We start from the raw sequence: 129,121 nt of genomic DNA, 5'->3' as shown, positions 1-129,121 counted from the left end.
CATCATGAGAAACGCTGGGCTGGAAGAAGCACAAGCTGGAATCAAGATTGCTGGGAGAAATATCAATAACGTCAGATATGCAGATGACACCACCCTTATGGCAGAAAGTGAAAAAGAACTAAAAAGCCTCTTGATGAAAGTGAAAGAGAAGAGTGAAAATGTTGACTTAAAGCTCAACATTCAGAAAACGAAGATCATGGCATCTGGTCCCAGCACTTCATGGGAAATAGATGGAGAAACAGTGGAAACAGTGTCAACTTTATTTTTTGGGCTTCAAAATCACTGCCAGTGGTGATTGCAGCCATAAAATTAGAAGACGCTTACTCCTTGGAAGAAAAGTTATGACCAACCTAGATAGCATATTCAAAAGCAGAGACATGACTTTGCTAACAAAGGTCTGTCTAGTCAAGGCTATGGCTTTTCCAGTGGTCATGTATGGATGTGAGAGTTGGACTGTGAGGAAAGCCGAGCGCCGAAGAATTGATTCTTTTGAACTGTGGTGTTGGAGAAAACTCTTTGAGAGTCCCTTGGACTGCAAGGAGATCCAACTAGTCCATTCTGAAGGAGATCAACCCTGGGATTTCTTTGGAAGGAATGATGCTAAAGCTGAAACTCCAGTACTTTGGCCACCTCATGCGAAGAGTTGATTCATTGGAAAAGACTCTGATGCTGGGATGTATTGGGAGCAGGAGGAGAAAGGGATGACAGAGGATGAGATGGCTGGATGGCATCACCGACTCGATGGACGTGAATCTGAGTGAATTCTGGGAGTTGGTGATGGACAGAGAGGCCTGGCGAGCTGCGATTCATGGGGTCGCAAAGAGTCGGACACAACTGAGCGACTGAACTGAATTCATGGATGCAAAACCATGGAGACTGAGGACCAACTATACAGTTTTTTTTTTTTAATTGGAATATAGTTGCTTTACAATGTTGTGTTACTCCAACTGTAGAGTTTTAAACACAAATATTTCACTATATGGTGTGTGAGTACCCCAACCCCCATGTTGTTCAAGGGTCAGCTGTACTTATAACTAGGTATGTAAGGAGTTCCTCTAACAGACAATCTTTGCTTGGGAGCTTCTTGTTTTGCTGAGACAGACTGTGTTGAAATACAACAAACGTTCAGTGCTTGAAGCTGTAACCAAAAGAGAGGGAGGAACTCATTTCCTAACTTAAGGAAGAGTTAGGAAAAGTCTAGTATTCATTTCCAGAAGGCTTTTGCTTCAAAAGTAGATAAATCCCACAGACTGAACTCCTGGGCTATGATGCATTGTGGAGTCCTACATGCAAAGGAAATTTACATAAACCAATGTATGATGAATCTGACATGTTAAATAATGAATAAAATCAAGTTTTCCATTAAAAAAAAAAACTAACTTTGGGTTGTTTTGGGTATGTAGAAACAACCCATACATACTTTGGGTATGTAGAGTACAAATTTGCAAACAGTCAGAAAGGAAATTCCAAAATAGAAATTTAAAAGAGCTTTACTGTTTCTTCTTTTGAAACATTTAATAATAACAGAGTGTGGTGGGAATTCTATCCTGAGAGTCTGCCTCATTTCCTCAGGACAGACTGAGGGAGAACATTAGAGCAAGTCTTCAGTTTTTTCAGGTATGCTTTTTTTATACTTCTTTTATAATGTATTAATGTATTCTTAGTTAAATGAATGAACTGATATTTGCTTTTAAGCAAATTTAAGGTAAAACCTGTAATGGCTATGTCATTGGAAAAATTAATTCCTTTATTTTGGGGGACCCCTAAAATAAACCCCAAGGTGACCCCTAAGGGGTTTTCTGAGGGTTTTTAGAGTTGCTAGATTTACATGTAACTCAAACTTCCTTTAAAATGCTAAGTTGAGGGACTTCCCTGGCGGTCCAGTGGTTGAAACTTCACCTTCCGATGCAGGGGGCGTGGGTTCAATCCCTGGTCGGGGAGCTAAGATCCCACATGCCTCGTGGCCAAAAAACCAAAACATAAAGCAGAAACAATACTGTAACAAATTTAATACTCTTTACAAATGAATAAATAAAAATAAAAAATTAAAAAAAAATAAAATAAAATGCTAAGTTGAGGAGAAGGCAGTAAGCTTTCAAGTAAGCTTTCAGGGTATGAGAGTTCTCTACATTTTGTGCTGTTTAGATCTATACCTTTAAAATTGCTTGACATTAGCTTTACAGTTGTGTTCAGTCGCTCAGTCGTGTCCAACTCTTTGTGAACCCATGGACTGCAGCACACCAGGCTTCCCTGTCCAATACCAACTTCCCTGTCCAACACCAACTGGGAAATGATGGGACCAGATGCCATGATCTTAGTTTTCTGAATGTTGAGTGTTAAGCCATCTTTTTCACTCTCCTCTTTCACTTTAATCAAGAGGCTCTTTAGTTCCTTTTCACTTTCTGCCATAAGGGTGGTGTCCTCTGTATATCTGAGGTTATTGATACTTCTCCCAGCAATCTTGATTCCAGCTTGTGCTTCATCCAGCCTAGCATTTCACTGATATACTCTGCATATAAGTTAAATAAGCAGGGTAACAATATGCAGCCTTGACGTACTCCTTTCCCAATTTGGAACCAGTCTGTTGTGCTATGTCCAGTTCTCACTGTTGCTTCTTGACCTGCATACAGATTTCTCAAAAGGCAGGTCATGTGGTCTGGTATTCCCATCTCTTGAAGAATTTTCTACAGTTTGTGGTGATCCACACAGTCAAAGGCTTTGGCCTAGTCAATAAACCAGATGTAGATGTTTTTCTGGAACTCTGTTGCTTTTTTGATGATCCAATGGATGTTGGCAATTTGATCTCTGGTTTCTTTGCCTTTTCTAAATCCAGCTTGAACATCTGGAAGTTCACGGTTTACGTACTGTTGAAGCCTGGCTTGGAGAATTTTGAGCATTACTTTGCTAGCATGTGAGATGAGGGCAATTGTGCAGTAGTTTTGAACATTCTTTGGCATTGCCTTTCTTTGGGATTGGAATGAAAACTGACCTTTTCCAGTCCTGGGGCCATTGCTAAGTTTTGCAAAATTACATCCATGTTTTAAGAGGAAGAAGTTACCTTGGACCTTTCCTCTTCTGTTTGTTTTGTGTCCCAACTCACTGTGATCTCATACAGTTTCATGCTGTCAACTCCCAATTTTTACCCCTAGCTTAGACCCACCCCTGAACTCCAGACTTGGAGAGAGAGAGAGAGAGCGCACGTGTGTGTGTATGTAGAACAGCTTGTGTAACATGTCTACATAAAATTCTAATTAAAGCTCAAACTCAACACACTCAGAGCTGAGTTCTTAATCTCTCCCAAACTTGCTTGTCCTTCCTCAATAAATGGCAGTGCCATGTTTCTAGTTGCTCATATTCAAAACAATGGAGTCATCTTTGCTTCTCTCTTTTTATCTCCCATATATCCAATCCACCAACAAATCTGGTAGGCCCCACCTTTGAAATATATCCAAAGCTGACCACCTCTTTTGACCTCTGCTGTTAATATCCTGTTTCAGACCATATCTTCTCTTGCCTAGATTGAATTATCACTTCCCCAAACTCTCTTTACATCTTTGTGTTCCTCCAAGTCTGTTCTCTGTTCAGTAGCCACAGTTGTTCTTTCTAAAACAAATGAAATCATATTCACTTGCTCAAAAGTATCCAGTGGCTCCCCATCTCACTCAGAGTAGAGACAAAAGTCCTTAAAATTAGCAGGCCCACACTCCCTTCCTCTCCTCACCTCATCCACTACCATTTTCCCCTTCTCATTCAACTCCAGGCTCTCTGGCTTCAGCACTCCTCTTCAAAAACACCAAGTTCAGTTATAAGCAGCTAATGAAACTAAATGAGTAAATGGTGCTGAGTACTTTTTTTTTAAAGCCACAGTTTCATTGTCTTAGTTAAAACAGGATTATTAAGAGGTGATTTTTTTTTTTTAATTAGAAACTTTAATTATAACAATGGCTTCCCTGGTAGCTCAGTTGGTAAAGAATCTGCCTGCAATGCATTAGACCTGCGTACAATCCCTGGGTTGGGAAGATCCCCTGGAGAAGGGAATGGCTGCCCACTCCAGTATTCTGGCCTGGAGAATTCTGTGGATTGTATAGTCCATGGGGTCACAAAGAGTTGGCCACGACTGAGTGCCTTTCACTTTCACTTAAGTATAACAACTGGAATTAAGTGTATTTTCTATTAATAAAAATGAATTTTGACCAAAAAACCCAAGTACACTCCTGCCTCAGGCCCTTCGGGCTTGGTATTCCCTCTGCCCTTAATGTTTTTCTCAGCTGTATATGTAGCTCACACCTTGCATCCTTCAGCCTCACTCAGCTGTTACTTGATCAAGGCCTTCCTTGACTGTATATACATTGGTACTCCATGTCTCCCCTCCTTTAAATTTGTAACACTTATCATGATCTGACTCTTGTTTGTTTGTTTATATTTGTTTTCCTATACTAGAATATAAGCTTCGTGAGGGCAAAGTTTTGTTTTTGTTGAATCCTGCATTTGTAGAACTGTGTCTGCTTCATATTAAACACTTAGTAAGTATTGAGCATTCAAAGTATTACTAATAGAACTTTGGTTTTTGAAAGAAAGAATAGCTTTAATTATTAAATGTTTATGATTTTTATAGTTCATGTGACGTTTCAGTCTGTTTCATGTGAAATTCAGTTTATTATATCAGAATCATGTATATCAGAATCAGTCATTCAGGTTGATGAGTAATAACTCCTTTGCTTTCAAAACTATTTGAAAGCAAAGTAATTCCAGTGACAAAATGACTATAGAATTTGGATAGTAATCTTAATTGTGATGCTAAGTAATTTATTAAAGACCTAGTTTATTTTACAACTAGACTCTACCACAATTGTTGAGCATATTCCTAGCTAGAAACAATGTCTTTTCACTTATATAGGGGCTTCCCTGGTAGCTCAGCTGGTAAAGAATCTGCCTGCAATGCAGGAGACCCTGGTTTGATTCCTGGGTTAGGAAGATCCCCTGGAGAAGTGCATAGCAACCCACTCCAGTATTCTTGCCTGGAGAATCCCCATGGACAGAGGAGCCTCGTGGGCTACAGTCCATGGGGTCGCAAAAAAGTAGGACACAACTGAATGACTGAGCATAGCATAATATCCAACCAAACCAAAAATTAACTGGAATGATTAAAAACTAGTCAATTTTGTCAAAATGAGGAATGTGCGAATGTCATAAAAATTAAAATTCTGAGTTGAGTGATACCAGGAAATGAGAAGGGAGAGCAAGATAAGACTGTGGGTCAGTAGAGTTTGAGAAGCAATAAAGATTAACTCACTAATATTTCTGAGTTATGATTTCAGAATGACATACTTTTATTATACAACTGTAAAAATCATAAGCATATAATATACTTTAGTAGAACGTACCAGAAAAAAATCTGAAGGCATAATTTCTTTCTTGTTCAAAATATGAACCCAGGATATCTCCAGACAGTAGCTTATAGATGATGAACTCCTTTTAAAATACAGAATCCTATAATTTTGTATTAACTTGCACTTATCAGCTTAAACACTGTTAGGATAGCTAAATGGATATTTTAACTGAAACAACCAACTTGTTCTGCAGGGTTTTTCCTGTCTAAGTGGAAGTAAGGTCCTGCTATGTTTGTATTCAGAGTATTTCCAAAGGTTTTTTTATTTTTCAGGTGCTATTTATTGATCATAAATTTTATTTTATAATTAAAAACTGGCAGCTTACTTCTTTTCTCTAAATGTGGTTATACTTTGATCTGTTCTTCTATCACCCCACTTTTCAGTTTTGAGGGAAAAAGGACCTCTTGCTTTGTAAGCTCTTTTTATATAGCAGATCCCTCCTTTTCTCTCCCATCTTGTTTCTGTATCCTCATGTAACATTTAGTGCTTTTCTTGTATAAACACAGTAAATGTTTTCTCTCGCCTAAAAGAGCAAGAATAAACACTTTTCCCACTGCTGTCATGCTCCCTCCCTTCACGTCCAGCACTGGCCAGCTGTATGAAGTGCGTTCAGCCTGTTTGCTCACTTCCCAGTCATTCTTTAGCCTGTCAGGCTTTCTCTTTGCTCCTCCTATTTTCTCAGGATATTCTGGGAAGTAACTAGACACCCTCCCTTGTCAAATCTAGTGTCTTCTTACCAGCCCTCACTCTGCTCGACCTATTCATAACCTGTCCTCTTGACCACTCCCTCCTAGGGTACTCCTCTCTGAGGTTGACTTTTGTTCCAGGTTCTCGATCCCAGTGCTCGGTTGTTGCTATCTTTTCCCCTGGTTAAGTTCAAGAGTGCCCAGAAGAAAGCTTCAGCTTTCTCTCAAGAACTGGCTGTTCCTGTCACATTCTCTGCTTTCGTTAATGGCATTACCATGTACCCTGCCACTGAAGATATTTAATAGAAACCTCGGAATCACATTTTATTGTTTTTTGTCCTCACACTGAAAGAGTTATCATGTCTTTTTGGATTTGCCTTCTAAAAAACTCTCTTGCATTTGTCCCTGCCTCACTCCTGCTTCTTTCTTAGTTTAGGCCTTCATTCTTCTTCCCTCACAAGAATCTTTTCCATATTGCTCCAGTTAAAAAAAAAATCCCCATTCTTCCAATCCAGTATTCCATAGTTAGCATTCCTTGAAAAACAAACAAAAACCTCTCTCAGGTCACCAGGCCTCCATGCCTTTGACATGGTATCCACTGTTACTCTGCTCTTCACAGCCATAGCAAATGGCCTTCGAGAGCTGTGTGGTTTATGTCCTGCCTCCCTAGCCGAGGCACAGCTTTGCACATGTCCCCATTGCAGACCTCCTCACAGTGAATTATACACTTACATAGTTTATCTCATTCACCTTTGGGACAATCACTTAGCACTCCATCACTTAGCACAATCCCTAGTTGGTGCTAAATAAATGGTAATATTAAGAGAGGGAAAGAATGAAACTGACATAGATGTGATTATAAAAAATGTGGACAAGTATATGATTTTTAAAGAGAAAGGTATTTAATCTGGTAGGGAAAGCAGTGAATACCAGGCTTGTGAAATACTTTACCCTCTACCTCCTATAGTGTCGAGAGTATTAGGTAGAAATTTTACAGTTCTTAGGATAACTGTCTCGTATCTCTGAGCTTACTCCTCTCTATGTGGCAGGTTTAATCTCATCTTTGGTGCACTCCCTCAGCACATTCCCCTTGCACAGAAACTCCAGTATTAATGTAACCAATCACATTTTTGAATGTCTAATATGCAAAGCACCATGTTAGGGGCTAGAAATGACATAGAGATGAATGAAACAACAGACTTGCTCTCAAAGATGTCAGTCTTTTTCTTTTGAGGGATAACATACAGTAAACTGCATAAAGTAGGCTAATTTCAAATTTATAGCTTGGTGAATTTTGACATATGTAAATAATCATTTCTATATCCCGAGAAGTTTCCTTCCTGCCACTTGCCAGGAAAGAACCTCAAAACCACTATCTGATTTCTGTCATCAGAACCTACTCTCTAATTGGCGTTCAGCACTGGTAGCTGGGCTTCCCTACTCAAAGCCTTAGTGGACAACAAACAGCTGGGTTATTTCTAACCTAATGCTTCAGAAAAATGAACTATGCTGTCCATGTTAAGAGAGACTTAGAATTGGTGATCCAGGGTGCCTAGGAGTCCCAAATAATTTCTTCTACCATAAATTGATTTATTGAGGGATTTTTAAAAATTACTGTGTGGTGGTAAAGAACAGAAATGGAAAGAGTAATTTTCAGTTAGGACATCTGGGTTTGAGTCTTCAGCTCTGCCACTTAGAAGTTATATACTATTTTGCAGATGGCACTTCCTATGGGCCTATGTCTTCAGATATAAAACACATGGTTCCCAGCCTACTTACCTCATCTCTTCAGATATAAAACACATGGTTCCCAGCCTACTTACCTCACAAGGTGTGTTGTATTAAGTAAAATAATGCATAAGAAGCACTGTAAACTGTATAGTACAAATCAAATATCGTTAGTAAACCAGCATATGCATATATCCTATGGCCCTGATAATCTTGGAGATCCAATCCAGACATTTCTTCCAATTCACAGAGTGACAAATCACTGTGGGTTAGATTCTTTAGTAAGAACCCTGAGATGACTTTCTCTTTAGAATGGCTAGCTATTGCCAAGGCCAGGTCTGCAGGACTTGCATTTGGCCGTATCCTTTCAAGAACATTTCCTATTGTATACTGAAGATAAGGTCAATTAATGACTTCTAGTTCTCAAATTCTAACTCTTAATTTTTTTGCCAAAATTGACTACAGATTGCGAGTATTATGACTATATTCCTAAAAAGGAGTCTCATCATAGTTAATGAAGTGGCCACTGAAAGATTTCTGATCTGTTTTGCTTCTGGAGATGGAGTATATGCTTTTTGCATTGCATATAACAGAAAATTTCATGCTTTTTACATTATAAGCCCAGATGTGGGCAGCGAATCAGAGATAAATATATGAGTTGTTTTGTCCAGTTTTATGCCTTTGTCTAAGATTCAAATTAATATTTTAACTAATACATCTTAGCAGAGTTTAAAGTACAAACTTAACATCATGAGTAAAGTCAAATCTCAATAGTAATCATGTCCCCACTACCTTCACTAATAAAACACAGGTACAAAACAATTATTTCTTCTAAATATTTTTTCTATTCTAAATGTCTATAGTTTTGAAAAAAACAACCTACTAGTAATTATATATTTAAAAGGGAGTAGCATTTATACTCTTTATTCTTATATGTCTTATTTCTACAACTTCAGTTTACTATTGGACTTCAGAAATTTAAAGAATAAATAATCATTAAACACCTATATGTTATCAGTAATAAACAGTAATTAGTGCAAAATGTTGGTGCTTCAGTAAATCAAGTTCTCAGGAATACGGGCAGATCAATAAAATACAAATTTTTGTTAAAGGTAGCAAACATTCATCTTATTTTCTTAAACTAATCAAACATTATAGCTTTGCATAAAATGTAGTGAAAAATAAGTTGGAGTGTTTGAGGATCTATTTCTGAAATTTAGTCTCAGGAGACTTCATTGGTGACACACTTGATTTTATTGGGTAATTAGATAAAAATACTGGTCACTGATCCCTGGATTGGGACGATCCCCTGAAGGAGATGCCAACCCACGCCAGTATTCATTCCCAGAGAATTCCTTGGACAGAGTAGTACAGTCCATGGGGTGGCAAAGAGCCAGACACAACTGAGCACATGGTGCACACTTCAGACAGCTTTAAGATGAGACAGAAAGGAAAACACCAAGTTTTTGGGTAATGGGCATTCTTAAATGCATGGTTCAAACCAGATGAATCCTTTTCTAGATGATTTCCATTTTAAAAAAGTGTACTTAAAAATACTGTTAACTATGATGAATCTCGATCCCCACAGAATCACTGTTCTATTTTTTTAACTGTTTAAATATTTGTATATGCTTCTTAATGACTAATGAATTTGGGAGCACTGAAAAAATGATTTTTAAAAGTTCTCAGTGTTTAATTATTTAATGTTGAGACTTAAAAGATGAACTCACTTTTAAAATGTCAAAATGTCTTTTGTACAGAATATTTTATTACCTTTGTAATATCTTGTATACAATGATTTTTTTCTTGATAATATAATAAATGGAAAAAATTCTAAAGCCGTACAGAAATTTGCTATCTGACTTTTAAAACATTTGAGATTTTCTTATATTTATAGCATACGCCTTACAGAAGAAGGCAGTTTTGGTTGCTTAGAAACAGTAGACATTTTTATGGAATGCTATAGCTGAATATATTTGCATATGTAACTGTCCTTTAAAATGATAATTCTGTATAGTACCAAAATACCTTTTTTGAAAGATTTTCATTTTCTGCCTTCCTAACTTACTTGCTCCCTGTGTCTCTCTCTTCTTGAACAATTCATAACAAAAATCATTTGCTTATTCTGCACAAGATAAGAGTTACATCTGCCACAGGGAGAAAAGGTGCTGGCCTAGTGTGGGATTACAGTGTGGAGCCTAGGAACATTTGAGGGTAGGAGGGAGGGGAATCTCAGTGATCTTGAATAAGGATGTGGCAATAGAAGATTGGTTATTTATCAAGGGGAATGATCTATTAAGTAAAATGTTAAGGCTAATAGGGGCCAGATTTCTGTCAGAAAGGAACTGCAAATACGGAAAGGGAGAAAACTAGAAGAAGGTTGGAACTGGAAGTACTGGTATAAGCTCGTGCTGTGTGTAGGTAAATACATAGGTGTATGTGTACACATGCACGCCATGAGAGGGCTTGGGAGCAGCAGTGCCACAGTAGCAGTGGACACACCTAGTGCCTAGATCTTTTTTCCATCATTTTCCATGAAAAGGAACCAGTTCTTCATAGAGAAATGGCCATTTCAGGGCTGCAGATGAAATACAAGATAAGCCTGGAATGTCTTTATATTAGAAAGTAAGAACATGCTTTAGGAATGATGGAGATATGTCAGAAGGACAAAGGAGCCAGCTGGAAGGGGCATCCAGTGGCCAAGTCAACATTTAGAAATAAAAATAAATGTCAGTAACAAATTATAAACCATCAAATAAAATAGGAAGCCATGAATCCCCAAGAAGGATGTGGATTCAGTGTAATGCCAACCAGTAAATGTAAAATGAATGGTGGAATTAGAAAATCATTTGACAATCGTTGTGATTGGTTCAGGTGGAAGTCTTCAATAAATGCTAAAACTAGTGAATGAAAAATTTGATGGTCTCCCTACAAGATACTTATTAAAGGGGGAAAAAAGGGTTAACTTAAAAATTGGAGGGGCTTGGAAAACATCACCTTCGTTAACTGATCAAAGCCCAGTCACCAGTAACTTGCAGGTATCAAATCATGTGACATCTGAGAAGATGTAAGACGGTAATCTCCCATTTGTGGGTATTCTTGATAGAAAGGTGCAAGCTAAACCTAATTATAAGGGAGAAACTAGAATAAGGTTGGAATTGGAAGTACTGGTATAAACTCAGTTTTCAGTATGAGTTTTCAGTTTGTTTCAGGCAAGCCCAAATGAGGAATAGTCAACAAAATAGCCTGAAATCCTCAAAAACATTAAACTAATGAAAATCAAGGAAAGACAAGTTGTATCACATTGGTGAAGATTCAGTTCAGTTCAGTTCAGTCGCTCAGTCGTGTCCGACTCTGTGACTCCATGAATCACAGCACGCCAGGCCTCCCTGTCCATCACCAACTCCCGGAGTTCACTCAGACTCACGACCATTGAGTCAGTGATGCCATCCAGCCATCTCATCCTCTGTCGTCCCCTTCTCCTCCTGCCCCCAATCCCGCCCAGCATCAGAGTCTTTTCCAGTGAGTCAACTCTTCGCATGAGGTGGCCAAAGTACTGGAGTTTCAGCTTTAGCATCATTCCTTCCAAAGTAATCCCAGGGCTGATCTCCTTCAGAATGGATTGGTTGGATCTCCTTGCAGTCCAAGGGACTCTCAAGAGTCTTCTCCAACACCACAGTGAAGATTAAAGAAACTTAATTAAATGCAGAGTGTCATTCCTGACTATGAAGGACATAGTTGGGACAACTGGTGAAACTTGAACCAGGTGTGTGGATTAATTTATAGTAGTATTAGTGGGACTTCCCTGATAGTCTATCGGCTAAGACTCCCATGCTCCCAAAGCAGAGGCCCGGGTTCAATCCCTGGTCAGGGAACTAGATCCCACATGCCACAACTAATAGTTTGCATGCCACAACCAATAATAAAGGTAAAAAAATAGTAATATTAGTGTTAATTTCCTGATTTTGATAGTTACATTGTGATGAAGTAGAACAATGTCCTTGTTTGTTGGAATTTGTCCTTATTTGTAGGAATTACACACCTAGTGTATTTGAGGTGATATATTTCAGGAAAAAACAGTCTTTGTACTTTTCTTACAAGTTTGAAGTTATTTCAAAATGAAAAAAATGGAAAAATGTTATAAAATATATTTTCTCTATAATAATAAAGGCTATCATTTTAAAAAAATCAACTAAGGAAAGCTTAATCAAAGTTCATTTTCTTAAATGGAGTTAAAAATCAAAGAACAAGAACCCCATAAGAAAAGATCTATTTAAATAAGATGCTTTTTATAGAAATAGAAATTTAATTTCTAAATTGATTTCACATAATGTAAATGAAACCACTCATCTTACTAGGGAAATTTTTCATTTTAGCAATTTTTTTTTTCACTTTTCCAGCTATTCAGTGTCTTTCTTAAACAAAACAAGACTGTATTGGGGACAAAGATATACTTAAAGTACAAAGGGCCCTTTCCCTTAAGTGTTACTAAAAAACCAAAATGAAACATTTAAACAATAGGAGAAGATCACAAAACTAATTTAAGAATATTTTTATATAGGCAAAAAAACTATATATTTTTTGCACTCTATTAATGTTTTCAGTTCTAATTAAACAAAGACCTAAATTAATTTTCAACAGTCTGTCTCATGAATAGTTGGAATAAGTATATACAGCTGTTTCCTCTTGAAATTTTATATAATCCCATTAGAGTAAGTATAATAAGTCTTCTAATAATTGCTAAAGAGGTTCTTAATTCTTCCATTTGGACATCTACTAAATGCAAAGCTGAGCCAAGAAGAAACCTACAAAAGACTATTTCTCAAATTATTTAAATCTCTCTTGTAGCAAAATTTCCCTAGAAAATAAGAAACATTCACACAATTACATTTTTACCACAAGTTTATTTCTATTATCCCTTTCTCATTTTCTGGCATTGAGAACAATGAAAAAGTTATTTGCTATTACCAGGTGGCTCAGTGGTAAAGAATTTGCCTGCCAAGCAGGGGACCTGGGTTCGATCCCTGGGTTGTGAAGATCCCCTGGAGAAGGGACTGGCTACCCATTCCAGTATTCTGGCCTGGAGAATTCCATGGACAGTCCATGGGGTCACAAAGAGTCGGACATGGCTGAGTGACTTTCACTTTCATTCACATATGAAATTTTTTCATGTCAGTTAAAGCATTTTCCTGATTCCTAAGGTTAATAATACAACTTAGTATCTCTGAAGCATGTTTTTCTGTTTTTTTTTTATTTGTCTTTGTTGCTGTGAGTGGTCTTTCTCTAGTTGCAGTGAGCGGGGGCTACTCTTCATTGCAGTGCATGGGCTTCTCATAAGCGGTGGCATCTCTTGTTGCAGAGCACAGGTTCTAGGCTCTCGAGCTTCAGTAGTTGTGGCTCACAGGCTCAGCAGTTGTGGCATATGAGCTAGTTGTTCTGTGACATGTGGGATCTTCCCGGACCAGGGGTTGAACCCATGTACCCTGCATTGGTAAGAGGATTCTTATCCACTGTACCACCAGGGTAGTTCTAAAGCATGTTTAATGAAGAGATGGGAAACTGAGTAATCCATACTATCTAGGTCACACGTGTTCCAAAATAAGTTCAGAAAGTTGAATCATGGTGATGAAAATTGCACTTATATCTGAAATTTTAACGAGACTCCTTTCTGAAACTTTTAATGATCCATCCATTTTCTTTAGGTTGTGCTTATTTAATGATTTTTCTTTTCAGAGTACCAACTGGTGATTAATTAACAAATGGTAATCATATGAGCTCACATGAAATTTACTTGGGCTATTTTTTTGTAAGCTTGATTTGGTATCTAAATTCCAAAAGTCAGTTCTCAATGGTTATGTGCATTAAAATGACATTCTAGGTGCCTCCTTCATGTAGGAGGTGCTCAATAATAAGGTTTTGTAGAAACGACCCTAGAGACCAGGAAACTTCAGTCCTAGTCCCAGATATGGAACTTTAGATGAATTTGAGATAAATCAGTTAACTTCTATTCTTTGGTTTTCATATTTATAAAGTGGAGATGATAATACTCTTATCTACCTGATGAAGATGTTTGCAGTTAGATAATATATTGAAGCACTCTGGAATAATATCAGCTTACCTTTGTTTAGCAAGTCAGTTTTTCAGAATCTTATCCCTGGGATTAAAGTCATTGAAGGCACTTGTGTCTCCTCATTTAAAAGTCTCTTAACATGGTATGCCTCAATTCCTAAGGTGTTACTTCCTCTCCCCCAGGAAACATACTGACAATTCTAGATTGTCAGAATAGTAACTTGGAGTCATTAAGATTTTGACAGATCATACCAAAACAGTATTTCTATTGGTAATCGCTTGCTTGAAGCTTACTGGGAAAAGTATTAATGATGTCAGATTTTCATTTGATATCCTAGAATATTATAAGGATACTGTGCTGCATAAATCTAGAGGTAACTTTTATCAAGATTATTTAAAAAATTTAAAACATGATTTTGACATCTTATGGAGGGAAATTTTGCTGAAAGAAATTAGAGCTGCTCAGATTATCAGAGAATGTATCCTGTTTTTGTAACTAAATGAATGGTTCATTATTCATAATTTGGCTTGTTGGGGATTGGAGAAAAATCATAAGACATCCTTAGAATAATTCAACACAAATTATACACATAGTTAGATCCTGAGATGTTACAACAAATTTAAAAATATATAGATCAACATGATCCAAATGATTTCCAAGACACCGTTGGAAAAACAACCATTTTGGTGGTGGGTAAAAACAACCATTTTACAGTGTATGCTGGATGGACGTCCATGCTGAGCTGGAAAAGCCCACTCTTTGTTTCCAAGTATGAAAGCTAGTCATCCAGAGCAGGGGGCCAATCAACATCTACAGACTAGAAGGAAGAAAACAAGTCGTTAACACATTATTGTTCTAGTAAGCATTTACTGGTAATGCTGTACATATTTAACAGTTTTAACATAATGCAACAGAGGAAACTGCATTGGAAGAAAACAGCCACAGAACATCTCAATTTAACACTCTAAAATCCACTGTAGGACTTGGGGTTCTTGGACCTGAGGTCTCTTCCTGAATTCACTGAGTATTTGGTTACTCAGCCAGTTATTTAATTGTACTTTTTGATCAAAACAAGTTTATAGTATATTTATAAACAAGTCAAGAGTATATTTAAATTTTTTTAATGTTATTTATGGGAAAATGAATGAATGCAGGGGGCAATACCAACTTTCCCTCAAAAGTCTCAGCAACTTTTAGTCTTCATTTTCCCATCCTGCATTTAACAGTACTACATTTAAAGTAGTCTTTATACTTACAATGTTAAATAATGTTAAATAAATGTTAATAAAGTAGTACATTTAAAGTAGTCTTTATACTTAAACAATGTTTGTAACTTAGCAACTAAATGTGAAATAAATCATTATGAAAGATCACCTGAAACTAGAAAAGGATTAGAAATTTTTGCATTCACATTAATAGAATTTTTGTTTCTTTTAAAATTGAATTTATCTATCTCTACTCATCCTGGTTTGGCTCTTCTAGAACAAAACCTTGATCTTTAAGTTATAATGGAATTACAGTAGCAGAATATTGGTCTCCACATAAAATATCATGTCCCGGGCATTAGAAGTATGAAATTCCACTTTGCCTTAACTACCTAGAGGGCCTAATTTAGAAGTTAAAACAAACAAACAAAAACTACAAAAAGCAAACAACAAAACTACCATGCCCACATTGTTTTTAATACCTAAAGTGTAAAACCTGAAATGACTTACTTACTAAAAATTATTTTTTTAAGTTAATCTATGTGTCAATATAAGACTTGGGAATTATTATTAGAAAAGCCCAAATAAGTATTGTGTGTATCTATATATTTTACAAATGCCAAGAAATACTTTGGTTTCATTTCAGAGAATAGCCATAAACCAAACACCTATATATAAATTTATGGGTGGTTTTGCAAGCCTGAAAACCAAACATTACTGATCACAGTATCTAGTGTGTGTTGAGGACAGGGGAAAGTAGGCATATTTATTGGGTTTTTAAAGTTGTACAGGTGATTGTAGTGGACGGTCAAGGCTGAGAAACTCTGGCCTTTGGCTCTTTGACACTCCTAAGCTATCCTAAGAATTAAGGTCAAAGAAGATGAATGCATTTGGAATTTTCTTTAGGAGAAGATTGTCTTCCTGAAAATGAGAGTCTTACTAAGAAGATTCCCTGCAACCCTCAAGGTGCTATCACTGGTTGTCCCACAGGAGGTGTATAAAATCTAACCCGAAAGAACTCAAGGGAAGTGCTGGTAAGGTAATAATGCTCCAGTGATCATTTGATTACCATGGCTGTTTTCACACCAGGTAATTATACCCACTTCTTTTCATTTATACTGAGATGATTCCCAAGTGCAAAAATCCCCCCCCCCCTTTTTTTTGTGGGCTAGGGGGCTGTTTTTAATCAGATATTTACCAAAGTGTACAACTTGTGACTCAATACCTATTGGTGCTCACATGAGGAAAATATGGAGAATTTCCTGAAAGATCCATTCATTCCATCCTTCTAATTAAGAATGTAATGTGATTTCAATTCATACGATATGAATGGAGAATTTCTTTTATACTGTATCATAGAAGCCTTGAGTGAGTGAGTGAGTGAAGTCACTCAGTCATGTCCAACTCTTTGTGACCCCATGGGCTGTAGCCTAGCAGGCTCCTCTGTCCATGGGATTTTCCAGGCAATAGTACCGGAGTGGATTGCCATTTCCTTCTCCAGGGGATCTTCCCAACCCAGGGATCGAACCCGGGTCTCCCGCATTGTAGACAGACACTTTACCGTCTGAGCCACCAGGGAAGTGTCCTCATAGAAGCCTTATGGGACTGCTTTTATATATAACCATTGACTCATCCCATTTTCTATCCCTACTTGTTTCTGAGTAGGCTGTCTTAAATTCTCTACAAAAGAGACCAAAGGATATGTGAAGGGCACTGAAAACTTTCTTTCCTTGCGTGGTTCCAGGGTCTCATGTCATATGTAAAGCACAGTTAGTCAATGAGCTATATATTTGTAAGAATCATAAACGAGACCAATTTCAAATATCTATTAAAGTGAACAGTACTATTTGGCTTAGTGCTGCAAGAGCATAATGTTGGCTGAATTCAGTGTATAAACAGGCATTTCCACAATAAAATGGTTTACCTCAACATCCAGCTCAAGAATGTCTGCAGTCACATCCATCAGAGAGCCAATGTTTGGCTTGGTTCTTCCAAAGTCTCCATGTACAAACTCTTTAATGTAGCTGAGGTTTGTTTAAGGATAAAATGAAGATAGTCGTGTAATACCAACTGTTAGGTGAGATTTGACAGGTTGGAGGGGAAATGACAAAAGCAGAAATGCAACAGAAGGGAGTTTATTTCTGAGCCATGATTGGGATGTATATCTTAGAAAATATAGCTATGGCAATAAATAAGCTACAGCAAACTGATTCCTACCAGTCTGGGAGCCAACACTGGGGCCTAGAGCCTATGTTTACACCAAACTTACCAAGAGTCATGACTTTTCTTTTGGCTCATCTCCAAGTGCCAAAGTTTGAATATGGATTTTTAAAATTAACTGTAGTTCAATACTTTTAAAAAAAGAACTTCAGCTGTTTTCTTTTTTGCCACAAATTCTATTTTACCATCTTTTTGGTCTCATCATTTTTTAGTAGTGACAGCAGATATCTGCCAAATGGTAGGTTCTCACAGGGTCACTCCTGGTGACATTATTGATGGCTTCTCTTGTAACATGACCCAGTGACACAATAGCAGTAGGATGGAAGACAATGTACATATTTAGGCTTAACGAAGGCCCTTCATAGGATTCTAAATTCTAGTTGTTTGCAATTCTTGCATGGTTGGCAATAGAACTAATTCTTTTGTGTGTGTATTTTTCTTATAGATTTTCAAATTTCAAAGTCAGTGACTAATCGTAGAATTATTCAGATTACCTTAATACTCCTTACACAGAACTCTACTATAATCTTAACTGTATTTTACCTGAGAGAGATGTTTTTGCCAGCATTCAGTAAACACTCATTTAGCCTATGTTATCTATAAACCAGCACTTAGTATAAAAATGTAATATAATTTGAATATAAAAGTTTATTCTCAGATGATAAATATAAAGTTAAAACCATAATATGATGATTAAGTCTTCCTCATTTTCTCATAATTTGTTCACTGTACTTTCACCAAACATTTTGACTCAAACATAAGGTATATAGTTATCTAGTTAACTGTCTTCTTCGCTAAACTCATAATTGCTCAACTGTCCCTTTTCACTCACCTCTTTAGAGAGTGCTACTTCTGAGTAGCAGTGATGAGGGAGGATGAGAAAAAGTCCCAGAATAATTAATTAAAAGGTCCATAATAGTTTTTATTCATAGCCAGAGGGATGAAGTATAAGTCAAATGAACTAGTTTGGTATACTGAGCAATATACGAGAAAAATTCACATAATTCTGTGAATTATGGAATCTAAAGTTTTACGATGTAATAGTCTTCCTTGGTTAATGCCTTAGACTTGTTCTAAAAGTATGTTAGTGAGATTGAAAAGACATTGGCTTCTCCATAAGACCACTGCATTTCTTCTTAGCACATCAAAACAAACGCTAAAATTAGATGAAAATGTATGTTCTTTATATCTGATTTCTCTGAAATTCCACCCACTGTCCATCTACAATAAGCAAATGTGCTCCATGTCCCCTTGTCTAAATAGGTCATCACTTGATTGAAACTACAAAAATTCAGATTTTTGGAGTAAATAACCTGTACTTATTTCAGCTTGGTCAGTCCTGGGGTGGAGTAGGTAAAGAGAAGGGGAGAGAAGACTGATGGAAAGGAGCGGCAGACTAATAACAGAAAGACAGTAAGAATGCTATTTGGTAATTAAAACTTGACTTATTTCCCCCCTGTTATTATATCCAATAAGTTGTCATGAGTTTTGTAACAAATAGAAGGTTTCATACTTCATGTTATTCAATCACAAAATAGCATCAAACCAAGAAACAAATAAAAACTTGGGGCACTTCTGAAAAATAAACTAAAACTAAGGCAAAGGCAGTTCCCTGATATATTTTAACCCAGCAACTAAGATCTGATACAAGGACTTACCTGGTGGCTCAGATGATAAAGCATCTGCCTATAATGTGGGAGACCTGGGTTCGATTCCTGGGTTGGGAAGATCCCCTGAAGAAGGCAATGGTACCCCACTCCAGTACTCATGCCTGGAAAATCCCATGGATGGAGGAGCCTGGAAGGCTATAATCCATGGGGTTGCAAAGAGTCAGACACAACTGAGTGACTTCACTCACTCACTCACTCAAGATCTGATACAAAACCACACAAAGCAGAGTAGATTACTAACATGATTTAAACTGGGACTGTTCTCTTGTTCTGGGCCAGTGGCCAGATAACGTGAAGGTCTGCATGTGAAGTGGGGCCACTCCCATCCATCACCCCTGTTTAATCATCTGGGGCAGAATGCTGAAAGGACCTAAATGTGGTTGTCAATATGTGGCCTGCAAAATGTGTAAAGGCATGAATCAAATCAAATGTGTTCTCTGAGCCCTTACTATGCCCTCAGTACCTCAGCATTGTGTAAGACACAACCTATTTTAAGGTTCACATTGAATTGGCTGCTGCCTCGTGATTTACAATGTCATTTTGAAAAACAAATTTAATAGGTCAAAATACCTCAGATAGACAAAAAAGATTCTTCTACAACCCAAACCTTTCCTGAATAGTTTCAAGATAAGGTTGAACCTCTTTCCCAGGGTGGCATGAATTCTCCCAATAGGAATCTGGAAGGCTTAGTGCTACACAAGGGTGAAAGGATACGTTCCAGCTTGAGTCTTCAGGTAGAGGCGGAAATGGTGCTCGTCCACATAGCGTGTCTCCATGGAGTGAATGATGCGAGTTCTCACAGCCAGGGGCCTCCGGTGAAGAACCCGTAAAGGTGTTTTCTGGTCAATCTTTAAGTCCTAGAGAAAGATATGAGAACCATGTTTCAGCTTTCCTGCCCAGTGAAGCCTGTCTTAGCATCTCCTTTGTCATCCATGGCTCACTATAGATGTTTTCTTAAGGATCCCATCTATTACTATCAGGATAGAAACTAATACTGTAATAAATTGTACTCTCTAAGGTTCAAACTTAGTGGGACTTCCTATAATCTAGTCCACAATTACTTATCTTCTGGGCCCCAGTATACCATTTAAAAACAAATAAAAAAAAGTATCATTGATTTGAAGTAAATGATACCCAAGGTCTCTTTTGTTCTAACATTGAAAAATTGATTGGACCCTGGAGTGTTATCCTGCCCATTAAACAGAGATCTTCTAGAAGATAATGTTCTTACTTTTTTTTCCTCCTAACCCAGCAGAGTGACCTAACAGTGAGAAATTCATACTGAGGTGAGAAATGGTGTTTATAGAAAATGGACATCAACATCACTTGTGTGCCTGGGCAGTGTCCATGTTGTAGGGATAATAATATACCTATTCACAAGGTTATTTCTTTTTGTTCTACAAAAGGAAATATCTGGGAAATTAACAGCTGCATCACTGTTTAGGGTGGTGTTTCAGAATAATAATTATAAGTAAACCAGAACCTCTCAATATTTGTCAGCCCAGTTCAGGTTACTTGAGAATTACATTGCATGTTTTTTTTTTACAGCTCAGCTTTTTAGGGACAAAGGCTTGGTTTTCTCACAATTAGAGATGTCCTTTTATATCACAAGATATAAATAAAGAAATACAGGTTAATACTGTAAAAGGCCAACTAATTCCCCGTTTTAAAAATAGATACTGGGCATAACCAGCAATGTAGGTTCACAAGAACTTTGAATCCTCTGCAATTTCTTGTTGGAACAATTCCTTCCTGATTTATGTGACTAGTAAGTGCCTGAAGCCATGCTGAGAAAAGAAAGATTTCTGTCTGGCCTCTCCTCTATCTAGTTCTCCACCAAGAAAGAAGAGCAGGTTCTGACAAAGACTACACTCGAAATGGTATGACTGCTTGCTTTTATCAGAGCAGTGAGTCAATGGCTCCTCCTAACTTGTGGGTTTTACGATTCTATAATTCTTTGATTTTAGAAGCAGTTTGTTCGGATGAGGTAAGTTGTCTCCATAAGGTCTAACGTTACTCTGGTCAAAAAGACCAAAAAAAAAGAAAAAGGACAAGGCTGAATTATTATAGAATCTATAAAGATATGGTCTCCACTTTAGGGCACAGAAGCAGCTGGGCTTTAAAGGTGTGACTAGGTGCGGGGTGCCCTTCCCGTTTCCTTTACGAGGCATTCCTGGGACTCTGACCCAGGAGCAGGCAATGGAGTTAAAGCTGAGCCATAAGACACACCACCGCTTCCGACACAACACTCAGACTGACACACACTCGTGTGTCTTTTTGGTCTCTTGGTTTTTTAGTAAACAAAATGAAACCACTTCATTTACTCCAACGCTGTGCTCTGCTTTCCCATACTGCTGAATTTTTCAGAAACACATATAAAGATACACAAATGATTTCTTCCTTACAACTAGGTTGCGCTGGACTTCCCTGGTGGTCCAGTGGTTGAGAATCTGCCTGCCAGTGGAGGGAACATGGGTTTGATACCTGATCTGGGAAGATTCCACATGCCCCGGGGCAGCTGGGCCTGTGACACAACTGCTGAGCCCAAGCTCTAGCCTGTGCTCCATAGCAGAAGAGGCCACGACAGTGAGAAGCCCGTGCACCGCAACTAGAGAGAGAGAGCCCGTCTTCACCATGAAGGTCCAGCACAGCCCACACACACACACACACACACACAAGCTAGACTGCCCTTCAAGAAAGAGGAGACAGAGAGTAAATCCGAAATGACGTTTTCTCAGAATGGGGCAGTAATCAGTTTTTATATTTTTGATGCCAATAGGAATATCTGAAAAATGTTTTAACCCTAGCACTTTAAGAAAATGATTAGATGTCAGTTATCATCAGTCCACTTGGGCTGTGGTCCATGAAAACAGACCTTTTCACTACCTAGGGTGTACCTATAACAATCATCTCAGCATTATTTCTGAATTAGCTCTATGGCTACTCCCAAACTGTCACTCTACTGTTAAAGTGGGTTTCTATTTTCCCCACAGCATTCTAAATGACATGTATGCATGTCATGGAGTAGAGGCTTAGAAATTTGTTTCACAATCTTAAAGAAATTTGTCTTAGTATAACTCATTCGAAAGACTCTCAATAATAGAGCCAAAAGCCAAAGGGCGTTAGATATGGAATCACAGAAGCCAAGAAGTAGAGGGCCCACTGGGGATTATCCAGTCCACCTGTCATTTTATAGATGAACTTCTCTCAGTAGGTGACATGTATGTTTTCACCAAAATACTCATTATTAAAATAAACACTATTCTGTACCTTGCTTTCCCCTGCCAATGTTATGGATGTTCCTACAAGTCATAGATGTAGACCTACCTCCATCTTTTTATCACAACACTTTTAGACATATATACATACAACAACACAAATTAAATGGGATCACATGTTGTTTTAGTTTTTTTTAAACAGCTGCATAATATTCCAACATGTTCTACCATTTCCTTATCAAAGGAAATTTACTTTGTTTACAGTTTTGTTGATTTTCTCACTCTGAACAAAGTTAACAAACATCCTTGTGCACATATCCTTATACATTGAAGTTTTATTTCTTCAGGACAGATTGCCAATAGGGGAAGTACTGGGTAGACCATTGAATTTTTATTCTCACAGTCACTGCCACATTGTTTTCCAAAAGGTTAAAACACTTATATTTCTATTGAAAATATAAGTAACTAGCCTTCTCCCTCCAACCAACAGACATTCTTAGCCTCAGAAGAATAAAATGATGTCATTGTTGCTTTAGTCTAGAGGTAAAGTATCTTTTCAAATGATTCTTGGCCATTTGGAGTTGCCATTTTTTCAGTTGTCTGTTCAAATAATTTGTCCAGTTTTCTCTATTGGGTATTTATGTTTGTCATAAGTATAAATCCTATTTATGGTATTTCTTTTGCCATACATTTTTTGGTACAGAGTCATACATATGTGTATATATAACCACACACTTATGTGTGTGTCTAAATCACAATGTATCATCCTCTATATATTCTTTTATTATTACTATTTTAATTTACTTATTTTTGGCTGTGCTGGGTCTTCGTTGCCGCACACGGGCTTTCTCTGGTTGTGGCGAGCAGGGGCTACTCTCTAGTTGTGGTGTGCAGGCTTCTATTTACTGAGGCTTCTCTGGTTTTAGACCACAGCTCTAGAGTACATGGGCTCACTAGTTGTAGCACACAGGCATAGTTGCCTGCGGCATATGGGAACTTCCAGGCCAGGGATCAAACCCGTGCCCCTGCATTGACAGGCGGATTCCCAGCCACTGGACCACCATATAAGTCCTTTATATTCTTATAGCTTGTTTTTTTTTCCCCCTTTAGTATTCATCAGGAACATTTCCCTTTGTCAATGAATATTCATCTTCCATAAAATTTCTAACATCTGGCTAGTAACAGTCCATCATACCAGATAAGCCATAAGACTAAACCAGTCCCCTCTAGATTTTTACAAAATATTGTCCATTTAAATAATGTTGTGATAACCACATATTTGTGCCCATTTTTGCTCATTCCTTGCATGTGAAAGTAAGTTATCTTTACAGGAAGAGGTGGGGGCAGGTGGGATGAAATACTCAAATGAACATGTAGATCCTCAAGAGCAACATCCTCATGTGAAGGAAAATCTAGCATGTGCCAAAACATTTGTGCCCTACATATATCCCCCGACATACTGATTTACAATATGTTTTATCTGTGCAGTTAATCTGAGCACCAATTCTATTAGATAAATTCTGTTTTCTATTTCCTTTCTGCAGATGGTCAAATATAATAATAGCATTGTTGAAGGTTTTCTATATGCCAGATCCTATCGTAAGGGCTTTATGTGACTAAACCTGTTTAATTCTTCTAACTAATTTTATCGATGAAGAAACTGAAACACAAAGACGCTAAGCAACTCACCCAAAGTCATACAACCAAGAAATGCAGAACCAAAATTTGTACACAGGTTATCTGTTCTTGGAGTCAGACTCCTAATCAATAGCAACACTGCTTCTCAGACAGGTTAGATGAATTACTCAGTCATTTAAGGAGTAAATGGCAGAGCCAGAATTTAGAACCAGGTTTCACAGCCCCTGGTGGCTCAGTGGTAAAGAACCCGCCTGCCAATGCAGGACACATGGGTTCCATCCCTGGGCCGGGAAGATCCCCTGGAGAAGAAAACAGCAACCCTCTCCAGTATTCTTGCCTGGGAAATGCAATGGACAGAGGAGCCTGGCAGGCTACAGTCCAAGGGGTTACAAAAGAGTTGGACACGATTTAGCAACTAAACAACAGCAACAACTCAAGGGTCCCCAAAGCCAGTGTGCTATGACTTGGCAATAAATGAGAAGACAAAAGACTTTCACAGTTAGTAGAAAAACAGAAGAATTAGAGCACTGAACTACCTTTATGTCATCTAGGAATTCAATGTCCTTCCTCTGTATTGCTTTATTTGTCCATATTAAGGCACTGTAGGTCTTGGTCTTCTCTTCTTCACCTTCTTTCATATGTCCTATTGCCTCTCTAAACAAAAACAATAAAAGAAAGGTTGTCTGAGTTTATAAAATACAGATAAGCCTTGCCCCAAACTTCTCTTTCTTTAAAAATAGCTTTAGTGAGATATAATTTACATACAATTCCTCTGTTTAACTGAACGATTCAGTGATTTTTAGTACGTTTACAGAGCTGTGCAGCAATTACCACAGTCTAATTTTAGAACACCTTAATCACCCCAAAAGAGAAACTCCACACCCAACTGCAATCTCTTCTCGTTCCCCATTTCCCCCAGCCGTTGGCAACCACTAGTTGACTTTATAGACATCCCTACTCGGAACATTTTATATAAAATATGAATACTGTAAAATGTACAATATGTGGTATTTGATGTCTGGCTTCTTCATAATGTTTTTAAGGTTCATCCACGTTGCCACATGTATCAGTATTTTAAAGTAAAGTACTGATATTTTACCACTGATTTTCCACTGTATGGATATACCATTTTGTTTATCCATAGACATTTTTGTGGTTTTCACTTTTTTGCTATTGTGAGTAATGTGACTATAAGCATTCATGCAGAAGTCTCTGTGTGGATGTACATTTTCACTTCTCGTGGGTATATAGCTAGAAGTGGGACTACTGGGTCAGATGGCTACTATATATTTAACCTTTTGAGAAACTGCCAAATTGTTTTCCCAAGTGGTACTAGTTACCATCCCACAGGAATGTATAAGGGATCCGATTTCTCCACATTCTCGCCAATACTTGCTGTTTTCTGTCTTTTTTGTTAAGTGGGATCTCATTGTGGTTTTGATGTGCATTTCCCTAATGACTAATGATGCTGAACACTTTTTCATGTATTCACTGGCTATTTGTATATCCTCTTTGGAGAAATGTGCACTTAACATTGTCTCTAGTTTTAATCGAGTTGTTTTCTTATTACTGAGTTGCAGGGGTTCTTTATATATTCTGGATACAAATCCCTTATCAGATAAATGATCTGCAACCAAAACTCCCCTCTTGAGACATCACCAGTGAGCCTACCCTTACCTTGTGACAAGCTGCAAGTCACGGACTTGGATTTTGTTAGATGAGTTATTAATTTTCTGTAGTATTAGAAAAAGAAAAACAATTAGCAACTCTAGTTCAGTTACAGAGTTGCAGAAACATGACAATTTCCATGTCATGAAGTGGTTTACCTGCTGAAGTTCCTTAATTTCTTGTGAAGTGAAATGTACTCTATGAGGATTCACCAGCTCAATTGCAAAGGGCCTTCCTGGCAGCACACACCCCGTCATGAAACAGAAACGTGTTGATGGAGTTAACATTTGGGCTAATGCAAGAGGGTTAGGAGGTGTGAAAAAACGAGTTGAGCGCTAGAGGACGGAAAGTTCAGTGACATGACTACATCTGGGGGAGGGAAGAATGTGTGAAAAGAATCAAGGGGTTTTTGGGGGGCTGCTAAACCCCAGTACAGGCAGTATGTGAAAATGACTGCTTTCCCAAAAGTCCATGAACGAGCCTGTGTTAATTTACAAAATCATGTCCAAACAGTCACTAATTGACTTGGTAACACTAATGTAACATTGTTATGTGCAGCAATGCCCAGGTATACCAAGTTGAAATACATTCTCCTAGCCTAGTGAAATGAAAAGCTGAGATTCCATGAGAAGAAAGGACTATAAATCTAGAATAGTTCAGGATTACTCTCTCATCATCTTTCTTGTAATGCAATAATATAAAATGAGAAAAATGAAGGCTAAAAGAGCAGGAACATCTTTTCAATGAAGATGTGCACTTTGAAAACTGTACTGGTACTGAAATGTTATTAAAAGGAACAATGAATAATCAGACTTTCGGAAAAAATCAAGTACCTGTTTGTTAATGCACAACTGTAAAAGTCCCTTATAACCTATATGTATGCAATAAAGATGGCCTCTGAAGAAATGATCCCTGTTAAAACATAATCATATAATTTACAAGGGTAACTCCAAAATCCACAAGGCTTCCTCTCATGGAGAAGCTCTGGGCTCTGCCAACTTTGATTCTGACTAAGTGACTACAGAAAACCTACTGCCTGCAAAGGGTGATAATCTGAAAGTTAGTTCTAGTCAAGTGATGTTGTAATCTTACCATTTCCTAATGTTCTCACATCTACATCTTCTCTTCCAGAGGAAGAAAAATTAAAGCCTTTGGAAAGCAGATAAAGAAAAAAAAAAAAAATCAGCGACATAATAGTCCTAGGCTTTCATTCCCACCCTTGGTAGAAACCCAATTTGTCTTAATCTACAGAAGAATCCCAAGGAATAGTTATCATCAAAACTCTAGTTCTAATCTCTACTGAAAATAACAATGATAATAATAAATACTATTTATTGAGTACTTATTACATGTTAGACACTGAGCTAAAATTCTGCATACATTATTTCATTTATTCCTTTCTGTAACCTTATGAGGTAAGTATTAAATGAAAGAATACCAAGCTTCTGAAAGGTTAAGTACTTTCCCCAAGGTAACACAATTAAAGGTAGGTAAAAGCCAGATCTTTCTTATCATTCCATGCCACCATCCCATGGGAAAGCCAAAGCCAGAGCACTGTTTGGAGAAAGGCCCTGCTACCAAACTGGCTACAAACTTATGGTGAAAAATCTTTCTTCTTTTTCTTAAAACAAAAGAAAACAAAATAAAAACAGTATTTGAGAATTAAACTCCATGAAAGGAAGGGAAAAGAAAAAGTTTGACTCTAAAAGCAAATTCATTATATAAGCAAACTTAAGCTGGGGCCACAATAAAACTAGTATATATTTTAAGATAGATGGATCATCACAGACTAAAAGCTACAAATACTGGGGTGGGAAAGTGGAAACATGGAGTGGAGCAGAGGGTGGGGGGGGGGGGTGCTTCCATGACAACTTTCTTAGATCCAGAACCAACGGATGATTTTACCAGGGCAAACATTACCACGAGCAGGCTGTAGTTTGTCTTATACCTGCACACCTCCATCCCCAATCCAACCTCAGGGAACTAGGGCCCTACAGTGACTGAGCCGTAACCTGTGGCTGATGGTGTGGAGGGAATGAACAGAACACAGAGACGTAGATCTCCCCATGACTCCTCAATCTGATCAGAAACCTCAAATTCATAAACTAGCCCAAAGAGCTTCCCCAAAATTCCAGCCCATCAACAAGAAAGAAGTACAGAAAAATAGGCTCTTGAGAAGCCCAAAGGAACAATAAATCCAGACTAAGGGATAAAGGGCATTTATTACATCTTTTAGAAAAAATGTTGCAAATTTGGACCCTACACTGAGAAATACTTTGGAGGGCAAACTTTAGAACTTTATTTGTATGCAATTATGAATAACAGAAATTTAGGGGGGTTCATGGAGAAGGCAATGACACCCCACTCCAGTACTCTTGACTGGAAAATCCCATGGATGGAGGAGCCTGGTAGGCTGCAGTCCATGGGACTGCTGAGTCGGACACAACTGAGCAACTTCACTTTCACGTTTCACTTTCATGCACTGGAGAAGGAAATGGCAACCCACTCCAGTGTTCTTGCCTGGAGAATGCCAGGGATGGGGGAGCCTGGCGGGCTGCCATCTATGGGGTTGCACAGAGTTGGACATGACTGAAGCGACTTAGCAGCAGCAGCAGCAGCAGGGGGGTTCAGGATTGGGAACATGTGTACCCATGGCTGATTCATGTCAATGTATGGCAAAAACCACTACAATATTGTAAAATAATTAGCCTCCAATTTTAATAAATTAAAAAAATGCTCATATTATGCCTTGCCTTATCCCCCAAATCCTGTGAGTTCTACAGACTTCTCAATGGAACAGATATTTCAAACAACAACAAAACCAAGAACAAGAATGATCAGGAACGACAGTGACAGGGAAAAACAAGGACATGAATGATAAGGGGTTCAGTGGTCTGTAGTGACCCTCATACTTGGGGACAGACAGACAATGGGACTGAAGGAAGGGCAGAGGTCAGATGATGATGGCCTCAGAATATCAAGTTAAATAGTTTGGACTTTACCCTGTAGCTGAAACACTGACCAGTTTTCAGCAGGCAACTGACATGACAAATATTTATTCAATAAGTGAAGTAATAAATGTATTGGGAAAACATTTCTTAGACACATTGGTTTTGAGAGTGTGTCAAAGTTTCACTTATTAACTAGAGAACTGGCAAGTAGAGAATATGACATGCCAGTCTGAAGTGAATGAAAAACAAGTTTGTATCTCCCACTGAGGGGAAGGACCCTTTATAGAAGTAGTTAGGCTGCTTCATGCAATACTGGCTTATTTTCATAGAGCTGTAAAGTGTAGAGGTTCAACAGTCAGAACCATCCTCCCGGAGCTGTCAGATGTGAATCACAGAAGTGACAAGTAATATATCTGAGAAGCACAAGTTTAGCAAACTGATGCTACTAATCAGGGATTTCAGACAACAAGGTTTTATTTCATAACAAGGAGCCAATTAGCACAGAGGCCCAGAGGTCTGCTTTTTCTCAAGTGGCTCTTTATAAATTTCCTAAACATACAATTAGAGTTTGCTTTTTTTTCAGTTTGGGGACAATTTTGTTTTCCTTCTCAAGTGGACTATAACAAGGAATTACCTCATGAAAGATTGCAAGGGGGAAACATACAGGTGTTCAGAACCCCTCTATAGCCCTCCTGGTAATGGAGGATTCCTTGGAACCCAAAAAATCAGAACTAAATCTTGTATCTTCTTACAGAAGGGAAATAAGGTGGCCCCCAACAAGAGTTTGAAAGAGACTTTTCATGCTAATGCTTTATTTTCACTTCTTTGTAACTTGAATAAGTCTTATGAGATAACCAATGTGTAAATATTAAATTAAGTAGGTAGAAGTTCATGGTAATAGCCCTGAGTCTTTACTGTTAAGATTTTGGAAAATGTTAGGTTGCTAGGTTACTTTCTTTTCCATTCAGTAAACAGTTCCTAAAAGCCTTCTTAAAAAGGGCCCACTACCTGACAGGCAACAAATGATAAAAGGGATATGGCTTTGAAGTGCTTCTCTTTCCTTTTGACAAGCAGAAAGCTGGAGGGACAGGGCATCTCATTTCGATCACTTGTCTGCCTTTACTAAAGCACATTTGTCTAAGGTTTGCCAGAAAGAAAGATGCATGTCTAGGTGGTCTTTCAAAAAAGATGTTCTAATTATGCTAGGAGACCTACTCCAAAGAGTATGATACACTTACTCACTGACTATGTTTTTTCCTGATATACATGATTTCCTCCGATTGAAATCTCAGTCCCTTTTCTCTAAGTCTAATCCTGGGTGAAATCACGAGGCGTTTTGCTCCTTTGACCTGACAGGCCTACTGAGACAAAGAAAGCATATTCTTGACAGGGTCTGACTCAGCTCACAAACCTGGGCTTGTTAATACCTAAGAAATTAAAACAACAACACTACTATTAAGTCTTTGTGAAATGGTTGCTGTTGATCTATCTTCTCTAGGTCTGAACTCTATTCTAGGACATTTTAGCTGTTAAGATGGAAGACAGGCATTTGCCAGTGGTTACTCTTGAATAAGCAATGGATATAGAAGCTGTGTTTTAATTTCCTCATATTCCCAATAAGAGGCTGAGGCTAAGGTGTCCCAAGGTCAGAGCTTAAGTGCATTCATTTAAAGTAGTTTCAATTGTTTTGAATTTGCCCAGGAAAAGGCAGTTGTCTTGAGAGAACAGAGAAATCTTAGGGCAGCTTGGCTCAAATCCAGCCCTGGGCAGAGGAGCTCAGGACATGGCAATGAGTTCACAGGAAGCTGCCAGGCAAGGGGCCCAGACTTGGTGGTGGTTTACAAAATCCAGAAATCTTTCCTGCCACCTCCAAGAAGTCTATCTGTGAACAAGTATTTAAAATATGAATATTATAACACTTACTTTCTGCTTTGAACACTTTCAAAAGATGGTCTGAAATTAATTCTTCCACTGAAGATTCCAGCTTCCTTTCTCCATCAATTATCCAAGGAGTTTGTGGTAGATTCCTGGAGTATTTATTATATCTCCCTGACAAAGAAATATAAAGGTTACCTGGCTGGGATGGTATGATTAACACAGCAGAATAAAAAGGAAAGTAACAACTATCCACTAAAGTGCCAATATTCTAGGGGCTATGATACAAAACAAGGCTTAGCCTTCGACTAATTTATAATCTAATTTAGTGACTTAGCACATACACATAATTCAGTGAAAAAATTTAAGGTAGCAATAGAAGAGATTGCTAAAGACATGGTATGAATCATCAATGAGATCTAAAGCAATGCTCAGTATACTTATTAACCTGACTGAGTGAGTGAACAAGTTACAATATTATGGAACACACCAAGGATCACTTAAAAAAAGAGCAACTACGGCTTTTACGCCTGATTGATAATACTCTCAGTGTAAGAGTCATTGGTGATAATGTATTCCAAAGAGTTCAAATACAGGAAATTTTGCAGTTTTTATAAGTTAAGAAAAAAAAAAAGAAAACACCCTAACAGAATATGACTCACTGTTTTATGAATAAAGCTACGTTGAGGCAGGTAGCTTTTACTACCCCAGGGCAGGGTATTATAGTCAAGACTAAAGAGTGATTTCATTTCAGCTATTACTATGAAATAGCTATAGCTTTCAAAACAAAAACTGTCTAACCAGATTTACCTCTTGGGAAAGTCAATGCAACAATTTTGTTTTCCAATCAGAAGCCAAGTGTTTAGCCACTCTGCAGATAAATTTTTTTTCCCCCCAGGACTGACTTCATGTTGTAAAACATCCTCTCTGTTCTCTTGATTAGTTTTTGGTCTGTACATCTACCCATATTTCTATTTGGCCACCTCTGATGAAAACTTAAAATCTGGGATGTATCATTTCCTTTTGGCATGGCATTTTAAATATCAAATCTCTTTAGTGATCCATAAGAATACTTATAAAATCTAAATAAACTTGACTATCAGGTCTAGTGCTTAAAAGAGTTAACTAATCAGAAACTAATAACAACAATAAGAAGGAAACAGAGGAGAAATTAATTGAGTTTTTCAGAAAGGAGAGACAATTGACAGTGTAAGTATATTCTAGACTAAGTATTTTACCAGCCACAAAAACAGCACCATGAGCACATTCAATTTCAAGAACAGTGCATACAGCCTTTGGTGAGTTTGGAGGACAAGGAAATTGCCTGCAAAACAAAATAAATTTTACAGCTACTATTTTCCAGACATGAAATTGAACCACATAACTAAGATGAATCAGCACTGCCTGAGATGCATGGAGCCTGAGTCTCTCAAGGACTAAGCCTCTCCCGAATTTTAAATTTTGGGACTGTTAGGGTCTTCTGGGCCTCTGGAGGACCACTTTTAATACATGAGAACTGCACTAAGTAAATCAAGGCTCTGCTAATAACATTCAGACTCAGGAGGCCTCATGTTCCCAGATGATAGTTTTCAACATCAACCTTGAGATTTTGGGGGAAAAAATCCACACATATGTAGTAGAAGCCTCTCTGGGTTCATTTTAGTATCCATGAACACTTGCTGCTGCTTACAAAATCCTCAATCATTTGGGTAAAGCTGGTGTGCAGTCAGAGATTGGTCATGTGAGTATGGCACACCTGTGGGGAGGGTAGTCCACCATTTTTTCTCTCTTTTCATTTCAACTATGATCTTGGAAATCAGACCACAGAGCCAGAAAAAGTGAAATGTGGCTGACTCTGTCTTTTAGCTAAGAAACTTCAATCCAGCTGAGGACAGACAGGAGAAAGCAATGTATGACTTTATTCTCTGTCCACCATCTGGGAACTTCCAAGAACTGGAGTCTCTCTATAAATGACTAAATGTGTATTTAATCCAAAATGCTTGTGTTGAAATTTTCAGTTTCCCAAGATGTCTTAACAAAGAAATCACTTAGAAACTCAGGCACTACTGCTTGGAGAGAGTAACTGTCTTTTGTTTGTAAAGTTTAACAGGGACTTCCTTGGCGGTACAGTGGTGAGGACTCCACACTTCAACTGCAAGGGGTACAAGTTTGATTCCTGGTGGGGGAACTAAGATCCCACACAGCATAGTCAAAACAACAACAACAAAAAACTTAATAAAAATACTTCTATTCTGAGACATGTTTAGTCAGCAAAATATATGAAACCTTCCTCATAGCTTCCTTGTTTGAAGTTTATTCAAGGCTATTCTGGAAGGATAACTATGATAATATCTTATTAATGAAATGAACACACTGAGTATTAAAATGTAAGATTTATTGTAGTTCAGCATACTTTAGCAAGAAAGGAAACTCAGGAGCCTTTTCCTCTCTCTTCTGGAGATGTATGATAACAGGAAATCCAGGATGAGGGATGTAATGGGGCTAGTACTAGCCTGGAGAATCAGGAAACCTGGCTCAACATTCAACACTCAATCTTAGGCAAGTAACCTCCACTTTGGACCTCAATGTTGTTGCTGTAAAGTCGCTAAGTCATCCTCTTCTAAAAGATAAACAAGTTGGACATGATTCATAAACCCAAATATTACTTTGAGAAACATTTATTGAACACCACTACATGCCAGATACTGAGCCAGGAACTGGGGATATAATGGAGATTAAGACACAATTCTGGTCCCGAAAATACATCCAGTCTTGTTTCAGAGATAATCCAGATTATTTCTAACGTTCTCTTTATTCTAAAATTCCATGATTATTTCTTGTTTCTGTACTTCTACTTACTTGCGGAAATCCTCTTCTTTTATCTTATTCAAAGCTTTCATAACTGCCATTCTAGTGAATACTGACTATATAGGGTAAAATGAAAAGAAAAAAAAACATTTTATCACCTATATAAGAAAACATCAGAGGTGAAACAGAACATGGTTGGAGAAATTATAATCATTTTAAACCATACTTAAAAGTGAGAAATACTTAATAGCTTCAAGAAAATAAAGAAAATACAGCAGTGTCCATCCTGTCAGTTCTGGACTGGAGGCTTCTCTTTAATTTAGGCTATGTCTGTAACATCAGGTGGACCTCACAGAATACATCTTCTTCACTGCACTAGCCCACTCCCCTCAAAATGTGGTATTTTTCAAATACAAAAAAATGATGACATGGCAGGAAATGTGCTTCAAATATTTTTTCTGAGACCTCAAAGGAAATTTAGATGGACCCATCTCTCTTTTTTCTCTACATCCCTTCAAGGGTCACAGTACATAATTTAGGAGTTGGCTGCCAGGATAAGGGGCAAAACAGAGCCAACTAGCATGTCTTGACATCCAGCAATTCAGTATCACCCACTAACTACAGACAAAGTAAATAAAACCCACTATATTGAATAGAAGGGCATCTATAAATGTCCCACTTTGGGTTTCTCAAAATAAGAAAAGCCAAACTTCATGGTAGACATACTAGAACTAATTAGGGCATATTCACGTGGTCACTATGATAAGTTACAATTATTTCTTCTGTTATGAGAAACTACACGACTGAAAATAGGAACAATGTAAATATCTAAACAGTTCAGCAACAAAAGAAATTATTTTCTAAACCATACTCTGTCAGAGGATTAGAATTAAAAATTAAGTGCTTATTTGTTAAGATATGAAATCTTAACCCTGGAAGAATCTCAAAAGGTCATTCAACTCATTCCCAGCCATAATGTAGGAAAACTACACTTAAGACTAAACAACACCTACTGGCCAAATGGCATGATGTCTGTGATGGTTTGACAAATATTTCCTTACTCTATTATTTGATGCTGGTACTTACATACTTGCTCAAAGATGATGAAAAATAAAGCTAGATCTTTACATAAACATGGCTCACAGGTCATTTGGGCAGAACTTCCCAGTTGGTATGGCAAAGCAGTGAGCTACAGCTGTACCCGGGTCCTTCTAGGTCACAAGGGTTGAGGGGAAGGGCCCGGAACAATGAGAACCCCTCGGCCTCCTGTTCACAACTTAGAGCAACTTCACCTGTTAAGCTCACGGTGCTGGCCAAACATGGTGATGTTCTAGATGTACCATGATGTGAGGAAAGGAGGGAAGCAGGGTTTTAGGCTTGATCTGTATTTCTGATTACTTCTGCACAGGGCATTTGGCAAATGTTACAAACTCCCCAAGCCTCCAATCTCCCCCAGGTACTAAAAGATCCAGCAATTAGTCAAAGTAAGAGGAAAGACCAAAAGATGTATCTTTGATGATAAACTTATATTATTTTTAGCAACCACAACAGCAAAACATCAGTTATGTTTAACAACCACAACATCGGTCAGTAAAACTAGAATCTCTGAGCCTATACAAAACCAGCTAAGTAACTGGGCTGTGAAAAACAGCCTGTCAGTAACATGCCAGGCCATTCCATCTTGGCATGACAGAAACTAAAAATACAAGCTAACTATTTTTTCTCATTAACATGAAGGCCAGCTCACATCAGACAGTAAGGAGAATTTAAATAAAAAACCCTTTTGCAAATGTAGCCTGAAATAGGTTCTATTAACTCAGGACTGTCCTAAATGAAACAATTTACTTTGGATTATATTTTCAAAATACCAATTTCTAGAAAACAAATATTAGACAGAAGTTTGGAATCGTGATGATACTGAAAACATACTCTCCCAGATGATGTAATTTTGGGGAAACAATTCAGACACTGACACAAGCATGAGAATGTGTGTTACGACTTCTGAGCCACACACAAAGGTGTTGAGAGTTAAAAAAAAAAAAGGAATGTAGCAAATGGAAATAGTTTGAGATTGATTCTTAGTATAATAGATTGCCAATATTTCTAATGCATATCCTTTTTGTTGTTAATGTGAATATTCAGCTCAGAAAAAACTCACTAAAGAATAAGAAGCAGAAATCCTTACCTGTTTGTTTTTGGCTGGCTTGAAACAATCTGGGCATATTGCACGTCTAAACAAAAATCAAGTTAATATAAAAGATTAATGAGTTTATTTGAGGGTGGATAAAATTCAAATATTTTATACAACATAGCTGCTAAACTCAGGATATCAGAAGCGGACAAAATGAATCCCTATATGAGCCACATTGGTTTGTCTAGACTCATATCAGAGAGCACACTTTAAACCTTCAAAGACACGACAAGTTCTGATAGGCCCCCTAGAAAGAAGAACAAAACTATTTTCATGAAAATCATAAGGTATTAATAATGTTGCACAATTGGCAATGTTAAGTTGTAACTTACAGGAAGTGGCAATCCTCAACTGTTTCTGGGTGAGCAAAGACCACACTCACTTCAAACAAGCTCTAAAAATTATAAAGACAGTTTAAAAATGAGCAAAAAGAAACTAACATCTAACAACTTATCAATGGAAACAGAATTAACTCTCAAAGACTGGCTCAGAAAAAGTGACAAGGAAAACTGGAAATATTACTGTTTTCAAATCAGCTTGGTCACAGGGCAGCTGTAAAGGAAATAGTCTTTTCTTTTTTTTTAACTCCTAGAACTCAATCACTAGTGATCCTACAAAAAATAAGTTTAAAACAAATTAAATTTGTATGATTTTCTTTGTAAAGTATATAAATTAGATACGAAGATGAATGAGAACTCAGGGAACTGGAAAGGGGTAAATGAAACAAACGAAGACATACTCCTGTCAGTACTATGATTAGAATTAGCAACTATTATTTATGCACATGCCTAAAAACTCTGTATGAGGTTTCTTTATTAAGTTCTCAAAGTTTTTAATAGATATGACTTTTAAAAGAAAGATCTTAATTTTTTGTTTCCTTAAAAATATAATACATAATAATATTATAAAATAATGGGTTTTCAATCCCACCCCACTGAGGTAGAACTAGTAACAGTTTGACATGTTCCCTTCTAGCGATTTTTAAGAATATAAACATAAATATATGTACTTCTTCATATATTAAATAGACATTTAGAAAACTGCTTAATTCAGTTAATATTACGTCATGAACATCTTTTCAACTCTAAGGACTGCTGGACATTTAAGTTGTAGTTAAGTTTTACCATTTTAAAAAAATGGTACAGTGTTGCGATATGGCAAACCAATACAACATTGTAAAGCAATTATCCTTCAATTAAAAATAAATTTTAAAAATCATTTTTTAAAAATGCTACAATGAATATCCTTGTACACACAAAGAAGCACAATTTCATACTCTATATACATTTACCTCCATGGAGATTATACAAAATTTCACACTGAAAAAACATATAAATGTCATATAATAATTCTTCCTTTTTATTGAATTTTATATTTATTGATTGCATTGGATCGTCAGCAGGCCTATTAGCAACTCTTAGTCACAATAGTGAAGGACTAATTTTTTTTTGTTCTACTCAAATCAACAAAATAAAATTAAAATTACAACATATTCCTTTTACTTAAGAAAATTTCATTCACGCTGAACCTATTAGAACATTACTGCATCTTTTGTTTTCTATTTTCTGTTCTCACTGATTCAACATGTAAAATTATCTGTGCTTCAAATTAAAATTTGAGGTAAAAATATTTTGCATCAATGACTTCTCTAATTTCCAAAGTACTTTCATCACCTCATTTCCTCTTCATACTATCTGTGAAGTGGTTTTATTCTCTATTCTTTTAGTATTCAGTTTAAAGGACAGAGTTTATTCTTACTAACAGAGGGAAACAGAGCTATATAATTCAGAATGAGGAAAATTTTTTCATTGTTTAGCTTTGAAAGATGGTTTTGTGATTTTATTTGAATAGGGGTATGTCTGATACCCAGGGAATTTCCTTCAAGCAAAATGATGAAGCAATGAGGCCATACTATTAAAATCTAATTTAAGATGAGCTGGGAATATGTCCTGTTTCCACGTCTGGAAATCTACTGAGCTCTTTCCTAAAATTCCATCCATTTCAAAGGCTGAAGCAAGGTCTACCCTGGAATAGAGAGGATGGGAAGTGTTCTGGTTTCAAAGGCAGTCTGCTTAAAATTAAAGGGATTTGAGATACCAACAAGGAGGGATAGGTTGAGCCCATGCTCCCTATAGTCGAACAGGTTCTGTCTACATATTTGAAAACAAGACTAGCCACAGACAACCGAAATGAAATAGTCCAGAGTTGACTCCACACTTGTTCGTAGTTATTTATGTATAGCTTTATATCAGTAAATCTGTCTAATTAAACTATAAATATACTTAAAGGCACAAATTCATTTCTAACCTTTTAAGGTCAGTTAGGGTACACTGCACCTGTTATACTCATAAGTGTCTTGATTACAAAGAAATTTAAAAAAGAAAAACTTTAATCTCAATTTTAACCTCAAATTAAGAACTGTAAAAGCTTAAAAACCTTTTATTGGATTATTGAAAGAAGATTCTTTTGGCTAACCAAAACTCTGCCATATAATGAAGTAAAACTAGTAAAACCAGAGAATAAAATTAACAATGCTGATGACCCAATACCTTTCCATCAATGGGAACACCCAGTTCCTCTGAAAACAGGGGGTGAGTTATCCATTTGTAGGCTTCTTTTAGCTGAACTATATCATTTCTTCCCAGCGACAGACTCTGCTTTCTGAATAACATAAAAATTAATTCACTGATATGAAAAACATCATTTTTATGAAGGCAAGAATTTATGCGATTATTAAAATATATTGAGTGCCTACTATGTGAAGGCATTATTTTACACATTAGATAGAAAGCAGAGACCAAAGCAGACAAAGTTTCCTCAGTTCATGGACCTATATTCTAGTAGCATCAAGAAAGTACTTTATTTTTTTTTAATGGCATATAGGACAAACTTTGAAGTTTCAAAAACAAAGGCATACAAATGAGTTTTTCTGAGATAAAATTGCCAGATTCCAGGATTTATATATCAGAAGATGGAAAGAAGGAATAGAGAAGATTGTTTATTGCTCAGAAATTACAAACTGTCTATTACAATAATTACACCCAGACCAAAAATGTTTACATCTACTTTCTTCCTGATAATGGGGACTTACTTTTGGGAAATCAATGTAAAAGCTGTACTCCTCTTTACTGGTAAAGAAGATTAAATCCTAAAGCATCAGTGCTCTAAAATTTTCATTAAGTTAACAACATATGCGTGTCTTAATAAACATTTTACATTCCCCTCAAATCTACTCATAGCCAATAAATAGGTTTGGGGAAGTCCTAATTATGAATTCTAGCTTTTAGTTTGCAACCTAAAATTGAGATAGAAAGGAACTGAAGTGAAAGAAAAGAAAAGCATGATATGGTAATATTTAAACAGCTCTACTCTGAAATATCACTAATAAACAGGCCCATGTCATTCAAATAATTAAAATTTTAAATCAGTTATTTACAGCTATTTACAGGACTGCTTTTTAACAAAAGAGATGTTTAGGCCAACTTGTGAATCATTTCTTTTAGTATCCAATTTTCACTAAAAAAAGACAATATAGTCAGTATCTACTGTATTTAATTCTTCAACACCCAAAGACACTATGAACTATGAGTAGAAAATCAAAAATAATTTTGTTAATTGCTAAATTTAATTGATCTAAAAATGTAATTATATACACACAATATAAAGACCACTGTTACTCTAAAAATGTAAATTAAGAAATAGCTGATCTACCCATTTTAATCCAGCTGAGATAACTGGTTAAACTGAATGCTTTCCTATGCTTTGGGTTTGTGGTTTAACAATGAAGGACTCTGATAAGCCCTACATCTGACAAAAAGTTAGATTACTTCTCTACACTTATGAATTTATTCAAACACTAAGTGTTTGAGCTTCATAAACTGTTCCTAGTTCTCTGAATATCAGAAACATCTTAGGAATTTTCAAAGACTATCTTGATATTGCATCAACAGTTTAATGATATTTGCATAAAAGAGCATCACAGTTGAAAGTAAATAATTAAGGTATGAGCACACATTTTAAAGAATAAAAAGGTGAAAACAGAAAACTCAAGAATGGAAAACCCTTTAAAACTGTTTAGACTCTAGAGAGTCTAAAATACAAAGGATTGTAGCCAAAGCCAATCCTAAAAACAGATTAAAACATTATGTGTTTAAGAAAATTGATATTTTAGGTCCTTCATGGTTTTTGAAATACGTTTCAATTTAAAATACCTTACTCCAGTTTAAAAACTTCAACTACAGGTATTTTTTTCCTTCCAGATTAATGAACTATAGGAAAGGGTTAACAGACATTTTGGAAACCTTAGCCTCACCTTTAAGGCAAAAATACAGTACTTAAAACACCAGATTTTCAATCCTGCAAGCTGAATGTGGCTAATAGCTTTTCTAATATAATTTAGGGTGAATGTTTTCACAGAGGTCCTTAGCTTATGATTGGTGGTCCTTTAGAGGAATCAGTAGTCATTAAGGTAAATTCAGTACCAATTTAATACTTAGAAACTGCATTTCCCTCTCCTCTGTTAGATAACTAATGATGAGGATATCAATTACAATCACTTTTTCTATACATACAACAGGATAACCATTCTTAAGCAAAGATGAACCAAAATATCCAATACCATTTTCCTTAAATTCCTTGAATCAATTCTTTAATGGCAATCCCTCCACAGCCTTTTGACATTATTATTATAGAATGAACTAGGGATATTAAGAGGAAAGAGTAGTATTCTGCATTTTTTTCCTGTTTTAGTATGCCTATATTGATCAGGATCTTTTGGAAGAGCTAATCTTGGTTTAAAATCATTCAATAAGAAATAACTACAATAAGCAAGGAGGATGGAAACTGGAAACATTTAAAAAACATCATGCTCTGACTATGCTATTAATAAAAAACTTCTCAAACACAGGATCAAATTTTATTATGCCAGAATCACAAGCATTTGAGACTAATTTAACATAACCTAAGAGAACCCCAAAACCTTTGATAAATATGTGGTTACTACCCTTTTAAAAATGCAGATGTGAAATACAACACACACAAAAATGCCAGATGTGAAATACAACACACACAAAAATGCCAGATGAATTAATTTTCTGTAAAATACCAAGTATGAGATTCTGAAACAGAAATTTGTACTTCTCTCTGTGGTTTTCTTTCAGGAGTACACAGGAACCTCCAGTAGTCACTTGGCCCTTTTCATACTGGTATAAAATTTTTAGTTTCAAAATCTAGAAATCTCTGGGAAATTAAAGAGCTTTTTCCTTAACTCAGTTGGCAACCAAACTCTGACTTGAACATGTAAGGCTTTGTTTATCAAATTTGGTGTGAATATTGGTATGCTTCACTGCAGAAATATTAATGCTTGATAATACAGTACTACCCCAGAGGAGAGAGATATATCATATATGGTATTTATGCTGTATTACATTTCCAAAGTCTAAAAAATTCTAAATTCCAAGACACATTTGCCACCAAGGGTTTCAGATAAAGGACGGTGGACCTATGTTTTCTATGTCTTATCTATGTCTAAACTTACTGTTGTTCTGCCTTAACTAGGACTTTACTATGTATCTTTTATAGCATAATTAGGTTTATAATTTAGTTTCTAAGACCAGCATAAAATGTGTTCCTTTAAAATAAGCTGCCAAACTACATTATATAAGTGCATAATGATTATAAAATACACATTTATGTTCATGATAAATCTACCAAAAAAATGAGACTACTAATATGCTATGCAATAAACCAGTTAAACAAGGTTAACACCTAAATATATAAAATAAAAATTTTTCTTTGTGCCAATTTTTCTAGTAGCTAGTGAACTCACTCTAAAAAAAGAGTAATAGTAAAAGTACTTTAAGAATCAAGTAGCTTAAATTTAAATGGTAGTAAAAATTCCCTATGTAAATTACTTACCCCATTTCCTGTTTTACCAGCAACCAAGCAGCATGCTGTAGGCAATTTAGTCACACCCAGAAAGAAGAGAAAAGGGAAAAATGTTCATTGAAATTTGGTTCCAATATCATTACTAAAGTGCTTAAGTAATTTGCTAATCAAACTCTCCCCTGTAGAAGAGGACTTACTGTTCAGAAATGTGGCAATGAGCTCAGTCTCATTTAAAATCAGAAATGAGGTAAGATGCCTCATTTGCAGTGCTGGCTTGCTGTGACCTAGGAATTCAACAGGGGTATCCCCCTCCTCCCCAAAGATTTCTATTTCTCATTAATAAATTACAAGTGTTTTTTTAATATGGGTAGGTCACATTTTTCTCTTAAAATATCTTACTGTTTCATGGGGGAAAGCCCAAACTGAATGAGTACATACTATGTCCCCAAAACATAGATTTGAAGGACTCAGTTTTTTTGTTTTTTAATAGGGCTAACATTTTAAAATCAAATTAATGATATCCACATGTAAGTGTTTAGGAGTATTATGTACTAATGTCTATAACTCATTTTGAAATACAAGAAAAACTAAGATGTGTGGGTGGATAAATGTATAGGTGTATTAAAAAAAGCAAATATAGAAAAATAAGTGTAGAATCTAAGTGGGTATATGAGTGTTCACTGTACAATTCTTTCAATTTTAATATAGGTTTGAAATTTTTCTCAATAAAATGCTAGGGAAAATGTTCTGGGAAGGATTAATTTTAAAAACTGATAAAAGTTGCCTAAACGAAAACAATAACATTTACAATCACAATTGTTATGAGGATATAGTGAAATTCATGTAAAATGCTTTGTATACTAAGTGTGTGACACCAGATTTCTCAGTTTGCCATTAGAATTCCATAGCTTTCACCTTAAAAGAAAGGTAATAGATGGCCTGCCTCATATATATGGCATTTTGTGAACATGACAGAGGCATAAATGTGTAAGTCTCTGCTTCTACATGTCACAAAAATGGCCAGTCACACCCATTTTAAGACCTGGAGAGACAGCTTTTGTTGTTCATATGTCCTTTTAAACTTCAAATGGCTGGTAGGGCACCAGAGACTTCTAAAGACTTAGGATCATTTAGAAACATTAGGTGCATCAATTTGATCAGATATTAGCTAAGCAGAATAAATTAATCACTAGTTAGGTAAGAACTACAACTGTTTCCAGTGCCTAAAAGTCTCATGAGTACCTTCCAATCTATTAGTCTGTTTATTTTGCTATCTCAAACTAATATCATTTATAGTGCTGCAAGACCCCTTCCTCTGGCCTTCCATTTACTCAAGCCTTCTTTGAAAGTGTATGGTCATGGTGGAATACACAAATTAAGGAGTTGGAAGAACTGGCTTTAAGGTTTACCAGATGTCTGGCACTCAATTTCCTACTGTGTAAAATAAGAGAGTTGGACAAAGATGCCAACAAATTTGGAAAACTCAGCAGTGGCCACAGGACTGAAAAGGTAAGTTTTCACTGCAATTCCAAAGAATGCTCAAATTACCGTACAATTGCACTCATTTCACATGCTAGCAAGGTCATACTCAAAATCTTCCAAGCGAGGCTTCAACAATACATGAATTGAGAACTTACAGATGTACAAACTAGATTTAGAAAAGGTAGAGGAACCAGAGATCAAATTACCAACATCTGCTGGATCATAGACAAAGCAAGAGAATTCCAGAAAAACATCTACTTCCGCTTCATTGACTACACTAAAGCCTTTGACTATGTGGATCACAACAAACTATGGAAAATTCTTCAAGAGATGGAAATACCAGACCACCTTACCTGCCTCCTGCGAAACCTGTATGCAGGTCAAGAAGCAACAACTAGAACCGAACATGGAACAGCAGACTGGTTCAAAGTTGGGAAAAGGAGGGCATCAAAGCTGTATATTGTCACCCTGCTTATTTAACTTCTATGCAGAGTACATCATGCAAAATGCTGGGCTGGATGAATCACAAGCTGGAATCAAGGAATCAAGATTGCCAGGAGAAATATCAACAACCTCAGATATGCGGATGACATCACCCTTATGGCAGAAAGCGAAGAGGAACTAAAGAGCTTTTTGATGAAGGTGAAAGAGGAGAGTGAAAAAGCTGGCTTAGAACTCAACATTCAAAAAACTAAGATCATGGAATCCAGTCCCATTGCTTCATGGCATATAGATGGGGAAACAACAGCAACAGTGAGAGACTTTATTTTCTTGGGCTCCAAAATCACTGTAGACAGTGTCTGCAGCCATGAAATTAAAAGACACTTGCTCCTTGGAAGAAAAGCTATGACAAACCTAGACAGCATATTAAAAAGCAGAGACGTTACTTTGCTGACAAAGGTTCATCTGGTCAAAGCTGTGGTTTTTCCAGTAGTCACGCATGGATGTGAGAGCTGAACCATAAAGAAGACTGAGCACCGAAGATGCATTTGAACCTGTGGTGTTAGAGAAGACTCTTGAAAGCCCCTCGAATTGCAAGCAGATAATACCAGTCAATTCTAAAGGAAATAAATCCTGAATATTCATTGGAAGGACTGAAGCTAAAGCTCCAATACTTTGGTCACCCGATGTGAAGAACACACTCATTGGAAAAGACCCCGATGCTGGGAAAGATAGAAGGCGGGAGAAGGGGATGCCAGAGGATGAAATGGTTGGATGGCAGATTCAACAGACATGAGTTTGAGCCAGCTCTGGGACATGGTAAAGGACAGGGAAGCCTGGCATGCTGCAGTCCATGGGATTGCAAAGAGTCGGACATGACTAAGCAACTGAACAACAAGAAGACTGAAGATGACTGTAATTTAAACTTTTCTGGATGGCTAAAGGTCACCATTAATGGACATTAGTGGGTATACTGCTCTGTAACAGGGGCTATTAAGACTTCTAGGACTCTAAGATCATAGAAAAAATAAATAATGGTCTCCTAAAGTTGAAACCTTGGAGTCAATGTTACCCCACCTTTCTTCAGTCTCCATACTTTAAGAGATCAATAAATACTTGTTTCCTCATCTATAAAGGGATATTAATATTCCCCTTGCAGAGATATGGTAAGGATTTAATGAAGTTATGTATGCAAGGAACCAAGTAAGATTTCTGGCATGTACTTAATAAATGGTACCTATTATTGTCATTTTTAAGTTAAAACCTTATCTGTAATTCACAAATAATAAAATTATTATCCCTTTAAAGATTTCCCTTTAAAGAGATTTGATCCCTTTCCTTCACATCCCAGACTGCTCTGCTGTAGGCAGTCCTGGAAGCTCCCTCATCAATGAAACCCTCCTGGGTACCTGCACTATAGAGAACTATCTGTCCTTTTTTTCAGAGGACTCAGACTCTTCTGTCCTTTTTTAGTGACCTCTTCATTTCCTCTTTTGACATCTGTTCTCTATGGTCCCTTCCAGATGATGCCATCTAGTCTGTAATCTACCCTGCCATCCTCTGATTATAAAGTAGTGTAGGGTGGAGGTTGCCAAGGGAAACCAGATTACCATGTGTAACATGTTAAATTAAATCAAATGTCTTTAGTACCTGAAATTTGTTAAAGGGTTTTCCCTTCCTAATCCCCTGCAGGCTCCCTGCTCAAGCATGCCAGCAGGGTTGTATTGAACTAATCACACAGCAAGGGCTGGAAGGCTGAATCACAAAGTAGTCAGTGTTGCTCAATTACTCAGTTTTACCACGTGCTAATAATGCCATGGACTTACTTCTGCTGAGGTAAAAGAAATACATTCCTCTCCTTCAGGTCTCCAAGATATTTTTAATAAATGTTCTACTCCTTAGTCAGTGGAAAAAATTCTTTCTCTGGAGTAAGAAATTTAATTCCTCCTCTCCAATAGAACCACTTAAAGTTATCATGTTTAATCAAACTTGATACCAAAGGTAGCATGTCACCTCCTAAAAACTCAGGACCCACAGAATTTAATCCTGGACTCAGCTTTGCTAAATGGGGTAGTTCAATAACGTGCTTACTAAAGTGCTTGTGCACTTTGGCAACACACAGACAGACACACACATACAGAAGCATATACCCATACACATATCATGGAAATTCTATGCCTGGGAATGGCTTTTAATCTTAGAGTTTCGAGCTAGGGGCTCATTCACCAGCAAACAATGAAACAAACAATGGGTTATAATAAGGCCAGGAATTGAGGCTGTTCAAGCAGAGGAGGCAGGCAGGAAGGAAGGAATGAGAGATGGGGGGAGGTATAAAAAATGGCATTTGTCACATACAGATTAATGGAGAGCCCAGAATAAAAGCCCACACACTGTAGGTGTGCACACCTACAGTCAATTAATCTTCAACAAAGGAGGCAAGAATATAAACTGGGAAAAAGCCTCTTCAACAAGTGTTGCTGGGAAAGTTGGACTGCTGCATGTAAATCAATGAAGTTAGAACACACGCTCACATCATGCATAAAAATAAACTCAAAATGGCTTAAAGACTTCAACATAAGACGTCACAATATAGAATTCCAAGAAGAAAGAATAGGCAAAATGTGCTCTGACATAAATTATTCAGTGTTCTCTTAGGTCAGTCTCCCAAAGCAATAGAAATAAAAACAAAAATAAACAAATGGAACTCAATCAAACCTATAAGCTTTTACACAGAAAAGGAAACCATAAACAAAATGAAAAGACTGGTAGAAAATATTTGCAAATAATGCAACCAATGAGAGCTTAATCTCCAAAATATACAAACACCTCATACAACTCAACAACAACAACAAACCCAAACAACTCAATTGAAAAATGGGCAATAGGCCTTAACAGACACTTCTCCAAAGAAAACATACAGATGGCCAGTAGGCACATGAAAAGATGCTCAACATCACTAATTTTAAGAGAAATGCAAGTCAAAACTACGATGAGGTACCACCTCACATTGGTTAGAATGACCATCATGAAAAAGGAAACTCATTTTTTGAGACAAACTCAAACTTGTCTACAAGTAACAAACACTGGGAGAGGATGTGGAGAGAATGGAGAGAAAGGAACTCGCCTCCACTGTTGGTGGGAATGTAAATTAAGTATAGTCACTATGGAGAATAGAATAGAGGTTCCTCAGAAAACTAAAAATAGAATTACCATATGATCCAGCAATCCCACTTTTGGGCATATACCTGGACAAAACTATCATTCAAAAGGGGACATGCATCCCTATGTTCATAGCATCACTATTCACAATAGCCAACTCTTTGGGGTTGGCAAATAGTTGGACATGACTGAGCAACTTTCACTTTCTTTACCAAATGAGCTATCAGGGAAGCCCCCAAATGGTAATATAATAATAATAATGATTAATAAGGTTAATAAAAATAGAAATACAGAGTGGTAGGGGCTGTGACAGGGAAATATTCTGAGGGGACATTTAAGGCATCCTCAGTTCAGTCTTGTTATTAAAACTATCAAGTAACATCTAATCTGAATTCTGAAGAATCAGTTATTGAGAATTACCTGAGAGAAGAGTGGAGAAAATGCAATCCAAACAGGGAAAAACTGTTGTGCAAAGGCCACAGAGCGTTAGGAAGCTCCTGGGAACTATAGGTTATTGGTCCCTAAAGAGCTGAGGATGTGTGGCTGCAAAGTACAAAGGAGGAAACAGGATTAAAATGATAGAACTAGTGAACCCACGGTGAGGGGTTTAGATTTTACACTTGAGGCAAAATGGAGCCACAGAAGGATTTTAAGCAAGGGAGTAGCATGATCATATTTGTCTTCAGGAATTCTCACTCAGGTTGCAGTGTGAGTTAGAGGAAGAAGATGGTGACTCAGGGAAATGAAGACATTTGGTAAACTAAAGCAGCAATTCAAGTGGGAAATCATATATATGGCAGTGGTGGTAGGCCTGGAGAGGAGGAGGCAGCTTTAAGAGATAAAGACGACGCAGACCGGCAGGACTTGGTGATCAACACTGATGCTGGTGTTTCTAAATTACCACCAATGCCCTTAAAATTCTAAGGTCTTTTGAATCCTACACATCTCTTGGGCTCATTTATGACAGCAAGGATAATGCAAATACAGACTTGTACCTACAGGGAAATGACAATAGTAGTGTGAGCAGCTGGAGGCATGACCCTCTGCTCTTCTCCACCCAGCACACACACACACACTCTCTTTCCTTCTCTCTCCCACTTACCTACCTCCAAGTCTCCTCATCACCATCACCTCCCTGCCACTCTTTTGTTCCCCAGAATCTCTGATGTCAGACCTGTGATGTAATGACTAACACAGAGTCTGAGTGTCTCTTTTGATAAATAAAAGATCTGTTTTTAGCCGTGTTTGAAAACCCACCCCAATCCTCTACATTATCTTTCTCTACAGGGTTGAGAAAAAAGAAAACGAAGCCAGATATATGACCTCACTCCAAATTTTCCTACTACTGTTGGCAATAAAAAAAAACCTTTAGATAACATTAAAAACATTGAACATTCTATTTGTGACAAAGCAAGAGGAAAAAAGCAAGGACAAATCAGCAAAGATAGAATGAATCTGCAGAGTCAAATTAGATATAGCTCTGTGCTGTGTGCTGTGCTTGGTCTCTCAGTCGCGTCTGACTCTTTGCAACCCCATGGATTGTAGCCTTCCAGGCTCCTCTTCCATGGGGATTCTCCAGGCAAGAATGCTAGAGAGGGTTGCCATGCCCTCCTCCAGGGGATCTTCCCAACCCAGGGACTGAATCCAGGTCTCCTGAATTGCAGGCAGATTCTTTACCATCTGAGCCACCAGGGTACAGCTCTACTGATACAATTTCCAAGAGCATTACTACTTCTGTTTTGTGAGTTTTAAGGAGAATCTGAGGGGAACTGGGGAAGAAAAAGGAGAATTTCCATTGCATTTTCCAATACTCTAGATAATTTTTGCCTACCTCTGAAGGATCTGATTGGAAATAATTACAAGAAAAAATTCTATAGGGGTGGGAGGTGGAATAGAAGTAGAGGAGGAGAGAAGTAACCGGAAAACAGAGCAGCTGCAATGAATGAAGGCTCTGGGACAGATATAAATAAAAACAGGGTTCAGTCTTGTCCTTTGGTGTCATATGCTAATGAGGAGATAACCTGGCAACTGAATTTCAGGTAACTCTAGAGTTAAAGACATCAGTCAAATGGAGATAACAACAAATATCTGTTAGTAATCGGGTGAGGCTGAGGGTGCAAAGGTGTTTCCTCTTAGAATTTGATTTTAGAGAATTAGCATCCACTGCCACCCAGTTAGCATATGACACTGAAGGACACGGCTGAACCTTATTTGTCTTTATTTTTATCTGTCCCCAAGCCTTCATTCATTGCAGCTGCTCTGTCTTTTCGATTCCTTCTCTCTACCTCTACTTACGCTGGTTAATGTGAAGTGAACCTGTGGATTCAAGAGGCTTCATCAACTAGCTCAATTTCAATAGCCATAAATACAATTTTACTTCAAAACAACTACCAAGAAAAACAGCATTTTAAAAATAAGTTTTAAGTTTTGGAATATTAAGGAGATAAACTAACTTGCTGATAACCTATTAATTGTTGAAAAAGGTCTTCAATAAATAACTCAAGAAACTCTATAAAGAGAATTATTTTAAAATTATTCCATGGTCTTCCCTGGTGGTCTAGTGGTTAGGACTCTGGGCTTTCACTTCGAAGGGCCTAGGTTCAATCCCTGGTCAGAGAACTAAGATCCTACAAGTCGAGCAGTACATCTAAAAAAAAAAAAAAAATTCAAATTAGGAAAATTATAAGACTGGAATCATTCCATATGTTGAACTTGATTTGCACTAAATGTATTAATATTCTTATGGATAAAGATTTCTTTATTGCATGTTTAAAATTAACTTTTAGATATTACTTTTTAAATATATTAAAAGAATATTATCAAAATAATCAAACTTCTGGCTTCAAGATAGTGGAAAAAGGCCCTTTCTGCTCACTTCTCTGGAAAATCACTGCAAAATAAGGAGAATGAGAAACAGAAAAAGACACTCCATCTACAATGAGACAAGACGACTCATCACCCCAACTCTCAATGTACAGAAGAAAAGGAATGCAGGAGTGGAGAGTAGCAGAGCCCAGGAAGCTGATCCCTCAGTCTCTGCAAAGATAGACACTAGCTCCTCCAAGCCAAGCCAAGCCAAGCTGAGGACTGGAAACCTAAGACAACAGAGGGTGAAATGTGGGCTAAAAAGAAGGGGAATAGTTGAAGGCCTGTATAAAGAACAGATGGACTCACTCCCTGACACCAAGCAATAGGAGACGTATACTCTGGGAAACCAAACTAGAAGTGTCTACACTAAGGAGCCCCTGGCAAGAGGACAGCTGGAGTGAAGCCCTGCAAGGAAAATAGGAGGGGTCCATAAGAGCTTACAGTCTGAACAGAGAGAATGGCAGCCCCCTTTCCTACCTTGCTCTGGCACTCAGGCTGCTGAGCTTATACCTTTCTTGATGGAAGACTAGAGGATTCTTCTCTGGACAAACTGGATGGTTTTTGAGGGAAATTTTTCAGATAATGTGATATGGTCCTTTCATATAAAAAGTCAATTTGCTACCTGTTCTCTTCTAATAAAACTCAGTCAACAGGCACCACCATCCCACACATAACTTTCAATCACCTTTAATGTTCTGTACTTAAATGAATGCACAGAGACCATAAGTCATTTGAAGAAAATCTCTAACATGAAAGGAAGAAACCAAAACACAAACACAAGTGGAAAGAATAGTGCACAAATTTCCATGTGCCCTTCAAGCCAGCCTCAAGTTATCAACATTTTACTGAACATATTTTACCTATCTCTATGACCTTTTTCATTTAAGAGGGAGGTGGGCTGGACTTACCATAAGAAAATCTCATATAATTTCACCTGTGAACAATTCCCAATGGAAACATTTTTAAAAGCAATATTCTTTGTTATTTAAACTTACATTGAAACATTTCTGATGTCAATTTAAACATACTTCATGGGACTTCCCTGGTGGCTCAGACGGTAAAGCGTCTGTCTACAATGTGGGAGACCCGGGTTCAATCCCTGGGTCAGGAAGATCCACTGGAGAAGGAAATGGCAATCCACTCCAGTACTATTGCCTGGAAAATCCCACGGACAGAGGAGCCTGGTAGGCTACAGTCCATGGGGTCCCAAAGAGTTGGACACGACTGAGCGACCTTCCTTCCTTCCTTCCTTCCTTCATGGGAAATAGATGGAGAAACAAAGGAAACAGTGTCAGACTTTATTTTTTGGGGCTCCAAAATCACTGCAGATGGTGACTGCAGCCATGAAATTAAAAGACGCTTACTCCTTGGAAGGAACGTTATAACCAACCTAGCTGTTAAGCTGCTAAGTCACTTCAGTCGTGTCTGACTCTGTGTGACCCCACAGATGGCAGCCCACCAGGCTCCCCCATCCCTGGGATTCTCCAGGCAAGAACACTGGAGTGGGTTGCCATTTCCTTCTCCAATCCTTGAATGTGAAAAGTGAAAGGGAACTGCTCAGTTGTGTCCACTCTCCACGACCCCATGGACTGCAGCCCACAAGGCTCCTCCATCCATGGGACTTTCCAGGCAAGAGTACTGGAGTGGGGTGCCATCGCCTTCTCCTGACCAACCTAGATAGCATGTTAAAAAGCAGAGACATTGCTTTGCCAACAAAGGTCCGTCTAGTCAAGGCTATGGTTTTTCCAGTGGTCCTGTATGGATGTGAGAGTTGGACTGTGAAGAAAGCTGAGCACCGAAGAATTGAGGCTTTTCAACTGTGGTGTTGGAGAAGACTCTTGAGAGTCCCTTGGACTGCAAGGAGGTCCAACCAGTCCATCCTAAAGGAGATCAGTCCTGAGTGTTCATTGGAAGGACTGATGCTAAAGCTGAAACTCCAATACTTTGGCCACCTCATGCGAAAAGCTGCCTCACTGGAAAAGACCCTGATGCTGGGAGGGATTGGGGGCAGGAGGAGAAGGGGATGACAGAGGATGAAATGGTTGGATGGCATCACCGACTCGATGGACATAAGTTTGAGTGAACTCCGGGAGCTGGTGATGGACAAGGAGGCCTGGCGTGCTGTGATTCATGGGGTCACAAAGAGTTGGACATGACTGGGTAACTGAACTGAACTGAAGGAAGCACATGGTTTCTCAAACTTCTTTTGGGACTGGAGAAGGGTACATAAGTAAAAAAGTTTGAAAAGCATTTCCTGAACCTTAGCATAGACAAAGATCATTAGAAATGAAAAGGGACTAGAATCACATATGCGGAGAAGGGTTTTATTTTTTCTCATTTTCTGTTTTTCCTCTCAGATAACATGTAAAAAGTACAGAATATACTGGTTTTAAACAATATTTATTTATTTATTTGGCTGCTTTGGGTCTTAGTTGCCCTGTGGCATGTCAGAGCTTAGTTCCAGAACCAGGGACCAAACCCGTGTCCCCTGAATTGGAAGATAGATTCTTAACCACTGGACCACCAGGGAAGTCCCTGGAATATACTGTTATTTATTGTGGAGCATAATTTTCTCTCTCACTTTCTCTGTGTATATTATCTCAACCTCAAAGGTTTTTTGTTTTTTCAGCAAAGAAAAGAAGTATGAGGACCCTTGGGGAGTGGAGGAGAAAGAAAGACCTCCTTCCTCCCTTTCCCCATTTCCTCCTGTTACTCTGATAACTGAACAGACATGAATTCCCATGGCTTCTGCTGGGAACCTGGGTAAGACATGCTGGATATGGTCCAGAGTGGCCATAGTCAATGACAAATGTCTTGTGTCCAAGTGTGGTAGGCATATATTAGTAGACAAAATAGACACAAATTCCTGACCTTGTAAAATTTATAGTCAACAAACAGATAACAAGCAAAATAAATAAATGAATCACATGCTATTTCATGTGATAAATGCAATGAGAAATGATCTATTTATCGGTTCAGTTCAGTTCAGCCATTCAGTCAGGTCCGATTTTTTGCAACCCATGGACTGCGTCACGCCAGGTCTCCCTGTCCATCACTAATTCTCAGAACTTGCTCAAACTTATGTCTATCGAGTTGGTGATGCCATCCAATCCTCTCATCCTCTGTTGTCCCTTTTTCCTCCTGCCTTCAATCTTTCCCAGCATCTGGGTCTTTTCCAATTAGTCAATTCTTTGCATCAGGTGGCCAAAGCATTGGAGCTTCAGCTTCAGCATCAGTCCTTCCAAAGAATATTCAGGACTGATTTCCTTTAGGATTGACTGGTTTCCTTTAGGAGTGACTGGTTTGATCTCCTTGTAGTCCAAGGGACTCAAGAGTCTTCTCCAACACCACAGTTGAAAAGCATCAATTCTTCAGTGCTCAGCTTTCTTTATGGTCCAACTCTCACATCCACACATGACTACCGGGGAAACCATAGCTTTGACTAGATGGACTTTTGTCAGCAAAATAATGTCTCTCCTTTTTAATATGCTGCCTAGGTTGGTCATAGCTTTTCTTCCAAGGAGCAAGTATCTTTTCATTTCATGGGTCCAGTCACCATCTGCAGTGATTTTGGAGCTGAAGAAAATAAAGCCTGTCAGTTTGCATTGTTTCCCCATCTATTTGCCATGAAGTGATGGGACTGGATTCCATGATCTTGGTTTTTTGAATGCTGAGTTCTAAGCCAGCTTTTCTACTCTTTCACTTTCATCAAGAGGCTCTATAGTTCCTCTTCACTTTCTGCCATAAGGGTGGTGTCATCTGCATATCTGAGGTTGATATTTATCAGTTACTGTGGAGAAAACCAAAACAGGAAACAGGAATGGAAGAAGAGCAATTTGCAAGTTTAAATAGGGTAGCAAGGGAAGGCCTCACTGAGAAGCAAAAAAAAAAAAAAAAATTGAAGAAGATGAGGGAATAAGCAATATATATATCTGAGGGAGAAGTATTTTAGGCAGAGAGAACAGCAATGCAAAGACCAGGAGGCAGAAGTGCACCTGTTGTGTTCAATGTGGCTAGGCCAGTCCGGGAGGAGAGCAAGTATCTAGTGATGAAGTCAAAGAACTAAGGTGCAGTGGTAGGGCAGGGCCAGTATAGGCCCTTGCAGGCAATTAGAGGACTCTTGTTTCACTCTGAGCCAGATGGGGAGCCATGGAGGGTAAACTAAGGAAGGACATGAACTGATTTACTTTTTAAAGTGGTAAGGGACAAGCATGGAAGTAGGGACAGTTTTTAGGAGGCCACTATAAAAATCCAAGCAATTGCTTAACCTGCCTCTGGATAAGGGAAATTATATTGACAGGTACAGCAAGGAGAAAGACTAGGGTTGCTTCTAGGATCTCAATGCCTTCAAATTAACCAGTCTGTTAATGGGTCAACAGTCTGTGGCCCATTTGCTGGAAGAGTAAGTTGGGGCTTTACCAGCTAAAACTCTGTCCTAGGTCTTGGTCTGTAATCCTCTGCTTCACACTGTGCTGGATTATTCTCTTCTAAGAAGGAGCTCCCAGTGCATAGTGGGCAGGCAGGAGGTACCAGACCCAGGCATCTCACCTGTGCCCTGCAGTACGTCTCCACAGGCACTAGCCTTCAGATCCAGAGACTTCTGGTCATTATGGATAAGAAGATGAAATAGTCCAGCCTGGTGGAAGTTGGGGAGAGGGTACACTCAGGACAGACAGTTGACATGCATAGACTGCAGATCCCAGAAAACTACTGACCACGGGATTCATATTGGCCAAGACACTGTACATAGCAGCCTCAATCTAGGGGCTTTTCTGATCCCTACCTTGGACACAAGACGGGTTTCAAGAAGTCCAATGCAACCGTCAGAGGATGGGGCTGACCTATGATAGCAACTTCCCTGGGGGAGCCTCCCATTCTCCCTGCTACGGCTCGGAACCCTACGCCTTTCATCCAGGCCTAATCAGAAGTTGGTCACTTCATGTACCTAAATCAATTCTGTAAACTTGGCCCGTGGACCAAATCAGCCACAAAAAAGACCCAAAATATTAAGAGGGCCAGTTCTTCCATCTACGCTGGGGTTCTGCTCACAAGCACACCTGAAGAAATACACAATGAATACATAAAAAACAAAGATGCATGCACATATGTATGTGTACATACAGATGGAAACATATACACAAACATACACACACACACCTATACAGCAGAATATTCCATTCAAAGAAGACGTCAAGAAAGAATTGATGAGTACGTGCATTTTCAAAAAAACCTGTTAAATCTAGATCAGTGACTCTCAAATAGTTTGGTTTCAGAGCTTTTAATAGTTTAAAAATTTTTTGAGAACCCAATATAGCTTTTGTTTGTGCTGGTTATATCTACCAATATTTATCATATTAGCAATTAAAACTATAAATTTTTAAAATATTAATCCCAAAAAGAGTCAGACACGACAGTGACTGAACTGAACTGAACTGAATTCATCTAAAATTGATAAGAAAGTGATAAATCTACTACATGCGAACATAAATAACACTTTAAAAGTACTATATTGTTCAAACAAAATAATTCAGTGACAATAGTGGCAATGCAGTACATGTTTGCAATTTCTTTACTATACTGTGCCTTCCAAGGAGCAATACTATGCCTTTAAATTCTTTAAAAAAGACATCTGGATTTTCATATCTGCTTTTACGTTCAATTTGCTACAATAGTATGTATGATATAGCCTCTGGAAAACTCCACTGTATACTCTTGAGAGGATGAGAATGAAAATGGCAAATAATTATATATTACTATGAAAATATTTTGACTTCATGAACCTCTTACAAGGACCCTGTGTAGTCTCTACACCACACTCATGAGAACTACTGATGTGACTGAAACGGACAATTTCGAAGGAACATACAAATAATTACAATCTGAATAAGATGAATGAATGAAATCATATAGACCAATAACCTTGAACAGAATAAATTGACAAAGTAATAAAGCTATCCCCTTAGTACTCCCTAAAATAGTCTGTTAAGAATAGTCTATCAGAACTTCAAGAAACAGAACAAATCACTTCTTTTTGCTAAAATTTTCCAAGCACAAAAGAAAGCCTGATAATTAAATCCACAAGGATTGCACAAATATCCAAACCATAATCTAATATGTAATATATTGCATAATTTAATACCCAAACCAAAGTTAGCATTAAAGTAGTAGATAAGAGGCTATTTTATTTACATATATATACATACAGACTTCCCAGGTGGCGCTAGGGGTAAAGAACCCACCTGCCAATGCAGGAGACTTGGGTTTGATCCCTAGGTTGGGAAGATTCCCTGGAGGAAGGATCCTACTCTAATATTCTTGCCTGGAGAACCCCACGGACTGAGGAGTCTGTTAGGCTATAGTCCATAGGATCACAAAGAGTCAGACACGACTGACATAACTGAGCATGCATGCGCGCATATATATAAAAATCCTAAATAAACTATTAATAAGTCAAATTTTTATTTTTACTTAAATAAAATCAGGCTAAAAAATGTTATTTAGGAAAACAACAAAAGAAAACCAATTCATTTACTTGACTACAATAATAGTTTAAAAGAAAAATATAATGACTGTAAATACTCATTTTTGATTAAAACACTTACTAAACTTGAAATAGAAGCAAATTTCCTTAAATAGAGAAAGAATATATATAAGAAAAGAGTTAACAATGCTATTACTACTAAAACTTCAGAAACTATTACTTCCTAAAACTTCATTCCTATTACTGAAGAGCAAGACAAGAGTCACTATTAGTATTACCATTATGTAACATGTTTTGGAGGTCCTAATCAAGTCTACGAGATAAGTACACACACAAACACACATAGACATATATATCACATATATATATATAGTGAAAAAGAGTAGAAAAGTGATCACTATTTGCAAATAAAGTAACAGTATGTTTAGATAATTAACCAAAAAAAGAAAAACACTAGAATATTTAATCAGTCTAGTTCAGTCTCTCAGTTGTGTCCGACTCTTTGCGACCCCAGGAATCACAGCACACCAGGCCTCCCTGTCCATCACCAACTCCCGGAGTTCACTCAGACTCACGTTCATTGAGTCCGTGATGCCATCCAGCCATCTCATCCTCTGTTGTCCCCTTCTCCTCCTGCCCCCAATCCCTCCCAGCATCAGAGTCTTTTCCAATGAGTCAACTCTTCGCATGAGGTGGCCAAAGTATTGGAGTTTCAGCTTTAGCATCAGTCCTTCCAATGAATACCCAGGACTGATCTCCTTTAGGATGGACTGGTTGGATCTCCTTGCAGTCCAAGGGACTCTCAAGAGTCTTCTCCAACACCACAGCTCAAAAGCATCAATTCTTCGGCACTCAGCTTTCTTCACAGTCCAACTCTCACATCCATACATGACCATTGGAAAAACCATAGCCTTGACTAGACGGACCTTAGTCAGCAAAGTAATATCTCTGCTTTTGAATATGCTATCTAGGTTGGTCATAACTTTCCTTCCAAGGAGTAAGCATCTTTTAATTTCATGGCTACAGTCAACATCTGCAGTGATTTTTGAGCCCCCAAAAATAAAGTCCTACACTGTTTCCCCATTTAATTCCCATGAAATGATGGAACCAGATGCCATGATCTTAGTTTTCTGAATGTTGAGCTTTAAGCCAACTTTTTCACTCTCCTCTTTCACTTTCATCAAGAGGCTTTTAATAGAGACTAGAAAATTGGGCAAGTACAAGATAAATATCAAGACATACAAACATACACATATTGCTTTCCTAGTAACCAAACAGAAAATGTTATGAAAAAAAGAAACCCTACTCAGACTGCCTTTAAATAAAAAATGAAAACATGTTTAAAAAAACCAAAACACATAGGAATAAATTTATGAAATGTGAGATGAAAATGATAAAATAATTGTAAGCCCAAATGAAGAACTGAAACATTGTAGAGACATTTGCTCCTCGTTGAAAATTTCCATAAAAACTAGAAACTTAAGTTTTCTGAATGGCTATAAACAAAGGTAAATAATAAATGACAGACTGGAAGAAAAACTGTATAAAGGATCAATAACAATATGTCCAAAGAGCTCTCACAAATCAGTTTTAAACAGCCAAATAATCAGATAAAAAGGAACCCTAATGATTAACATACATGCAAAAGAAATGTGAAACCTCACTTGAAAATCAAATAGCATAAATTAAAACAAGATAATTTTTGCATGTAGTTTAGAATGTGAAAGAATATGATATACCCAGTTTGGGTGAGGGTACAAGGGTGTAAGACACTGTTGTAAACTGGCAACATCTTGTGGGAGGGCAACTTAGAAATACTTATCAAAATTTCAATTAATTCAAAGACAAAGCCGCCTATTTTGAATGTAAACCTCATTTCCCATAAATACAATAGCTCATTTTAGAGGTGCTATGATGATAGGATGAATGTTTTGTAAAGGGTAAAATGTACACACGACACATGCACCCCCTCCCACCCCACACACCATGATCCTGTTTTTGTTAATGAATTTTATTATAATTTGGAAAATAGATTATCAGTCAAGGTATCAATACTGAAGGTTTTCTAAATGTGTTAAAGCAATGTACCAAAAACTTCAAACAAAATCTTTTCAAATACATGATAAACTCCTCTGATCTGGTAAGGTTTAGTGTGCCAACCACTTTTTCTCCCCAGGGACTTGCCTAAGTAGTATCAGAAGCAGGACAGGAAAGAGGTCAAAAAGTATCCTAGAAGATGGGACTGACATACATACACTACTGTGCATAAAACATAATTAATGAGAACCTACTGTTCAGCACAGAGAACTCTACTCAGTGATCTGTGGTGGCCTAAATGTGAAGGAAATCTAAAAGAACAGACAGACGTATACGTATAACGGATTCATTCTGCTGTACAGCAGAAACTAACACAACATTGTAAAGCAACTATACTCCAATAAAAAAAAGTTTTTTTAAGTATCCTAGAAAAAGCATGGGATTCTGAAATAGAACTGGGTTCAAGTTCTCTTCCTACTTAGCAGCAAGTCATTTGGGGCAATTATATGCCCTTTAGGTGTTTGTTTCCTTATCTGTAAAATAGTCAGAATGCTGTTTCTTGTATAAATGAAAATTTAAATGAGATATTCTACCAAAATGTTAATTGTAGTTTTTATAATGCAGGTCTCCTAACTCAGTTCAGTAGTGCACATTAAACAAAAAAGGGGATTTCCTCAAGCCTTGCCCCTTCCAAACTTTCAGTTCTAGTTTTAGTCTAAAAGTTTAAGGAAGGTCATTTGTTGTGAATTTGAGTATGGAACAGCATCCGCACTGGGCCAGTTTCTAGCTATGAATGCTGGTTAACAGGTATGCAAAACATAAAGGCAAATGACCAAGGCAGATCAAATCATACACCCAACAACAAAATGCAGTAAGTCCCTGGGGAAAGGAGAAAGGCAGGGGCCCTGGGACCTTCAATCCTGTCCAGTTTAAATCCTGTCAAAATCTTTATTAGGTGACCTTGTGTATTTGGAAGGAGAGGGAGGGAGGCAGTGAGGGAGGGGAGGAAGGTAAGAGAGACGGAAAGGGGGAGAAAGAGAGGATGAGAGAAAAAAGAGGGAAAAGGAACCACAGATCCCTAAGAATAATTTGGGGAAGCCTATCTAATGGCAAGATCTAATGCTAAGCTTTGGCATTTTGGCTGGGAAATTTCAAATGCATTTCTAGAATATGGCAGAGTGATGAACTATTCATATACAACCACTAATTGATACAATATGATATAAAAATAGATGCTACAATAACTAAAAAATTAAAAAGGCCTAAGTTCATGAGCTGTCAAAAATGATTATTAAATACACTCATGAGTCTAATTGGTAATGAATTTTTTCTACCCTTTACTTCCATCTACCACTCCTCCATTATATAAACTTAAAATATGCAAACTTTGTAAGGATCACTATTGGGTATGAGTCCTTCTATTAACTCTCAAACAAAAGAATATAAACTATACCACAAATAATTTTTTGTGTGTATTTGTCTGAACTTAATTGATAGATTTTCATTCAGTTCAGTTCAGTCACTCAGTCGTGTCCGACTCTTTGCGATGCCATGAATCGCAGCATGCCAGGCCTCTCTTCCATCACCAACTCCCAGAGTTCACTCAGACTCATGTCCATTGAGTCGGTGATGCCATCCAGCCATCTCACCCTCTGTCGTCCCCTTCTCCTCCTGCCCCCAATCCCTCCCAGCATCAGAGTCTTTTCCAATAAGTCGACTCTTAGGGTTGTTATTGTATAAAAAAAGTATTTCTAACCTCACAGATGAAACAAACAGGACAGTACACTCTGATCTTAGTAATTTGTTTAATGTAATAAATAAAAATAATGTAATATAATAATAATTAAAATGAAACAAATGCAAAAATTACATTTTAAAAGTAAGCAAATATATTTTGATTTCTTGGTAAAGAAGAGCAAATTCAGGTATATATTTTTGCTAATTCTATAAAACACGTAATGAGATTTGTACCCAGAATGGGGACAGTGGGAGTGTAATTGGAAATCTGGAAGCTGGAAAGCAGAGGAGTGGTAAGAGACAAAGACACATATACACACAAAAAAGCTGAATCCTAACCAGGCAGAATGGGAAGCTGATACTCTGTGACTAACAGAAGTTTGAGGAGTAAACACCATCACAGAATTCTCAAAGTTGGGATAGAAGGAAGAAAAAGGAAGATTGACTAAAAATCTGTTTGAAAAAGACGTAGACCCTCAAATCTACCATACCACTCCATTCAGCCAGGTGAATGCCCCTCCCTAACTCCTGTAAAAGGCTAGTTATTTTTCCTGTAGAAGGTAAAATGAGGGTCTTTTCAATGTGGGTTATGAGTCAAATGAAGGAAAATGATACCAAATGGCAACTTGGATCTCCAGGGAATGAGGAGCACTAGAAACGGTAAATTTGTGGTAAATATAATAGGTAGGTGTCAGGCCTCCCAGGTGGCTCAGTGGTAAAAAATCTACCTGCTAATGCAGAAGACGCAGGCTGGATCCCTAGGTTGGGAAGATCCCTGGAGGAGGAAATGGCCACCCACTCCAGTATTCTTGCCTGAGAAATTCCATGGACAGAGGACCCTGGCAGGCTATAGTCCATGGGGTCACAACGAGTCAGACATGACTAAGCAACTGAGCACATTGTTTTCATCTCTTCTTTTAAAGATACATTTTCAGGGCAAAAATTATAACACAGTATTGTAGGGTTAAAACGTATATGGACATAACAAATATACAATAATAGTACTAAGAACAGTAAATATAAATATAATGTTGTAAGATTACAATATTTACCTGATAGAGTTAGGATAAAGATGCTTATTATAGTCCCTAGAGCAAAGGCTGGAAAATTTTTACGTAAAAGAGCAGAAAGCATACATCTTAGGCTTTGCAGAACATAAGCATCTAGCACCTCATCAACTCTGCTGTTGCTGAGTTGCTCAGTCGTGTCTGACTCTTTGCAACCCCTTGGACTATAGCCCACCAGACTCCTCTGTCCATGGGACTTCCCAGGCAAGAATACTAGAGTGGGTTGCCATTTCCTTCTCCAGGGGATCTTCCCCACCCAGGGATGGAACCTGCATCTCCTGTGTTCACAGGTAAGATTCTTTACCACTAAGCCATCAGGGAAGCCCACAATCAACTCTGCTATTATAGCACAAAAGAAAAAAAGCCTAAAATAAACTATCTAAGCTCCCAATTATAGGAAACAGAAAATGAAGAACAATTAAAGGCAAAATAAGTAGAAGGAAGAAAACAATAGAGAATAGAAATCAATGAAATATAAACATATATAGAGTAAATCAATGAAATCAAATGCTGGTTCTTTGAACAAATCAATCACATTCATTGGTAAATCTCCAGCTGAATAGATCACAGAGGAAAAAAAGAGAAGACACAAATTACACTGTCATGGAATGAAACATTAAGCGATAAGAAGGGAATATTGTGAAAAACTTTATGACAGTAAATCTGACAATGTAGATGAAACAAATTCCTCAAAAGATACAAATTAACAAAATTGACACAAGATGCAATAGGAAACTTGAATAACCCAATATCAACTAAAGAAAATGAATTTGTAATTTTAAAAAAGGGTCAAATATCCTAAGGAATCTACAACAAAACTATTAGAGCTATTTTTAAAAGTTTAGCAAGATTTGTAGTTACAAGTCTGCAAAAACCAATTATATGTCTATAGATCAGCAATGAAAAATTGGAAAATGCAATAAAACTCTAATTCCACTAACAAGAGCACCCAAAACAATGAAATTCTTAGGGACAAGTTATTTAAACTATGTGTGAAATCTGGACAACTAAAAACTATATACCATTGTTGAAAGAAATTAAAGATCAAAATACATGAAAAAATATACTACATTTATGGGTTAAAAAAATCCAATATTTTTAAGAAGTCAGTTCTTGTCAAATTTATCTATGCTGCTGCTGCTAAGTTGCTTCAGTCGTGTCCGACTCTGTGTGACCCCATAGACGGCAGCCCACCAGGCTCCCCTGTCCCTGGGATTCTCCAGGCAAGAACACTGGAGTGGGCTGCCATTTCCTTCTCCAATGCATGAAAGTGAAAAGTCAAAGTAAAGTCGCTCAGTCATGTCCGACTCTTAGCGACCCCATGGACTGCAGCCTATCAGGCTCCTCTGTCCATGGGATTTTCCAGGCAAGAGTACTGGAGTGGGGTGCCATTGCCTTCTCTGAAATTTATCTATAAATTCAAGCAATTCCAGTGAAAATTTAAGCAAGTTTTTTTTTTTTTTTAAGAAATTAACAAGCTGATTCCAAAATTAGTATGGAAATGGAAAGTACCTAGAATAGTCAAAGCAAAGCAAATTTTAAAATGGACAAAGCTCAAAGCCTTATGCTATATGTTTTTAAGACATACTATAATGCCATAGTAATCAAGACAGTATAGAACTGACATAAAGAATGGGCCAATGTCAATGGAAGAGAATAGGGAACAAATACATTTATATACACATTCAAGCACACTGTCAGTTTATTTTTGACAAAGGTAGGAAGAAAATCAATGGGAAAAGAAACATGAGATGGTACTAGGGGAAAAAACTCATCAACCTTTACCTCACAATACAAGAAAATTTAACTTGGAATGGATCATACATCTAAATATAAAAGCTAAATGTAAGAAACTTTTAGAATAAAACACAAGAGAAAAATGTTCGCAACCTTATAGTATACAAAGATTTGTTAGCCAAGACACAAATAACATGAGTCAGAAGAATGAAAAGCTGGTGAACTGGACTTAATCAAAAGTAAAAACTTCTCCTCTTTGACAGATACCATTAAGAAAACTAAAGAGCAAGCCACAATATGGGAGAAAATATTGGCAACATATTTATAATACAAATTTGTACAGGAAACATATTAAGAACTCTTACAATTCAATGAAAAGAAGACAATCCATCTCTTTTAGATGCACAAAATATCTGTTAAGAAAGCCAAATGTGAAGAGTCTTTACAAAGATATATGATTGGCAAGTAAGCACATGAAAAGATGCCCAGTATCATTCAGTTCAGTTCAGTTCAGTTCAGTCACTCAGTCGTGTCTGACTCTGCGACCCCATGAATCGCAGCACGCCAGGCCTCCCTGTCCATCACCAACTCCCAGAGTTTACCCAAACTCGTGTCCATTGAGTCGGTGATGCCATCCAGCCATCTCATCCTGTCGTCCCCTTCTCTTCCTGCCCCCAATCCCTCCCAGCATCAGGGTCTTTTCCAATGAGTCAACTCTTCGCATAAGGTGGCCAAAGTCATTAGTCATTAGGAAAACAAATACACAACCTCTACACAATCACTAGAATGTCTCAAATGAAAAGGAAGGACAGCAACAAATATGGACAAGGATGTGAAGCAAGTGGAATGCTTATACACTGATGGTGGGACATAAACTTAAACTGATAAATCCACTTAGAAAAATCATTCAGCAATTTCTCATAAGGTTGAGCACAAAGCCACCCTATGACCCAGATATTTCACTTCAAGGTAGAAAAATGATGACATATAGCCACACAAAGAATTGTCCATAAAAGTAAATCTATAATATCTGAAAGTAGATCAGTAGTTGGCTAGAGTTGGGAGTGGAAGCACTGCAACAGGCACAAGAAACGTTTCCGTATGTTGGAAATGTTTTATATCTTGATTTTGGTGATGGTTACTTGGATATATTCATTGATCAAAATGCAGTAAACCAGTTTTTAACCAGGTACAGTTTACTGTTCATAGTTATAACTCATAAGTTGAAACATATACATGAAAGGAGATACCATTAACACTCACTGAAATACCAAAATTAAAAAAACTCAATACTGGGACTTCCCTGGTGTTCCGGTGGCTAACGCTCTGTGCTGTCAACACAGAGGACCTGGGGTTGATCCCAGGGCTCAGGGAAATAGATTCCACATGCCACAACAAAGATCAAAGATTTTAGGTACGACAACTGAGACATGGTGTAACCAAATAAATAAATACTTTTTAAAAAGACACAATACTAAGAGTCAATGATGATACAACATAACTGCAACTCTCATTCACCGTTGATGGGGATGAAAACAAGTAGAACCTCTTTGAAAATTGTTTGGCATAATCTGGTAAGCTCAAAGAAATGTATTCCTTATGACTCAACAAATTTAGCCACAGGCATATATCATAGATGAACTCCTGCATGTGTGTAAGATAAGCTATGAGAATGCTGATGGTTTCACTGTTGAAAGTAGCTCGAAACTAGAAATGCCCTCAATATCTATTAATAGTGGTATGAATAAACTGTAGTATATACATGCAACTGAATACTGTACAGCCATGATAACACAGTACAGTTTCACATGGCACTATGAATGGATCTCTTCAAAAATAAAATCAAGTGAAAGAAGCCAGACAAAAGATTTATCATGTTACGATTCCATTTTATAAAAAGTTCAAGATCACATCCATTTCAATTCTAGCTTGAGGTGTAAAGACAATGGTTACCTATGAGAAGAAGGAAGGGGTTAAATGCTGATGAATACAAAAACAGTAAATTACTAAAAAGAAAATGAAAATATTTAACCTCTGTGTTTTCTATGAGGCAATTACTTAAAATGTGAGAAATATGAAAGATAAACTAGAAAAAGACTCTCTAAGATATCCAACAAGCTATCCAACATACCTACTATATCACAAGCTCAGAGAAAGAAATCTCTATGCTAATTGATACTGTTTATCTGAACACTCACTCTGACTCATTACACTATACCTGTAGTGAGTGTGATTAAAAGCTCTTCAGAAGACACGTGTGGTGCATCTTAATCTTATTTGCAAAATAACTCAAGTTGCATCATGAATAAAAATGTGATCCAACAGAAGTGCCCTGATTATATGTCTTCATTTTAAAAAATCTTTTGAAATACCAATTTAGCATTCATTACTGATTTACTCACTAGGACTTGAGCGTACATGCCCACTTTCTTCATCAGGAAAGAATTTCACCTTGATAGGTAATGCTTTCAGAAATATGATCCAAAGTCTCACCAAAATCACTCTCCCATGATTTTTAATAGAAATTTATAGTGATAATACCAAATGAATATTATGTTATTAAAACACATAACACCAGCTTCACGGAAAATTTAAATCCTAAATGAGAACTGAAATCTAAATGGAAACTATTTTATGATTCTTTTTTATTTACTTATTTTTTAAAATTTAAATTTATTTATTTTAATTGGAGGCTAATTACTTTACAACATTGTATTAGATTTGCCATACATTAAGATGAATCCACCACGGGTGTACACGTGTTCCCTATCCTGAACCCCCCCCCCCCACCTCCCTCCCCGTACCATCCCTCTGGGTCATCCCAGTGCACCAGCCCCAAGCATCCTGTATCCTGCATCGAACCTGGACTGGCGATTCATTTCTTATATGATATTATACATGCTTCAATGCCAGTCTCCCAAATCATCCCACCCTCTCCCTCTCCCACAGAATCAAAAAGTCTGTTCTATACATCTGTGTCTCTTTTGCTGTCTCGCATTCTTTTTTAATTGCAATAAATTGGTATATAACATTATATAAGTTTCAGGTGTACAACATTATAATTTGACATCTGTATATACTACAGAGCAATCACTACCAAAAAGCTAGTAACCATCCATCACCACAGTTTGGCCCCTTCACTCATTTCACCCACCCTGCAACCCTCTTTGCCTCTGATAACAACCTATCTGTTCTCTGTATCTGTGGATGTGTTTTTCTTTTGCTTTATTTGTTCATTTGTTTTTTCTTAAGTTCCACAGGAGTTAAATCATACAGTTTTGTCTTTCTCTTATTTCATTTATCATAATATCCTCAAGGTTTGTTCATGTTGTTGTAAGTGGCAATATTTTATTCTTTTTATGGCTGAGTAATATTTCATTGTGTATTTATATCACATCTTCTTTATCCATTCATCCTTCAGTGAACATCTAAGTTGTTTCCATATCTTGATTATTGTAAATAATACTAAATGAACATAGTCAATAGTGAAGCTGGATTTGTCTGACTTCAGGCTGCTACCAGGTCCCTCTTCTTGGACATTTGGATATACACATGACAAAAGAACATCACTGAAAAGCCTAACTGACATGTCCGATAATAACTCTAATTATGAAGGGAATAACATGATAATTCATTATCACACAGGCTGAACAACTGTCTTAAGATCAAAGGAAAATCAGAAGTGGCTCCTCACAAAAATGACTGGAAATTCCTCTATAATAGAGATATCTGCCTTGATAAAATATTTTATTTAAAACCTCTTCTGTACAGTCAACTGATAACAAAACTTGAATACAATCATGGTGAGGAAGTGCTAAAAAATATAATGTTAATTTTACTTTCAAAGTTGTAGTCTTAGAGAATCACCAAATAAACTGTTGGTTTATCATCATGCTTGTTAAATTATATATATATATATATTGTTTAATCAAGAATCTTTTCGTTAAGTTTGAAGATAATGGCCCTTTTGAGTGTGAAGATCAAAACCTAGATGAGGTCTCTCCTGTAAACATAGATATACAATAACCTACTTCTGATATCTAGCTGACCAAATCACATTATAGGCAGTAAGTAGGGCATGGAGTATGCATGCTCAGTCGTGTCCAGCTCTTTGCAATCCCATGGACTGTAGCTCACCAGGCTCCTCTGTCCATGGAATTTTCCAGGCAAGAAATACTGAAATGGGTTGCCATTTCCTTCTCCAGCAGATCTTCCTGACCCAGGGATCAAACCAGAGTCTCTCAAGTCTCCTGCATCAGCAGGTGGATTCTTTACCATTTCCACCACCAGGCATGGCAATAATCAAAAGCATATACTTTGGAGTTGGATCCATGAGTATTAAATCCTAGCTCTGTTATTTATTAGCAGTGTACCTTTGAGTTTCAGTTTCATCATCTATAAAATAGAGATAATAACCTCACCTACTTCACGGGGCTGTTACAATTAAATGAGACAGCACAGGCAGCACACCATCCTACAAATACTAAACGGTGGCAGCTACTGCTCCCTGTGTTCCCAGGAAAGGGGTGATATCTTGCTGCTCCTAAAACATCAGCACACATTGTGGTGTGGCTGTTTCAAAAATAAATTATCACTTTATATACATATATATTATACATATAAATTATTATGAGTGATTTCTCAGGAATAATAATTTAATAGCTGAGAAGTACTAAGTCTAAAACAATGGAGCTGATCTCAGCAGAAAGGGTAACTGAGATGACTTCTCTATGTAACAAGAGAAACTCCAATCTGAAAAAGGCAGAGTCTAATTTAGAAGTTCCCTTTTTTCTGAAATTTAGTCCACTCAGCCACACAGTCCTAAAACTGAATGAAAAGAAAACGTTTGACAAGGAAATAGTTGGTAAGTAGCAATGTGCTAAGTAGCAACAGCATTCGATGGGGAAATAGAAAAAACATGTGCTTTATATCTTGTATTCCTATTTAATTCTTTTATATAACCATTTCTCACTATAAAATTTAAAGATGCAAAATGTGACAATTCATGAGAATAAGACCATGCAAATTAGAACAATAAATTTCAAAATTTCAAGGCTGCCTAACGCTCTTAACACCCTCTGCTCCCTCTCGACCACCCACACTGGTGGATTGGCCACAGCAACCTTTTCTTTCCCATTGCCTCCTCTACCAGTGCTTAGCTGGGTCAGGCTGAGAAAAAAGCAAAGCTTGGAAGTAACCATATGCATCTTCAAGTATTTAAACATACATCTGAATACTCTGCCAATAGCATTCCTGAATCCAACATGCATTCTATTTTTGTGGTGGCTTTTAGAATTAGTCTTGATCCTAGTTCTATTGCACCATGCCATCTCATTCCCAGGAATGTGATTTGTTCCTCCTTGCTACAAGCCTCAGTGACCTTAGGAAAGGGCTTTTGCTTTATTTGTTGGCCTCCCTGCACCTTATCCTCCAACTGGGAGTTATTAAACCATTCAATACTTACTCTGACTCCCTGACAGCTGGACTCCTGACTGCTCAGCCTAACCAGAACTTGGGTTCTGTACAAACCTTGACTAACCACATGTCACTCATCCTTTCTCCCTGGGAACACACGTCCCACTTGTAGATCGAGTAACAGAATCCTAAACTTGCTCCCATGTCCAGTCCCAAGGCCCCCAGTGCAACACCTCTGCCTGGATTGTATCATTCTTGTGTCCCCTGACCTTTTTCGAGTGCATGATTTAACAAGGGCAGTAGTTAGGAAAAGGCAATGCCCATAAAGCCAAGGTAGTTAAGTAAATAAAACACACCTAAATATAAAAGATGGAGAGACAACACAGATTAAAAACAAAAAAAGAGCATGAATCAGGGAGACATATCCAAATTCCAATAAATGTGACACATTGGACAAGCTTTGGTTTTTCCCTCTTCCCATGAGATGAGATGACTAGTGAGGTAATCCCAATCACCCAAACATATCCTCTTTCCAATTCACAGACACTGGGGATCTGTTAAATTTTCAGATTGAAAAGTTGGGAACTGCTGGCTCTCCATTAGAGATTCTCCACTAGAGATTTTAATGCATTTACACCTGGGGTGGTGGCCTGACCAGACGTTCATATACTGATGTGCTCACAGAGGCATGCTATTGGGGTTACCTTTTATAAGGAAGATGGGTTTCAGTTGATGCCTGTCCTCTGAATGGTTTAAAATGCTGCAGCCTATGTATGCAAAACATTAGCAAGGTTATTTCCCCCCAACCCATCCATAAAGAGTACTGAAAAATCTTTAAGAGGCAGAGACAGTGATTGCTATAATTTTGCATGTTTTTCAATGCCTCAATCAGCAACCTTGTAAAAATGCATTGCATGGATAAATGGATCATATAGAGATCGTAGCACATGCTACCTAACTATTCAAACCAAAAAATAAAGCTACAGATTCTGGAAACTCCTTAGTAAACCTAGAAAATTTGTCGATTGAAGTGAACCTTAAATTGGTGTTATACTAAATGGTGGGTAAGAAAGAACAAGAAGTGATTTAGGCAGGATGTTTGTCATACAAATAAAAATTGAGAAGTCATGAAAAATGAACAAAAAGTAGAAAATATGCATGTTAAATGAGAGTTGGGTTGATGAATGGAGAGAGCCAGCTTAGGCCTGTATATACAACATGAACTTGAAACTGTATCTCTCTGTACTTGAAGTCAAAGAGATATCATCAAATTCTGTTCTATGAGGTAAACGTAATTAGAAAAGGCACTGCCCTTTAGACAAAGTAAGCACATGAGTCAATTATAGAGGGTAAAATTACTGGAGTGTCCAGTTAAGAAAGATCCTAGGTTAATGATTGGGAGTTTAAGAAGCTTAAAGCTCAACATTCAGAAAACGAAGATCATGGCATCTGGTCCCAGCACTTCATGGCAAATAGATGGAAAAAGTGGAAACAGTGTCAGACTTTATTTTTGGGGTCTCCAAAGTCACTGCAGATGGTGATTCCAGCCATGAAATTAAAAGACGCTTACTCCTTGAAAGGAAAGTTATGACCAACCTAGATAGCTTATTCAAAAGCAGAGACATTACTTTGCCAACAAAGGTCGGTCTAGTCAAGGCTATGGTTTTTCCAGTGGTCATGTATGGATGTGAGAGTTGGACTGTGAAGAAAGTTTAGTGCCGAAGAATTGATGCTTTTGAACTGTGGTGTTGGAGAAGACTCTTGAGAGTCCCTTGGACTGCAAGGAGATCCAACCAGTCCATCCTAAAGGAGATCAGTCCTGGGTATTCATTGGAAGGACTGATGCTAAAGCTGAAACTCCAATACTTTGGCCACCTCATGCAAAGAGTTGACTCATTGGAAACGACTCTGATGCTGGGAGGGATTGGGGGCAGGAGAAGGGGATGACAGAGGATGAGATAGCTGGATGTCATCACCGACTTGATGGACGTGAGTTTGAGTGAACTCTGGGAGTTGGTGATGGACAGGGAGGCCTGGCGTGCTGCGATTCATGGGGATTGCAAAGAGTCGGACACAACTGAGTGACTGAAGTGAACTGAACTGATAAATACACCCAAATTTTTGAATATGTGCATTTTTAGGACAAGGAAGTCATTACTTTCTTTAGATTCTTAATGAGGTAACATTACAAACCAGTTAAGAACCCACAGGTTTAAAATTCAAAGTCTTTTGCATACCCATTTGTCAGAATTTAAGGAAAAAAAAAAAACAATTTTGTACTGCTTTTAATTTTGGCTAATTTCCCAGGGTTATGTATAATTTATAGTACTTAGTGCAAAGCCTGGGGCTATTACAAAGTATAACAAATGAAAGGGAAGGGAAAAGGTTTTGAGTTGACAAATAAAATCCAAACTATATCAAGTTGCATATAGAGAAGTAGCTGTTTCATACAACCAAAGTAACATTTAAGGGACACTAAATCCATTCAAAGTCAACAGTAATAAGGACCTACTGTATAGCATAGCACAGGGAACTCTACTCAATACTCTGTAATGACCTATGTGAGAAAAGCATCTAAAAAAGAGTGGATATATGTATATGTATAACTGACTCACTTGGCTGCACAGCAGCAACTAACACAATATTGTAAATCAACTCTATACCAATAAAAATGAAAAACAAAGCAAAGTCAATAGCAAACAACTGTTTCCCACATGCCGCTCCTCTGGTGGGGCCACTATGCCAAAATGATAGTACCATATTGCCCCCTACTGGACTGGACTGGGAAAGATAAACCTAAACAGGACTTTTATATTAAAGCACTAAACTTTTTTTTTAACTGTTTACTTTTCAAAGGACTTAATTGGAATGCTCTTTTCCTACAATTCAAGTTTAATCTAATATTAGCATAAGTCTAGGTTATTCATTCTATTGTAATTTTATTATGGCAATAATTAAATGTGATGGAGATGTTTAGAGGAATCAATCACTAACATAAGGTAACACTACATTTTTCTAAAAACTATACAGGATCTTATAGTTTAAAAAGGCTGAGCAAAGTCTCTAGTCTAGCCAACTATATGGTGCACATCTCTGCCAAGTAGTTGCTCAGCGTTGGTTTACACATTCTGGTGACAGAAAACTCACCGTACCTGAAAACAGGATAATTCCACTTAGGGCTGAAAATTACTCTCTCTCTCCAGGAGAAAACCCCTCAAATATTTAAGCAGAGCAAATTCATCCCCCTAAATCGTCTATTCTCCAAACTAAGTAACACAAGTTCCTTTGGCAGCAGCTCCTGCAACTAGGGGTCAGATGTCTCCACCATTCCAAATACACTCATCTAAATGTGTGTTTGTTTCCACTGCTGCTATTATAACAAATTCCTGCAAATTTCGTGATTTAAAACATACATTTAGTATATTAGTATTCTTTAGGTCAGAAGCCTGACACTGGTCTCACTGTATCAACAGGGCCACATTCTTTTCTGGAGGCTAGGAAGACCTGTTTTGTTGCCTTTTCTAGCTTGTAGAAACCACTCATTTTCTTTGGCTCATGACTCCCTCTCACTATCTTTAAAGGGAGCAACAGTGCATCTCTCTGATCATTCTTCCACCATCACCTTTTCCTTTTACCACCATCTCAGCCAGGAAGGGTACTTTTAAGGACTCACATGATTAAGTTGAGCCCAGCTAGAAAATTCCTGGATGGCTCAGCAGTAAAGAATCTGTTTGCCAATACAGGAGACTGTGGTTCGATCCCTGGGTTGGGAATATCCTCCAGAGGAGGAAATGGCAACCCATTCCAGCATTCTTGCCTGGATAATACCATGGGCAGAGGAGCCTGGTGAGCTATAGTCCAAAGGGTGGCAAGGAGTTGGACACAACTGAATGAGCACACTGAGTCGTGTCCGACTCTTTGCGATTCAAGTGTTGATCCAAGAATTCTCCAAGCCAGAACACTGGAGTGGGTAGCCTTTCCCTTCTCCAGGGGATCTTCCCAACCCAGGGATCAAACCCAGGTCTCCCGCATTGCAGGCAGATTCTTTACCAGCTGAGCCACAAGGGAAGCCCATAATTACGGATAATCTCTGTTATCTCTCGGAGAAGGCAATGGCACCCCACTCCAGTACTCTTGCCTGGAAAATCCCATGGACAGAGAAGCCTGGTAGGCTGCAGTCCATGGGGTCGCTAGGAGTCGGACACGACTGAGCAACTTCACTTTCACTTTTCACTTTCATGCATTGGAGAAGGAAATGGCAACCCACTCCAGTATTCTTGTCTGGAGAATCCCAGGGATGGGGGAGCCTGTTGGGCTGCTGTCTGTGGGGTTGTACAGAGTCAGACATGACTGAAGCGACTTAGCAGCAGCAGCAGCAGCAGCTGTTATCTCTGCATCCTTAATTTTAATGACATCTGCCAAGTCCCTTCTTTTAAGGTATGGATACATATTCACTAGTTTGGGGGATTAGTACACGGACTACTACAAAATGCATTCCCATCTGTATTTGTTCCTCATAAAGTAGAACATTCTATCTGAATGTGGGACTCCAGGAATGACCAGCACTGAGTGAAAAAACGACTGTCATTTTAACCTTTGCAAATTGTTGTTGTTCAGTCACTAAGTCCAACTCTTTTCGACCCCATGGACTGTAGACTGCCAGGCTCCTCTGTTCTCCACTATCTCCCAGAGTTTGCTCAAATTCACATACATTGAGTCAATGATGCTATCTAACCATGTCATCCTCTGCCGCCCCCTCCTCCTTTTCCCCTCAGTCTTCCCCAGCATCAAGGTCTTTTCCAGTGAGTCAGCTCTTCTCATCAGGTGACCAAAGTATTAGAACTTCAGCTTTAGCAAGTCTTTCCAGTGAATATTCAGGATTGATTTCCTCTAGGATTGACTGGTTTGTTCGCCTTGCAGTCCAAGGGACTCTCAAGAGTCTTCTCCAACACTACAATTCAAAAGCATCGGTTCTTCAGCACTCAGTCTTCTTTAGGGTTCAACTCTCATATCCATTACTGGAAAAAAACCACAGCTTTGACCATATTGTCCGTTGGCAAAGTAATGACTCTGCTTTTTAATATACTTTCAAGGTATGTCATAGCTTTTCTTCCAAGGAGCAAGCATCTTTTAATTTTATGGCTGCAGTCACCATTTGCAGTGATTTTGGAGCCCAAGAAAATAGTCTGTCACTGTTTCCACTTTTTCCCCTTTCTACTTGCCATGAAGTGATGGGACCAGATGCCATGATCTTAGTTTTTTGAATGTTGAGTTTCAACTCAGCTTTTTCACTCTCCTCTTTCACTTTCATTAAGAGGCTCTTTAGTTTCCTCTTCACTTTCTACCATTAGAGTGGTATCATCTGCATATCTGAGGTTGTTGCTATTTTTCCTGGCAATCTTGATTCCTGCTTATGATTCATCCAGTCCAGCATCTCACTTATATGTACTCTGCATATAAGTTAACATGACAATATACAGCCTTGCCATACTCCTTTCCCAATTTGGAAGAAGTCAGTTGTTACATATCCGGTTCTTTTGTTTCTTGATCCACATATAGATTGCTCAGGAGACAGGTAAGATGGTCTGGTATTCCGTTCTCTTTAAGAATTTCCCACAGTTTGTTGTGATCCACACAGTCAAAGGCTTTAGCATAGTCAATGAAGGAGAAGTAGATGTTTTTCTGGAACTCCCTTTCTCCATGATTCAGTGAATGTTGGCAATTTGATCTTGGTTCCTCTACGTTTTCTAAATCAGCTGTACATCTGGAAGTTCTCAGTTCATGTACTGTTGAAGTCTGGCTTGAAGGAATTTCAGCATAACATTGATAGCATGTGAAATGAGTCCAATTGTGCCATAGTTTGAACATTCTTTGGCACTGCCCTTTTTTACAATTAGAATGAAAACTGACCTTTTCCAGTCCTGTGGCCACTGCTGGGTTTTCCAAATTTGCTGACATATTGTGTACAGCACTTTAACAGCATCACCTTTTAGGATTTGAAATAGCTCAACTGAAATTCTGTAGATTTGTTAGTAGTAATGCTTCTTAAGGCACACTTGACTTCACAGTCCAGGATGTCTGGCTCTAGGTAAGTGACCACACCATCACAATTATCTGGGTCATTAAGACCTCTTTTTGTAGAGGTCTTTTGTGTATTCTTGCCACCTTTTCTTAATCCCTTCTGCTTCTCTAAGGTCCTTACCATTTTCTGCCATTTTCTGTCCTTTATCATGCCCATCTTGTATGAAATCTTCCCTTGATAGCTCTAATTTTTTTAAAGAAATCTCTAATCTTTCCCATTGTGTTGTTTTCCTCTGTTTCTTTCCATTTTTCATTTAAGAAGTCCTTCTTATTTCTCCTTGCTATACTTCTAATATCTGGACTGAAATCCAAAGAGCTTATCTAATCACATCCATAATTCACATTGGGCTACTAACTAAAACCCCTAAGGCTTGCTATAAACAGAGCTCTGAAGCTACTCCTGCCTCATCCTTTACTTGGCAGTTGTTTTTCTAAACACAAGTATAAAAACATACGTTTAATTCTATTAAATTTTATCTTGTTAGATTCTCCCTATTCTTGAGATCTTTTTGGACCTCAATTCTAACAGTTAACCTGTCTGTTATACTCTCAAGTCTCTGTCATGTACAACTACAGTAAGTGTTCCTCATCATCACATGTTCCATCATCAATGACAGAAATCATGAACAGGACAAGGTATGAAAAGAGTCTTATAGCACACCAGAAATGTCCCTGAAGTTTGGTGATTCTTGAATTCTAATATGTACCTAACTTGTGGAGGGGCTTCTCTGACCCCTCTCTAGAGATCATGATTTAGGAGGTCTGAGACAAGGCCTACCATGTTTTTGACATCTTTCCTAAAGTGAGTTTCAAGTGGTTGATTTGCAGAGCACCTTTGGAAAAACATCCAGTCTGATACCAGTCATTAATCACCTCCTTCTGGGTATGACCAAAATCCACCCAACTGTTTTCACATCCTGGTCACATTTCCTGCCACTTTTTAGGAAGTTACCATGGGAAAGAAACCTGATCAAATGCCTAGTCCCAGTCATACAGGTGCTACTGCATTCCCCTGTTCTACCAGTCCTGGTTCGGGAAGATCCCCTGGAGAAGGAAATGGCAACCCACTCCAATATTCTTGTCTGGGAAATCCCATGGACAGAGGAGCCTGGCAGGCTACAGCCCACGGGGTTGCAAAGAGTTAGACACAACTGAGCATGCACAGACAAACCAGTCCCACTAGACTGCAAATGCAAGAAATAACACAGACGTGACTTGACTTTAGTGAATTTGTTCAACTAAGTTTTCCTTATCCTCACTGTCCACAATTTACTCTTTAGTTTCTGATCTAGAATCTTGCCAGGCTTTTAGATTCAAGGTCACCAGTTGGTAGGTAACAAAACCAACTTTCCTTAGCTTTGGAAAGTTACAACTGCCCTCATCTGTCTCCAGACATTTGGAAAATCTGCTTTTGAAACCTCTCAATGGTCATGGAGGCTGCAAGTTTCTTCTCAATCTATTCTGGAATGTAATTCATCCAGATCTGAACACCTGAACCCATTTGGAAATGCTTAACAGTCTGGAATGGGGACTGGGGACTGGGGAAACAGACTCTTGGAGGGCACAAACAAAACTCTGTGCACACCAGGAGCCAGGAGAAACAAGCAGAGTCCCCACAAGAGACTGAGCCAGACTTGTCTGTGAGTGTCCAGGAGTCTCTGGCAGAGGTGTGGGTCGACAGTGGCCTACTGAGGGGTCAGGGGAACTGAAAACAGCAGTGCATGCACAAGTCCTTTTGAAGGAGGCCGCCATTACAATCCTCACAGTTTGGCCTGGGCCAAATTAACAGGGAGGGAACACAGCCCCACCCATCAACAGAAAATTGGATTAAGATTTACTGAGCATGGCCCCGCCCAGTTTCCGCCACAGTCAGTCTCTCCCATCAGGAAGCTTCCATAAATCTCTTATCCTTATCTATCAAAGGGAAGAGAGAAACTAATCAAACTGATTACATGGACCACAGCCTTGTCCAACTCAATGAAACTATGAGACATGTCCTGTAGGGCCAACCAAGACAGGTAGAGAGGTCTGACAAAATGTGGTCCACTGGAGAAGGGAATGGCAAACCATTTCAGTATTCTTGCCTTGAGAACCCCAAAAACAGTATGAAGAGGCAAAAAGATAAGACACTGAAAGATGAACTCTAGGTGTCCAATATGCTACTGTAGAAGAGTGGAGAAATAACTCCAGAAAGAATGAAGAGGCAGAGCCAAAGTGAAAACAATGCCCAGCTCTAGATGTGACTGGTGATGGAAATAAAATCCAATACTATAAAACACAATATTGCATAGGAACCTGGAATGTTAGGTCCATGAAGGAAAGCAAATTAGAAGTGGTCAAACAGGAAATGGCAAGAGTGAATGTTGACATTTTAGAAATCACTGAACTAAGATGGACTGGAATGGGTGAATTTAATTCAGATGACCATTGTATCTACTATTGTGGGCAAGAATCCCTTAGAAGAAATGAAGTAGCCATCATAGTCAACAAAAGAGTCTGAAATGCAGTACTTTGGTGCAATCTCAAAAATGACAGAATGATCTCTGTTTGTTTCCAAGGTAAACCATTCAATATCACAGTAATTCAAGTCTATGCCCCAACCAGTAATGCCAAAGAGCTCAAGTTGAATAGTTCTATGATGACCTACAAGACCTTCTAGAACTAACATCCATCATGGGGGGCTGGAATGCAAAAGTAGGAACTCAAGAAACACTTGGAGTAACAGGCAAGTTTGGCCTTGGAGTACAAAATGAAGTAAGGCGAAGTCTAACAGAGTTTGCCAAGGGAACACACTGGTCAGAGCAACACTCTCTTCCAGCAACACAAGAGACAACTCTATACATGGACATCACCAGATGGTCAATACCAAAATCAGACTGATTGTATTCTTTGCAGCCAAAGATGGAGAAGCTCTATACAGTCAGCAAAAACAAGACCAGGAGCTGGCTATGGCTCAGATCATGTACTCCTTATTGCAAAATTCACACTTAAATTGAAGAAAGTAGGGAAAAACCACAAGACCATTCAGGTATGACCTAAATCAAATCCCTTATGATTATACAGTGGAAGTTACAAATAGATTCAAGGGATTAGACCTGATAGAGTGCCTGAAGAACTATGGACGGAGATTTGTGACATTGTACAGGAGGCAGTGATCAAGATCATCCCCAAGAAAAAGAAATGCAAAAAGGCAAAAATGGTTGTCTGAGGAGGCCTTACAAATAGCTGTGAAAAGAAGAGAAGTGAAGGGCGAAGGAGAAAAGGAAACGTATACCCATCTGAATGCAGAGTTCCAAAGAATAGCAAGGAGAGATAAGAAAGACTTCCTCAGTGATCAATGCAAAGAAATAGAAGAAAACAACAGAATGGGAAAGACTAGAGATCTCTTTAACAAAATTAAAGACACCAAGGGAATATTTCATGCAAAGATGGGCACAATAAAGGACAGAAATGGTATCACCCTAACTGAAGCAGAAGATATTAAGAAGAGATGGCAAGAATACACAGAAGAACTATACAAAAAAGATCTTCATGACCCAAATAACCACAATGGTGTGATCACTCACCTATAGCCAGACATCCTGGAATGAAAAGTCAAATGGACCTTAGAAAGCATCATTATGAACAAAGCTAGTGGAGGTGATGGAATTCCAGTTGAGCTATTTCAAATCCTAAAAGATGATGCTGTGAAAGTGCTGCACTGAATATGCCAGCAAATTTGGAAAACTCGGCAGTGGCCACAGGACTGGAAAAGGTCAGTTTTCATTCCAATCCCTAGGAAAGGCAATGCCAAAGAATGTTCAGAGTACTGCACAACTGTACTCATCTCACACACTGGCAAAGTATTGCTCAAAATTCTCCAACTTAGGCTTCAATAGTACATGAACCGAGAACTTCCAGATGTTCAAACTGGATTTAGAAAAGGCAGAGGAACCAGTGATAAAATTGCCAACATCCACTGGATCATTGAAAAAGCAAGAGAGTTCCAGAAAAACATCTATTTCTGCTTTATTGACTATGATGTCAAAGCCTTTGACTGTGTGGATCACACAAACTGGGGAAAGTTCCTCAAGAGATGGGAATACCAGACCACCTTATCTGCCTCCTGAGAAATCTGTATGCAGGTCAAGAAGCAACAGTAAGAACTGGACTTGGAACAATGGACTGGTTCCAAATTGGGAAAGGAGTACATCAAGGCTGTATATTGTCATGCTGCTTATTTAACTTATATGCAGGTTGAGTCATGTGAAATGTTGGGCATGATGAAGCACAGGTCAGAACCAAGATTGCTGGGAGAAATATCAATAACCTCAGATACGCAGATGACACCACCCTTATGGCAGAAAGTGAAGAAGAACTAAAGAGCCTCTTGATGAAAGTGAAAGAAAAGAGTGAAAAAGCTGGCTTAAAACTCAACATTCAAAAAACTAAGATCATGGCATCCAGTCCCATCACTTCATGGCAAATAGATGGGGAATTGATGGAAACAGTGGGAGACTTTATTTTCTTGGGCTCCAACATTAGTGCAGATGGTGACTGCACCCATGAAATAAAGAGACACTTATCCTTGGAAGAAAAGCTATGACCAACCTAGACAGCATATTAAAAAGCAGAGATATTACTTTGCCAATAAAGGTCCATCTGGTCAAAGCTATGGTTTTTCCAGTAGTCATGTATGGAGTGAGAGTTGGCCCATAAAGAAAGTTGAGCACTGAAGAATTGATGCTTTGAACTGAGGTTTTGGAGAAGACTCTTGAGAGTCCCTTGGACTGCAAGGAGATCAAATCAGTCAATCCTAAAGGAAATCAGTCCTGAATATTCATTGGAAGAACTGATACTGAAGCTGAAACTCCAATACTTTGGCCTCCTGATGTGAAGAACTGATTCACTGGAAAAGACCTTGATGCTGGTAAAGATTGAAGGCAGGAGAATGGATGACAGAGGATGAGATGCTTTGATGGCATCACCAACTTGATGGACATTCTCAAACGCAAGCTCTGGAAGTTGGTGATGGACAGGGAAGCCTGGCGTGTTACAGTCCATGGGGTGCCAGACACAACTGAGCAATTGAACTGAACTGACCATGTGGAGCTTTCATTCTCTTAGCAGTGACCATTCGACCCTTTTCATTTGCAAGTCATTTTCCCTGGAGAGGGAAATGGCAACCCACTCCAGTATCCTTGCCTGGAAAATTCCATGGATGGAGGAGCCTGGCAGACTACAGTCCATGGGGTTGCAGAGAGTCAGACATGACTAAGTGACTTCACTTTCACTTTCCTTAATAAACAAAATAGGATCTTCAGGGTTCTGCTTTCTTTATATCATGCATCAGCAGTATACCTTCAGTATCAAAAAGCAGATCTATTCCCCTTTCCATCACTTTGTTGATCTAAATATAACTTTAAGTACCCTGAGTCTTCCTTAGCAATTCTTGCAAGTTTGTGCTCATTTTTCCATTTGCTATGATTATAGATCTAAGCCTCCTTCTACATTTGCCTTAATTTGACTTCACCTTTTCTATATTTTTTAAAAATTGATCTCAGGCTGGTAAAATAAAAACAAATTAACTGTTGGAGTTGGATAATACACACATACGATTCATTAGGTTAGTCTTATTACTTCTGAAACTTATCAAAGAAAAAAGTCAAACAAATATATAAATACAAATGTTTATACACACACACACAGAGAAAATGAGAGAAGATAGCCTCCATTTTTTCTTCATCGGGATGTATTTTTCTCCCTAAACATTATTTTATTGGTTGGGGTAATTTGCTTTTTTTTTCGGTCATGCTTCATGGCTTGCACGGAGAAGGCAATGGCACCCCATTCAGTACTTTTGCCTGGAAAATCCCATGGATGGAGGAGCCTGGAGGGCTGTAGTCCATGGGGTCGCTAGGAGTCGGACATGACTGAGCGACTTCACTTTCACTTTTCACTTTCATGCATTGAAGAAGGAAATGGCAACCCACTCCAATATTCTTGCCTGGAGAATCCCAGGGATGGGGGAGCCTGGCAAGCTGCCGTCTATGGGGTCGCACAGAGTTGGACACGACTGAAGCGACTTAGCAGCAGCAGCAGCATGGCTTGCAGAATCTTAGTTCCCCAACCAGGAACTGAACCCAGGCCATGGTAATGAAAGCACAAATCTTCATACCTGGACTGCCAGGGAACTCACACGAATAATCTGGCTTTAACTAAAATCTGAATTGCACTTTCTCTGAATTTCCCAATCCTTTTATTTTCCAGCCCAGATTCCTATGCCAGTTTTTCTTTGACTGCCTTTTCCTCTTAACTGTTTGAAGTCTACATATCAAAAGTCTAGTATATATTCTAATTACGCCTACTTCTCCCATCCTATCAGGAATACAAATTTTAAAAGGTTTTTTCACTTAGGAGTAGATTAGTTCCCCCATTATCCTTTAGAGCAGTGGTTCTCAACATGTGGTCCTTATAGCAGCACCAACATTGCCCAGGAGCTTGTTAGAAATGCAAATTCATGCGTCCCACTCACCTACTGTATCAGAATCCCTGGGGATGGGGCCTAGGAAACTGATTCCTATGCACATCAAAGTTTGAGAACAACTACTTTAAGAAAGTAAACTGTTCCAATTCAAAAGTTGTCAAGACAATGTGCTTTAAATTGTGATTTCCACCAAGTGCCTTAACACCAAAAGTCCCTCATAGTACTGCATACTTTCATGACTCTCTTCATGTGTGCAACTCATCACTTCTGCCCTTGACCAAGGGACATACAACACAGTTCCACTCCTGTCATTGATGCTGTTTCTCTTTTTGTGCTTCTCTGGGTGTTCAGCATCCTTCCACTTGCAGGATCTCAGATCTCAATGCATGTACATAATTTCTTGCCACATCGCAATATTACATCTCTCCTTTAAACAAATCTGAATCTTGCAAAAAAAAATCCTTCCATAGTTACATTCAAGTGGTAAGGCCAATTTCAGAAAGTCACCATGATAGCTAAGAGATATTTATTACTTTCTCTTATAACCAACTTCATCATCCAAATTTTGTATGCTGTTATGAAGTGAACTCCGGGAGTTGGTGATGGACAGGGAGGCCTGGCGTGCTGCAGTTCATGGGGTTGCAAAGAGTCGGACACGACTGAGCGACTGATCTGATCTGATCTGATCTGACGAAGGCTTTGGAGCATCTAAGTATTATATCCAACTAGCTTCCATATTGTTATCTTCTGTGAATCCCTGGATACGGTCTCCATTTATTCCGTTGTCATGTTTTGCTTGATGTCTAACAGGTGTTTTTGTCAGTTCATCACTTGTTTTTCCACTCTTTAGCAATGCTAGTCTGTAACTGTCCTGACCAGACCAACTAGTCCAGCTAGTTCCTAGGAAAACATGTACAGGAACTGTACTCCATCCCTCCCTCCATATTCTCCCAAACTCAGTGAACATGATGGTGATTATACTAGACGCAAGTTTTTCTTCCAGAGCTTTTAAATTAGCGCTTTTATAATGATGATAAGCTAAAGCTATAGCTTAGCCAGAAAGGAACTGGTAGGGCCAGAAATATGGAAGAGTGAATATAAATTTAACAGTTTGATTTTTAATTAAAAAAAATTCTTTATTTAAGCTCATCCCTTTCCTAGGTTCTTCTGTAAAATATAATAAATACCACCAGGCTAATGAAAAATTATTTGCTTTCAAATCAATTTATCTGTGATCATAATTTTCTTCTTTAGAAGTAGGAAAAAAGGTGAATGATTTCAACTGACTCAATTGTATATTCCAACATGAATTATGAGATAACCAGCATCAGTGAATAGCACATAGGTTAATAGTTAATTTTAGATACAGACAAATAAGTTCCAAGTTTTATAAGATCTACGCTGACAACATAGAAGAAACACGGCAATAGAGATGCACAAAATTTATGTTTAAAATACGAGAATATTCTGAAGATGTATAGTTTGTTTAAACTGGGTCGAGTAACAAATAAGTTAACTAGTTTGAAAAGCAATTTATATCCCACTTGGCTAATAAAACATAACTCAAGTCCAAAGAAGTAATAAGAGATAGCAATAAAAGTAAGTATCAAAACAGAATAATAAAAGAAAATGACAAAGTGAACCATAAACATGATTTGCTGAAAATATCTGGGTTGCAAAAACAGTATACTGCAAACTTGTGAATAGTTATCATTCTTAAGAAAATATGGGTAAAAATATATTACTCATTAATACAAAGGAAAAACTTTATACACTAAACTGTGGAAATGTATTAATACATTAAATGTATTATATATTAATTCCCCAATATTTGGACTAGTTATATATTTCTGCTAAGAGTTTAATGATTAAAAATCAATTATAAAAAGCAAGAAGAGTTTATGAAGAATAATTCTACTTTTTATTTAAAGAAGCATCTTCTATTTCTAATATGGAATATAAATACTTCATAAGTATTCAACAAATATTAAGTTAAGAGTGTTAAAAAAATCACATATTTGGTAAAAACGGACACTACAAATTTTAATGTAAAAATATAAACATTCAGATGAAGAGGTTGGTAGCAAGATATACAACCACACTTAGAAAATATATTTCTTTTCCTATCTCTGTTACTCAAATACTGAAACTTTTTGTGAATCAGTTAGCTTTTCAAAGTCTGTTTTTCTCTGCCAGAATTGGACCGATCAGTGAGAAATGCATTGATGACTGACTAGAAAATCACTTTAAGTGTTCATGAACCTTGGTATCACATCAGCATCCCCTTTACTCTTCCATTTGCTCTGTTATCTTGTCATCAGCAGAGATACTACTGAAAATCACTCTCCTCTTCTTCACATCCCACCTCTTCTCTATCATTTATTCAGCTTCAACAAGTCTTAAGTTGTTGAAGTATGGCTAAAAAACATACTCACCCAAAGAAAGTGATGGTACAGACGAAAGGTGAAGTTTTGGGATTCTTGGGGAAAAGATACTTCATACATACAAACGGTTGTGTTTACAGCTCATTATAAGTTAAGATTACAAAGGTCATTCTCTCTATGCTACATTTAACAGTTTTAGGAAAGATAGCTTTGTTTTCACATCAGTTTCTACACACAGGAATGTTACGATAATGCCTGCTATTATTTTTTTCACTTACTAAAGAAAAAAGTTTAAATAAAGTACTTTCTCTCCATTTTTCCATTGACTAAAAGAGGTGTCACCTTTTTATATTTTACTTTGGAAGAGAAGGCTCATCAAAATTAAAATGACCTTAGCCTAGGACCATTATAAAACACATACATTTGGCCCCAAAGATCTCTGAGTAGTAGTAGTAGTAATGAAAGTCACTCAGTCATGTCAGACTCTTTGTGACCCCATGGACTATACAGTCCATGGAATTCTCCAGGCCAGAATACTGGGTAGCCTTTCCCTTCTTCGGGGGATCTTTCTAACCCAGGGATCAAACCCAGGTCTCCCACTTTTCAGGCAGATTCTTTACCAGCTGAGCCACAAGAGAACCGTAAGAATACCGGAGTGGGTAACCTATCCCTTATCCAGAGGATCTTCCCAACCCAGGAATTGAACTGGGTTGTCCTGCATTGCAGGCAGATTCTTTACCAGCTGAGCCACAAGAGAAGCGTAAGAATACTGGAGTGGGTAACCTATCCCTTATCCAGAGGATCTTCCCAACCCAGGAATTGAACTGGGTTGTCCTGCATTGCAGGCAGATTCTTTACCAACTGAGAGGGAAGCCCCAAAGATCTCTGAAGTCCTGGTTAAATCTCTTTGACCACCATGTCTCACACAGAGCTAATGCTCAATGAATGTCGCTACTGAATAAGGACCTTTAAAAAAGATGGCAATCCTGTGAGGGATAGACTAACTTGAACCAATAATTCCTTTTTTCATTCATTCACTCAACATTATTAAACATTTATAATAATATAATGCTTTCAGTCATTCAATAAATACACAAACTGTGAAAACATAAGATGGTAAGGAATATTTATACTTCCCTATTTTTTAGGAATTCTATTGCATACTTCACATATTGTTTTATGAATGTAAATGACCTTACCTCTCTTACAGATAGCTGCGGTGGGAAGGAGACTGACAATACCAAGTTGGTGAATTCAAACCCAGAGGCCTCAACCTTTTGGCACACCTAAAAAAGTATTAACATAGAAAGTATTTTTTATTTCATAAAAAAAGTGTTATACAGATTTCTAAGAATTGCTGAAAATTTTATAGGAATCTTCATAACTTGAATTTTTGGTCCAAGAGACAGCACTGCAAAACTTCTAAACTTTTATCTTTGAGTAGGAAATTCTCAGAAACACCCTGAAATCAAATATTTGATATCACGAGGCACCAAAAGAGCCAGGACTGACCTGCAGAACAATCTATCGAATGTCAAAATACTTTTCTATTAAGTCACCTGATAATTCACAAAGTATTTTAAACAAAATAAAGCCAAATAGGCACTCTTAACACCTGGCAACAAAAAGCAATCTCACCTTCAATCATGTACCTTTCACAAAGCTGTAATACTCATCTTTTCTTGACATGGAGAGGTCTCAAAAAGAACTGTTTCTCTAACTCCTTAGCTATGTTAAACAGCAAAAGGGAAACTGCCATATTTTGTTCAATTAAACAGCACTCATAACAGAAATACATGAATAGATACTTCATTGATTTTTTTCAGACATGTTGATAAAAAGGTAATTTGAGAATAGTAGACTTCATTTTTTAAAAAAATTAAGAAAATATCCCAATGATCCATTTGTGTGAAACAAGTTAAAATGAATGGCATTCTTCCTTTGGATACAGGCCTTAGAACAGAAAATCTTTATATATTACACATTAATAAAAAAAAAACAGTGTACCTTTTTAATGAACTCTTTTTCACAGAAATCTTGAAGAATTCCTAGGCATACATTGCATACATTTAAATTCGAGTTCTTGGAAGAACTGCTTCCATCTTCAGTCACTGAGAGCTTTCCCTCTCCATTTTGACTCAGACTGTCCATCCCATCAATCTGATCTTCTGGTTCCTGGAGTCGAATTTTCTTAGGAGGTGGGTTTGGAATTTCAGAAACTAATTCATCTTCTTCAGCTTCCAGAAATTTTTGTAGTTCACTGAGCAACTCCTGAAAAGTTAATTAAAAAGAAAATATAATGACTCTTTGATAATATCCTTAACAGGAATGAAAATTATGATATCTCATAGATTTATACAATGCTGATTTACATCAATTCTGGAGCAACAGTTTGTTTTATTAACCAGCACTGGCTTTCAGGAGAATTTAGAAGAGATTTACCTAGTTCCTATAATATGTGTGTGAATATTTTTTCAAAAGGGTTTCATACATCAGTGGAACTAAATTCTTAAATCTGAGATGGAAAAGCTCCATTAACAAATTTACTAATTTGATTTGTAGTTCTGTTTTGATTGATGAATGATCATTCACTTGCTAATTTCAGCAACACAAACAAACAAAACAAAAAACTTCAATTCTAATTATTAACAAGTAGAAATGCAAACTGAATTTCCATTCATGTTAGGTTATTTAATAATCTCACAACCATGAAAATCTCATATGCACAATGTTTAATATGAAATCTAAAAAATTAGATTAAAAGTCTACTAAGTAAAAATAATTTCAAGGCAATCAACTACACAAAGGTAAACAGATGCTGGCAATGCTGAAATTTGACATCATAATTACATACCACTAAGAGGCAATTATTGAAAAAAGCTCTTTACTACATTCTGGTTTCCCTAATTTCTGTCATTCTTAGTATCGGAATGTAAATTGTGGCACTGGTTTCAAACATTCTCATATTTCAGACATTCCACTCATCTAAATATTCAGAGGACTTTTCTTCTGTTTTTTTTTTTTTAATTTTTATTTTTACTTTATTTTACTTTACAATACTGTATTGGTTTTGCCATACATTGACATGAATCCACCACGGGTGTACATGCGTTCCCAAACATGAACCCCCCTCCCACCTCCCTCCCCATAACATCTCTCTGGGTCATCACTGTGCACCAGCCCCAAGCATGCTGTATCCTGTGTCGAACATAGACTGGCAATTCGATTCTTACATGATAGTATACATGTTACAATGCCATTCTTCCAAATCATCCCACCCTCTCCCTCTCCCTCAGAGTCCAAAAGTCCGTTATATACATCTGTGTCTTTTTTGCTGTCTTTTGTCTAAATTAGGCAGATATTATTCAGTTGCTGAATAAATATCCCTTTGAAATTCACTCACATTACAATTTACTGACTCCAAAGGGAAAAATCTTTCACTCAAACAAATTTAATTCATTTTATTAAGACATTAGTTTTCCTATTAAATCTTTAACAGAGAAATATGTACTCATACATATATACACATACAGGTATATTATGGCCCACACAAATATGTTTATTATTACCTAAGATCTATAATGTCAATAAACATTGTACAGATATATTAATATGTATGTGCACATATATGACATGATTAGAAAATACCAAAATATAAGTATATTTACCCAATAAAGTCCTCAGATATTTTCATGTTTATTTACATAAAATGATATATTAGTTGGTAACACTAAGTCTCTATGCAAAACTTACAACATACGTATAAAACAATGTATCTGAAAATAATTGAAGAGTTACATAAACTCAATCTTACTACTTTGTAGTTATTATGCATATAAATGATACAGATATATTTATTAGTTATCATAGCATATGTACCATTTTCAGTTTTCAAAGTGTTTTCACATACGTTATTAGATATTGTCCCTTAAAATCCTGTGAGGTGGATGTTATCATCAATCCCATTTACAGAGGAGAAAACTGAAGCTGGAAAGTGGTGGAACTGGGGTTCAAATCCATGTCTTCTAGCTCCAAATTCTAGGCTTTGGATTCAGACAGACAGTTCATATCCTAGCTTGCTCACTTAATAGCTGTGTAACTTTGGGCAGGTTGTTTAACCCCTCTGTGTTTCAGTTTCGTCATCTGAAAATAGAGACAACCATAGTATGTACTTACCTGATAGGTTATTATGAGGATTATATGAGCACTTGACATATAAAACTGTATATGAATACTGGACATAATTTCTAATTTCCAAGATAATAGAAACGATTAATACATAGAAGGAATGACTACTGCTGCTAACTCCTGGGAAATTTTTTTTCTCTCTGTGCCATGTGCAGCACGTGGGATCTCAGTTCCCCAGCCAGGGATTGAACCCATGCCCCCTGAAATGGAAGCACAGATTCTTAACCACTAGACAGCCAGGGAAGTCCCTGGGAAAATTTTTTTTTAATTATAGGAAACTGAGCGTGCAGGCATGCATGTGTGTGAATTTGTACTGCTTATATAAGTACATATTTATATACATAGATAATTACTATCTGCCTCTTAAATGAACATCACTATTGGAGTAAAATATATTTTAAAATGTTATATATCTTATATGAAATATTCTGTAAAATGTCAAAGCTCTCTTATATTACCATAAATATCAAAGACCTCAGTAAATTACTTTTTTGTTATGAATAGCAGCAAGTGATGATAGATGATAAGCATTTACTTCTAGAAAGTTACAAGTACCCCTATTTGTAAATGCAAGTGGTAAACAGAAAAAGAAAAAAAGGCAACCAAACTCATAATGCTTTCACCCACTTCTGTTATATTTTACTAAAATCTGGTGAGAAACACTATTTTGTGATATTCTGTCTAGATAGTCTTTAGGAAAGGTCTATGCAAACATTAAATGTACCAGGCAATTGTTCCACAAAGCTCCTACTACATTAAATGCTACACATAATCACTTAAGAAGGAACTTACATTTACATAGTAATGGAAATTATAAAATTATCATTATCAGTAATTATTTCATTACAGTTTTTTAATGAAGATACTTGCTCTCAAATACACAGCTACTGACTTTAAAAATAGAGACCCTTTCTTAACTTTAGAAAGAAAGAAAATACCTTGTAGGGAAGTTTGTATGGTGCATGAAAATCCACACCACAGAATCTGAAGATACATCTTGGACAGGTACCAGTACTGAGCAACAACTGGGCCACATGCTTGTTTTCCACAGTCAGAGGAAACATATTCAGTAACTGCAACTAGAAAAGAAAGTAAGTAAAACTAATGAGCATCTTTTGTGCTTTACTTTCACAGACAAAAATATGGTCACCTTTAAGGATAAGACTCTTTAAGGATAAAAAGTTCATATTTGGAAATCACTATTTGGTACTCTCCAATAACGTTGCTTTCATTACATACATATTGAAACATAAACTTGAAGGCAATTTATTAGATGGATCAGGTAAAGTTTCTAGTCGTCGAGGATTCAACATTCTAGATTATGATAAGTGCATCAACATAACTAAATCAATCAAAAGAAATAAAAATAAAACAAATAAAATATGGTTGTCTCTGAGGAGGATAATGAAAACAAGAATAGAGACTGTAATTTTGCTTTTTATTTTGTACATTCAGTATTGTTTGAGAACACAGAGTAGTAAATTCGATCAACTTTCCTCTTAGAAATAAAAAATGAGTTTGCTAGCGGTTTCCCTGATGGTTCAGTGGTAAAGAATCTGCCTGCCAATGCAGGAGACACAGTTTTGATTCCTGATCCAGGAAGATTCGCCTTGCTGCGAAGCAACTAAGCCCATGTGCCACAAGAGAGCAGTCCTCACTTGCCACAACCAGAGAAAAGCAGGTGCAGCAGTGAAGACCCATACAGCCAAAAATAAATATTTTATATTTTTGCTAGAAAAAACAATCAGATCATTCTATGTTATGTAATACCTGACTGTCCTTAATGATAGTTAAGCAGACAAGTATTCAAAATGAAATGGTCAGTAGATTCAAAAATGTCAATTTTACTCTGATGAAATAATAACAAAAAAACAACCAACTATTAGCAAAGTGAGAACAATCTATTCTTTCCATACACAAGTAAAAAGTCCAACAAAAATGAATTAAATGCAAAATATTTCAGAGTAATTGTTGTCTAAAACAACTTACTACTTTTCAATTTTAAAAAACTCACTTAGAAGTAAATACTGCATAGAGAATAGGCTCTTGTTGCTTGGAAGGAGGGGTAATAAAAATTAAATTATGAAATCATTCTTCTTGGGGGCAGGGTCTTCTGATTAATTAATCAGCTTACATTAATTTAAAATGAGGAACTAGTGATGTTTTATAAAACCATAATTGCATGGTAATGGTACTGAGGTACTGATAAAAGACTGGCACCTTTAATTCGTGCAATGTCATAATTCAAACGAACTTGCTTAATATTAGTGGGAGAGTGAAGCTCTTATCAACTGCTTACTATGAAGATGTGACTCTTAGAATCAGTTTATGTTTTCTAACCTTTTAAACCCACTACTAAATGCAAGTTTCTAAATGTTTGTGGCCACTTATCAAGAGTAGATCCTTGACAGAAAATAATGAAGACAGGTAGATAGTTCTATGGAATTCTCCACCATAAAAATCAGTTGAGCAGGCAAGACTACAAACAACAGATTGCCTGTGGCTGGGTTCTAATTCAGTTAAATATATGCAGTCGGGAGGGAGAGGCAGGGAAGGAAATCAGGTCTGTCTGGACACACCAGTGAGAACTTTCAGACACCCAGATTGAGAAACACTGATTTAGGGTTGCTGAATAATGCTAAGAAGAAGGCAATGGCACCCCACTCCAGTACTCTTGCCTGGAAAATCCCATGGACGGAGGAGCCTGGTAGGCTGCAGTCCATGGGGTTACTAAGAGTTGAACACGACTGAGTGTCTTCACTTTCATATTTCACTTTCATGCATTGGAGAAGGAAATGGCAATCCACTCCAGTGTTCTTGCCTGGAGAATCCTAGGGACGGGGAAGCCTGGTGGGCTGCCGTCTATGGGGCCGCACAGAGTCACACATGACTGAAGCAACTTAGCAGTAGCAGTAGCAATGATGCTAAAGCTGAAACTCCAGTACTTTGGCCACCTCATGCAAAGAGTTGACTCACTGGAAAAGACTCTGATGCTGGAAGGGATTGGGGGCAGGAGGAAAAGAGGACAACAGAGGATGAGATGACTGGATGGCATCACCGGCTCGATGGAAGTGAGTCTGAGTGAACTCCAGGAGATGGTGATGGACAGGGAGGCCTGGCGTGCTTCGATTCATGGGGTCGCAACGAGTTGACACGACTGAGCGACTGAACTGAACTGAACTGAAGTAAATTGGAGCTTGGAAAGTAAAGAATATGTGGAGAACACTCATTACAAAATGAAGCTCTGTGTGACCATTATTTACAAAAGATCTGACTCTCTTCCCCCAGCCCATTTAATCTAACAGTTTGGTGCTGAGAACAGGTTGGCATTCTTTAAGAAGCTGACTGTCAGCATTTAAAGTGTATCCCTGATGCACTGGCCTCACAGAGAAATTGTTTCTATCTTGCCCCTTTATCTTTTCTCCTCCTTTCCATTAGCTAAGGTTAAGGATTTCATTTAATTGAGAATTAAGCTTTAACTAGAAAGAGAAACAAATAAACCCTCCTGACCAAAAAATAAATCCATGAGTGATGTTTAAAAAGGACACTTTGTACCGAAGATTTCCCTGGAGACTTTACTCTTTGTTAAAATGTGTTTTACCTTTCCTTCCGCTTAAAGAGTTTGTTCCTCTAGTGGGTTGACTAGAATAAAAGTATCACGCAAGGCAATAAATGACACATCATAATTTCTTAGCTGTAAAAAATTCTCAAACCTGTTCAGAATTAGGAAACCTCCCGACTTGAGTAATTTGAAGAGGTCTTAAACAGCAGAACAAAACCCTCTTTTATAATTATGTTCAGGTCAGTTCAGTCGCTCAGTCGTCTCCAACTCAGCGACTCCATGAATCGCAGCACGCCAGGCCTCCCTGTCCATCACCATCTCCCGGAGTTCAGTCAGATTCACGTCCATCGAGTCAGAGATGCCATCCAGCCATCTCATCCTCTGTCGTCCCCTTCTCCTCCTGCCCCCTATCCCTCCCAGCATCAAAGTCTTCCAATGAGCCAACTCTTCGCATGAGGTGGCCAAAGTACTGGAGTTTCAGCTTTAGCATCATTCCTTCCAAAGAAATCCCAGGGTTGATCTCCTTCAGAATGGACTGGTTGGATCTCCTTGCAGTCCAAGGGACTCTCAAGAGTCTTCTCCAACACCACAGTTCAAATGCATCAATTCTTCGGCGCTCAGCCTTCTTCACAGTCCAACTCTCACATCCAAACACGACTACTGGAAAAACCATAGCCTTGACTAGACCGACCTTAGTCGGCAAAGTAATGTCTCTGCTTTTGAATATGCTATCTAGGTTGGTCATAACTTTTCTTCCAAGGAGTAAGCGTCTTTTAATTTCATGGCTGCAGTTACCATCTGCAGTGATTTTGAAGCACCCCCCCCCCAAAAAAAAAGTCTGATACTGTTTCTACTGTTTCCCCATCTATTTCCCATGAAGTGATGGGACCGGATGCCATGATCTTTGTTTTCTGAATGTTGAGCTTTAAGCCAACTTTTTCACTCTCCTCTTTCACTTTCATCAAGAGGCTTTTTAGTTGCTCTTCACTTTCTGCCATAAGGGTGGTGTCATCTGCATATTTGAGGTGATTGATATTTCTCCCGGCAATCCTGATTCCAGCTTGTGTTTCTTCCAGTCCAGCGTTTCTCATGATGTACTCTGCATATAAGTTAAATAAGCAGGGTGACAATATACAGCCTTGACGTACTCCTTTTCCTATTTAAAACCAGTCTGCTCCATGTCCAGTTCTAACTGTTGCTTCCTGACCTGCATGTTAGTGGATTTAGAAACTTCTCAAGATCATTTTCATCTGGCAACCATCTAGCGACTTCCCAAGCACGTTAACACTATTGGGAGAAAATACGCTGTGCCTTAAATTTGGTTTCAAATGTACAGCGCTGAAATGATAGGATTTCATAAAACATGAGAAATCAGTTATTGTAGATTAATTATCTTTGAACGCAAGCTTTGAGAAATACATCCCGTGCTGTAAGGTTTTCATTGTTGGCTGCCTTCAAGATATTTGCTTTTAGTTTACGTGTGTACACAAAGAACTGGAACATATTGGAACAGAACCTCTTCCCAGGTGTCAGGATCCTTAGAGTCTCTTCTCCACAAACCAGCGGTAACTCGCCCGGTCCCTGGTTTACTAGAGGAGAGGATGAATTTTCTCTTCCTATCTCCGACGATTACAGAAACTATTTATGGCAAAGGAGCAGGAAAATACCCAGGCTGAGTCTTACATCCTGGGATCTTTTAAAACTCATTTTCATACAGAAGGGGGTCATTCGTTTTGTGGGGTGGGGTGTGGATTTTTAAATAAGGAGGTGCTCGTAACTGCATCGCGCTACCGATACGCTCTGCAGTGGAATCTAATTTCTGGAAAGTTCATCCCCAGGTCTAACCTCGAGTCTTCGGCCAACCAAGCAAGCCCTTCTCCCCTTCACTCAGATCCCAAAAACTTCTCACGCACCCCTCCTTGCTATCAAAGCCTCTCCAGAAGGAAGGCAACGATCCCCTCCACCCACACCTCTCCGGCACCCAGTCCCCAACCCCTCTCCTCAGACCTCCTAGCCTCACCTTCTCCCAGGACGCCGGAGCCTGAAATTTAACCCCTTCCAGCCCTCCGAGAGAACGGGGAAGACTAAAGACAACGCACCTATTGAGTCTAGCAATTCTGTTCCCCGAGGAAACAAGAGCTTTAGAACGAAAGTACCAGGTCCCTCACGCGAGGACTGAGAGAACTCTCTCTCCCCTGCATGTTGGCAAGGAAATCAGTCAAGGTGCCTGGCCAGTCGCAACACACCCTGCCTCTTCCGCGGGGGGGGAAGTGCGTGGAGCATTACTCCGGGAGGGTGTGGGACTTGTCTCAGGGAGGCCTCCGTGGGACTCCGACGTCTGGGGCACTGTAGCCGCTGCCGGAAATATCGATGAACTCTTATCCTCGGTTTAAAATGGAAATTCTTTCTAGGACAAATAAAAAGAGAGCATTTCTTCCCATGGATTAGTGGTATAGACCTAGACTGTAATCCCAAGCAGCAAAGCACCACGAGCCACATCCTGACTTCAGGGGCGGTCCGGGTGGAGGGCTCGGCGCTCTGCAAGTTGTGCCTGGCGTTCAAGCGGCCGGTGTCCCGGGGCCTGGAGAGTCCCAGTTGCGAGCGGGAGCTGAGAGGAGGCGGAGATGGCGTCCCAGCCGCCGCCTCCCCCGAAGCCCTGGGAGACCCGCCGGATTCCGGGGACCGGGCCGGGACCAGGACCCGGCCCCACTTTCCAGTGAGTGTGCGATTCTTCAAGTCGCAAGTTTTGTGGGCCGCAGCGCGGACTTGGGAGGAGGCGGTTGAGGCCGTTGTTGGTGCTGAGGCGTCCCCTCCCCCTCTCCACCAGCTCCCACCCGTACCCTTCGAGGGTCGAGGTGCAGCCGGGGCGTCTGCAGGGGTCGTTTCGGTGTCAGACAGCTGTTTCTGATTCGGTAGCTCTCGATAGCGACGTTTTCCAGGGGGTTCCTGTGCGCCTGTGTGGCTGTGGGTGCTCGGAAGCGAGGGGCAGGTACCTTTCTCTTTTCAGTGTCCCTTCTCTTTGAGGGACTGCTTGATTCTTTTTCCCCCACCATCTCCACCTTAAAGAGACTTTCGGTCCGTTTTAGGTGAGAGAGACATTTGCCCAGCCCCTCTTATTAGGGAGCAAAGTCTCTAAAGCCTTTAACTATCTCTCGACAAGTTGGTGAGAGCCCAAAAGGTCACTTTTACGCAACTACAACTCAAGCCTGTATTCTGCGTTCTTTTCCAGCATAACCCAGCCTTGTTTCGGATAGAGATTTGTGAAAGCAACTTGAAAGCGGGAGAGTTCAAAACTGAGGCCTAACGGTGGCCTTTGTGTGTTAGATAGCGAGTAATTTTTTTTTTCCTAAGGCCTATGGTTTTTTGTTTGATTTTAATCAGTGTTAAATGAATCTACAACTCAAATAAGGTTAAAATAGAATAAAAGAGAATTTCACAGCCTGTGTGATATGTGTTGGGTGGATCTGGACTTCTTTTTAATTTTTTAAAATTTTATAGTTTTATTTTATATTGGAACCTAACAGTGTTGTGTTAGTTTCAGGGGTACAGCAAATTGATTCTGTTATACATATACATGTATCCTTTTTCACATTCATTTCCCATTTAGGTTATTTCAGAATATTAAGCAGCTTTCTCTGTGCTATACAGTGGATCCTTGTTGGTTATCTAAATACAGTAGTGTGTACGTATGAGTCCCAGACTCCCACTCTATTCCTCCCCCCACACCCTTCGCCCCCTGGTAACCATAAGTTCGTTCTCCGGGAGGGTGTGGGACTTGTCTCAGGGAAGTCTGTGGATCTGGACGTCTTAATTCAGATGGTGAGACTGGAATGTCAGATCACCTACTATGGTACGTTTCCTTACATAGAAATCCTGAACATACTGGAATGAATTTCTGCTATGTTCTGAAATCTTGTTATCTTTTACTAAGATGTTTGAGCACAATTGCTACTTTAGTTAATGATGATAGGCACATAAGTAATAAGGTTTAATTATGCTGTTAAGCTGGGTGACACTTTCTGCTACCTCTTTTTATGAGTGGTTGACTTTTTTTTTTTGGTTGACTTTAAAAATTTGGACTGCTCTTGGGAAGAGCAAACTTTTATTCTTGTTTCTGGTTAAGTTCTGTTTATGTAAAATTAACCATTTTCCCACTTTTTAAGAAAATGTGAATTGTAATGTGTTAAACATTTAGAGACTGGTAGAGACTAGGATGATAAATACTCATGTATTAACTCCCAGCTTTAAGCAGTTAGTAACATTTTGCCAGACTTGCCACAGGTCTTTTACAAAATAAAAATTAGAGCAACCCTCCCATTCTTCTTTCCTACAGTAACCACTGTCCCTATTTGGTGTTTACTGTGCATAATGTTTTTGTTGGAGGAGGAAATGGCCACCCACTCAATATTCTTGCCTAGGAAGTCCCATGGACAGAGAACCCTGGTGGGCTACAGTCCATGGGTGTCGCAAGAGTCGGACACAACTTAGGAACTAAACCACCACCACCAATGTTTTTATACTTTAGTATTTGGGTTTGTGTGTGCATTACATATGTATGTATGTAGTACTATTTAGTATTTTTTTAAACTTTAAATAAATATTATCAAACTGTATGTTATCATTTGCAAAGTGTTTTTCCACTAAGTATTATTTGAACTTTATTTTTTTCATTCATATAAGCTGTACAGGCATACCTGGGAGATAATGCAGATTGGGCTCCAGACCACTGCAATAAGTGGAATATTGCAGTAAAGCAAGTCGCATGAGTTTTTTGATTTCCCAGTGTTATGTTTACACTCTATTGAAGTCTATGCAGTAGCATTTTGTCTAAAGGAATAATGTACATACCTTAAAGATACTTTATTACTAAAAAAAAATTGCAAACTATCATCTGAGCCTTCAACCAGTTGTAATCTTTTTGTTGGTAGAGTCTTATCCCCATTGCTGAAGGCTGGAGTGGTTGTGGCATTTTTTTAAAATAAGACTATGGTGAAGTTTGACACATTGGTTGACTCTTCCTTTCTCAAATATTTCTTTGTAGCATGCAGTCCTATTTGATAGCATCTTACCTACAGTAGGTAGGTAAGATGCTATCAAAATTGGAGTAAAGCCTCTCAAACTCTGATGCTGCTTTATCAACTAGATTTACATAATAGACTATATCCTTTGTTGTCATTTCAACAGTCTTCATGTCCTCACCAAGAGTGGATGCCATCTGAAGAAGCCACTTTCTTTGCTTATCCATAAGAAGCAGCTTTTCACACATTGAAGTCTTATCATGAGGTAACAGCGATAAAGTTACATCTTTAGGCTCCACTTTAGTTCTCTTGCTGTTTTCAACACATTTGCAGTTACTTTTTTCACTGAAGTTTTGGGGCTGCTCAAAGACATCCATGAGGATTGGAATCATCTGCTTCCAAACTCCTGTTAAAATTGATATTTTGAACTTGTCCCAGGTATCACAGATGTTTTTAATGGCATCTAAAAGGTGCTGTTAAGAAAAGTTTACAGAAAGGTTTTCAGTTTACTTTGTCCAAGTGCATCATGGAAATCACTATTTATGGCTGCTATAGCCTTATGAAATTTATTTCTTAGAAATTAGACTTAAAAGTTGAAATGGCTCTTTGATCCATGGGCTGCAGAACGGATGTTTGTTAGCAGGCATGAAAACAACATTAATCTTGTTGTACACCTCTGTCAGCTCTTGGGTAACCACTTGCGTTGTCAGTGAGCAGTAATATAAAAGGAATCTTTTTTTCTGAGCACGAGGTCTGCACAGTGGTCTTAAAAATTTTTAGTAAACCATATTGTTAACAGTTATGCTGTTGTGGAGACTTTGTTGTCCCACTGATAACAGCATAGGCAGAGTAGATTTAGCATAATTCTTAAAGGTCTTAGGATTTTCAGAATGGTAAGTGAGCATTGGTTTCACCTTCAAGTCACCAGCTGCATTAGCCCCTAACAAGAGATTGTCCTTTGAGGCTTTGAAGCTTGATATTGACTTCCCTCTGGATATGAAAGTCCTAAATGGCATCTTCTTCTCATAAAAGGCTGTTTTTTGTCTGCATTGAAAATCTGTTATTTAGTATTGCCACGTTCATTAATGGATAACTTGCTAGAGTGTCTGCATTAGCACTTGCAGCTTTATCTTGCACTCCCTTGTTAGAGAGACAGCTTCTTTCCTTAAACCTTGTGAACCAACCTCTGCTAGCTTCCGAAGTTTCTTCGGCACCTTCCTCACCTTTCTCATCCTTCACAGCATTGAAGAGTTAGGGCCTTGCTTTGGATTAGGTTTTGGCTTAAGGGAATATTAATGACTGATTCGAGGTAGCCAGACTATTAAAACTTTTGTCATATCAGCAATAAGGTTGTTTCACTTTCTTATTCACATGTTCACTGGAGTAGCACTTTTAATATCCTCCAAGAACTTTTCCTTTGTATTCACAAGTTGGCTAACTGGTGTAAGAGGCCTAGCCTTTGGCCTGTCTTGGCTTTTGGCATGCCTTCCTCACTAAGCTTATTCATTTCTAACTTTTTTCTTTTCTAGAAAAATATTTACCTATTTTTGTTAGCCGTATTAGGTCTTAGTTGTGTGGCAGCACACAGGATCTTCATTGTGGCACACAGATGTGTGGGCTTAGTTGCCTCTCAGCATGTGAGATCTTAGTTCCCCAACCAGGGATTGAACTAATGTCCCTTGCCTTGCAAGGCCAATTGTTATCCACTGTACCACCAGGGAAGCCCTCATTGCTAGCTTTTAATGTAGACATTTTTGACTCTTCCTTTGACTTGTACACTTAGAGGCCATTGTAGGGTTGTGGATTAGCCTCATTTCAACATTTTTATGTCTCAGAGAATAAGAGGATCCTGCAAAGAGAGAGACTTGGGAGGAAAGGCTGGTCAGTGGAGCAGTCAGAACACACACAACATGTATTTTGACAGTTTGCTGTTTTATGAGTGCAGTTCTTGGTGTCCTAAAACAAGTAGAGTAGTAACATTAAAGATCACTGATTTCCATAACAAATATAATAATAACAAAAAAGTTTGAAATATTGTGAGAGTCACCAAAATGTTACTCAGAGACACAAAGTGAGCAAATGCTGTTTAAAAAAAAAAAATTGGCGCAGACAGCCTGGGTGGAAGGGGTGTTTAGAGGAAAATGGATACACGTGTATGTATGGATGAGTCCCTTTGGTCTTCACCTGAAACTACCACAACATTGTCAATTGGCTATACCCCAATACAAAATTTTAAAAAGTTTGGGGGGAAAATGGCGCAGATAGATTGTCTTGACGCAGGATTGCAACAAATCTTCAATTTGTAAAACACACTATATGCAAAGCATGATAAAGCAAGGCGTTATAAAATGATGTATTCTTGTAGTATGTTTTAATTGCCATAGAATATTCTGTTATATAGGGGCTTCCCAGGTGACTCAGTGGTAAAGAATCTGTCTACTAGTGCAGGAGATGTAAATTCGATCCCTGGGTTGGGAAGATCCCCTGGAGGAAGAAATGGCAACCTGCTCCTTGCCTGGAAAATTCCGCAGAGGAACCTGGCAGGCTACAGTCTATGGAGTGACAAGAGAGGCACGACTGAGCACACATATTCTGTTACATAGAAGTAAACTGTATTTGTTCTGTTTCAGATATTAGAGAATTAGTTGTTTAAAGCTACTACTACTTTCAGTAAACATTCTTGTGTCTTTCTCCTTGTTCACATTTCCATGAGGTTTTCTGAGAGGTGAGTTACTTAGTTGGAAGGGTATGCTTATCTTCAACTATTGACTCTTACATGCCGCTCCTCAGAGTGGTTGTATACCAATTTTTACATTTTCACTAGCAAGGTATTCTGTTTCTCTATATTTTTTTCAACTCTTGATGTTATTTTATAGTACTGTATTTATGAATCTAATGTGTGTGAAATGATATTTAATTTGCACTTCTCTGATGATAATAAAATTTAGGATCTGTTTTATATTTCTGGCTTTTCTGGTGGATCAGACAGTAAAGAATCTGTCTGCAATGCAGGAGACCCCAATTTGATCCCTGGGTCAGGAAAATCCCTGGAGGAGGAAATGGCAACCCAGTCCAGTACTCTTGCCTGGAGAATTACATGAACAGAGAAGCCTAGTGGGCTACAGTCCATGGGGTCACAAAGAGTCAGACATGACTCAAGTGACTTAGCACACAGCACATGATATGTTCTGTTGTGCTATTTATCTATACTTATGCTAACACCACACTGTCTTTATAATGAGTTTTTATATTTGGTTTGTCAGAATCCTTCATGCATTGCTGTACTTGATAATTGCTTTTGTCACATTTAGCCTTTATAAAAAGACTTACTGGGATATTTTTTATTGGAACTTTATATTTTATTGGAAATTCCATTTATATATAAGTAAGTCTTTTCATCCATAAGTATTGTGTAAGGTAAAATTGGTGAAAATTTTATCCTTTTTTACCTTGTCTAATGTTTTATTGTAGTTTCCATGAAGTTCTTCCCTATCCTTTATAAGATACAGATATTATATCCAGCTTAATGTCAGACTCTTAATTTGCCCTGATGATTTGGTTGAAGTTTTTTAAATCCCATGTTGACAATCCTGTCATTTATAAATAAGCCAGCATAAATAGCCAACATCCTTGTATTGGTCCATAGACCTAACATTCTAGGTTCCTACGCGATGTTGTTCTTTACAGCATTGGACTTTACTTCCATCACCAGTCATATTTATGAGTAGGTATTGTTTTTGCTTTGGCTCAGCCTCTTCATTCTTTCCTGAGCTATTTCTCCACTCTTCTCCAGTAGCATATTGGGCAACTATCAATCTGGAGAGTTCATCTTTCAGTGTTATATCTTTTTGCCTTTTCATGCTGTTCATGGAGTTCTCAAGGAAAGAATTCTAAGGTGACTTGCCATTCCCTTCTCCAGTGGACCATGTTTTGTCAGAACTCTCTGCCATGACCTCTCTTGGGTGGCCCTACATGACATGGTTCATAGTTCATTGAATTAGACAAGGCTGTGCTCCGTGTGATCAGTTTAGTTTTCTGTGCTTGTGTTTTTCATTCTATCTGATAAGACAAAGTGCCTGAAGAACTCTGGATGAAGGTTCGTAAAATTGTAAAGGAGGCAGTGATCAGAACCACCCCCAAGAAGAAGAAATGCAAAAAGGTAAAATGGTTGTCTGAGGAGGCCTTACAAATAGTTGAGAAAAGAAGAGAAGCAAAAGGTAAAAGAGAAAAAGATATATACATCTGAATGCAGAGTTGAGAAGAATAGCAAGGAGAAATAAGAAAGCCTCCCTCAGTGATCAATGCAAAGAAATAGAGGAAAACAATAGAATGGAAAAGATTAGAGATCTCTTCAAGAAAATTAGAGACACCAACGGAACATTTCATGCAAAGATGGGCACAATAAAGGACAGAAACGGTATGGACCTAACAGAAGCAGAAGATATTAAGGAGAGCTGGCAAGAATACACAGAAGAACTATATAGAAAAGATCTTCATGACCCAGATAACCACGATGGTGTGATCACTCACCTACGGTAAGACATCCTAGAGTGCATCTCAAGTGGGCCTTAGAAACATCACTACAAACAAAGCTAATGAGGTGATGGAATTCCAGCTTAAGCTATTTTAAATCCTAAAAGGTGATGCTGTGAAAGTGCTGCACTGAATATGCCAGCAAATTTGGACATCTCAGCAGTGGCCACAGGACTGGAAAAGATCAGTTTTCATTCCAGTCCCAAACAAAGGCAATGCCCCAAAATGTTCAAACTGCTGCACAATTGCACTTATTTTACACTCTAGCAAAGTAATGCTGAAAATGTCCAAGCTAGTTTTCAACAGTGCATGAACCAAAAACTTCCAGATGTTCAAGCTGGATTTAGAAAAGGCAGAAGAACCAGAGATCAAATTGCCAACATCCGTTGGAACATCGAAAAACCAAGAGAATTCCAGAAGAACATCTATTTCTGCTTTATTGACTATGCTAAAGCCTTTGACTGTGTGGATCACAACAAACTGTGGAAAATTCCCCAAGAGATGGAAATAACAACCACCTTGCCTGCCTCCTGAGAAACCTGTATGAAGGTCAAGAGGCAACAGCTAGAACCAGATATGGAACAATGAACTGGTTCCAAATTGGGGAAGGAGTATGTCAAGGCTGTATATTGTCATGCTGCTTATTTAACCTCCATGCAGAGTATATTATACAAAGTGCCAGGCTAACTGAAGCACAAGCTGGAGTCAGGATTGCCAGGAGAAATATCAGTAACCTCACATATGCAGATGACACCACCCTTATGGCAGAAAGTGAAGAAGAACTAAAGAGCCTCTTGATGAAAGTGGAAGAGGAGAATGAAAAAATTGGCTTAAAACTCAACATTCAGAAAACTAAGATCATGGCATCTGGTCCCATCACTTTATGGCAAATAGATGGGGAAACAATGCAAACAGCAAGAGACTATGTTCTTGGACTCCAAAATCACTGCAGATAGTGACTGCATGAAATTAAAAGACACTTGCTCCTTGAAAGAAAAGCTATGATCAACCTTGGCAGCATATTACAAAGCAGAGACGTTACTTTGCCAACAAAGGTCTGTATAGTCAAAGCTCTGGTTTTTCCAGTAGTCATGTATGGATGTGCGAATTGGCTCATAAAGAAAGCTGAGTGACGACAAATTGATGCTTTTGAACTATGTTGTTGGAGAAGACTCTTGAGAGTCCCTTGAACTGCAAGGCGATCAAACCAGTCCATCCTAAAGGAAATCAGTCCTGTATATTTGTTGGAAAGACTGATACTGAAGCTCCCAATACTTTGGCCATCTGATGGGAAGAACTGACTCATTGGAAAAGACCTCTGATGCTGGGAAAGATTGAAGGCAGGAAGTGAAGGGGACAACAGAGGATGAGATGGTTGGATGGCATCACCGATTCAGTGGACATGAGTTTGAGCAAGCTCCAGGAGTTGATGATGGACAGGGAAGCCAGGCGTGCTGCAGTCCATGGGGTTGCAAAGAGTCGGATATGAAAGAGCGACTGAACTGAACTTCTATTGGTCCAGGCTTTCACTGGAATTATTCTCAAGTTTTGCTATCAATTACGATGTTTGCTTTTTGTTTTTGATAGATAGCCAGCAAACTTCTATTTTGCTACCTTGCTTGAATTTTTATTATGGAGAGTAAATTTTATAAATTATTTTTATCTGTTGGGATATTTTGTGTTTTTATTTTATTATAACTGTTTTCTTGCATCACTTAATGGTCCAGTGTTGAATCATCCTTGCATTTCTGGATGAACTCTGCTTAATTTTGATTAAAAAAAATACAATGTTGAAATATAATATTTTAAGATATTTGCATATATGTTCCTAGGTGAATTTGGCCTCTAATTTACTTTCTTTGTATCTTTCTGGTTTGGTATCAAAGTTTTAAAGCTACAGAATTTTTTCTATGGAGTCTAGTTTTTATTTCTTTACAGACTTTACCTTAGCATTTTTCAAAATTTTACCTGATATCTTCCTTCTCTGCAGCTTTATTAGGCTCTTTGTTGTTCAGTCACTAAGTCATGTCTGATTCTTTGCGGCCCTATGAAGTACAGCATGCCAGTCTCCCCTGTCCTTCAGTATCTCCTGGAGTTTGCTCAGATTTATGTTCATTGAGTCAGTGATGCTATCTAACCATCTCATCCTCTGCTGCCCTCTTCTCCTCTTGCCTTCAATCTTTCCTGACATCAGGGTCATTTTCAGTGAGTTGGCTCTTGGCATCAGGTGGCCAAAGTAGTAGAGCTTCAGCTTCAGCATCAGTCCTTCCAATGAATATTCAGGATTGATTTCCTTTATTATTGACTGGTTTGATCTCCTTGTAGTCCAGGGTTCTCTCAAAAGTCTTCTCCAGCACTACAATGCAAAAGCATGTATTCTTCGGTCCTCAGCTTTCTTTATGGTCCAGCTCTTACCGACGTACATGACTACTGGGAAAACTTTAGGTTTAACTATATGGACCTTTGTCAGCAAAGTGATGTCTCTGCTTTTTAATATGATGTTTAGGTTGGTCATGGCTTTCCTTCCAAGGAGCAAGTGTCTTTTAATTTCATGGGTGCAGTCACCATCCACAGTGATTTTGGAGCCTGAGAAAAGAAAATCTATCACTGTTTCCACTTTTTCCCCATCTATTTGCCATGAAGCGATGGGACCACATGCCATGATCTTCGTTTTCTGAATGTTGAGCTTTATGCCAACGTTTTTACTCTCCTCTTTCACTTCCATCAAGAGGCTCTTTAGTTCCTCTTCACTTTCTGCCATTAGAGTGGTATCATCTGCATATCTGAGGTTATTGATATTTCACCCAGCAATCTTGATTCCAGCTTGTGTTTCAGTCAGCCCAGCATTTCGCATGATGTACTCTGGCATAGAAGTTAAATAAGCAGGGTGACAATATATGGCCTGACATACTTCTTTCCCAATTTGGAACCAGTCCATTGTTCCATGTCTGGTTCTAACTTCTTGACCTATGTACAGATTTTTCAGGAGACAGGTGAGGTGGTCTGATATTCCAATGTCTTTAAGAGTACTCCAGAGTTTGTTGTGATCCACACAATCAAAGGCTTTAGCGTAGTCATTGAAGCAGAAATAGATGTTTTTCTGGAATTCCTTTGCTTTCTCCACGATCCAGCAGATGTTGGCAATTTGATCTCTGGTTCCTCTGAATTTTCTAAACCCACCTTGAACATCTGAAAGTTCTTGGTTCACATACTACTGAAGCCTGGTTTGAAGGATTTTGAGCGTGATCTTACTACCATGTGAAATGAGTGCGTTTGTACAGTCGTTTGAACATCTTTGGCATTGCCCTTCTTTGGGATTGAATCTGGGTTCAAATGTTCAGATTAATGTATGTATATGTATTCTCCTGTTCAGCAGCTACAGTGTTTGTGCTTGGTACCCACAGTGCCCAATCTGAGGATTCATGTCTTTATTTCAGGTAAACTCTCACCAATCCTGTTTTTAAATATTGTGTGAGCACTATTCTTTTTCCATCTCTTCTAGAATTCCTATTAAACATATCATGGGTAGTTCTGCTACAAGTAATGGTGTCTGACTTTCTGTGCTTTGGACTATAGACACAGTTATTCTGTAGTTGACAGGAAGTCTAGAGATATGCTAACTCAACATTGTCATCGGGGGACCTACATTTTTGGGGGCTTCCTTTTTGTGTCAGCTTTCTGACAGTTTCAGTCATCCCTGTCTTACTCTTGCTCCCTCAGAAGGAATCTCTTTTTTTTGCTCGGGCTGCTTTCAAGATTACTCCCCCCCCCCAACTTTTTTCCCAGCAGTTATACTTTGTTGGGCTTTAATGTATTTTTAATTATATTGTTTTTAATGGAATTCATAGATAACTTGAATCTGCCTTAATGTCTTTCATTGATTTTAGGAAAGGCTCAAGCATTACCTCTTTAAATATCACTTCCGCTCATCGTCTTTTCACTTCTCTGGCTCTAATTATATATATGTGCTCTATTTTTCACTATACTCCCCATGTCTTACACTCTTCTGTATGTGTCCTTTTGTTACTCATGCCTCATTCTGGGTATTTTCTTCTGAGCACTCTTCTAGTCCACTGCTGTTTTTCTTTCAGTCATCTAATCTGATATTAAATGAGTCAGTCATTGAGTTCATAGTTTTAGGTACTTTATTATTTTTTTTTTTTTAGTTTTAGGATTTTCATTTGATCCAGCTTTAGAGTTTCTATTCCCTGCTGAAATTCCCAATCTTGCCTTTTTTTTTCCCTTGAGTATTTGTGGCATAGTTGTTTAAAGTCTCTGCCTCATAATTCCATTATCTGAATATATATCATTTTTATTGTCTGACATTGCTCTTTTTTTTTTTTAACATGTAGTTTTGTCATATTAGAGGCTCAGTTATTTTTAAGTCCCAGTCTGAAGTGTGGGCATTACCTTGTCCCTCCTCTTTGGGCTTCTGAACTCTAGTTTTTGTCTCCTTAGCTCAAAGAAGCTTTAAAAAGCTCTGCTCAGCTTCTCATACTGTCAGCCATCTCTGGAACTGGCCCCCATCCCTTGAGAAACATCTAAAATGGGCTCTCTAGCTTTTCTGATAGTTTTCTGTGGAAGGGTTCATCTGGTTCCTTAGAATGCCATACTTGAAGTAGAATTCCCCAAGTTCTGTATTTCTCCTCTGTTCTTTTTTGTACAACAGCTAATTTTCTTTTTGCCTCATAGTTACAAGATCCTTGTGTCTGTGGGCATTGTGTATAAGAGTTCTAATGAAATTTTTTCATACTTACATTTTTTTTCACTTTTTATTTTACAGATGTTATGACTTCATTTATATCTTTGACTTTTTTAATCAATTCATTCAATCTTTAATTCTTATTCTCATCTCTTCGACCATTCTAAACATATTTAAAATCTTTGTTGTTATATAAACTAAGTTTTCCTTGAATGACCTTTAATTCTTATTGTTGATTTTTGTTACTTTGGTGTCCTAGTGTTTTTATTTCTTCTTGTATATAGTTTTGAATATTTTTAATGTGACCATTTTGAGTAGGAATTTGTGAGTTCTGTTGTCTCACCTTTCCCTTCTATATTCAGTACTCTGTGCCTGGTAGGTTTCTTTCCTGCGTCTACCTCCCTCTCAACACCCACTCCCCATGTAAGAATCTGGTATAAAAATGGTAGCTTAGATTAAGGATATCACAGATTAAGTCACTGAGTCAGTTGTTAACTTGTTTCATTTCCTGGGTTTGAGGCTTTATCAGAATCTCCCCTTTCAATGCTTTATCAGAGTCTCTCCACCTGCAGTGCAGGAGACCCAGGTTCAATTCCTGGGTCGGGAAGATCTGCTGGAGAAGGAATAGGCTACCCACTCCAGTATTCTTGGGCTTCCCTTGTGGCTCAGCTGGTAAAGAATCCGCCTGCAATGCGGGAGACCTGGATTCAGTCCCTGAGTTGGGAAAATCGCCTGGAGAAAGGAAATGCTACCCACTCCAGTATTCTAGCCTAGAGAATGGGTCACAAAGAGTCAGACACGACTGAGCGACTTTCACTTTCTTTCCCCCGTCTTAGTTCCGTAACTTTCTAAAACTCGTAATCTGTTGTTAGCAAATTTTCTAATCATTTTTACCACTGTAAGCAAATTTTTATGAACCAAGGTGGCTCTTCCTAGTGCCTAGCCTCAATGAAGTAGTTTCATTTGAGTGGAACACTTACACACTGAGCTGCTTCATCCAAACCTGGGTGTACTACACTATTTGGTAGTCCACTGACCCTTTTTGTAGTTTTGTTTCTTTTTTTAATGATGTGATTCAGTCTGAGGTAAAAAACTTCCCTGATGATTTATGCTTGCCAAAACCTTTCGATTAGACCTTTCGATGCAGACTTTAGTTTGGAAATACAGAAGATGGGGTACAAGTTAAACAACATTTAGGGGAAACACAAGTTCAGAACGTGGGACATTCATTAAGGAAACTGGCTGGACTCTTCTGAAAGTCCAAGACATTATTGTTGTTTTTAGATGAGAATGAGGACACAACCAACCAAATGCAATGTGTGAGACATAATTGAATTTTTGTCTCCCCCCCAAAAAAATATATAAACGACGTTTTGACTTTTACAACTCAATGATAAAGACTAACAGCCTATTTTTTTTTTAATGGGCACAGTATGTGAATAGACATTTCTCCAAAGAAGATTTTAAAACTGGTCAGTAAGCATATGAAAAGAGATTCTATCATTAACCATTAGGGAAATGCAAATCAAATGCACAGTGACATACCATTTCACACTCACTACGATGGCTTTTGTAAAAAAATGGCAGATAATGACAGGTGTTGACAGAATGTAGAGAAATTGAAACCCTCATGTACCGCTGGTGAGCATGTAAAATGGTACAGTTGCCTTGGAAGACAGTTTGGCAGTTGTCAGAAAGGTTAAACACAGTGTTACCATATGACGCAGGAATATCATTCTAGTTATAATAGCCCCAAGGCAGAAACAACCAATCTATGGATAAATACAATTCAGTAATAAAAAGGAGTCATGAAATTAAAAGGCACTTACTCCTTGGAAGGAAAGTTATGACCAACCTAGACAGCATATTAAAAAGTAGAAACATTACTTTGCCAGCAAAGGTCTGTCTAGTCAAGGCTATGGTTTTTCCAATAGTCATGTATGGATGTGAGAGTTGGACTGTGAATAAAGCTGAGCGCTGAAGAATTAATGCTTTTGAACTGTGGTGTTGGAGAAGACTCTTGAGAGTCCCTTGGATTGCAAGGAGATCCAACCAGTCCATCCTAAAGGAGATCAGTCCTGGGTGTTGACTGGAAGGACTGATGTTAAAGCTGAAACTCCCATAGTTTGGCCACCTGATGCAAAGAGCTGACTCATTGGAGAAGACCCTGATGCTGGGAAAGATTGAGGGCAAGAGGAGAAAAGTACGACAGAGGATGAGATGGTTGGATGGCATCACTGACTCAATGGACATGAGTTTGGGTAAACTCTGGGAGTTGGTGATGGACAGGGAGGCTTGGCGTGCTGCAGTCCATGGGGTCACAAAGAGTTGGACACTGCTGAGCTGAACTGAAGGTACTAATACATTCTACAGCATGGATGAACCTTCAAAACATTAAGTGAAAGAAGCCGGTCACAAAATGCTACATATTGTATGTTTCATTTACAGTAGATCCTCCTTATTTGCAGATTCCCTATTTACAAACTCTCCTACTCACTGAAATTTATTTGTAAGTCTGAAATCAGTACTTGAGCCATTTTCATAATCTTTTCAGACACACAGAGCAGTGAAATATCTGAGTCATCTATTTGCTGAGGCTAAACAGAACACAACACTCTGGCTTCTTGTTTCAGCTCACATACTGTAAACAGGTGTCTTTCAAAATCTATTAAGTGCCAGCCACATTTTTGACACTTTTCTTGATTTCACAGTCTTAAACTGACCCATAAGCATAGTACTGAAGTGCTGTCTAGTATTCTTAGGAAGCTTTTATGGAAAAAATATTAGCATTAGATAAACTTTTTTCAGACTTGAGTTGTGCTTTAGGCCAGGAGTTCATTATTAATGAGTCAACAATATAATTAAAGTAGTTATATAACAGAAACATATAAGTATAAAACAAGTATATGTGTTGATCAGATGAAATGTTTTGACCAGAAGCTTGAAGGAACCTAACTCATTTACTTCTTGAGCAGTGTTTGGTACTTGCTAATTCAGTGTTTTCAGCTTTATGGGAACATAAGTATGACAGGGGATCAACTATATATGAAATGTCCAAAGAAAGCAAACCTATAGCTAGACAGTAGATTAGTGATTACCCAGGATTAGAGGAGAGTAAGAAACAGGGAGTGACTGTTAATGAATATGGGATTTCGATTTGGGATGATGAAAATTTTCTGAAATTGCGTATAGTGATAGTTGTACACCTCTGTGAATATATGAAAAATCTTGCTTTTTACACTTTAAATGGGTGAATTTTATGGTATAAGAATTATATATCAATAAAGCTATTTAGACAAAGATAATTGAGAGTAATGGATATGTTTTGAATTATCTATTGAGTAACAAGAGAATACTGATTTGTTAATTTTCAAAGATGGGAAAACAGTATTACTGTTTTGTATGAAGTATCTTTGTTGTTAGGAAATGCCCGGAGAGATATTTAGGAGTAATTTATTCGGTCTGCAGGTTAATTTCAAATAGTTCAAGAATTTTTAAAATACTGTAGAGCGAGAAAGAGAAAGCAAGTGTGGCAAAATGATAGCAGTTGTTGAATCTAGATGAAAGGTATGTGGATATTCATTGTACTTTTCTTTCCTGTTTGAAACTTTTCAAGGTGGTGGGGGAGACTTTTTGCTCTTTCAGCACTATGGAAAAATGTTTTGTTCTTCTAACCATAGGCTTCTTTAGTTATGCTTGTTGTAACATAAAGCAAAACCATATATACCCACTGAATGTATCTGTGTACGCCAGAAACAGAGACGAGGGAATTCCCTGATGGTCCAGTGGTCAGGACTCCAAACGCTCACTGCTGAGGGCCCAGTTTCAGTCCCTGATTGGGGAACTAAAATCCCACAATCCAAGCAGGGCAGCCAAAAACAACAACAAAGAAGAGTAAGAGTAATATGCTACATTTCATATGTAGTATATGAAATTATGAAACAATACAAGGATATATAAAGAAAATCTATATTAATAGTCTGTGTGATTCTTGTTTATGAAATACTTATTAAGGAAAGACTCCACATAGAGTTTGTATGTGTGCATATGTACTCAGTTTGGTTTTAATACAGGCAGATTCTTTACCACTGAGCCACCTGGTAAACCCTATAGTGTTTGTATCAGTACCTATTTATATGCTAAGCTCTATAGTAGGTGATGGAGAACCAAGGATAACTCCTGTGCCTTTGAGGAGTTCACTGTTTACAGGAAGAGTCAGATGCTTAAGTAAATGTAAGATACTGTAGAATCCACCTGCCAAGGCAGAAGATGCAGGTTTGATCCCTGGGTTGGGAAGATCCCCTGAAAAAGGAAATGACAATCCACTCTAATATTCTTGCCTGGGAAATCCCACAGACAGAGGATCCTGTCCATGGGGTCGCTAAAGAATCATATGCAACTTAGTGACTAAACAGCAACAACTGTATAAAATATGGATAAAGAATTATAGGAAGTACTTTTGATGATGGCAGAATAAGTAATTTAGGGGAAAAAAGTAATTGAGGACAAGTTGAAAGGTAAGCAGAATATAAAAACATCTGCTAGAAGGCATTTTAGAGCAAAAAAGAAAGTAAAGATTTATGGAGCTTAGATTCAGGAAAGCTGAAAATTCATAAAAGTGAACGTGGCCTTTGGACGCAGTTTTTCCACATAAGCTTCTGCTGATTTCAGAAAAAGTAGCTTAGATAATGAAGCTAGTAGAATAGCACTTTTTTGAAGCATGGTTGGAGTTCAGATGCCCTGCAACAGGAGATACTGATAAATTACCCATGCATTTATGTTAGACCCTGAAAAGATACATCTAGATATAAGGATATAAAAGGAGTAGACAGGCCCTGATAGAAACAGACGCCCAGCTTTAAATCATCAATTCCTGAAATTAAAAAGGACATTATGAATTGATAGTGGCCTTAGAAGCATGCCTGAACCAAACTAAAGGATAGTTCAGAAAACACTATCCAGGTATATACTACTGTATATAACATAGATAAACAACAACAAGGACCTACTGTATATAGCACAGGGAGCTAATGTACAGGGAACTACATTCACTATCTTGTAATAACCTATAATAGAAAAAAATCTGGAAAAGAATGTATATGTTCAGTTACGTATATGTATGTGCACTTATTTTGTTGTTCAGTCACTCAGTCGTGTCTGACTCTTGTGACCCCATGAACTGCAGCACGCCAGATTTCCCTGTCCTTATTATCTTCCAGAGTTTGCTCAAACTCATGTGCACTGAGTTGGTGATGTCATCCAATCATCTCATTCTCTGTCGTCCCCTTCTCCTCTTGGCTTCAATCTTTCCCAGCATCAGGGTCTTATTCCAGTGAGTCAGCTCTTCCCATCAGGTGGCCATAGTATTGGAGCTTCATTTTCAGCATCAGTCCTTCCAATGAATATTCAGGGTTGATTTTCTTTAGGATTTGACTGATTTGATCTCGTTTGCTATCCAAGGGACTTTGAAGAGTCTTCTCCAGCACCACAGTTCAAAAGCATCGATTCTTCAGTGCTCAGCCTTCTTTATGTCCCAACTGTCACATCCATACATGACTACTGGAAAAACCATAGCTTTGATTGTACATGTATATATATATAGCTGAATCCCTTTGCTGTATACCTGCAACTAACAAAACATTGTAAATCAACTACATTTCAATTTTTAAAAAGAAACAATATCTAGAATGAAGCACATCTAGATAAGGAGAACATCATCCAGAATCTCAAATTATTGCTACAATAATGATTGCTGATGCACAGAAAAATCAAATAGCCAGACCCAGGAGGACATTATACAACATAAATGTTAGCTAAGTAAACAGCTAGGAAAAAAAAGATTCATAGGGACTCTAGATATTGGCATTATCAAAGAGACTCTTATTTTTTTTTAATATAAATTTATTTTAATTGGAGGCTAATTACTTTACAGTATTGTATTGGTTTTCCCATACATTGACATGAATCCGCCACGGGTGTACATGTGTTCCCCATCCTGAACCCCCCTCCCACCTCCCTCCCCATCCCATCCCTCTGGGTCATCCCAGTGCACCAGCCCCAAGCATCCTGTATCATGCATTGAACCTGGACTGGCGGTTTGTTTCACATATGATAATATACATGTTTCAGTGCCATTCTTCCAAATCATCCCACCCTCGCCCTCTCCCATAGAGTCCAAAAGACTGTTCTATACATCTGTGTCTCAAAGAGACTTTAAATTATGTTTAATATGTTGAGGGCAATAAAAGAAGAATTTTGACAGAGAATTGGAAACTATTAAAAAAGGAAAGGAATTTCTAGAACAAAAATAGCAATCAAGAGTAATAACTTGTTGGGTTAGAAACTGATTAGACACCACAGGTGTGTTCTGTAGCTACTGAGAATCTATGGGGTGGATGCTATTTTTCAAACTATGTACTAGCAGTCCACAACAAGATAGGAAATTTGTACCAGCATGTAGAACATTGACCCTAAACACACTATTTAGTTCAACTGGCATTAAAAGAAAATTTTTATTGGAGTATAATTGATTTCAACGTGGGATAGCTCCTGCCTGCACAGCCACCACTCCTCGGGTGGCTCCTCCCAGCTGCCGCCCCTGGCCTCGAGCTCGGCGTGGCTCCTCAAGGTCACCGCCCCTGGCCTCGGGCGCGAGGTGGCTTCTCCTGGCCGCCCCTGATCTCGGACGCGGGATGTCTCCTCCCGGCTGCCTCTGGCCTCAGACACAGGGTAGCTCTTCCGCCGCCACTGACCTCGGACGCGGGGTAGCTCAGCTCCTCTTGGCCGCCGCCCCTGACCTCGGACTCGGGGTATCTCCTCCCGGCCGCCACTAACCTCGGACACGGGGTAGCTCCTCTTGGCCGCTGCCCCTGACCTGGGACTCGGGGTGTCTCCTCCCGGCCACCGCCCCTGACTTCGGACGTGGGGTAGCTCGTCCCAGCTGCCGCCACTGACCTCGGACGCAGCCCCTGACCTCGGACGCAGGGTAGCTCCTCTCCGCCGTTCCTGTGCCGTCGCAGCCTGGCACTCTAGGCCACTGCCCCTGACCTCGGACGTGGGGTAGCTCCTCTCGGCCCCGCTTAGTGAGCCAGCTCACTAAGATGACTAATATAGAGCCAGACATCTTGGAATGTGAAGTCAAGTGGGACTTAGAAAGCATCAGTATGAACAAAGCTAGTGGAGGTAATGGAATTCCAGTTGAGCTCTTTCAAATCCTGAAAGATGATGCTGTGAAAGTGCTTCACTCAATATGCCAGCAAATTTGGAAAACTCATCAATGGCCACAGGACTGGAAAAGGTCAGTTTTCATTCCAATTCCAAAGAAAGGCAATGCAAAAGAATGCTCAAACTACCGCACAATAGCACTCATCTCACATGCTAGTAAAGTAATGCTCAAAATTCTCCAAACCAGGCTTCAGCAATACGTGAACCGTGAACTTCCTGATGTTCAAGCTGGTTTTAGAAAAGGCAGACGAAGCAGAGATTAAATTGCCAACATCTGCTGGATCATGGAAAAAGCAAGAGAATTCCAGAAAAACATCTATTTCTGCTTTATTGACTATGCCAAAGCCGTTGACTGTGTGGATCGCAATAAACTGTGGAATATTCTGAAAGCGATGGGAATACCAGACCACCTAACCTGTCTCTTGAGAAATCTGTATGCAGGTCAGGAAACAACAGTTAGAACTGGACATGGAACAACAGACTGGTTCCACATAGGAAAAGGAGTACGTCAAGGCTGTATATTGTCATCCTGCTTCTTTAACTTCTATGCAGAGTACATCATGAGAAACGCTGGACTGGAAGAAGCACAAGCTGGAATCAAGATTGCAGGGAGAAATATCAATCACCTCAGATATGCAGATGACACCACCCTTATGGCAGAAAGTGAAGAAGAACTAAAGAGCCTCTTGATGAAACTGAAAGGAGAGTGAAAAAGTTGGCTTAAAGCTCAACATTCAGAAAATGAAGATCATGGCATCTGGTCCCATCACTTCATGGGAAATAGATGGGGAAACAGTGGAAAGAGTGTCAGACTTTATTTTTTGGGCTCCAAAATCACTGCAGATGGTGACTGCAGCCATGAAATTAAAAGACACTTACTCCTTGGAAGAAAAGTTATGACCAACCTAGATAGCATATTCAAAAGCAGAGACATTACTTTGCCGACTAAGGTCCGTCTAGTCAAGGCTATGGTTTTTCCAGTAGTCATGTATGGGTGTGAGAGTTGGACTGTGAAGAAGGCTGAGTGCCAAAGAATTGATGCGTTTGAACTGTGGTGTTGGAGAAGACTCTTGAGAGTCCCTTGGACTGCAAGGAGATCCAACCAGTCCATTCTGAAGGAGATCAACCCTGGGATTTCTTTGGAAGGAATGATGCTAAAGCTGAAATTCCAGTACTTTGGCCACCTCATGCGAATAGTTGACTCATTGGAAAAGACTCTGATGCTGGGAGGGATTGGGGGCAGGAGGAGAAGGGGATGATCCAGCATGAGGTTTCTGGATGGCATCATGGACTCAATGGACGTGAGTCTGAGTGAACTCTGGGAGATGGTGATGGACAGGGAGGCCTGGCGTGCTGCGATTCATGGGGTTGCAAAGAGTCGGACACGACTGAGCGACTGAACTGAACTGAACTGATAATTGATTTACAATGTCATGTTTCAAATGTACAGGAAGTGAATCAATTATGCATATACAAGTATCCACTGTTTTATATTCTTTTCCCATATAGGCCATTACAGGGTACTGAGTAGAGTTCCCTGTGCTATACATTAGGTTCTTATTAGTTATTGATTTTATATATATTAGGTTGGTGTGAAAGTAATTGTGGTTTTTGCATTGTTGAAATTTGCCATTTGATATTGGAACCACTAGGCTTCCCAGGTGGTGCCAGTGGTAAAGAATCTACTTGCCAGTTCGGGAGACACTAGAGATACAGTTTCGATCCCTGGGTCAGGAATATCCTCCACTTAGAACCACCACTGCCCTGTACATTCCTTAAAAGTAGAAAAGGAACTACTAGGTCTATAGCCTATAGCAAACATAATAATCGGCAGTGCCATCTTAAAAATTCTCCCTTTGAGACTGGGAATGAGACTAGGATGCCTTTTATCATTCCGTTTATTCAAGATTGTACTGCAAGTCCTAGATGCAATGCTTAGTAATCAAAGCTATAAGAATTGAAAAAAGGAAGAAAACCTATTGTTATTCACATACAGTATGACCACAGATATTTAAAATTCTAGAAAATACAAAAGAATCCAAAATAAGGTTGCTAGAGACAAGGACTATATTTTTTTAATCAATTATTTCTATATAACAGCAACAAAGAGAAATTTTAGAAAGACACCATTTACAATAACATCAAAACCCCCCAAATATATAGAAGTAAATCTAAAGAAAGACCTCCACACAGTAAACTATAAAACACTGAGACTCGGTGGTTATTTAAAAAAAATATTGAGAAAAATCCTTAAGATATAAGTAAATGGAGCATATATTATAATCTTAAGTTTAAACTCAGTATTTTGGAGATGTTGACTACCTGAAATTAATCTATGAATTTAGTGTAATCCCAAATCAGAATCTTAATAGGGCTTTTGCAGGGAGAGCAGTATAGTACTTCAAACTCTGATTCTAAAATGTATCTGGATATTCAATGGGTCAGATAGCCAAGACACTGCTGAAGGTGAAGAATAATGTGGGAAGACTTGTTTTATTGGCTATTAAGAACTATTATAAAACTACAGTAGTTAAGATAGTGCCATTTTAGGTGTAAGGATGGATAGATACCAAGTTGTAACTAACTCTGAGAAAATGGACATACGTCTTTAAAAGAAACCCCAGGTTGAGGATACTACTACTAATGCAAGCACAAGTAAACAAGCAAAAGAGTTTAGTCAGCCATGTTATCTTATCCAGTTTCTTCATAACACAGATTCTAAGCATTTGGATATTAGAGATTATTCCTTACTCTAGAAAATCTTTAGTAGAACCTATTTACTAGATTTAATAGGCTCAGATCATGAACTCCTTATTGCCAAATTCAAACTGAAATTGAAGAAAGTGGAGAAAACCACTAGACCATTCAGGTATGACCTAAATCAAATCCCTTATGACTATACAGTGAAAGTGAGAAATAGATTAAAGGGACTAGATCTGATAGAGTGCCTGATGAACTATGGACAGAGGTTCATGACATTGTACAGGAGACAGGAAACAAGACCATCCCCAAGAAAAAGAAATGCAAAAAAGCAAAATGGCTGTCTGAGGAGGCCTTACAAATAGCTGCGAAAAGAAGGGAAGCGAAAAAAAAAAAGGGGGAAGCGAAAAGCAGAGGGGAAAAGGAAAGATATACCCATCTGAATGCAGAGTTCCAAAGAATAGTAAGGAGAGATAAGAAAGCCTTCCTCAGCAATCAGTGCAAAGAAATAGAGGGAAACAATAGAATGGGAAAGACTAGAGAGCTCTTCAAGAAAATTAGAGATACCAAGGGAATATTTCATGCAAAGATGGGCTCAATAAAGGACAGACATGGTAGGGACCTAAGAGAAAAGAAAAGTGAAGTCGCTTAGTCATGTCCAACTCTTCTGCGACCCCATGGGCTGTAGCCTACCAAGCCCTTCAGTCCGTGGAATTTTCCAGGCAAGAGTACTGGAATGGGTCGCCATTTCCTTCTCCAGGGGATCTTCCCAAACCAGGGATTGAACCTGGGTCTCCTGCATTGCAGGCAGACGCTTTACCGTCTGAGCCACCAGGGAAGAAGAAGATACTAACAAGAGGTGGCAAGAAGACACAGAAGAACTGTACAAAAAAGGTCTTCATGACCCAGATAATCATGATGGTGTGATCACTCACCTAGAGTCAGACATCCTGGAATGTGAAGTCAAGTGGGCCTTAGGAAGCATCACTAAGAACAAAGCTAGTGGAGGTAATGGAATTCCAGTTGAGCTCTTTCAAATCCTGAAAGATGATGCTGTGAAAATGCTTCACTCAATATGCCAGCAAATGTGGAAAACTCAGCAGTGGCCACAGGACTGGAAAAGGTCAGTTTTCATTTCAGTCTCAAAGAAGGGCAATGCCAAAGAATGCTCAAACTACCACACATTTGCACTCATCTCACATGCTAGTAGAGTAATGTTTAAAATTCTCCAAGCCAGGCTTCAGTAATACAAGAACCATGAACTTCCTGATGTTCAAGCTGGTTTTAGAAAAGGCAGAGGAACCAGAGAGCAAATTGCCAAATCCGCTGGATCATGGGAAAAGCAAGAGAATTCCAGAAAAACATCTATTTCTGCTTTATTGACTATGCCAAAGCCTTTGACTGTGTGGATCACAATAAACTGTGGAAAATTCTGAAAGCGATGGGAATACCAGACCACCTGACCTGCCTCTTGAGAAATCTGTATGCAGGTCAGGAAGCAACAGTTAGAATTGGACATGGAACAACAGACTGGTTCCACATAGGAAAAGGAGTACATCAAGGCTGTATATTGTCATCCTGCTTATTTAACTTATATGCAGAGTACATCATGAGAAACACTAGGCTGGAGGAAGCACAAGCTGGAATCAAGATTGCAGGGAGAAATATCAATAATCTCAGATATGCAGATGACATCACTCTTATGGCAGAAAGTGAAGAAGAACTAAAGAGCCTCTTGACGAAAGTGAAAGAGGAGAGTGAAAAAGTTGGCTTAAAGCTCAACATTCAGAAAACGAAGATCATGGCATCTGGTCCCATCACTTCATGGCAAATAGATGGATAAACAGTGAAAACAGTGACTGACTATTTTTCTGGGCTCCAAAATCACTGCAGATGGTGATTGCAGCCATGAAATTAAAAGACGCTTACTCCTTGGAAAGTTATGACCAACCTGGATAGCATATTAAAAAGCAGAGACATTACTTTGCCAACAAAGGTCCATCTAGTCAAAGCTATGGTTTTTCCAGTAGTCATGTATGGATGCGAGAGTTCGGACTATAAAGAAAGGTGAGCGCAGAAGAATTGATGCTTTTGAACTGTTGTCTTGGAGAAGACTCTTGAGAGTCCCTTGGACTGCAAGGAGATCCATTCTAAAGGAGATCAGTCCTCGTTGTTCATTGGAAGGACTGATGTTGAAGCTGAAACTCCAGTACTTTGGCCACCTGATGTGAAGAGCCGATACTCAATGGAAAAGATACTGGGAAAGATTGAGGACAGGAGGAGAAGGGGATGACAGAGGGTGAGATGGTTGGATGGCATCACCGACTCAATGGATATGGGTTTGAGTGGACTCTGGGAGTTGGAGGCCTGGCGTGCTGAGGTTCATGGGGTTGCAAAGAATTGGACACGACTGAGCAACTGAACTGAACTCAGTAGAGTCATAATACTGTTTATATAGCAAGTTTAGTAGTTACTTTGAATGAGTTTATTGTCTGCTTAAGTTACAATTTTGAATCTTTTTCGGTTTTAGATCTGCTGATTTGGGTCCTACTTTATTGACAAGACCTGGACAACCAACACTTACCAGAGTGCCACCACCCATCCTTCCAAGGCCATCACAGCAGACAGGAAGCAGCAATTTGAACACTTTCAGACCTGCTTACAGTTCATTTTCTTCTGGATATGGTGCCTATGGAAATTCATTTTATGGAAGCTATAGCCCTTATAGTTACGGATATAATGGGCTGGGCTATAACCGCCTTCGTATAGATGATCTTCCACCTAGTAGATTCGTTCAGCAAGCTGAAGAAAGCAGCAGAGGTGCATTTCAGTCCATTGAAAGCATTGTGCATGCATTTGCCTCTGTCAGCATGATGATGGATGCTACTTTTTCAGCTGTCTATAACAGTTTCAGGGCTGTATTGGATGTGGCAAACCACTTTTCCCGATTAAAAATACACTTCACAAAGGTTTTTTCAGCTTTTGCATTAGTTAGGACTATAAGATATCTTTATAGACGGTTACAGTGGATGATAGGTTTAAGAAGAGGCTTGGAGAATGAGGACCTATGGGCAGAAAGTGAAGGAACCGTGGCTTGTCTTGGTGCTGAGGACAGAGCTGCTAACTCAGCAAAATCTTGGCCAATATTCTTATTCTTTGCCGTTATCCTTGGTGGTCCTTACCTCATCTGGAAACTGCTATCTACTCACAGTGATGAAGTAACAGGTAAGAGTAATAGAATGGGTTTAACAACCATGTAACAAGGATTTCCCTGGTGGTCCAGCAGTTAAGACTTCATCTTCCAACGTAGAGGGTGTGGGTTCAATATCTGGTCAGAGAGCTATGATCCCACATACCTCACAGAAAACCAAAACATCCAAACGGAAGCAATGCTAAATTCAATAAAGACCTTTAAAAAATGGTATACATCGAAACAGAAAATACTATATATATGTATAAATCTTAAATTTCAATAATAGCTTAGTTAATTAGCTTTTTTATATTCATTTGTATTTAATCTTTTGATTGAGTTATTTTTTTTTTCAGTTAAGAACTTCAAAACTGGAAGAGGAACAGGAAAAATATTTTGTAACTATACATGTTGATAATTTTTAAATAGATAAACTGTGGTGATCACTTCAGAATATATACAAATATCAAACAACTATGTTGTACACCTGAAATTAATATGATATGTAGATTATATCTCAATAAAAATATTAATTTGATTAGGAAAAAAACTGGAAGAGGAACATATAGCAAAAACAGACTTGTTGATTTATTCTTGGTTAGTTCAGTTTAACAGCACACATGACTTAACTGCTGTTCAGAAAGTACTAAACTTGATGCTGTAGAAGATACAGAGATAACATAGGAAATTAAACCCCTTATCCTTTTTAAAATGTACTGAGAGGGAAGTAAGTGAGGTACATATATAGGTAATTGTAGTGAGGCATAAAGAGTGTAAGGAGTATGACAGTTGGTGAGAAACACAAGATTTATGGAACCTTTTTTATTTGAAAGACATTGCTATGTATTTTGAGTATTTTACTCATTTAATTCTTACAACAATCCTAAGAGGAATTATCCTCATTTTACAAGTGATAGAACTAAAGTTCAAAGAAGTAGTTGCTCAGGGTCACATCTTTAATAAGCCAAAACCAAAATGAGGCATCTTTTGACTGTTAAGCCCCTATTCTGTCAACTGGTACAGAGTATTATCTCTATTTAGAATTGAAGCTGACATTTTTTGACTATTCGTATCTAGAAAGAAGTAGCATCTAAGTTAGATTTTGCAAAGACAGATACTGTTCCATCAGTTATGTAAGAAAAAAACAAGACTGTGAAGCAGATGAAATAGCTTGAACAAAAGTATATAGGCAGGAACTATAAGAATTGTTCATCAACTGTCCTATAATATTGGATAGAAGGATACTGGAAAGTAAGGCTGAGAAATTATATTGGAACCTAGAAATGGAAGATCTTAATTTCCACAGAGAGGAGTCAAAAGATGCAGCCTCCTGTAAGAGTAGGAAAGGATACAATCCAAGACAGGTGAAAAGGAGAGGTGATTTTTTAATCTGAGGCCAGAGAGGGAGCATGTGTCCATTAGTAAAGTTTTATTAGAACATAGCCACATTCATTCATGTGTGTTTTATTATGGCTGCTTATGTACTGAAAGACCAGAGTTGATTAGTTTATAACAGAAACCCTGTCTTTGTTGGTACTCTTGTTGCCTTGCACTTGTTCTACACACTGCATATCTCAGTATTATAACTTGACAGTGTATTGAGTGAGACATGTATTGTTAAACTGCAGTACATATTTTTTATTATGAGTGTAGACATGCCTCATGAGAAAGGAACAGTGAAGTATACTTTGAATGTCACACTTTGAAGGCGCAGTATTGTCTGGATTGAATAGTAGTGAATTAGGTGGCAGAAAGCATTGCATTTGTTATGCAGTGACAACATAGCTATGTTAAAGTGACACAGTATACATCACCATTCCCAGACTGAGCACTCATCACAGTATTCCCAACTAACAGGAAGTCAACAGTCAGAAAAATCAGAAAATTCAAAATGGAATATCTCATCAGAACAGAATTCCCTCACCCGAAAACAGGGTTGGGGAGAAGGAGCAAACAAAGAAAAATAAGCCTGCAATCAAAGTAAGTTTCTGAGGGGCTGCTTTGTCAGATTAGCAAGGAAATCTGTTTACCATTGGTTATTGCAACAGCCAAGGAAATATGTTCAGAGAAAGTAAACTTGTTTGAGACTATTAACATTCCAGGGAGAACAGTTTCTGGAAGAGTATTTGAAACAACAGCAATAGTCATTTTAAAACTAGGCAAATGGATTTACTTGGCTTGAATGGATTTACTTGGCTTATGAAGACCCAATAGATATTGATACTGTTCGGTAGTTTATTGGAAGAATCCTGTTGAGTTTGAAGTGATTGAAGATGTTGCCTCTGTGAACAGACTGCAGGGAACAACTACAGATGAGTATTTTTCAAAGCAGTTGGAAAACACTAATCCAACTTGAAGTTACATCTACAGAGATGTGTTGTAACTAATGGTAAAAATTTGTGTGTAACAGAAGACTGGGCAGGACAAAATTTACAGAATTTTGAATATATAGTTTTTAAAGCCTATAGTTATTCATAGTATTCTTCATCAGCAGGTACACTGCATAAAATATTTGAATTTATCATATCTTATTGAACTACTAATGTCAAAGATGAACTTCAGCCATTCTTGTGGACATAACTGTTACCAGTTCTGTGAATTTTTATCAGAAGAAGCTGAAGATACTGACTTGCCCTACAGCAGTGAGATGACTGAGCACTCGGTGGTTAAGTTTTATTACTGTTTTGGGAGGATCAAGGCCAAGATTGAAATTTTTCTGAAAAACAAGAATCACTATGAGCCACTATTAGAAAACACTAAGTGGCTTTAAAAATCAGTCTTTGCTGCAGACTTGGTAATCTTCTTAATGAATCCAACCTAAAACTGTAAGGCAAAATAGCAGTGGAGTAAAATTACTTTTACAACAAATATTGTTTGAATCACAAGTAATGTCACATTGCTTTTATACCTCATAGGCTGTCAAAAGTTAATGAAACAAGATTTCCGTTCGCACATTAATTAGCTGCAGTTACACTTTTCTGTGTCATTCTACAATTCAGAGGTGTTTTTGGACCTCCACACAAGTGTGGAGGAAATGTCCATATTTCAGAACCCATTTAACTGCCATTGAAGACCTTCCATTTAATGTTCATTTGAAAGTGATTAGTTTCTAATGAAATGGCATGTTAAAAGGTTAATATCAAGAGAACTTAACTTCTGTGCTATTCACCTTCTTAGGATGAATATGCTTATTAAAATCACATATTCAATGAATTGGCATTAGAATTTAGCAATGCATATCTTTGAAAAAACATTTCCAAAATGAGATACCTTAAATTTCATTACAAATTAGTGTCAACAGATGTATATTTGCGATTGTTAATAGATGATAGAAAATATTATCTTTGAACCCCAAATTAAATGAAATATTATCCTACCCCAAAAAGATTCCATTCTTTACAATAGATCTATATTACAAAAAAAGAACTCAATTATTATATTTTGAATTTTTCATAAAATGTATGGAAAATTTTTTTCTGTCATTTTATAAGAAACTACACAACATGTTAAATTTTGCCTCATGGCCTAAAAAGTTTAAAATATTTCCTATCAAAATTATTTCATTCTATTAAAAAAAATTGCCAACCCCTGGCTTAAAATAAGGAAACTAGAATTTGGAACTTAAAGAAAAGGAAAAACTATATAAAAGATATTGTAATAAACATATTGTTGATCTTACATAGTGTTAATTGTGGAAATTACTTTGTGGGACAGCTCTTCTCTTGGCAGATAAGTTTATATAGCTTGCAAACCACAGCCACTGGAATATCTTTTTTTTAACTTCCATTCATAGGGTCGCAAAGAGTCAGACATGACTGAGCGACTTGAACTGAACTGAACTGAACATAATCTTAATTCTTAATTTGGTTTATAGACAATACCAACTGGGCAAGTGGTGAGGATGACCATGTAGTTGCTAGAGCAGAATATGATTTTGTTGCTGTATCTGAAGAAGAAATTTCTTTCCGTGCTGGTGATATGCTGAACTTAGCTCTCAAAGGTAAGAAAACATGAATAAATGGGAATTACCTGTGTACTTTTAGAATTTGTAAATGTATTGAAAACTGCATTAAAGCATCGTGGGGGACAAAAAGGATCTTGGTCATTGTCAGTTAACTTAGAGGTAGTTACTAGAATTTCTTTTTGTCAGTGTAAACCTTTGAAATCTGGGGGAGTGGGAGAGAAATGTCTCAGCAAAGTTGTTCCAATATTTCACTGAGATAAGGAAAGATTTTGTTTATATGATCTCTTCTAAACTTAAAACATTTGAATTCCAAGTTAATTACCAAACCCAAAACATGAGGTAAGCACTAAATGTAAAGAACCTAATAAACCAAAGTAATTGCCTGGCATCATCTTAAGACATCCCTGTTGGTCTTTTGTTGCTGAGACTAGTGTTGCTTTTTTACTTGAATCATGTTTGCCTTAGAGACTTCAACATGAATATTTAGGAATTATTATCATAAAGTATTAAAGAACCTCAGCCAGAAATTTATAGACATTCAGGTTAATTTTCAGACCAGATTGCTAATAGTTTTTAATGGCTCCAAACAAAATGGCCTTTTCCTCCACTTAATGATCAGAAGTTTTATAGATTTACCAAAAACAAAAAATGATTTTTTGTATGTGTGTATTTGTAGGGATTGTTTTGCTATGAAAAGTCGCATTTTGTTGGTAAAGATACTAGTAACAATAATAAGAATGGTCATTTATAGACTGCTTAGTATGTACCAGGGGGGAATTCCCTGGCAGTCCAGTGGTTAGGACTCAGTACTCTAAACTGCCTAGAGCCAGGGTCCAACCCCTGGTTGAGGAACTAAGATTCCACTAACTGCAGAGTGGTCAAAAAAAGAAAAAAATAAATGTACTAAACACTACATATTTCATTTAAACCTTATAATAATACTGGGAAGTAAGTACTGTTATTATTCTGTTCCTGGCTTACACATGAGAAAACTGAAACTCAGAATGAGTGAGTTGTCCAGTGTTACCTAAAATGTAATGGAGATGTACTGTGAACCCAGGTTTATCTGACTTCAGAACCTGTAGTTTAATCCATGTGATCTGTTAATGGAAACTGCCATTTTATTGGTGTTAGTCACTCTTTACATAAGGAAGAAATATCTTCAGTGTTCAAATGATTAGTTTAATTCAGTAACTAGTTGAAAATCTTGGATCAAATTTGCTAAATCTCTGCCTCATCTCTTCACACACAAAACCTAGGCTTCCAAGAAAAAATTTTAAATAATGTAAATTTAAGAAAAATTCTGGCTGCTAGGTATTATATTCACGTTTTTCTTCTAGTCAAAATAGTGATTTACTTAGATTTCAAAACAATTCTTTCTTTTTAAGATTTATTGTTAGAGGAAGATACAGATAATTAGTTTTAATAAATTAAAAGTAAAGATCAAATGTGGATTCTTTCAATTATAATATTCCAGAAACATTTTATATCCCAGATTATTCTTCAACTAATAGTGCCTTTTAACACTTTGGCTTTGCTTCTTTATTCATTGCTAACATAGATAAGTTAGGGCATTTAGAACAAAATCAGTCACAGACATGGTTAATTTAACTTTTTTTCCTTCTTATAGAGAAACATGAAAATGTCACATTATGCTGGAATTACAGTTTTGAACTAAAACTTAACAGCTTTTTAAAGACATAAATAAAAATAGCACAATATTGTAAAGCAACTATGCTTCAGTAAATTTTCTTTTTAAATAGGTGGGAGTATTTAAATAATCTTTTCTACTTTAAGCTTAGAGTATTAACTTTTTGTTATGTGGCTGTAGGTAACTGAGGTCTTCAATTTTTGCCCACCTTGGGTTAAAATTAACATTCATTGTCCTTCAGGATTGTGAATCGTAATCACATAGAATGGATTTTTTTAAATTTCAGCCAAAAATATATAAAGAAAGCTGGCTTATATAAATGAATGTATCTATTTTCTATACTCACTCTAACTTATCAAGAAATAGTGAGATACTCATTCCTTAAATTTCAATTTAAAATGCGAAAGACATTGATGTTAATTTTCAGCTTTTGAGAGAACTGAATTTTTTTTCTCTATGAACGCACCAACTGACATAAACTTTATGTTCTTCAAGGCTGAAAAAAATTTTCATAAATACAAAATTAAAAAATGTTGTAAGAAGGGATCCTAGAATTGAGCCTAGTCATCTTGATTTTAAATATTCATGTGCACTATTTATTTATGAGTATACTATACTATGTAAGTATAACACAGATTTTAACATTTTGCTATCAATATTCTGTTGGACCTTCAAAGTATGTTATAATTACAAGGCTGTCTTTTCTTCCATCAGAACAACAACCCAGAGTGCGTGGTTGGCTTCTGGCCAGTCTTGATGGTCAAACAACAGGACTTATACCTGCTAATTATGTCAAAATTCTTGGTAAAAGAAGAGGTAGAAAAACAGTGGAATCCAGTAAAATTTCCAAGCAGCAACAGTCTTTTACCAACACAACACTAATTAAAGGAGCCACAGCTGCTGATTCTTTGGATGACCAGGAAGCTGCCTTTGAATCTGTTTTTGTTGAAACTAATAAGGTTCCAGTTGCATCTGATTCCACTGGGAAAAATGGAGCTAAACAAGATCTTTGATTTCATTGTTTGCCTGAAGTTGAACTATAGAGTACTTTTTAAAAATTTCTTCTTACAAAGAAATTAATCTACAATCCAATGAAAACATTTGTTAATGACTATTTAAGATGTTTTGCTGCTAGAAGTTATTAAAGTTGTACACTAGTATGTTGGTCTAGTGACCATATGGTTATGTTTTACGAGTTATTGGACCATGAGGATATTTGTTTAGCCTAGATTATAAGATTATGGAGACTATCATTTTCATCTTATTTGAAACCCTGTGTTTCTCCTGAAAGAGTAAGATTGATGAACTGTAGAATACAGTTTGCTATAGTAGGGATCACTAATACATTTTAAAATTCTAGTTTAATTGACTTGGAATCCTCAGGAATTGAGTGACTGCATGAGAACAGGCTAATTTTTCTACAACTTTAAATAAACTGAATAATAAAAATTTTCTGATGTGTATTACATCCAGTATTGGGTTTGCTTTAGACAGTAGTAAAATGTTTTCACCCAACAACAATTAATGCTATTATGTTTTATTGTATTTTTGAAAATTCTGTCTTAGAAAGGTTGCTAAAAGCATTGTGAAGGAAATGGTTCCAGGGTGATAGTTAGCCTGAATAGTTTTCCTTGCTAGTAAAAAGGCTATAATTTATCTTTCTTACAGATTGCTTCCTTTTCTTCAGAGGGTCATATGACTTTTTATATGTATGACTAGTTTTCATCCTAGGTGAATTAGAATTCTTAATCTGAAAGATTTACTTTGTTTTTCTCCAGCCTAGACTCAAGTTCTTTAAGTTTGCAACTCAATTCTAGCAGTAATGATTTTAAATCTTTTCACAGATTCTCTGCTTTTACCTATTAAAATTATTTTTTTAATTCCATATTCAGGCTATTCCTTAAACATTGAGAGTGTATTACATTAGGTACATATTTCTTTTAGGTTCAGTTTTTACTACTGAGACTATAAATGCTGAATTGCCATTTAGAATATGATAATATTATTTGACTTGTTTAGGAATGATTTTAGGTACAGTTAAATTTCAGTACACTGAATATTTCCCCACAAAATTGGAAAATTCATATACTTGCTATTATCATATTACAAAGATAATATCAGTTATACAGAGTATGAAAATATATTACAGATATTGTTGAAAACTTGAAATTATTTGATAAAGACTTTGATCTTATAGAGTTTATGTTCAACAACTAAGTAATTCTGGAATAGTTGAAATTAAAACATTCGGAACCAAGTATATGAATAATCAACATAGAATTTTACTAAATGCTTCTTGGGAAACTCTCTTTTGTGACAATATAGTAAGTAATGTATTATTTAAAATACAGTGTTGACCCCATGCAGAAAAAAGTAATAAAATAGTAAAATTGTTATCTAGACGTATTTTTCTAACACCTAGTTCTTCAGACCTTCCAGTTGAGGAGATTAAGTTACTTATATATTATTTTCCATTTGTATTCTACAGTTAGAGGTTCTGCTCTGCTTTGTTAGAAAGTCATTTATGGAAATTTTGTTCTTGAAACTAATTTTTTATAAAACAAATTATCAAATTTGATGTTGAGACATCTAAATTGAATGCAAGTAGAGGTAAAATTTTGAGTTGGTGCTATTTAGATTAGAAAAGGGGTCTTTATGATTGCTATTAAAGATGTATAGGGACAAGAGTATAGCACAAAATAAATGACAAAAACAATTTTACTTTTCTTATGGTTTTTTTTTGGTTAAGAATGCTAAATTGCAACATATATTTTATGTACATTATTTGTGTCTAAAAATTCTTTTTCTAATAATCTAGAAAAGGAATTTAGGAATAAGCAAAGAAATTTTGTAACCTTTCTTATCATGACAGTTTTAGGTTTCAATATTGTTATTTTTAGAAACTTATTTAAGGACTGCTTTGTAGAAACTTATTTAAGGACTGCTTTGTAGAAATTACAAACTGAAACAAAAACATTTTCAATTAAATACAATAATCACAAGTTAAAACAATAAAACAGGTTTCATTTAAATTTTTTTCTGATTGTAGTTTATCAGTATAGAAAGGAAAAAGGTAAGTTTTATAAATTTTCATGTTTTAACATTTTATTTAGGTATTTGATTTAGTCTATCAGTGTGTCATATAAATACTGATGTCCTTTATCTTGTGCTAAGAACAAATATTAAATGCAGTTAACATTTTATTTTTAATAGATTGTGAAGTTATTTTATTGGACAAATAAAAATATATTAAAGTTGATTGACATTTTCTGAAGACAAATTGTTAACTCTTTACAGGATTGCAATTAATGTAAAAGTCTGTTTTTCTTCATATCATTGTGTATATTAGCTACTGCAGATCCATGTGTCTTTTCTATTGTGATTAAAGAAAATATTGAATTTACACTTATATAAAAATTACCTTGAAGATGAGTTAACTCATTATTGACCAGGGAATTTTTGAAGAAACTAACACCTATGGCCAGCAGTTTTTATTTCAGCCACCCAAAAGTTAATTCTGTTATTTCACTAGCACCCTTTGGGTTATTACATCCAGTAGTTATATCTGACACACCTGTAAAGTCTCCAGCCCAGTGAGTTTTATTTTCACTCTCCGTATCAGAATCCATCACTCAGGTTTTTTTTCTTTTTTTTTTTATTCTTTTTTCTATCTGAATCAGAACTGTATTCTGAAGAACTATCATCTTCTGAGACACTAGTATATATGTCCCTGTATATATGTCCCTTACACAATCAGAGAAGAGAAAGTATCTACATAAAATTCACTGAAAAATGCTTCTTCCTCAAAATTTTATGAAATAAACTTGCATTTAAAATATACACAAGGTTGGAACAAAAACCCATCAGAGCAAAATGGGAATGATAATGACAATCATAAGTTGTATAATGAGCCCTTGATCAATTTCAAGCTCTAAGAACTTTTCACAGTGATGCTGATTATATCACTCTCTAAAAAATGTATTGATACATCTCCAATCAATAATGTATTAAAATAAGACCTCATAAAATAAATAAATTTATATTTTAAAAAAAGACCTCGGGTCTAGGTTTTGGGAGACCTAGATTCTAGTCTGGACAATACTTACTGTGAGATTTACTTACTGTAAGATTATTTTTCAGTTTCCTCATTGATAACATTGGTGATAGCTGCTATATCTGCCTCACATAAGAGTGCTTTTTTTAAAAAATGTAAATCAAAAGAGATTATGGCAGCTATATATTTTGTAATTTTTTCCATGTTTATTTAAACTTCTCACATCCTGTTAAAATGGCACAAGGTATTTATATCAATTTCAAATTTCATATTCACACAAAAAAGTTGAAATTAGTTCACTAGTACTTATAACTTTGCCTGCTGCTGCTGCTGCTGCTAAGTCGCGTCAGTTGTGTCCGACTCTGTGCGATCCCTTAGACGGCAGCCCACCAGGCTCCTCTGTCCCTGGGATTCTCCAGGCAAGAATACTGGAGTGGGTTGCCATTTCCTTCTCCAGTGCATGAAAGTGAAAAGTGAAAGTGAAGTCGCTCAGTCATATCCGACTCTTGGCGACCCCATGGACTGTAGGTAGGCTCCTCAGTCCATGGGATATTCCAGGCAAGCGTACTGGAGTGGGGTGCCATTGCCTTCTCCAACTTTGCCTGAAATGTAATTTTAAATTACTTTGCTGAATACCTGAACAGCCTAGAAAAATACAGTGGAATATTTATTCAACACACAGAAATTTTGTGTTTTAAGCATTGCCTTGAAGTATCCTTTCATATTGTATGTTGTTTTTATGTAGGTTATCTCATTTGGGAGAAGGAACTGTTTGTTTTAAATTAAGACAAATAAGTCATGAATCCTCTGGAGTACTTACTATATTATGCCCTATGAATAGTTTTTCACATTTAAAGAAGTAATGTTTTAAGTATTCTAACCTAACAGTGTTTCTCTCATAAATTCTTGTTTTTTAAGAATTTCACATGCTCAGAATTGACTCAGTTATTGATTACACTCTAATAATGATACCAGTATCATTGGTCTAGAAAATCTATAGTTTTATTCTGCTTCATTTTACCCTAATACTTTTTTCATCTGCTGCCTGCAATTCCATACTCTCCACTCTCTTCTGTATTTAATGTTTATCCTTCCAAGCCATCTTCTAAATGTTTCACATATTTCTTTAAAAAACTGATAACATTTATTTTGTATAACTTTCAATTTTATATGTGATATTATGGTATAAAACTCATTTTACTTCTAACTTTCATAAAACATTTGGATTTTAGGAACTATTCATCTTACTGTATATAACATGCTTTCTGATGCATATTATTCTGTTATATTCACATACTATAGCTTATCTTTTCCTCTAGTCATAGATACTCAGGTTATTTCCAGCTCTTCACACTTCTACAAACTTGTATGTTTCTTATGACTCTGCCCTGTAGTTTCTTTTTTATATATGTTCTAGAGTAGAATGGCTGGTGTTTGGAGTATATGCATATTTAATTTCAGTTAGTAATGCTGGATTGTTCACGTGAATGGTTGTACAATTTGCACTTACACCAGCAAGACATGAGAATATCGTTTCCTCTACATCTTCCGCAGCACTTGATATTTTCTGATTTTGTATAATCTGTATATGAAATTGTATGTTGTCTTAATCTGCATTATCTGATTACTAATAAGCCCACACATATACTTTTTTTTTTTAATGACTGCACTGGGTCTGCATTGCTGCGTGCATACTTTCTCTGGTTGCTGCAGTTGGGGTCTACTCTTTAGCTGTGATGTACCGGCTTCTCATTGTGCTGGTTTCTCATGTTGTGA

The 129,121-nt window shown here is 37.8% G+C and overlaps 2 protein-coding genes and 1 non-coding gene across 3 annotated transcripts; 1 reads left to right on the top strand and 2 right to left on the bottom strand.

Annotated features, from left to right (window-relative positions):
* Positions 1-14,198: 14,198 nt before the first annotated feature.
* Positions 14,199-92,354, bottom strand: PUS10 (pseudouridine synthase 10). Its single transcript, XM_068982770.1, has 18 exons — positions 92,330-92,354; positions 87,686-87,826; positions 84,567-84,830; positions 83,759-83,845; positions 41,235-41,269; positions 37,868-37,979; positions 35,651-35,712; positions 35,313-35,358; positions 33,179-33,243; positions 31,558-31,643; positions 30,368-30,493; positions 26,586-26,642; positions 25,652-25,728; positions 25,503-25,558; positions 24,362-24,479; positions 19,684-19,826; positions 17,004-17,103; positions 14,199-14,691 (listed from the first exon to the last, which is right to left on the bottom strand). The coding sequence occupies exons 2-18, from the start codon at positions 87,809-87,811 to the stop codon at positions 14,653-14,655; spliced, it is 1,599 nt and encodes a 532-aa protein (XP_068838871.1). The 5' UTR covers positions 87,812-87,826; positions 92,330-92,354; the 3' UTR covers positions 14,199-14,652.
* A 557-nt stretch (positions 92,355-92,911) lies between these two features.
* PEX13 (peroxisomal biogenesis factor 13) lies at positions 92,912-126,575 on the top strand. Its single transcript, XM_068973174.1, has 4 exons — positions 92,912-93,025; positions 117,017-117,711; positions 121,551-121,676; positions 124,006-126,575. The coding sequence occupies exons 1-4, from the start codon at positions 92,934-92,936 to the stop codon at positions 124,302-124,304; spliced, it is 1,212 nt and encodes a 403-aa protein (XP_068829275.1). The 5' UTR covers positions 92,912-92,933; the 3' UTR covers positions 124,305-126,575.
* TRNAC-GCA (transfer RNA cysteine (anticodon GCA)) lies at positions 115,253-115,324 on the bottom strand. The gene has a single exon. It is a non-coding gene; the product is annotated as a tRNA-Cys (tRNA).
* Positions 126,576-129,121: the final 2,546 nt, after the last annotated feature.

This window comes from Capricornis sumatraensis, chromosome 1 (genome assembly GCF_032405125.1).
Source record: "Capricornis sumatraensis isolate serow.1 chromosome 1, serow.2, whole genome shotgun sequence".
In the NCBI taxonomy this organism is placed as follows: Eukaryota; Metazoa; Chordata; class Mammalia; order Artiodactyla; family Bovidae; genus Capricornis; species Capricornis sumatraensis.
This window is presented reverse-complemented; position numbering and strand designations above follow the sequence as displayed.

Coding starts and splice junctions, on each gene's coding strand:
- PUS10 (XM_068982770.1), bottom strand. CDS start 87,811: ATGTTTCCTCTGACTGTGGAAAACAAGCATGTGGCCCAGTTGTTGCTC. Junction 41,270..83,758: donor CGCAGCTATCTGTAAGAGAG/GTAAGGTCATTT, acceptor AATTGCCTACAG/CATGCTGCTTGGTTGCTGGT. Junction 25,729..26,585: donor TGTGAGAACATTAGGAAATG/GTAAGATTACAA, acceptor GTGTGCTGCCAG/GAAGGCCCTTTGCAATTGAG.
- PEX13 (XM_068973174.1), top strand. CDS start 92,934: ATGGCGTCCCAGCCGCCGCCTCCCCCGAAGCCCTGGGAGACCCGCCGG. Junction 93,026..117,016: donor GGACCCGGCCCCACTTTCCA/GTGAGTGTGCGA, acceptor TTTCGGTTTTAG/ATCTGCTGATTTGGGTCCTA. Junction 117,712..121,550: donor TCACAGTGATGAAGTAACAG/GTAAGAGTAATA, acceptor TTTGGTTTATAG/ACAATACCAACTGGGCAAGT.